The sequence below is a fragment of the Lepus europaeus genome, chromosome 18 (assembly GCF_033115175.1).
Source record: "Lepus europaeus isolate LE1 chromosome 18, mLepTim1.pri, whole genome shotgun sequence".
NCBI lineage: Eukaryota > Metazoa > Chordata > Mammalia > Lagomorpha > Leporidae > Lepus > Lepus europaeus.
Genome location: NC_084844.1, coordinates 54,262,144 through 54,402,694, shown reverse-complemented (window position 1 = coordinate 54,402,694; position 140,551 = coordinate 54,262,144). Strand labels below are relative to the sequence as shown.

General features: G+C 49.8%; 4 protein-coding genes across 8 annotated transcripts; 3 read left to right on the top strand and 1 right to left on the bottom strand.

Annotated features, from left to right (window-relative positions):
- The first annotated feature begins 32,578 nt into the window (after nucleotides 1-32,578).
- On the top strand, nucleotides 32,579-52,744 carry TMEM220 (transmembrane protein 220). 2 transcript variants are annotated; one of them, XM_062216909.1, is made up of 6 exons: nucleotides 32,579-32,684; nucleotides 33,045-33,074; nucleotides 39,748-39,808; nucleotides 42,103-42,226; nucleotides 43,835-43,894; nucleotides 51,174-52,744. In XM_062216909.1, exons 1-6 carry the CDS (start codon nucleotides 32,592-32,594, stop codon nucleotides 51,307-51,309), a joined length of 504 nt encoding a protein of 167 aa, XP_062072893.1. In that variant the 5' UTR covers nucleotides 32,579-32,591; the 3' UTR covers nucleotides 51,310-52,744. The 2 variants fall into 2 exon arrangements, with proteins under 2 accessions (XP_062072893.1, XP_062072894.1); XM_062216910.1 differs by lacking the exon at nucleotides 43,835-43,894.
- A 2,694-nt stretch (nucleotides 52,745-55,438) lies between these two features.
- Nucleotides 55,439-66,667, bottom strand: ADPRM (ADP-ribose/CDP-alcohol diphosphatase, manganese dependent). 4 transcript variants are annotated; one of them, XM_062174797.1, is made up of 4 exons: nucleotides 66,579-66,667; nucleotides 59,741-60,357; nucleotides 58,722-58,838; nucleotides 55,439-55,889 (listed from the first exon to the last, which is right to left on the bottom strand). In XM_062174797.1, exons 2-4 carry the CDS (start codon nucleotides 60,339-60,341, stop codon nucleotides 55,579-55,581), a joined length of 1,029 nt encoding a protein of 342 aa, XP_062030781.1. In that variant the 5' UTR covers nucleotides 60,342-60,357; nucleotides 66,579-66,667; the 3' UTR covers nucleotides 55,439-55,578. The 4 variants fall into 4 exon arrangements, with proteins under 4 accessions (XP_062030781.1, XP_062030782.1, XP_062030779.1 ...); XM_062174798.1 differs by lacking the exon at nucleotides 66,579-66,667 and adding an exon at nucleotides 66,088-66,248; XM_062174795.1 differs by lacking the exon at nucleotides 66,579-66,667 and adding an exon at nucleotides 64,864-65,413.
- A 46-nt stretch (nucleotides 66,668-66,713) lies between these two features.
- On the top strand, nucleotides 66,714-84,508 carry LOC133776981 (protein SCO1 homolog, mitochondrial). Its single transcript, XM_062216338.1, has 6 exons — nucleotides 66,714-66,968; nucleotides 67,481-67,571; nucleotides 71,483-71,680; nucleotides 72,393-72,485; nucleotides 77,631-77,746; nucleotides 81,445-84,508. Exons 1-6 carry the CDS (start codon nucleotides 66,738-66,740, stop codon nucleotides 81,577-81,579), a joined length of 864 nt encoding a protein of 287 aa, XP_062072322.1. The 5' UTR covers nucleotides 66,714-66,737; the 3' UTR covers nucleotides 81,580-84,508.
- A 20,063-nt stretch (nucleotides 84,509-104,571) lies between these two features.
- On the top strand, nucleotides 104,572-128,845 carry LOC133776560 (myosin-3). Its single transcript, XM_062215590.1, has 39 exons — nucleotides 104,572-104,775; nucleotides 106,436-106,579; nucleotides 107,481-107,637; nucleotides 108,048-108,075; nucleotides 108,325-108,433; nucleotides 110,317-110,409; nucleotides 111,211-111,274; nucleotides 111,355-111,453; nucleotides 112,481-112,584; nucleotides 112,674-112,812; nucleotides 113,558-113,676; nucleotides 113,764-113,913; nucleotides 114,516-114,686; nucleotides 114,776-115,082; nucleotides 115,180-115,250; nucleotides 116,249-116,336; nucleotides 116,420-116,537; nucleotides 117,229-117,352; nucleotides 117,461-117,597; nucleotides 117,690-117,945; nucleotides 118,117-118,359; nucleotides 118,473-118,649; nucleotides 118,778-118,923; nucleotides 119,026-119,116; nucleotides 119,497-119,886; nucleotides 119,992-120,118; nucleotides 120,895-121,013; nucleotides 121,169-121,365; nucleotides 121,715-121,898; nucleotides 122,575-122,740; nucleotides 123,382-123,506; nucleotides 125,317-125,625; nucleotides 125,726-125,929; nucleotides 126,005-126,130; nucleotides 126,926-127,096; nucleotides 127,190-127,294; nucleotides 127,478-127,573; nucleotides 127,677-127,814; nucleotides 128,795-128,845. The coding sequence occupies exons 1-39, from the start codon at nucleotides 104,572-104,574 to the stop codon at nucleotides 128,819-128,821; spliced, it is 5,823 nt and encodes a 1,940-aa protein (XP_062071574.1). The 3' UTR covers nucleotides 128,822-128,845.
- Nucleotides 128,846-140,551: the final 11,706 nt, after the last annotated feature.

Genomic DNA, 140,551 nt, shown 5'->3' with positions numbered 1-140,551 from the left:
TTTCCAATTCCAGTCTCACTAAATTCTTTATGTGCTTCAGCTAGGAAGAGAATAAAACTGGAATAGCAGGAGCACTGCCCGGCTCTGGTCCCCTACATCAGAGAACCTTGGGTGTATTTATTTCATTGCAATGACCTTGGGATTATGGCAATGACATGAGAAAGATGATGCTCCCCTCCATGAAAAGTCAGTGGAAAAAGTGGTAAATTTGCAGATTCTTTTCTCTAAAAGCACATTGTATTTTGTATTTGGCAAGTCAGCTGTTCTAAAGTCCAACTCTGGCATTCTTAGACAATAAACCTGATCTGGCACTGTGGCGTAGCCGGTATAGCCACCACCAGCAATGCCGGCATCCCATATGGGCGCTGGTTTGGGACCCAGGTGCTCGTTCCTGATCCAGCTCTCTGCTGTGGCCTGGGAAAGCAGTAGAAGATGGCCCAGGTCCTTGGGCGTCTGCACCCATGTGGGAGCCCCAGAAGAAGCTCCTGGCTCCTGGCTTCGGATCGGTGCAGCTCCAGCCATTGCAGCCATCTAGGAATTGAACCAGCAGATGGAAGACCTCTCTTTCTCCCCCTCCCCCCGCCTTTCTCTCTGCCTCTGTCCCTCTGTAACTCTGGCTTTCAAATAAATAAATGAATCTTTAAAAAAAAAAAAAGTAAAACTTTCCTTTTATTTCTAAACACTATCCTCCCTTAGTCTTTAATAGAAGATTATATCAAAAAAAGATACTTTCTATTGCCCTTTTGGATAGAAACCAGTTTTTCACAGAATTTTGCAGTCCTATCCTCACATTCATTTTTCCATTGGGCAACCAGTTTCTCATATCGTCAGTGAATCAGCTCTTCTTTCTGCTGATTCTCTCGTGTATCAGCTTCTGCTGTGTAACAAAGTATTCCGAAGCCAAGTGGCTTAGAACAAGAACCATTTCGGGGCCGGCATCGCGGCTCAGTAGACTAATCCTCTGCCTGCGGCGCCAGCACACCGGGTTCTAGTCCCGGTTGGGGCGCTGGATTCTGTCCCGGTTGCTCCTCTTCCTGTCCAGCTCTCTGCTATAGCCCAGGAGTGCAGGATGGCCCAAGTACTTGGGCCCTGCACCCACATAGGAGACCAGGAGGGAGCACCTGGCTCCTGGCTTTGGATCGGTGCAGCGTGCCGGCCGTAGTGGCCACTTGGGGGGGTGAACCAACGGTAAAAGAAGACCTTTCTCTCTCTCTCTCTCTCTCTCTCTCTCTCTGTCTAACTCTACTTGTCAAAAAAAAAAAAAAAGAACCATTTCTTTAGTGCATGATTCTGTGTACAGAGATGTTCTGGAATGGGAGGCATGACCCATGTCTACTGGGATGGCAGGCATGACCCATGTCTACTGGAATGGGAGGCATGACCCATGTCTACTGGGATGCTTTGTGCACCTGCAGTTGGCTGGCAGTTGCTCTAAAATGCCCTCACTTACATGCGTGGTGATTGGTCAGCTGCCAGCTGGAACTCCTAGGCCCTGGGTCTCCCATCATCCAGCGGCTAGCCCAAGCTAGGGCAAATACCAGTATGCAAGTATGTTTGCTTTCTATCCATATCTCATGGATGTCCCGGTGGTCAAAGCATGTGGCAGGGCCAAGCAGTGTGGGAAGGTGTGTTCACAGAGAGACGTGGATGCCTTAGAGATCGTGGCTGTCACAGTCCACCACGCCTCACTCGTGAGTCACATGAAAACTCAGCGTGTGCTAACAGATAACTTGGAGAAGAAGAGGTGAGGAAGGGGGACCCTGTGAAAGGGAAGGTGTCAGAGCTGGGAAGAGGCAGCAATGGGGGAGGGGGCGGCTCCCAGCAGAGGGAACAATGCATGCAAAGTTCTAGATGCAGGACGTCTGCTCCAGAAGGCTGCTCCCTGTGGCTGGAGCGTAAAGAAAGTCAGGATCCCTTGGTTTGAAACTGCTGTTTAGGGGCCAGCGCTGTGGCATAGTAGGCTAAGCCTGCACCTGCGGCACCAGCATCCCATATGGGGGCGGTTCCTGTCCCGGCTGCTCCTCTTTCGATCCAGCTCCCTGCTTGTGGCCTGGGAAAGCAAGTGCTTGGGCCCTGCACCCGTGTGGGAGATCCAAAAGAAGTTCCTGGCTCCTGGCTTTGGATTGGCGCAGCTCTGGCCATTGCGGCCATCTGGGGAGTGAACCAGTGGATGGAAGACCTCTCTATCTCTCCTCCCTCTGTAACTCTGCCTCTCAAATAAATAAATAAGATCTAAAAACAAATAAATAAAATAAAACTGCTATTTATTCCCACATTCTTTCATTTAAACAGTCAGCACCCAGACTCCTGCAGCATGAAGCAGTCGGCAGAGGACCACCTGCCCGCCCTGGAAGAAGCAGAGCGGGTTCTGGTTGATTTAGGGTCAGGTCTAATGGGCGCTCATGGTCTACAGGGAAAGAATAAAGGGGAGACAGAGGGGAGGCCTTGCCCCTGCAGGTCCCCCTGTGACGGACAGGGAAGGGGAGAAAGGAAGATGGGCATTGCCAGCAGCCAGGTGGGCAGAGGCCCCAGAGAAGCTGCCCAATAAGCAGGCAGGTGGGCGTGTGAGGGGCAGATGACGCTCCCAGGGAGGGGCCTTGTGCTGCACAAGCCCCAGCTGCACCTGGCCACCGGGCAACCTCTGCCTCCCCTTGGGACAGTGGGGACTCCACTTCCCTTCATTCCACTTCACTTCCTTCCATCGATTTTACATCACTTCATTTCCACATCCAGCAGTTGGCGCAGTGGGGGGCTCTTTCCTGGGCTCCTGTCTGGGTGGCTCGTCTAGAAAACCCACTCTCTTTTCCCCTATAAACCTAAAAAGAGAGAAGCTGGGGGTCCGTACTGCTAGTGAGAGGACATGGTGTGTATGGGGAGGTCTCTTTCCCTCCAAACTTATCTGTAGGGTGTGCAGATGACACAGCTCTGAGCCAATGAGACTGCACTGTTCCCACCACAAGAAGACTTTTTATTTTTTTAGATTTATTTATTTGAAAGTCAGAGTTACACAGAGAGAGGAGAGGCAGAGAGAGAGAGAGAGAGAGAGAGAGAGAGAGGTCTTCCATCCACCAGTTCACTCCCTAAGTGGCCGCAACGGCTGGAGCTGTGCTGATCCGAAGCCAGGAGCCAGGAGCTTCAGCTTTGACAGTTACCACCCTGACATCTGCATGTCGCTCTCCTGATCACAGAGAGGGAAGAGAGCTCCAGCCACTCGCAAAGCAGAGGACCCTGGGAGCAGACGTGAGCTTCTCACCCTTAAAGGCAAGGCGGAGGGTGGAGGGGGGGAGTGGAAGGAGCAGAGAGAGCCTGATTGACGGGAGGAGCAGCGCAAGAACTAATGAAGTCTGCAGAGGAGCCAAACAGGCCTCCCGCCTGGGACACCGCCTGCCAGCCAAGCTCTCTGCTGTGGCTCTGAAATCAAGAGCGGGCAGGGCCAACTTCAGGCCCAAGAAGCCGGGTTTTTATCACAATGGCAGAACCATCAGAGAGAAGAAGGTAATAAGAGGCCGTGGGCAGCATGCAAATCGCCATCCGACTATGCAGAGGTAGGGTGAGAAGAGTTTAAACTCTCGCCTTACTACCTACGTGATTACTTCAGTACATTATTTTGTTGTAACCAAAGGAGCAGAAAAATGTCATCCAATGAGATCTTCGCCGCCTGTGCCATGAACCAGGCGCCACCTAGTGTCATCTACTGGAATTACAAGCACGGTGTGCCTGGTTTCGGATCCCTCTTGCAAAACAAAATCACAGAGCTGCAATGCCTGTGGCTCAGCTTTGCATTCCTTGAACCTTGCTGTGATGGTTCCTCCACCTGTGACCTCACTTTTCAGTCTCTACAAAGAACAAACGCAGTATCTCCTTGCATTCGTGTAGACTTTCGAAGCCCCTTCACTCTTGGGACCTCACGAGCTGGGGCAGGAAGTGGGCAGCAGGTGTAATGATGCTTCCTCATCAGGCCAAGGAGGAGAACTAGGACCAGGAAGACAAAGCAACCTGCAACCTGTTCAAGGTCAAGGACACGTTAATGACAGAGCCAGTGTCTGAACCTCCAGGCTCCAATTCAGTGAAGTCTCCGCCAGTCTCGAGGCACACCCCACAGGGGGGTTAAAGCAGCAAACACAGCCCCCGTGGCAATTAGGGGCACCTGCAGCACTTCAGAGCCATCAGCGCCCTGGTCCTGCATCCAGAGCCCCCGGGGAACCTGTGCACTGGTATGTTACGACGCTCTCCAGATGGGCTGATGTGCAACCAGGGTTGAGAACCACCATCAGAGAAATAAAACAGAAGGGTACGAGGCAATTAGGCCTATGTCCCAGAGAGCCTGGTGCCACTGGAGGCTGTCGTAAACGTCACAGAGGAAAAGGCCGGAGCTCTGCCTCTCAGCCTCACTTCCTCAACACGCACAGGCACAGACACATAAAGACACACACAGACTCAGATGCACACCTACATACATACACGGACACAGATCCATGTACACAGACACACACACACACATACACAGACCCACAGACACAGAGACATATAGACACATACAGACACACACACATACACAGACACAGAGACACATACACACATACAGACAGACGCACACACACACGGACCCAGACCCACAGACACAGAGACACACACAGACACACACCTAGAGACACACACACAGACCCACATATACAGAGACACATAAACACATATGGACACAGACCCACATACACAGACACACACAGACACATACCTACAGACATACATATGGACACAGATCCATGTACACAGACATATACACACATACACAGACCCAGAGACACATACACACACACAAACACACACACATGGACACAGACCCACAGACACAGAGACACACGCAGACACACACCTACAGAAACACACACACAGACCCACGTATACAGACATACACATGGACACAGACACAGAGATACACACCTACAGACACACACACAGACCCACATATACAGAGACACACAGACACACACCTACAGACATACATATGGACACAGATTCATGTAAACAGAAACACATACAGTCACACATGGACACAGATGCACAAACACACAGACACACATACAAACACATACATGGACACAGACCCACATATATAGAGACACACACGTAAGACACACACACGGACACAGATCCATGTACACACACACCTACAGACACACATATGGACACAGATCCGTGTACACAGACACATACTAACACTCACATGGACACAGAACCACAGACACAGAGACATACACACATACAGACACACATGAACACAGACACACACAGGCACACATACAGACCCACACATGGAACAGACCCACATACACAGAGAAATACAGACACAGAGACACACACAGACACACACATGGACACAGACCCACATACACACATGGACACATACACACATGGACACAGGCCCACATACACAGAGGACATAGATCCATGTGCACAAACACATAGACTCATGCAAACACACACATGGACACACAGACACACACATGAACAGGCGCAGGCACACTCAGGCACACACACACACCTCTGCACTACACAGGGGCATAGTCTGCTTTTCTGGGCCAAGGCTGTTCCCTAAGCAATCTATGCCCAAATGTCAGTGACGTTTCCCGACTCCCTCCCCAGGGCCGCAGAAACCCTTGTGTCTGGGGGTCACTGGTCACCACACTTCTCAGATAGCAGAACTCAGGCAAATCCCCCAGACCCAGGCCCAGTCCCCACCGTCTCTGCCCACGGCTCCTAGAATTATCTAGAATCAACCAGTTCATGCTGCCCAAGAAGAAGTTCCCCAGAATTGTCCACACAGAAAACTGGAGCAACCTGATTCGAAGACTGGGTTAAAGTCAAGTCCATGGTCAGACACCTGCCATCCTCCCCAGATCTGTGTGGCTGGACCGCAGGGCTGAGCAGGAGCCAGGATGGCCACACCTGCCCTGAAGCTGGTGACGTTGGGTTTCATGGAAGTGGTTATATGATCAAGGTCAGTCTCAACTCCACACTCGAGGCTGGGAGACAGCACCCATCACGGCCTCAGATTCCCCCGGGGTATGAGTCCGGGAGATTTATTCATTCAACAAATATTTATCAAGCACTTACAATGGGCCACACACTGGGTAAATACAAGGGTGCTTGTAAAAAAAAACAAAACAAAACAAAACAAAACACAACGATGTTGGCGTTCCATTGCACAGTGCCGGTTCAAATCCCAGCTGCTCCACTTCCCACCCAGCTCCCTGCTAATGCACCTGGGAAAGCAGTGGAAGGTGACGCAAGTGTTCGGGCCCCTGTACCCATTTGCGAGACCTGGAAGAAGCTCCTGTCTCCTGGCTTTGGTCTGGCCCAGCCTTGATTGTTGCAGCTATTTGGGGAGTGAACCAGCAGATGGAAGATTCTCTCTCTCCTCTCTCTCTCTCTCTCTCTCTCTCCCTCCATATCTCCCTCTATCTGCCTTTCAAATAAATATATAATTTTAAAAAATAGAATGAAAATGTAAGTTTATTGTGATGTGAACAAATTTTGAACTCCATGCCTACCAAGAATATTCAACAAGTTCATGGAAAATGCATTTTATGAAAAATATGGATTTCTCAGCTCAAAGAGACTCTGGGCTAAGAAAGCTTCCTCTCTGTATGTCTTCTCTCAGAGTGGAAGGATGGATTTGGATACTGGAAAACAACTAGATTAATTCTGCATGGACCCAGACAACAGAATTAGGGCAAATGAGGGGAAATCAATTCATTACTGAGAAAAATTCTTCTAGGAATTTAAGATCTGTAAGCCCAGAGGCAGCTAGCCTTTCTAGTGCCCTTGTGGGGAAAAGGGACAGAGTGCCTTTTGCTAGGGACTGGGCTTGATGTATTGAGTCCTGGCTTGCACAGTCCACAACCTGCACAACCAGGGTGGGCAGCCCTGTGTGTAACTGTAGTAGGCTGTCCTAGAAGCAGTGAGCTCAGGATGTTCCAGGGACTGTGGCTACGTGACTAAGCACTCCATCATTTATTTTGCTCACAACCTGCAAATTGGCCAAGGTTCAGCAGGGAGAGCTGGGGCGGGGGGTTGGGGGGGTGGTGAGGAGGTTGGTGGCAGTGGGTGGCCGAGGGCAGGAATCCTCTAAGGTTTCACTCGCAGGCACTTGCTGTGGCTTTTAGAATGTTGCTGCCGGTGGCGCGACTGCAGGCAGGAGAGCTGGCAGTACCTGGGCACGCAGCTGTCCATCAGCCCTCTCTCCAGCTAGTCCTCGCCCCCTCCATGCCCAAGCCGCACCTGCTCCATGTCCAAAGAGCAGCTCACCCGGATGCAGCATCCTGAGCAGGCCCCCCAACCCCAGTCATTGCAGCTGAGCTAATGGGAGCTGAGGAGACTAACACAATTAGGTTAATGAGGTTGAGGCCCGAGTGGCCTGCCAGCTCCTTAGATGGGCTGCATTTTCCAGCTTCAGGCTCCTGCCCACATAATTGAATCTCCTCCCGGAGCCAGCAAAGGCATGGAGTGTTGAAGTTCATTTCCCAAGATCACGGAGCCATCCAGGCTGCCATCTGAGCTCCCTGGGGGATGGGGCACAGATGCCAAGAAGCGGCAGAGGCTTTGGGGATGGTGCCTTGATGGGAGAACCATTTCTCTAAACTGGTGGTGGCCCGACCGCAGAGGAGTGCCAGCCCCACCTCCCCAGCACCCATCTAGGGCTGCCCGTGGGAGAGGCCACAAGCTGCCAGGGTGGGGCTTGGTGCTGATGGGGGCTGCACCTCAGGGTGGCGTTGAGGGATGTCCTTTGGCTTCGCTACAGGGGAGATGGGGCTGAAAGGGATGGGGAGGAAGCATGCCCAGGTGATGGAGGGCAGGGCTGTAGATCCCAGTGCTACCATTCACCAGCTGAGTGAACGTGGCCCCGGCTTTCACTCCTCAGCACCTCGGTTTGTTCATCTGTAAAATGGATTCGTAAAATTGCTACCCTCACCGATGTGTGACAACCATTGGAAGAGTAACTGATACAAAGTCCTGGGCTCCTCTCGTGGCTTCTGAGTTTCAGCAGCCTTTACCAAAGCAAAACGGCTGCACAAGCCCAGGCTGCTTCCCACGCCTTTCCTGCACTGGGCTGAAGGTAACAGGGGGCGCTGACAGTGTCCAGAGGCGGAGCTGGGTGTTTGCCGTCATCCCTCGGGATCCACAGGGGAGCAGTTCCAGGACCCCCCATCCAAGGACATCAGTATCTCTGGATGGAGGCAGGTGTCTGGTGCAGCAGTTAACGTGCCACTCGGGAATGTGTGTCCCAGCTCAGAGTGACTGGGCTGAAGTCTCGGCTCTGTTTCCAAATCCAGCTGCCAGCTAATGTGCACTTTGGGAGACAGCAGATGAAAACCATTCGAGTACCTGGGTCCCTACCATGTATGTGAGAAACATGGATTGAATTCTGGGCTCCAGGCTTCAACCTGGCCCAGCCCTGGCTGTTGGAGGCATTTAGGGGGTAAGCAGGAGTCTAGAAGATCTCTCTGTCTCCCCACCACCACCACCCCTGCCGCAGGGGTCTGCATGTTTGGCTTTCAAATAAATGAAAATAAATAAACTTGTTTGAAAATCTGAGAAGGCTCAGATCCTTTATATAAAATGGAGTATTATTTGCATATAACCTACATACAACCTCCCCTGTATTTTAAATCATCTCTAGGCTACAAAACCGAATGCAATGTAAATGCTATGTAAATATTTGCCAGACTGTATTGATCAAGGAATAATAATTTATAAAGTCTGTAAGTGCTCCATACAGACACAATCTTTAAAAAAGGTTTTTAATTATTTGCTTGAGAGGCAGAGTTAGAGATAGAGAGAGGGAGAGACAGAGGTCTTCCATCCATTGGCTCACTCTCCAAATGGCCACAACAGCTGATCTGAAGCCAGGTCTCCCACATGGGCACAGGAGCCCAAGGACTTGGGCCATCTTCTACTTCTTTCCCAGGCCATAGCAGAGAGCTGGATCGGAAGTGGAGCAGCCAGGACTCAAACCAGCGTCCCTATGGGATGCCGGCACTGCAGGCGGCAGCTTTACCCACTACACCACAGCGCCAGCCCCCAGACACAATTTTTAAAAACAGATTTTCAACCCTTGGTTGACTGAATCTATGGGTACAGAGCCAGCAGGTGCACAGAGTCAGCTGTACTTGTAATGTTTAACATGTGCGTCACTTCATGACATCTGAAGTCATCCAAGGACGAGAGTGCCTCGGCATTTTCATGGAGAATGCAATCAGAAGCTGAGTTGGGGCAGGCACTTTGCATGGCAGTTGCAATGCTGCTTGGGATACCTGGGTTCTGAGCCCTGACTCCATTCTGGATTCCTGCTTCCTGTTAATGTGCATCCTGGGAGACAGCAGGTGGCGGCTCAAGTGTGAGTTGCTGCAACCTATGTGGGAGACACGGATTGAGTTCCTGGCGCCAGGCTTTGGCTTGGCCCTGACCCAATTGTTGTGGGCTTCTGAGGAGGGAACTGGCAGATGGGAGATCTCTCTCCACCTCTCTCTCTCCCTCTCTCTTTTTTCTATCCATCATCTACCTCTGCTTCTCAAATAAAACAAAAATGAAATAAAATAAAAATGTAAGATTTAAAAAGAATTAAAAGATGTAGGTTAACATGTATCTGACCCATGGTAAAACTTAAGATTTCTGAAAATCAGAAGTAAATCATAGGGGCTGCCGCTGTGGCGTCGTGGGTAAAGCCACTGCCTGCAGTGCCAGCATCCCATGTGGGCGCCAGTTCGAGTCCTGGCTGCTCCACTTCCAATCCAGCTCTTGCTATGGCCTGAGAAATCAGTGGAAGATGGCCTGAGTCCTTAGGCCCCTGCACCCCTGTGGGAAGACTCAAAGGAAGCTCCTGGCTCCTGGCTTCGGCCCAGCACACAGCTCCAGCCATTGTGGTCAATTCGGGAGTGAATCAGCGGATGGAAGACCTCTCTCTGCCTCTCTTTTCTCTGTGTAACTCTGACTTTCAAATAAATAAATAAATCTTTTAAAAAGAAGTAAATCACAAATAAAAGATAAAAGTCAAAGTAACACATTCTGTATAACCCATATAACATATATATGACATAGTCTACATCCAATACAACATACATGGTTACTTCAAAAGTTTCCTGAAAATATATATATTATGCAAAAAAAAAAAACTGCATGAGTTAAAAAAATTTTTTTCAACAAAATAAACATATTCTTTAATTCCATTTTCCAGGAACTTTTTGGCATACCCTGCACACGGATGGTGACAGAGAAAGAATGTATAGAAAGAGTTAACATTCATTCTTGCTGGGAGATGAAACTTCAGGTGGCCGGAGGTAAGATTCTGCTTCCTCCCCTAGGCAGTGTCTTCCTACATGGCATGGACCCCGCATCTCTGTGTTGGAGAGACACATCTGGTCCTGACCACACTCCTTTTTGCATTGCGCCGCCAGTCTACACGGAGCTCGACTCGATCCCCCCTCTAGCCTGGTTGACGGGCGGGGTTTACACCGTCTCCAGCATTCATCTTCTGCAGGAATGCTGAGCAGGTGGGCGCTGGTATATTGGTGTCACTACGCTCTCTCTGGGGGACCACATGGGCCCAGCCCAGAGTTTTCTTCTGGGAGCTGATAGAAGGATGCTGTAGGTCCCAGGACGCCAGAGTCTCACAAGTCCACGAGACGAACAGCTCCACTGCGCGGCACGGATTCCATTGGCACAGGTGCCGGCTACTTCTCCTGTCTCTTTTGATATGAATGCTTCTGCTTATGTGGGATGCTGTTAACACTGAGTTAGGAAGGGGAGTTGAGAGTCTGAGAAAGGGTATGGCCTACATACAACTATCGCAGATTTATCTCTCTGGAGCAGTCCTTCAAACTACTTTATCTGGCAATCATAAAATGTCCTAAGAACATCCAAATCAGTCTTGCCCCTGTTCTCTCCACTGCAGAGAGAACAGTTACTGATAGGAGCGTGGGTATCTTTTGCAGGGAATTAGGGGATCAAAAGGGTACAGATCAGGTGTCCAGATCTAGTGCACTACACAGCTGTCCACCGTCCGAGGATACACGTATTCTGCATCTATACTGTCCAGTGGAATAGCCACTAGCCACGTGTGGCTCTTGGGCTCTTGCCCTATAGAGGGTGGACTGAATGGACTGTTAGCCTTATTGCATTTTAACTACTTTACATTTAAATAGCTGCGTGTAGCTTGTGGCTACCTTACTGGGCGGCACAGCCTAGTAGTTAAGAATGTAGACTCTGCCCTTCAAACCGAGATGGTGCCCGAAGACCAGGGGGGAAGCTCCTGCCCCTCCCAAAGCTGCAATGCAAAGCAAAGGCTTGGAAAGTCAAGAAGGCAGGGCTGAACGGAGTCCATTGCCACACACACACACCAGAACCCAGGGTCTGGAAGAAACTCTACGATACGGATGTGGCCAAAGTCAGCAGCCTGATCTGGCCTGGTGGCCAGAAGAAGGCGTATGTTCCACTGGCTCCTGATTGTGGTGCTTGGATGTTGTCAACAAAACTGGGATCCTCCAAACATAGGCCAGCTGGCTAATGCTAAATAAATGGTTTTACCAATAAAAAAAAAAAAATGTACACTCTGGATTCAGAATGCCTGGGTTTGAATCCACAGCTACCCTGAGAGTTTTTTCAGATGCATCAATGAACTCTCGGTGCCTGGCTTTTCTCAGGCTGCCAAATGGGAGTAATACTGACACCCCAGCTCCCTCCGAGAGCTCCGTGCATCCCTCTATGTCCTGCGCTCAGAACAGTTGACAGAAGTGTGAGGCGCTGGCAATGCTAGATTTTCTGTTCACCCTCCACTCCTCGCCTGGCTCTGGCTGTTGGAAGATGGACTTTCTGGACCCATCCGGGCCTCCATCAGGTGCAGCCATGAGGATCACTGACAGGGAACGGAGAGCAAGAAGAGAAAAGAGGGCAGCGTATTGATTCCCCCACTTCCTCTCTGCCTGGCCGCCACACTGTGTCCGCGTCCAGTGTCAGCTCCATCCTCTTACGCCATGGGTCTATACATGGTAGGGCCTGGCTCCTGGCTCAGCACCTTTGAGCCTCGCCACCTGGCTTGCCTGATTTCTCTCCATCCAACCTGCTCCTAGGTAAAGAGACCCTTCCCTGGGTTGCACCTGCGTGGCCCCATGGTCAGAGTTTTAGCACTTCCTGTCCTTATCAGTGTTGTTACGCTTTCCCCATCCCCCACCCTCACCATCACCAGACAGCCAGGTGCTGGGTGTGCAGGATTCCGTGGGGGGCACCGATTTTCTCTTTTTGATGGAGCCCTAGGTCTTATTCGCTGGTCTCAGCTGGTTGGCCCAAGACCTTCAGAAATGGGAAGATGATCATCTGTGGGAAGAAAATGTGTTTTCCCCACAAGAATTCCTGCCCCTGGAGGGCTTTGCTGTGAGCCAAAGGCAGAGAACACTCTAATTACTGTCTTTCTGTGCTCTGCGTGGGGCTATAAAAGCCTCAATCCATTTTCCCTGTCTCAGTGGGACCAGAAACACTCCACCCCCTCCAGCCTGCCTACTTGTCACACCCGTGGGGACAGCGGGGATCAACTGTGTCTCCCTAAGGAAAAGGCACAAGCTTGTGTCTCCGCCCACCTCGCACCCCCCTTGGCTGCCCAGATGGCCAAGGTCAAGGGTCAGTTCCAGGAGCTTAAGGTGGGGGTCAAGAATGGACTTAAAAGTGGTTAAGAAGAAAGCCAGTACAGCAGCTTTGAGTCTTGTAGTGATTGATCCAACGCATCAGCAAATATTTACTCCTTGCAAAATGTTGGTACATCTGCAAGTGCTTGAACCCTTGCCACCCACGTGGGAGACCTGGATGGAGCTCCTGGCTCCTGGCTTCAGCGCAACCCAGCCCTGGCTGTTGCAGCCATCTGGGGCCTGAACCAGCAGATGGGAGATCTCTTTTTCTCTCTCTTGTTCCTCTGTCCAAGTGACACTAATGGGACTCTGTGTGCACGCCCTCCCTGGCTTTGCCCCTCTACTGCCCGTGCGTGGGCTCACTTCGCCCCACGGGGAGGCTGCTTCAGTGTTGCTATGACAAATGCTGCCCTGGGTGAGGCTCCACTGCTGACAGTTTGCAAAGCAATGTCACCTAGCATTCAACAACTCCGTGTGCCGGCTCTGTGCTCTTGTTTCCGGTGGCAGAGATGGGGATGTGACGAGATAACAGGAAGCCAGGGGCAGACCAGGTATGGCAAAGGCACTGACAGATCAGAGACGGGGGGAGACACCACTGTGCACTCTGTCGCCAAAAGCTGCCACCGGGAAGAGGAAAAACTTGGAGAGGGAAGAGCAGAGAGAAGAGGAAGAAAAGCACCTTGGACAGTTCTTCATTCACACAGCAGCCCTGGGTTTGGTGTTTGAGGACACAGAGACTCAGAGAGGTTGGGTAACATTCCCCAGGGTCACACAGCAAGGACATGGCAAAGCTGAGACTCCGGCTCCCAGAAAGGAGCCCGAGCCCACTGCTGGAAGTACGGCTATGCCTAGAAGCTAGGAGGGGACCCGAAGGCTGATGCGCACCGCAGGAACCTGCAAGAGTGTCCATTGAGTCACGGCCATAACCGTGTCTCCAACACCCTCTCCACTCAGTGGCTGCCCAGTCTCTTCTCCATCATAACTCCCGCAATTTCTCCCTGAGAGGAAGATCAGCCAATTATTCCAAGTTTCAATAAGCCTAACCCTGGGAGGTCTTTTCTTTTATGTCTTTTCTTTGCAAGAGACTTAACAGGAGACGCCAGCATAACCGCGCCATCTCTCCTGCCCACCCCTGCCGCTCCTGCTGATGTTCGAAACTAGCAAATGCTTCCTCTTTGAACATTCTCCCTGTGTAACTTCCCGGCATACTTTTGCAAGATGGCAAGAGGGAATCAAGCCTTTTTAATCTTTGCGATTTAATTAAAATGTGTTTGCTTGCCGGTTAATAAAGACAAACTTCACCTTCACACTTTGTCCTGTGTTCTTTTCCAGCCTTTTTTCTTTTTTTTTTTAAGAAAGATGTATTTATTTATTTATTTATTTATTTATTTGGAAGGCAGAGTTACAGAAAGACGAGACAGACATATCTTCCACCTGCTAGTTCACTCCCCATAGGGCAGCAACAGTCAAGGCTGGGCCAGGCTGAAGCCAGGAACTTCATCCAGGTCTCCCGTGTGGCTGTAGGGTCCCAAGCACTTGGGCCATCTTGCATTGCTTTCCCAGGTACATTAGCAGGGAGCTGGTTTGGAAATGGAGCAGCTGGGATTCGAACCAGCACCCTACCAGTACTGCACGCGGCGGCTTAACCCTCTACGCCATAGTGTCGACCCCTTTTTCCAGACTTTTGAAGCATCTTCTCCTTCGCCTGCACTGCTGGGGCCCAGAGGGTGGGGCGTTGGAGCTGCCAGTGCTTCCCAGTGCCTGAATGATCACAGAACAATGGATCCTTGTTGAAACCAAATTAACCCAAAAGGGGGCTGTTCCGGGCAAATCAGAAGGCAAACAGGGAAGAGGTCGCTTGTTCTTGGGTGCAAGAAACTTGCCTGGGCAGCAGATGGTGTCCCTCAGGGGTGGCTTTGAGCTCAAGGGGGAGAATAGGGGGAGGATGAAGAGCAACTGCCTGCCTTGTGCACAGTCCTGGCTGGCCCAGACCCGACCAGGGAAAGCACACGCCGCTGGACACTGCCCAAGGATGGGGATCTGTGCAGCTGCCTGGAACAAAGAGGGCAAGAGAGGAGGTTCCTGGCCGGTGTCCCCACCCAGACACTGCTGGGACTGCTGTCTTTATCCAAGTGACTCAGACACGCTTGCCCAGCTGTGCCCAGCCCCTCCCAGCACAAATAGTGAGGCTTTAATGCGGTTCTCGGCATGCAGGTGTCCCGGAGCTGGAGGGACTGAATGGCATAGTCAGGCTCACGTTCAAGTTCAGAACTCAGGGTTCTCCAAAAAGCAAATGTGCTAGGAAAGTGGGGGAGTTAGAGGAGGTGCTGGAGTCGGCAACTAGGAGACCAGGGTCAGAGAAGGCTCCGGGGCAGCCAGTTGGTTGTTACCAGACAAACAGAGACAAATGCTCCACGGATCCAAGCCCTGTTCATCTTCACTCGTGGAAATACAGCTGGGCACAAATAAGAGCACTGCAAGAATTCCACAGAAAATGGAGTTAGAGCCTAAGTTTATTTTGGTGCAATTTTGAAAACCATGCATAGTTTCGTTCATAATATACACTTTTTTAGGATTTATTTTTGGGTTTTTTTAAAGGTTTATTTTATTTATTTGAAAGTCAGAGTTAGAGAGAGAGAGAGAGATCGTCGATTTGCTGGTTCACTCCCATGACAACCAGGGCTGGGCCGGGCCAAAGCCAGCAGCCAGGAGTTTCTTCTGGGTCAATCATGCGAGTGCAGGGGTCCGAGCACTTGGGGCATCTTCTACTGCTTTTTCCAGGCCATAGCAGGGAGCTGGATCAGAAGTGGAGCATCCGGGACTCGGACCAGCACCCATATGGGATGCCGGTGCCACAGGAGACAGCTTTACCCACTAGGCCACAGCGCCAGCCCCCATAATACACACTTCTGTGAAGTTTCTTGAAAACCCCTCATGTGCAAAGACTTAAATCTTTTTTCCCACTAGAATAAATGTGTCTTCTAATTCCCCTTCCCATGAGGCTTTTGAAGTCCCCTGGTGCTTCAGCTTTCTTAGTTCGACATTCCTAATCTGTGAAATGGGACAGTTGAGAGTCCTTCCCAGGCTGCCTGGGTGCTAAGGGACTCGCACCCACAACACACAGTAAAGGCTGCATCCCCTCCTTCACGGGAGGCCTGGAAATTTCTCCCTGTGCTTCTACCTATTGGGATGGTCACACGAGTCATTAGCTCTCCTGGGAATAGAGTCTTCCCAGCCAGATGAGAGCTCCTGGAGGGCAAACTGTGTGCTTTAACTGCCCAGTGCTACACAGCAAACTGGACCTGTGTCTCAGCCAATGTATTTCCGAAGATGTACGAGGCTCAGTAAACAGACATAGGAGAGGTACAACACCTATCTACTGAGCAAGTGAATCAGAGAGTGAATGAATGTAATTCTCCATGGAGCTCTTCCTAACAGGAAAGAGCCAGGCCCCCCTCCCCCAGGGCTCCTTCCCAGGGCCTTTGGAGGAATCTGGGCAACACAGCAAGGCCCTTTGTTTCCTGGTCCCTGGGCTCCAGGCTGCTGATGCTGTTGCTAGGAAACCACCTCACTGAGCATCCTGTCAGGAGGACCAGCGGTCATGGGGTCAGGAGGCCCTGCCTGCTCCCTGCTGCATAGAACCAGCACTGTGGCTTAGTAGGTTAAGCCTCTGCCTGTGGTGCCAGCATCCTGTATGGGCAGAGTTCCTGTCCTGGCTGCTCCACTTCTGATCCAGGTCCCTACTAATGCGCCTGGGAAAGTAGTGGAGGATGGCTCAAGGGTTTGGGCCCCTGCACTCATGTAGGAGACCCGGAAGAGGCTCCTGGTTCCTGGCTCCTGGCTGCGGACCAGCCCAGCTCTAACCATTGCAGCATTTGGGAGATGAACCAGCGACAAACAATTCTTAAAGAGAGAGAGAGAGAGAGAGAGAGAGATCCGTGCAGGAGGTTGTGATGGGGTCAGATAAGGCTCCCCTGGTCTGTCCCCTGAGCTAACTGAGGGCTTTCTCTTGGGCCCCATCATATGTATGGACCAAAGTGAGACACTGCCTGGAGGCTCCATTCAGAAGACAGGCGGAATACAGAGCAGCATCTTCATACATGATCTCACTGCCAGGAATTTCATCCCATAAATCCTCACAACCACCCAAGGTGTGGGCTTTGCTGTTCCCATTTTACAGACCAGGAAACTGAGACTTACAGTTCTGAAAGGGTGTCATCACATGTTGAGATTCCCCAGGAAGCAGACCCCAAGACAACATTCTGTGGGCAAATACTAAGAAAGGAAAAGACAGAAGCAGGATTGGGCAGAGGGAGAGGGTGAGCTGCTACTATGCAGTCTAGATGGAAGCCTCTGTCAACCTATGGGAGGTTTTGGAGCTGAGCTGGTCCCCTGGGGTTGTGAGACAAAGGACTCGGGCATTCATACCCTGGCTTTGACCTGTCACCGACCACAGGCTATCCCTGGGAGAAGGCGCAATCTTGGGCCAGGCCGTTTTTGTCCAGGTGAGGCACTGCAGGGCTGACACCTGTGCCAGCACTCCCAGAACTTGGTGGGTGGAGAAGTCCCGCCTCCCTGGGGAGGGACCAGGATGCAGGCCCCCGCATCTGCCACAGTCACCTCCTAATAACGGGCCAATCCCCCGGGCACGCCCCCTTCCTTTGCATCAGGGCTCCATCTGCATGCACTGGTTTATGTGCTGACCAAGAGGCCCCAAGGAAAGAACTGGCCGTCTCCATGATTGGAGTTCTACTGCTTCCCGGCGCACCCTGCAAAGTGCAGCGGGGAAGCCGGGACGAGAGCAGCCCAGCCCCACCGCTGCAAGGTCTGGCCTTGGAATGAATCACCCTGTACATCCTCGGTCCCCACAGTCTCAGCTCTCCCGTCCTCCCCTCCCTGCAGGCCCTGGCTGGTGCCGTCTCATCAGGGCAGCACCCAGATCCTAGACTGTGCATAGGATTTTAGCACCGGAAATGAAGATCCTCCACGGCTCATTAGACATGCACATCCCAATCGCATGGGAGGAGCTTATGCAGGTGTGCCAAGCTAGAGGTGGGAGAGGTAGGACCAGGACCCAGGTCTCCAGATTCCTGGGTCCTGGGCATTGGCCCCCATGCCCACCACACTGCTGGCAGACAGCAAGATGAGGGAGACAGCTCTGCTGTGCCTGGTCCTGCCTCTCCACATTCCTGTCTATGCCCTCCCTGCCTCCTTCTCAAACAGGACCAAGCCTTTCTTCAGCCTGCAGGGCTCTTGGTCCCCTTGGCTCTGTCCATTCTTGCTCCTTCTCCTTCCCTGGGGAAGCCTTTAAGCCCTGCCCCCTCCATCAATCTATGGCAGTTCCCACCCTACTCCTTTGTATTCATCCATCGCCCATACTGCTATGCATTGTGCAGTGGCTTTGTCAAAGTCAGCTGCATTCTTTTTTTTTTTTTTTGAAAAAAAATTGTTATCTATTTGACAGGCAGAGTTAGACAGTGAGAGAGAGAGACAGAGAGAAAGGTCTTCCTTCCGTTGGTTCACACCCCCCCCCAAATGGCCCCTACGGCCGGCGTTCTGCGCCGATCCGAAGCCAGGAACCAGGTGCTTCCTCCTGGTCTCCCATGCGGGTGCAGGGCCCAGGCACTTGGGCCATCCTCCACTGCCTTCCTGGGCCACAGCAGAGAGCTGGACTGGAAGAGGAGCAGCCGGGACTAGAACCCGGCACCCATATGGGATGCCAGTGGCACAAGCGGAGGATTAACCAAGTGAGCCATGGCGCCAGCCCCTAAAGTCAGCCTCATTCTGATTTGTGCTCCTGGGCAGCAGCAACCAGAGCTGTCACAGCCGCCTAGGACCCCCCAAGTCCAGAAGGAAAGCCTGGGTGAAGAGAGCATCCTATAGTGTGCTGCTCTCCGGTTCTTCTACTTCTTAGCCACAGTTGTCCTGGCTTCTAAGATAAAGGCCAAAGGCCTCAAAGGCACTTAAGGAGACTTAACACATCTCTTGGGTCCTTCCCCTCGCCCCTCGCCACCTCCCAGCACCCCCCGGGAGCTCTTGCCAGGCAAAGGAGGGAGTGAGGGATCCTTGTGCCTGTGCCTCTGCTGAGAGTGACAGGCAGGAGCCCCCAGGCAGCAAGGAGGGAATTCTTTCAAACCACATTAGCACGGTTTTCAGGAAAGGGCTGCTGGATTAGAGGTTACAGCCGCAGCAGCAGCCTCTTTCTAATAGGACATTAATGCTCATTTCTGAGCAATTACTGTCTTTGCAATGGTTTCTTAATGTTTCGCTTCTGGAACCCAGAGAGAAAAGGGCTTTGTGTTTCCAGTAACCAGCTCTCCCCTGGCGAGGCAGGGGAATGGGCTGGGGAAACAGCCTGCCCTTCATGGCTGGATCAGGGAGCCAGTGCCCCAGACATCCCAGGCAATAGCTAGGCACTGGCATGGGTTGCATCTGGCTTCCCTGACCCTGGCCAGGGTAGGCCCTGAAGACAAGGCAGGAGGAGCCCCTTAGAGCCGTGTCTTCTGCCCCCTGCACAAGCAGGTGCCTGCTAAATGCTCTTAGCAGCATCGGGCATCTCTCCCAGCATAACACTTAGCACCCTCACCATGCTGATTTTAATAATATTTCCCCTCTTGATTATCAGAGCAATGAAAGTTCGTTGCAAAAACAAAGCAAAGTGTAAAAGAAGCAGACAGACCACATTGCCAAAACACCCAGAGGCCATAGCTCTGAATATTTCCCTATGTAAATATAGTGAGGTGGCCCTCTGGGTCTGTGAGCTCCACATCCTCCAAAGATACTGGAAACACAATTGTGTCTGATCTGTGACAATGCAGTGTGACAACTATTTACATTGTATTTTCATCATACTGGGTAGTGTAAGTTGTTCAGTGTTGATTGGAAGTCCACCGGACAATGCGTGTAGGTCCTATGCAAATACAACATCATTTTATTCAAGAGATTTGAGCACCTGTGGATTCTGGGAGCCATTGCCCTTGGATACTGAGGGACAGCTGTATTGCTTTTAAAAACTGGAGCCAATCAGCCGGCGTCGCGGCTCACTAGGCTAATCCTCCGCCTAGCAGTGCCGGCACACCGGGTTCTAGTCCCGGTCGGGGCACTGATCCTGTCCCGGTTGCCCCTCTTCCAGTCCAGCTCTCTGCTATGGCCCATGGGAGACCAGGATAAGCACCTGGCTCCTGCCATCGGATCGGCCTGGTGCGTCGGCCGCAGCGCGCCTACCGCAGCGCACCTACCGCAGCGGCCATTGGAGGGTGAACCAACGGCAAAAGGAAGACCTTTCTCTCTGTCTCTCTCTCACTGTCCACTCTGCCTGTCAAAAAAAAAAATTTAAAAAAAAAAAAAACTGGAGCCAATCGCACCATTTACCCAGTTCTGTGACACTAGAATGACTCAAAGTATGGTCATGTGCTTATTAGGTTGTCTGCCTCTCCCAGTGAGAAGTGACCTCAATGTGGGACATCCAACCAGGCTCACCATTGCTTCTGGGGCAGTATGCCTAGCCCATGGCAGCCACCCCAGAAATGTTAACCAGCCAGATGGTATGTCAGTTGGGGTTCTTTGGGTTGCAAGTGACTCAGTGAAAGTCCCCCAATTAAGTACCCAGCTAAAAGAACATAACAGTTTTTTCAATATCTTAGCTGCTCAGAAATGCAGTTGTCCCTCAGTATCCATGGGGAATTGGCCCCAGGAACATTCACTCCTGCCCACCAAGGAGAACAAAATGCCCAGATACTCAAGGCCTTTCAATAAAATAGCCTAGCACTTGCATGTAAATTCCACCTAGCCTCCCATCCTCCCAATCTCCTCTAGGTCCTTTATAATACCTAATAGAATGTGAATGCCATGTAGGTAACTGTCATAGGCATTGCTGGGTGAATGATGACAAGAAAGTAGTTTGTATGTGTCGGGTACAGGCATAACCATCGTAGGTCTAAGTAGTACTCATAAACAAACAAAACTGGAGAATGACAATGCTCTAACAACAGGTGCCAGCCACAGACTGAGGACCTGAGAGATGGAGGGGGCTCCAGTACAGTGCACCCAACACTATAGGAGTCAGTGCTGTGCCCAGCATGGGGCAAATTCACGTTTTGCTTGCTTCTAGAGCTTCCTCCATGTTTTTCCTTCCTTTCCACGCAAGCAAGGGCTCCCTGAATGGATCATCTTAATTCATTTGAATCAGGGTCAGTATTAGTGAATGAAGTTGCTGGACCACTAGAACTAGTTACCAAGGAGAAAATCTGCTTTCTCACTCCATTGGCAACCAGTAACAGCTGCTTATCCTAACCAGTGTTCTCCACCTGGGGGTTAAGTCGACAGTTAGTTGAGTGCGGGCCTGAGAACGTGCATTTTCTAAATGCTTTCCACATAACCGCTCCCGAGTACCACCGCATTCACGTCTCTATTTTATGAATAAAGAAATAAACACAGGGGCGGTCACTTAGCCTAGTTGAGATGCCCACATCCCATATCAGAGTGCCTGGGTTCCCTCTCCTCCACACCCATGTGCGTGCATTCGCAATCCCTCCCTCTCTCTGCCATGCCCCTTTCTATCAGGTTATTTGAACTTCATCAAACACAGCCGCTGCACTATCAGCCGAGTAGGCACTCAATATTTGCTGTAAGATCGTGGCACTTACAATCTCCTTTCTGATAAGGCAATCCTGCTTCGTTCCATCGACTACGACTCTCACAAACACACAAAGAACATAATTTGATTTTTTTAAAGAGCTACAGAGCACTTTTTCCCACGGAGATCAAAGGCGCCCGCATTCTGTCGGTGGCACATGGGCCACATCTATTTGTCTGCAGAGACAAGAAGAGCCAGTATCTGAGCAGAACTAATTTCTCAGCGTGTCCGGCAGACTTCCAATAAATGTGTCTTAAACACCTCCGCCGAAATGTGCAATTGCATTGTCTTGCTTCCCCAAAAGCTGCCGTGTGCTCTGGGCCTGCCCTGGTTGGGTGGGGGGGATGCTTAGGGTCACTTCAAAGAGATGAACCCCAAGCAAAAACAGGTACTCAGGAGCCAGATGAAGAAGGGGCTTTGGCAGGAGAATGGGATACTGACCAGGAAGTAGAGGAGCAACACCTGGCTCCCAGGGCCGAAAGGTAGCCTCCCACTCACACCAGCGGTGCACCTGCCCCACGGAGGATCCGGCCTGAAGGCCTGGCTCAGAGCCTCCTCCTCTGCTTCTGTCCTTTTTCTCCATAAAGAGCTGTTATTGTGCCTGTGATCATCATTCTGGGGCGTGCATTTTTCTAGGGCAGGCACAGAGTGGGGAGTGTTCTCACTCATTCATCCATCTTGTCAATCTTTTATTTCTTTTCTAATTTGAGAGGAAGAAAGGAAGGAAGGGAGGGAGGGAGGAAGGAAAGGAAGGAGGGAGGAAGAGAGGGAGGAGGGAGGATGGATTTGGCTTTGGACCCATAGAGACATGGTAGAAGGAGAGCCACGAAGACTGGGTCTTCGTGTGCTGGGAATATGGGGGGATTCAGTGAAGGAGGCTGAGAAGGGGCCAGCTGTGGTATAGCGGGTAAAGCAGCCGCCTGCAGTGTTGGCATCCCATACGGACGCCGGTTCAAGTCCCAGCTGCTCCACTTCTGATCCAGCTCCCTTCTATGGCCTGGGAAAGCAGTGGAGGATGGCCCAAGTCCTTGGGCCCCTGCACCTGTTACCAGAGAATGGCAGGGTTCTTGTCTTCGCACAAGAAAGAATTCAGGCGTAAGACAGAGAGTAGTGGGAGGTAAAATAGCAAGGTTTATTAGGGAAGGGACATCCATAAGGACAGATGGGCACCTCTCCAGACCCAGAGGAGGCTCCTGGCTCCTGGCTTCAGATCGGTGCAGCTCCGGCCATCTGGGGAGTGAACTAGAGGATGGAAGATCTCTCTATCTGCTTCTCCTTCTCTCTCTATGTAACTCTGACTTTCAAAAAAAAAAAAAAAAAAAAAAAGGGAAACAGCAGCTCGTGATGGTCTCCTGGGTGGGAGAAGCAAGTTTCCCCAGGGAAGGGCCTGGTCACGAGTACTCAAAGTCACTGGTCACCAACAGGAGCCCAAGGCACAACCTAGGATATGATAAGACAGGATCTGTGACCCTGCTGCCAGCTCCACCCGCTAAACATGACTGTGTCCATTTGATAGGTAAGGCAAGTGAGGCGAGGAGACGGCTAGGGACACGCCCCTAATCTGGGCGCCTTAACCAGTCAGGGGCCCAAATTAGGTGGCAGATGTCTCCAGCATCACCCACCCCAAGCCCCGCCCCAGCAGCACGCAGGAGGCCCCACCTCTCTGCTGTCTGCGGGCACTCCCTCTGGAATGTGGCTTCAGGCTCAGAACACACGCCTGGTAGTTCACGGCCACAGGCTTTACTCCTGAAACTTGCTAGGATTAGTTCTCAAGAAAAAAAAAAAAATCCCCCACTTTTTTTTTTTTACTAATTGGAAACGATTTTAAGGGCTAACTACTCCCTATGAAGCCAAAGGGAGGGGCTATCTGCCCTCGACCCCTCCCTCCTGTGGTCCGGACCATGTCTGCCCTCAGTCCCCCAGGTCCTGGCTTGCTGGCCCCTCGCCTGCACCCTCCCTGCCTTCCACCCTTTGTGGACTCCAGCAGTGCCTCCTCATCTGGGCTCTGCTTTGTAATATTTCAGCTACCTGCAGCCCGCTGTGGTCTGATCTGAGAGAGGAAACCACCTCCACACTGCTTCTGCCACCGTGCGAGGCTCATGATGGTTCTACGTGATTGCTGGTTGTTAGTGCTGTTCACTTCTTCCTGCGCCTGATTTAGGCCCTAGTACGTCACCACGGTTGTGTTGTGGAGGAGAAAGCAGAGAGTACACACACAGTCTGGCATTGTCTGACGGTTCAGCCGGCCACCAGGGAGCTTGGGACACAGCGTGTAAAACAGCAGGAGTCATTTTCTAGCGATGCCTGTTTGGATTGTTCTGTTGATTACAACAAACATTAGCTACTTCTGGAACACATTGCTTTCAATATTTTGTTATGGAAACTTTCAGTAAGAGAGCAGCACCTTCCTGCAACCTGGAGTCCATGCGGTGCGTGTTGTCCCACGTCTGTCCATTCACTTCTGTCCATCCATCCCTCCCCCCGGTCACCATCAGTCCATTGGATTTTGCAGCTGTGGACACCAGTACCTTTCACCCCTAAACACTTCAGCATGTGTATCACTAACTGGAGTTCAATATTTGCTCAAGGTTTTTTGTTTTTTTTTTTTTTTTTAGATAAACTTTGCAAACAGAGAAATTTGCAAATCTCACTTGTGTGGATGATGCATTTGGACAAACACACACACACACACACACACACAAAACACAGAACATGATCACCAACCCCCAGAAAGTCCCCAGTAGGTCCTCACCCCCACCCCTAGAGACAGCTACAGATCTGACTTTTTTCAACTTCATATTTTGCTTTTTTTTTAGACAACTTATTTTTCATTTACATTCTAGTCGAAGGTTTAATGTTTCAACAAAGAGTTCAACCAATAAAAAGTATGAAAGACCATAGTTCAGCAGGAAAACAGGCAAGACTTTTAAACAATAATCAAATGAAAAGATACACATGTTCAAAGTCACAAAATCATTAGAAGTATAGTCTATGGAATTCCCATGAGTTCGTTTGACCAAGGTTAACAACAGATGATCTGAGTGCTGTGGCTGCAGAGATGTGGCCTGTTCTAGAACTGCACAGGTCTCTAACCACACAGCAGGGACACCCCTGTGTCCAAATTCTGACTCAGCATGTTCATACCACTCATGCCTGCAGCTGCTTGAGGTTTGTGGTTCCTCCCCTTTCCTGGCTAGTAGTATTTTACTATACAAACAGCCCATCACTTTTTTTTAATAGAAAGCTTTTATTTAATAAAAATAAATTTCATAAGTACAACTTTTGGAATATATCAGTTCTTCACCCCATGCCCACCCTCTCATCCCCACTCCTGTCCCACTTCCTACTCCCTCTCCCATCCCATTCTTCATTAAGATTCATTTTTAATTATCTTTGTATACAGAAGATCAACTCTATCCTAAGATTTCAACAGTTTGTACCCACACAGACACATGAAGCATAAAGTACTGTTTGAAGACTAGTTTTACCATTAATTCGCATAGTAGAACACATTAAGGACAGAGGTCCTACGTGGGGAGCAAGTGCACAGTGACTCCCGTTGTTGATTTAACAATTGACACTCTTATTTATGATGTCAGTGATCACCCAAAGCTCTTGTCATGAGCTGCCAAGGCTATGGAAACCTCTTGAGTCCACAAACTCCAACAGTATTTAGACAAGGCCATAATCAAAGTGGAAGTTCTCTCCTCCCTTCAGAGAAAGGTACCTCCTTCTTTAATGGTCCCTTCTTTCCACTGGGATCTCACTCACAGAGATTTTTTATGTAGGTCATTTTTTGCCACAGTATCTTGGCTTTCCATGCCTGAAATACTCTCATGGGCTTTTCATCCAGATCAGAGTGCCTTAAGGGCTGATTCTGAGACCAGAGTGCTGTTTAGAGCATTTGTCACTCTGTGGAGTCTGCTGTGTGTCATGCTTCCCATGTTAGCCCATGGCTTTTTAATTAATTCTCTTATTGATGGCAATAATTATTTTAAGAAATACTGGCATAGTTTCAAGCAATGGTGATTATTTTAAAATTTGCTGTATAGGAGAGACATTGGCATCTCTCCATTTGATTACAGTGCACAGCCCTTGCCTATATTCCTGCTGAATTATGGGCTTTTTACTTCTTTACTTGTGGGACTCTTTATTTAGTGGTACTTTGAGCCTTCGGCTACAATGTAAATTTAAAATAAGTTATCTCAAAAATTAAAAAAGAAATAAAAGTCCTATTCTTTAAGGAGTCTCTAGTTAGGGTGCTTCTTGTGCTTCCCTGCTGAGAATTCTCTCATCAGCTAAAACAAACTGGGTCTGCACCCTGGATGTTAGAAGCCTACTTTTTGAAATCAGAAAGTTCTGGATTCTTCTTTCAATTCCAACTGTTACTGACTGGGTGCCCTTAGGCCCATTCTCTAACCAACATTCATCTTTCACATCTATAAACTGGGAATAAAAATATCTGAAGGACTGAGGTGCTTCTTTGGATCAGAGTGGTTCATTTATTCCTTTGTGAGCATCTCTGGTGTTGTAGCCAAACCGGCGGAGCCTGGGAAAGCAGCAGGAAGCAAACCCACACCCAGACATTGCCCTGAGGGGACTTTCCGCTGGCACTAAACAACTAATCACTCAGTGAATCATTTAGTCCCCATTGTGGTCGGTGCCGCAGGGGTGATGCCCCAGCCTCTAAGGGCGTGTGTCAGGGTGGTGTGGGGAGGGGCAAGATGAGTGACAGGTAAGAAAGCAAAAGAGGAGCCTTCCATGGGACCAGGGACCCGCGCTGATGGCTCACGGAACCTGATGATCTCCCTAAAGTCTTCATTTCCAAACGTATGGATTTTGAGGGAGCATGATTCAGTCCCTAACAGGGTAGACAGGGGGAAACCAGCCAATGGCGAAAGGCTGATGTGCTTGGCCTGGGGGTTGAAAAGAAAGATGGGAGGATACTGGGGCAGAAAATTCCACTGGTGGGCTGCGTGGGGAGGACCATGACTGCAGTGGGCTGCAAAGTGGCACCCACATCCTATCCCCTACAGCCTGTATGCACGCAGCGTGATTCGCAGAAGGGATCATTGCAAATGTAGTTAAAGCCAGGCTCTAGGGTTGAGATCAGACTGGCTTCTGTGAGTGGGAGAGGAGGAGACAGGCACACAGAAGGCAGTGAAGCGAGAGCAGGAGAGTGGAGCGATGCAGCCACAGGGAGCGGGGGATGCTGGAAAAGACAAGAGACAAGAAAGGATTGTGGCCTCAGGCTCTGGGGGCAAGCGCCACCTTGGTGACACCTCAGCTCACACTTCCGCCCTCTGAACATGAGAAAATATAAGTTTCTGCTTTCCAGTGGGTGACCGTTTGCTAAGGCAGCACTAGGTGACCAATAAAAACAATAAAAAGATAGGAGATGATGCCAGTCATGGAAAGAGGGAAAGCGGAGAGGTAGCAGGAGTTGTGCGAGTTTAGGTTTAAAAATCTAGAAGCTGTGAGGGCCAGTGCTGTGACACAGCGGGTAAAGCCACCACCTCCAGCGCCGGCATCCCATAAGGGCACCAGTTCAAGTCCTGGTTGCTCCACTTCCAATCCAGCTCTCTGCTATGGCCTGGGGAAAGCAGTAGAAGATGGCCAAGTCCTTGGGCCCCTGCACCCACGTGGGAAACCTGGAAGAAGCTCCTGGCTCCTGGCTTCGGATCGGTGCAGCTCTGGCTGTTGCGGCCATGTGGGGAGTGAACCAGCAGATGGAATACCTCTCTTTCTCTGCCTCTCCTTCTCTCTCTGTAACTCTGACTTTCAAATAAATAAGTAAATCTTTAAAAAAAAAATCTAGAAGCTGTGGAGGCTTCAAGATGTCAAGGAGCGGGCAGGCGTTGCAGTACAGCGGGCCAAGCCACCTCTTGGGATGCCAGCACTGCATTTCCAAGTGCCGGTTCAGGTCCCAGCTACTCTGCTTCTGATCCACCTGCCGGCAGAGGAGCGCTCAAGTGCTTGGGCCCCTACCACCCATGTGGGAGACCCAGATGGAGTTCCTGGATCCCTGCTTCAGCCTGGTCCAGCCCTGGCTGTTACAAGCATTTGGGGAATGAACCAGCAGATCAAAGATTCTCATTCTCTCTCTCTCTCTCTCTCTCTCTCTCTCTCTCTCTGTGTGTGTGTGTGTGTCTTTCGAGTAGAAAATAAACTTTAAAAAATATCTTAAGATGTCCAGGAGACGAAAGGTAGCAATGGGGTTTACAGTAAATACTCAAGAGTAGATAGCTACTATCATTATTATTTACCATTGTAATAATCCTATATTAGAACTGACTGTCTCTCGCAAGTCTATCTTTGTTTTCTGGTACCTCAGGACAGCAAACAGCTTGTCAGCACTACAGCAAAGCACAGCTCAATCTCTCCAACACCTCTGTTTGAAGATAAAAGTTTCCTGGTACAAAGTTCTGTTTGTATTTCTTCTCCCCTGGCGGGTACCAACCTCACACCCACCCAGAGTCTACCCCAGCCTGCCTGGGCCAAGCCACGCGGTGAAACTGCCCTCACTCCCTCCTCCCCTCCTGCCTTCCACCCCTGCAGGGTTCTATTCTCAGCAGCTGTCTGCCACCTTGTGGACACACAGGATCCCCGCCCAGCCCTACAGCAAACAGCCAGCATTGGAGAGAAGATGGCTTCAAAGGGACTTAAGGCTCAGCCCAGGGTGGCATCACGTCTGTCTTTGTCTCCTGCTTCCTCTCTGGGCCTCATCCACACTTCCCCACCCTGAGCTCCCTGCACACTTCACATAAAAACCAAACTCCTGCCCTGCAGCTTTCCAGCCCCGTCTTTCCCCGCTTACACCCCTTGTTCACTCACTGCCCTGCCCTGCCCTGCCCTGGAGAACTTCAGCATCCGGGACCTTCTCACCCATGCTTCTCTCTCTGCCTTAAGCACTGGTCCATGAGGGCTTCCGCCACCTCCATCCATTCATCTCCCGGGGCATACCTGATAGTTACCTGCTCAGAAAGTTTCTGGGGCTCCCAGGGACGAGGCTGGTCCCCCTGGCTGCACACAGCCCTCACTGTTCCTTCCTTCCTTCCTTCAGCACAGAGCCTCTGCAAATCGCCTGCCTCTTTGTGTGATTGTCATCTGCACACGCCACAAGGGTGAGGACGGCGCCCGCTTGTTCATGGCCGTATCCTCAGTGCCTGTCTGGAGCAAACCGTGCAAGGATGAAAGAAATGGCTCAGTGAGTGTTTCACGCTGATGAAGAGGGTAAAGGGTGCACGAAACTACATTCTCTTTCCAGTGGGAGGCGCCAGAGGACATCTGAGCCAGGTGTCTTGCAACATTCACTGTCCTATTCCAAATCCTTTCCCCGGCCAATGCTTCACTACTTGGCATCAGCAGAGACTGCAGAGAGCGTGGTCTGGCCTTTGCTGACCCCGTGTGCTGGGCAGAGGACAGTGGAATGGCTCAGTACTGAGCAGAGGCAGGGATTCCTGAGCCCTGTCATCCCCAGTCCTCAAACATGTCACGTTGTGTGCATCACCAGGACCCACGCTCTGGACGCCCTGCAGGAGGAGGGGCTGCTCCCAAGGATGACGCTGCTTCAGGCTTTTGTCCACCCTGCCTGTGCGTTCCAGAGCAGCTGAGCTGACCACATGTGGTGGCACAGGTCATGGAGACAAGTACAAGGCGAACGAGTCTACAGAAGAGAACAGCATTCTACCAAAATGCTTAGACGGATAACCGGCTCGTGGGTCGGTGCTTGCTCCCCTCTGCAGGAGAGCTCGATGGGAAGCCAAGCTTTCTGAGGCCAGCACCCAGAATCCCAGCAGAAGGAGGGTTTGGGCTGGTGAACTGGCTGACCAAAAAATCTGAGTGTCTGTGTCTGATCAGGAAGGCGCCCCCTCCAGCCTGGGCAGGGATGGGCTTGACTTGCTGTTGCCTCTCAGATGGACATGACTTTGTAGGGACTTCCAACCCTCCTCTGCTGACATTCTTCCTTAACATACATTCCTGTGTTCACTCACTCTCCCACCCCCTCTCCCTCCATCTCCATCTCTGTCTCCAGTCTCCATCTCCATCATCTCCATCATCTCCGTCTCCATCTCCATCTCCATCTCCACCTCCGTCTCTCTCTCTCTCTCTCTCGATCCCATGGTCCCAGAAGGGCACCTGTGCCTTTGTGTGCACTTGACTCTCTCTACTGCATCTCTGGGTACCGTGGTTATGATGCCACTCGCAGGCAAACGTCCACTGGCTGCCCAGCCACTGTTAGGTTGAAGTGCCCGATGATCGACTACCCCCAAGAATCAGAGACCACCAGAGTCCAAAGCCGAAGCAAATTGCAGGGATTGTTTATTGCGAGTTCGAACTCGGACCCTCCCCGCCTTCCCAGTAACAGTGGTATGGCAAAGGAGAGCCCCCAGCCCAGTTTACACCAAGCTTATATAATCCAACACAAACAGGTGTATACGTGAGCGCTTTTTTATGTTCTCTTTGGCTGTCTTTATGAACCTATGCATTTCATTGGTGCTTTTAAAAGTGAAAGCTACTGTCTAAAAAGGAGGAAGTGAAGAAATAATCTTAAACAATAAAAAAAAAAACTGTGATATGCACTTGTGGTCCCTGATCTTACATCTCCGGGAATTGTTGGCCGTTCCTCGGTTCTGAGAACTCGGCCTGCTCTGTCTAACCGTGGTGAAACAAGGAGGATGTAAAACGGGGGCAAGCAAGCAAGCAAGCAGAGTACAGAAGCCGATACCGCAATGAGCAAAGGTGCAGGCTGTGAGGCCCCCTCTCCAGGTGCGTCTAGCTCTCCTGGCACCGGTGGCGCTGGCAGCTGTCACTGGCCCGGCAGCCAGGGAGAGCTCAGCAGGACCGGGTTCCTTAGTGTCGCTCTTTCTGCAGAGGGCAGCCGGCTGTGCCAGGCCCTCACTGCCCCCTCAGAACATTATCATCTCCGCAGCAGTGCAACATTATCTTTCCTCAAAGAGGGAAGCGAGAGAGCTCCTCCAGCAGAGCTGTCTGACACACTGGATTCAGTTCAACTCATTCCTCTTTACCTTCCCAGGCCAAACCTTCTCTTTTCTCTGCCTGATCCGTGGAAGTCTGGGCAAGCCTTCAGCAGGGGGTGCTTGGATGTCAAGCGTTGGGTTGACTCTTGACTCCTGACTGGACAAGTCATCATTCTTCCTTGTGAGTGACAAATTCCTAATTCAAACGGGATTCTGTAAAGAGGATACTCTGCTGATCCAAAGCCAGGAGCCAGGAGCTTCTTCCAGGTCTCCCATGCAGGTGCAGGGGCCCAAGGACTTGGACCAACTTCCACTGCTTTCCCAGGCCACAGCAGAGAGCTGGATGGGAACTCGAGCAGCTGGGACTCGAACTGGCACCCACATGGGATGCCAGCACTGCATGTGGCGGCTTTACCTGCGCTGGCCCCAAGGGGTTTATTTAGCTCCCAGCTTTGGAAGGCTGAAAGCCCAAGACTGGGCAGCCCCAGCTCTCTGGTGGTGAGGGCCGTATGGTGGATGGCAGCACCACACAGGGGCTCACATGGAGGAGGTCACAAGGCGAGACCGAAGTGAGAGAGATTCGTGGAGCAGGTGCTGTGGTGCACCCAACAGGTTAAGCTGCCACTTGCCACACCAGCATCCCATATCAGAGCACCAGTTTGAGTCCTGGCTGCTCCACTTCTGATCCAGCTTTCAGCTAATGCACCTGGGAAGGTAGATGATGGTCCCATCACCCCGCCACCCATGTGGGACAGCCCTGTCTGTTACAGGTATTTGGGGAGTGAACGAACGGATGGAAAGTCTCTCTCTTCCTCCCTCTGTGTCTCTTTGCTTTTCAAATAAATCTTTAAAAGATTTGAGGGTCAGGTTCACTCTTTTGACAACATCCCCCTCTCCCAGGATACTAACTGGGTCCCACGAGAACTCTGCAATTCAGTTCCAAGGATAGCACCCCGTGACCTCATCACCTCCCGCTACGCCCCGCCTCTTAAAGTTCCATCACCTCCCAGCATCACCACATTGGGGGACGGGGCTCGCAGCACAGACACCTCTGGGAGATACCCCCCACCCACGCCAAGGCCCCACAGCAGACCCTATCTGCGGGTGCAGTCACATGCTGAGGCTCTAGGGGGCCACAGCTCCCACGCAGGATTTCATCCGGCAGAGAAGTCCACCGTCACACTCCCTCTTTTTTCTTTCTACTTAAAGAACACAGCAGTGGCAGCATCTTGTATCCGACGCCAAGGCTGATGGAGCAGGGGCACAGAGAAGCAGCCTTGTCAGACTTCAGGCGGTGTGTGTTCGGGGGAGGGGTCCCAGCAGTCTCCTCCACACCTCTGCTAATGTGTGTGTGCCCCCACCCCTACCATCCCCCGCCAACCACCAAGCCCCCTTCCCAGGAGAGCCAACAGGCTATCCAATCCACCTCCAGGGTCCCAACACCAAGCACACACCGGGGTGGAGGACTAAGCATGTCTTGAAAGAGAGAGAAAACCCTCCGAAGGTTCTGGAAATTTCCTTGAAGTTGGAAGGGGGTGGGAGGTTCGCAGGCAGGGGCGCTCCCGATTTGATAAAGAGTCTTTAGAGCAGCGGCCCATGGATGTGTAAATGAGGCCTGGGAAGAACTCGTCTGAAAGGCTAATAACAGAACCCACAAGGAGGAAAGGCGAGGAGAGGGAGTGAGGGGAGCCCTGGGAGAATGCCAGTGTCTTCGGTCCCTGGGGAAATTCACGAGCTAGGGGTGCGCACCTGGACCGTGGCTGATTTTGGTGATGGGAGAGAACTGTCAATATGTAGAACATGTAAAAACCTTTTATAATAAAGGCCCTTGGAGTCAGATGAGGCTGTCTGTGGAAAATCTGTGAGCCGTAGAAGATGCTAATATAACCGTCTACAAATTACCATATGCTTATGTGGCTCTGCAGGAGCCTGAGCGTTGGAGAGAAATGCGTAACTACCGATGAGCGCGCGCGCGCACACACACACACACACACACACCCCTCCTGTTTTCCTTTTTTTTTTTTTTTTTTTTTTTTACTTTCTCTACGAGGAAGGCAGCCTTCGTGGAAACAGACTATGGAGCTGGAACTGCGAGTCTGGAGGTTCCCCCGAGGAGGTGCCGTAGGCCCCCTGGGCGTTCACTTGCCCCATCCGAGAAAGGGGCACAAGGACGCCGGACGCCCGCCGCCCGCCATCCGCCGCGCGCTCACCAGCGGTCACTCTGGGGACGGAGGAGGCGCGGGCGCCGGGACGGGGAGGAGTCCGGGCCGCAGGCGCCGCCCCGCGCTCCGAGCCCCGCGGATGGCGCCGGCCGCCGGGTCCCGCGCGCGCGCCCTGTGGAGGGCCTGCAACGCGCTCATGGCCGGCTTCTTCGCCCTGGCGGCCTTCGTGCAGGTCAGACGCCGCGGGGGCTGGGGGACACCCGCCGGGCTCCGTGCTCCGGGCTCCTCCTAGGGCCGGCTGCGGTGTAGACGGACGCCCAAACCCGAACACAGCACTCGGGTTTCCGCCTGGGTCTCCAGCTCTTGAGACACGGATGTGTCCCCCCCTCACCACGCCGCACACCTGGGCACCCGATCGGGGGGGGGGGGGGGGGGCTGTCCCTGGAGGCTGCTCCGGGGCTCCCTGCGTCCTTCCCGGTTAGGCCGAGTGTTGGACCGGGGCGGGACAGGAACAGGCCATCGCAGTGCGGCGGGTTATAGGACCGGGGCGGGACGGGATGTCAGCTGACGCCTGCCCCTTCTGTCTTTCCAGGTCAATGATCCCGACGCAGAAGTTTGGGTTGTGAGTATGCACTGTGTGAAAGAACCGTGTAACTGCCCGGAATGCTCTTGTATCTGCCCGTCCTCTGCTCACATCAAATGCTTCCTAAGTTTTCTTTCCCTAAAAAAATTTTTTGTATGCGTTGGGGTGGGTGGTGATGGTGTAGAATTAAAGTGATAATATAAGCTGTGTGTATACATTCCCAACTTTCTGGAGGTGCAGAGGGCTCTGCACAAGGAGAGAGAGAGAGAGAGAGAGAGAGAGAGAGAATCATACCAGCAGTTCTTGCTACCTTAGTGACACCAGGCCTTTAAAAAAAGAAAGATTGATTGATTGATTGATTGATTGATTTGAAAGTCAGAGTTACAGAGAAGAGACATACAGAAAGAAATTGAAAGAGGTTCACACAGCCAGGGCTGGCCAGGCCAGAGCCAGGAGCCAGGAGCTTCATCTGGGTTTCCTATTTGGGCTACAGGGGCTCAAGCACTTGGGCCATCCTCCGCTGTTTCCCCAGGTGCATTAGCAGGGAGCTGGATCGGAAGTGGAGCAGCTGGCACAGGAACGGCGCCCACATGGGATGCCAGTGTCGCAGCTTGTGGCTTTACCTGCTGTGGCACAGCACCGCGGACACCAGGCTTAACAACAGTCGGAGCCTTTATCTTGCCCTGTGCTGGTCACTTGTCATGTGTCATCGCTCACTTTGTGAACAGCTATCCAAAAGATGTCCTTACGCAGCCTCAAGAAAGCTAAGAATGACAGTCGGCCCTCTGTGTACGTGTGGACGGCGTCAACCACCGGTGGCTGGGAAATGCTGGGGAAAAAAAATTACACATGTCCTGAACACGTACAGACTTCCTTTTCTTGTCGCGACCCCCTAGACCATACGATATAACAATTGCTGACCTTGTGTCGGGTATCCTAAGTCATATTGCTGACCTTGTGTCGGGTATCCTAAGTCATCTAGAGATGATTTAAAGTTTCGGAGAGGCCGGCGCCGCGGCTCACTAGGCTAATCCTCCGCCTTGCGGCACCGGCACACCGGGTTCTAGTCCCAGTCGGGGCACCAATCCTGTCCCAGTTGCCCCTCTTCCAGGCCAGCTCTCTGCTGTGGCCAGGGAGTGCAGTGGAGGATGCCCCAAGTCCTTGGGCCCTGCACCCGCATGGGAGACCAGGAGAAGCACCTGGCTCCTGCCTTCGGATCAGCACGGTGCGCCGGCCGCAGCGCGCTACCGCGGCGGCCATTGGAGGGTGAACAAACGGCAAAAGGAAGACCTTTCTCTCTGTCTCTCTCTCACTGTCCACTCTGCCTGTCAAAAAAAAAAAAAAGTTTCGGAGAGACTATGCATAGGTTATATGCAAATACTATGCTGTCCACTGGGGGAGGGGGTCCTGGGTGGCACAGCTGAGGACACGTCTGGAGAACCAAGAGTGGACATTTTCAGGGTCTGCTGAGCCATCCCTCATGACTTCCCAGCCAGAAACCCCAGCCAGCGTTGAGCGGGCCTGAGTTCCAAGGTTCTGTTGAGTTATAGTCACAGAAAGTCCCTGAGAGCCATAACACTACGAGCAGGCATTCAACCTGGGCTCAGATGCGAACTGTCTAAGGCTGGAGGCGATAGCCCAATGCATTTTCTGCAATACCTGGATGTTGTCCAGTTTCCTTCTGTGCAGATGCATAAGGCTGTATGACATCACCAGCGAGAAGATGGGAGGATTTAGAATAGCATTGAACCATGGACACATGAGCAACAAGAGGAAGCCTGGGGAATTTTGCAAAATCCTACATAGTCTGTTTATTGCCTGGTATTTTTCCAGTGCAGTGGGACTGCATTCTGATATGATATATTATCCAGACTCACAGGTCCCTGATAAAAATCAAATTGCCCCTTCCTCAGCTCTTTGGCCCTGAGTTTCAAATATTTCCCTGAAGATAAGTTTCCGATACCCAGCTTACTGTTGAATTTCTCACACTGGCATTGTGCATAGCAGGCTAAGCTACTGCCTGTGACCAAGGCCACATCCCATATGAGCAGAGGTTCCCGTACCAGCTGCTCCACTTCCGATCCAGCTCCCTGCTAATGCCCTGGGAAGGCAGTGGAAGATGGCCCAAGTGTTTGGGCCCCTGCCACCTACGTGGGACACGCAGATGCATTTCCCCGTTCCTGTGAACTACCGGATAGAGGATCTTGCTATCTGTCTCTCCCTCTCTCTTTATCCCATTTCAAATAAATACATGAATCCTTTAAAATGTTGAATTTCTCAAAGACAGCAGGATATATCCCCCTGTAGGTCACACTGCTCCTTAAATACGTCCCAAACCCACTCCTCCTCCTGACTCTCCCATTTCAGTCCGCAGCAGAATCTTATGCTGAGTCATCCTGGCTCAAAACCTCAGTTGTCTTTAACATCTCTGTTCCTTACCCCTGCCTTTGGGATCGCTTTCAAAACAACAGCGAATAACTGAGTGAAACAGCAGTACAGCAAGAGCGACCCAGCTCTAACGGCTTATCCAGACAGTACCTGTGTGCTTTGTCTTCTGCTTCATGTTTAAATCCAGTGAATGGTAACCCCCATGTCCCCAAAGACCCCCTCCCTCATTCCCAATCAGCCCAAGTGCTTGGGCCCCTGCCATCTACGTAGGACACATAGGTGCCTTCCCTCTCACATGGCCCCTTGCAGCAGCTTCCCCACTTTTTTTTTATTTTGAAAGTTAGAAGTACAGAGAGCGAGAGAAGGATCCTCCATCTGCTGGTTCACTTCCCAAAGGACCACAAAGGCCAGGGCTGGGCCAGGCCGAAGCCAGCAACCAGGAGTTTTTGCCAGGTCTCCCACGTGGGTGCAGAGGCCCAAGCACTTGGGTCATCTTCTTCTACTTTCCTAGCAGCCTTAGCAGGGAGCTGGATGGGAAGTGGAAGAGCCAGGACTCGAACTGGTGCTCATATGGTTTGCTGGCATCTCAGGCAGCGGCTTAACCCACTGCTCCACAACACTGGCCCCCTCTTGACTGTTCTATCTGCTTCTAGTCTCTTCCACTCCTAGCACACTTCCTGTGTGCCACTTTCTGCTTCACAAACCCCGATCATTTCCCAGGGTCTCGTAAGCTGAAGCTTCCCGAGGTGGACCCCGGGCTTGCCACAGTTTGGGCCCTGCCCTCCTTCTCAGCTTGGCGTCGGAATCCCCAGGCCAGCTCTCATAGTTATGGTGCCCTGCCTGCCACCGTCTACCCAAGGACTCCTTCAAATGCTGTCTCCCCGCTAAAACCGTCCTCAGAAATCCCAGCCACTCTTCCTTCAAGGCTTTTCTGCGCTGTGAACACATTCGGTTTTGCACCAGAGCTGGCCATGGCCCTGCCAGCTCCCAGGAGGATAAGGAATAATTCTTCCCTGCTGTGGAGGGAACCTCACATGGAGCTGGCTTTACAGAAGTCCTTTCTATGTTGACTGTCGCATGAGTGAATGCCCCTATGGACAAACGCTAGGTTACTGGGCCTTGGGGGCTGGTGCTGCACTGGGCTCATCCCCACGTCGCCTGTATCACCCCTAACCCATGGAGGACACTTGTGTCAGCAGCAAATAATGGTAAATATGACCAGCATATGGTCATAAAACCACAGGGCACCTCACTTCATGAGAAGTTGGGAGGTGGCTGCTTGATGGTCCAGTGTCGTCTTTGGTCTCTGCCATCCTCTCTCTATGAGTTAGATCTCTCCTTGTGTTTACAGAATGGCTGCTGCAGCTCCAAACATCTCATCTCCAAAAAAAAAAAAAAAAAAAAAAAAAAGAGCATCTCAAGTGGGCAGAAATAAGGCAGGGGCAAAGTAAGTTTTTTCCTGCTCTTTCTTCCCCTTCTGTAGAGAAGGTTTCCTGGGAGACCCCCCCCCCTCCCGTGCCCACCCCCAGCAGGGCTGCTGTCCAAATTGTGCAGACCAATAGGGCATGTTGTCAGGGTTCATTCTAGTAGGTCAGCTCCCATGCAGACCTGTTGTTACGTGCTTCCAACATCATCCCCCTTGACCCTGGGAGACACCATTTCGTGTCTGGATCGTGAGCACTGGGTTTCTCAAAAAGCCTTTGTCCTGACCCCCAGCCAAGGAAGCGTGGGATTAGCAATGACGTCCAGGCTCTCAGCACCTGTGTGTTGCATTGAACTAAATAGTGTAAGGGAACCCCACACTGCTCGTAGTTGGTTTTGCTTTGCTTTAAATCTACTAACAAAATATAAAATGCCATTGTACATAGAGTCTATTGGGTTCACTGAATGTTGTTTTAATATGTGTACTAGAGGTAATGATTTTCAGTCTCTCTTCTCTCAAATTTTATAATAGAGAAAACATTGACATGATGATTAATGTGTCACAATTGCTGTGGGGAACTGTGACTTTAAAGAATGGTTTTGTTCCTGTTTGTTACAAGATGCTGAAACAAGGTTTTAGACTTCTTAATCTATTAGTGACAGATACATTTGAATGCATATTTAAAAACTACCTCCCAGAGCGAGCGGGAAAGGGGAGGGTTGCGGGTGGGAGGGAAGTTATGGGGGGGAAAGCCATTGTAATCCATAAGCTGTACTTTGGAAATTTATATTCATTAAATAAAAGATTAAAAAAAAAACTACCTCCCAAACATTTTTTATTAAATATTTATTTATTTGTTTGAAAGAGAGAGAGAGAGAGAGATCTTTCATCCACTGGTTCACTCCCCAGATGGCCACAATGCCCAGCACTGGGCCAGGCCAAACCCTAGAGCCCAGAGCTCCACCCAGGTCCCGCAACATGAGTGGCAGGGGCCCAAACACTTGGGCCGTCCTCTGCTGCCTTCCCAGGTGCATTGGCAGGGAGCTGGATGGAAACGGAGCACGCGGGTCTCAAACTAGCGCCCTACAGCACTGCCCCCCAAACATTTCTAATGGAGAGCACAATTAAATATTTTGTTACGTATATTCTCTCTCTCTCTCTCTCTCTCTCTCTCTCTCTCTCTAAGACATAAGGTCACCTAGGGAGGGGAACTTGCTGGAAAAGCAGAATCGTGGCCTTTACCTGAGGCCTCGGGAATCAGAACCTGCATTTTGGCAAGCTCTCCAGGTGACTTCCACGCATGTTAACATTTGCAGAGTCCTGATGGAGCCCTCAGCAGCTTGCCTGGCACCTGGGAGAGATCACCTGCCTTGCAGATGTCAGCATTGATGGATATCCCAGTACCCGCTAGCAGTGGAGTAGAAAAGATGAACAGAGTCTGTAATCCTGAAGCTCTCTCTCTGCAGGGTCAAGACAGACAGGTTGTTAGAGTGAAAACAAATCGCTTTAGATGTGCAGCTCTGACAGCCTCCAGATAAACTGAAGCTTTCGACATAAGCCCAGCAGCAGATGTGGTTAAGTGGCTGCATTTCTTGGAAGGCCCCAGACTTCCTGTAAGCCTACCCTCTCCACTTGCCCCCTGCCCATGATACAGACACACACATACATACACCTACTCATGCGTGCACACATACACACACTTGCACACATACACACATATACACACTTGCATACACACGCATACACAACACACACAATACTAAGCTTGGCGAGAGCCTGCTTGCTATAAATGAGGCTTGGGAAGAGAATCTCTTTGGAGCCAGTCTTTCAAATCCCAAAGGAGCTCATCAGAAGCTTCCGACGTGAGGAGGCTGAACTTCTTTCTCTGTGGGCACCTCTGATCTGTTCAACATTGGAAAACTTCCTATGGAGTATTGGACTGCATGGTCCATTGGGTCAGCCCCTGCAGGGCCGTCTAGTTGACCATGGCTGCTTTTCATGGCTTCTTTTAGCAAGTGGGAAGTGAGAAAAGGTCATTTTGGCATGCAAATTGCTTGGAGAGATGGGGAGCTCAGCATGTTTTGTTTTGTTTGTTTTTAAGATTTATTTATTTATTTGAAAAGCAGAGTTACCTAAAGGCAGAAGCAGAAAGAGAGAGAGAGAGAGAGAGAGAGAGAGAGAGAGAGAGAGAGAGTCTTCCTTCCGCTGGTTCACTCCCCAGATGGCCACAATGGCTGGAGCTGCACCGATATGAAACCAAGAGCCAGGAGCTTCTTCCAGGTCTCCATCTCCCATGCAGGGGCCCAAGCACTTGGGCCATCTTCCACTGTTTTCCCAAGCCATAGCAGAGAGCTGGATCTGAAGAGGAGCGGCTGGGACTTGAACCAGCATCCAGTATGGCACTGCAAGTGGCAGCTTTACCTGCTACATCACAGCGCTGGCCCCTCAGCATGTTTTAAGATCGATCCAAACTCTCTGGGCTGACATTGTGGCCCAGCAGGTTATGCCATAGCTAGTGCTGCTGGCATCCCATATGGAAGTGTGAAATCGAGTTCCTGCTGCTCTGCTTCTGATCCAGCATCCTTGCTAACGAGCTTGGGAAGCGAAGGCAGTGGATGATAATGCTCACAACAGCCAAGGGAGCTGGGCCACATGGAAGCTAGGAGCCAGGAGCTCCAGCTGGGTCTCCCACGTTGAGTAGCGTGGACTCCATACGTGAGCCATCTGCTGCCTCCCAGGCCACATGAGCAGGCAGCTGGAGCAGAGGCAGAGGCAGGACGAGACCCCAGGCACCCCAGTACGGGGTGTGGGCATCCCAAGTGGCAGCTTTACCTGCTGCACCACAGCGCCTGACCCAGAGCACACTTCTTAACTCACATCATTTCTTGTGTCTGCTAACAGGTGATGTATGCGATCCCTGCAGTATTGACCCTGCTTGTTGGACTTAACCCTCTCGTCACAGGTATGAACCCCTGGATTCAGAGTGGAGTCACGGCAAATCTGATGGTCTTAGAATAACCAGAATGTGTTTTCCCAGCTCCCAGGAGAAAAATGGGGCTAAGTCTTCCCACTTCTGATAATGAAGGCACAGTTTGAGCCTAGATCATCCTTACCCATCTTTAGGAGCACTGTACGAAGTCGTGCCATGCTAAGTCATCTTTACTTATTAGACTGAAGTCCTCCTTATGCTGATCTGGATGAGCGGTTATGTAGCTCAGCCCAGGAGAGACAAGGGTTTCGGTCACTGCACCGACTTCTGAAGCCACAAAAGCAATATAAACTCAGCAATGATCTCAGTGCTAACCTTGTGTCTCTGTAGTCAGTGGCAATTGATGTCTATTCCATATTTTCTAAAAAAGATTATTTATTTATTTATGTATTTATTTGAAAGGCAGAGTTACAGATAGGCAGAGGCAGAGGGAGAGAGAGAGAGAGAGGTCTTCCATCCGCTGGTTCACTCCCCAGGTGACCACAGCAGCCGGAGATGAGCCGATCCGAAGCCAGGAGCCAGGAGCTTCCTCCGGGTCTCCCATGTGGGTGCAGGGGTCCAAAGGCTTGGGCCATCTTCTACTGCTTTCCCAGGCCACAGCAGAGAGCTGGGTCGGAAGTGGAGCAGCCGGGTCTCGAACCAGAGCCCATATGGAATGCTGGCAGTGCAGGTGGCGGCTTTACCTACTATGCCACAGCACCAGCTCCTATTCTATATTTCTTTACAGTGTAATTCAACCCATTGTCTTTATGAATTCTTTTTAGAGCAATACCACTCCCATTCACGATTTTCTTATTTGAAATCTGTTCAACAGTTATGTACCTGAACTGCCACTTACGTACAGAGATTGCTTACAATGTCTGAAACAAATCTCATTAATATATGTTGCTCTTTGCAATAGTTTGGATATTAGCTATGGTGTCCTCCAGAGGCCCATGTGTTAAAGGCTTGGCCCTATGAGGACAGGGTAGAGACATGATCCAGTTATAGCATATAGGACAGGGGTTGGAACCTTTTTTTTTTTTTTCCCTAAGGGCCATTTGGATACTTATAACATCATTTGTGGACCATACAACATTATAAACTTGAAAATTAGCCTGCCAGAGCTTTATTGAATTTCGAGTCCTGCCTGCTGTCGCCTTGGCAGGGCCAGACCCAAAGATTTCATGGGCTGGATGTTCCTCACCTCTGATCTAGGAGGTAGGCCTGATGGCAAGTCCTTAGGTGCCTTAGAAGCTGATTCTCGAAGAGAAGGTTGGCTCTGTGAGCTGGACTTGGGCCCAGCTTCTGCTAGTGCGGCTTGGCAGTTCTCAGGGGCATCGGGATTAAGACCAATGATTGGTTCCCACCTTAATGGGGAAAATTCTAGTTCCCTAAATGCCTGGGCTCCTTGATTAGGTCTCCAGAACTCTGTATCATGAAGGTGGGTCTTCAAGTTGGAACTCCTTTAGTTATATAAGCTAGAAAAATACTCAACAACTCAAATGTGCTCTGAGGGGGGAAGAAAATGTATCAGTATATGAGGACACTTCAAAAGATCTGGAAAAATAGAAAAGTTAGCGATAAACAGTTGTTGAAACCCATGCATAGTTTTTCCCATAATATGTACTTTCCATGAACTTTTTGAAGTTCCTTCACATGCATGGATTTCAACATTTTTTTTTGCACGAGAATAAATTTATCTTTTCATTTCACTTTCTGTGAGCGTGTAGTTCACTAAACAGATGTGGTGGTGCTGACTCCAGGCGCTGGTGGACTTGGAACTTAACGTTTCTCTCCACCTCTCAGGCCCCCTGGTCCATTGCTGTGATTTCACACCAGAGTCCCACGTGGTAGCCCTGCAGCTCCCGGCTCATGTCTAACAGACTCTATTCCAAGAGGATATAGGCTTTGCTTCTTTACTCTCCCAAAGTCTCAGAATTGAGTTGCTGGCCCAGATTCACCATCTGTTTATACCGTGCCAGATCCCTGTGGCTAAGGGCATAAAATGCATTGCTTCACTAGGCTGCTCTCCAGTTCACAGGGTGGTCGTCCTATGAAGGAGGAGTTGCTAGGCAACCAAAACAACAAGTGACCACTTAAGTTTATATAATCAGGACTATGACTTCTATGGTTGTCATTCCTGAAAAAAAAAAAAAAAAGAAAAAATTGAGTTTTTTCTGAATGCCTTTCCTAAAAGCACATTATAAGAAGACACAAAGAAAGACATCATTTTTTTTTTTAGATACTGTAACATAATTAACAGCATCAGGATTATCTATTTGCAGGTAACTTCCTTTGGAAGAGTGCGTCTGCAGTACACATGGCAGTTTGCGTGGTGTGGGCTGTGGGCCTGGCCTACCACTTCTTGCTTCACACGCAGCAGAACATCTTGCATGAGGAAGAAGGCAGGTGAGCAGTGACTTTTGCTCTTTGGAAGGGTGGGGTAGTACTGAGAATTCTTGGATTGTGTTACACCACCACCTTCTCTGTGCACAATGAGGATTTTTTTTTTTTTTTTAATTACAGGCAGAGTGGATAGTGAGAGAGAGAGAGACAGAGAAAAAGGTCTTCCTTTTTGCCATTGGTTCACCCTCCAATGGCTGCTGTGGCCGGCGCATCTCACTGATCCGAAGCCAGGAGCCAGGTGCTTCTCCTGGTCTCCCATGCGGGTGCAGGGCCCAAGCACTTGGGCCATCCTCCACTGCCTTCCTGGGCCATAGCAGAGAGCTGGCCTGGAAGAGGGGCAACCGGGATAGAATCCAGCGCCCCGACCGGGACTAGAACCTGGTGTGCCAGGGCCGCAAGGCGGAGGATTAGCCTGTTAAGCCACAGCGCCGGCCACAATGAGGATTTAATTATCGTAGCTATAACATGAGGAGTAGGATGGGGCAGGGGGTGGGGGAGGGATATTATCTCCCTTGTAAGTGGGAGAAACTGGGGAAATGATAGAGCCAGGATTGACCCCCAACACTGTGCATCAGACTCTACTCTTTCTACTATGGGCAGTCATTCTACCGCACGTTGTAGCCTGCTGGGCTGCTGGAGGTTGGCTTCCTCGCCACTGGCAAGGGTGCAGTACAGTAATCGTCAGTGTAGTCTAGTGAATTCACAACTTCACCCGCATGCTGATTCGCTCTGCTTCCAGACAAAGTCTGACCTAGAAGTAGGATCAGCCAGTGCTGCAGGGCTTGGTCTGGAATGTCTCATGTCACCTCCCCATCCTGACCCTCCCTTCCTGTTTTGTCACCTCTGCCTTTGCTCCCTTCTGCCCTTGACCCCCTGGTCTTATTAAGAGCCCCTTTACTCTCTTATGCTCTGCTGCTAAGATCTGCCAATACCACACCGAGATTCAGACACGTGAAAATTAGGCATCAGGAAAAAGCTGCTGCTTTGGTTCAGGGCCTCACAGTTGGAAAACTGGAGAGCCAATCAGGTTGGGTCTGTAGATGGGAATGTAAATCAGGTGGGTTGAGTCTCCTCCAGCTTGAAGCCCATTGGTTATGGTGAATGAAAGGTAGGGCTTCCAGTGTTACCGGCATCATATGACTTTTTCTATGGAAGAGAAAGGTGCTTTTAGCACATACATCTAGAAGCTTATACCCATTCCAGAATTATTTGTCTGATTCATTCCTCTTCCCTAAACACTGACCCAATCTGCTGCAATCATACTCAAATTATGTATTGGTTTGAGCCTTCCTAATACTGAAACTTCTAAGAAAAATTTTTTAAAATGACCAATCAAATCTGGCCTTCTTTTCTTGGTTGCCCTGTTCCTCCCAGTCAATGATGTATCCTCATACGGCTTTTAAAAATATGTATTTAATTCTGGGAGGTGTCTATAATATATCTGCTCCTTTAGATAGAATTAATTTTCATTTGGAGAAAAATAATTTATGAGTCATGACCCAATGAGAAAACATACTGTGGATGCTGTATATCTGGGGAAAGTTACCCGGCCTGAATGCCCCATCAGGTGGTCATGGAGGGGAGGTGACAGCCCTGTGTGCTGTTTTACAGGGAGCTGTCTGGCCTGGTGATTATCGCCGCATGGATGGGCCTGTGCCGCAGCTCAGCAAAGTAAGTTTTCAACCCATTAAAACAGGACACGTACTCAAGATTTATAAAATCAGGTGGTAGTGAACACACTGAAATGCAAATGAAGACAGGAATCTTCTGAGAACAGTCTTCTTTCCTTTTCCTAAGCAAAGCTGATCATAATTGGCGTTTCATGATCACCCCCGTGTCCATGACTGTCGTAGCTTCCTCCGTGACTCCAGCAGTCATAGGCAGTGGCGGCCCAAAGGGTATTTCTCAAGGTAAAGGAAAATGATCTTAGGAGAAAGTTGGGAGGTTTGGGAAAGATTGGAGAGCAAAGAAAATATAAATGAGCAAATACAGGTAAATCAATGTCTGTTATAAAGCCATGGTGGTGTTTTGTGGGGTTTAAGCATACGGAGAATAAAAATATGGAACAACAGGATCATTTAAGTTAGAAGGATAAACAGAGTTAAAGTGTCTGAGGTCACTGGATTATCTGGGAAGAGGTAAAAGTACCAATTTGTACTGGACTTTGGTAAGTCAAGGGTTTGTGTTGTAATCCTTAGGAGACATAATAAAAGCATAGAAAATATAGAAGGCAGGAAAAGAGAAGGGAGAGAAAACAGAGCACAAGTGGGACAAATAGGAAGCCAATATCAAGACAAATTTAAACCCAGATATACCAGAAATTATATTAAATGGAAACAGACCATTGAGAGTCAAAGCCTTTCAAAGTGTATAAAAAATTAAAAATCTAACTGTACACTGCTTACAAAAAAATAACCCTTAAGTATGTAGATAAAGACTGAAAACCAAAAGATGGGAAAAAAACTATACAAATGCCAAATACATGAAAGCCAATATAGCTACTTTAATAACAAGTAGACTTTAGAGCAGAGAAAAAAAAGGGGGGGAGGTTTCTGAAGGGATTACCTTTATTTCCTTGTTTTAATTTTTTATTCTGAAAATTTGCAAACACAAAGTCAGAAAGACTACTACATGAATCAGGTGTACCCATCACCTGGCCTCAGTAATATCAGTATGGGTCCAGTCTTGTTTCTCCTATGCCACTACCCACTTCACACCCCCAGACTATTTTGAAATAAATTCCGATAACACATTGTTTCCTCTGTAAATATCTCACTATGTACCTCTAAAAGAAAAGCACTTAAAATTAGCCACTTTGCTATGCTTGCTTCGGCAGCACATATACTAACATTAGCCACTTTGCCATCCACACACACACACACACACACACTACAGTAAAACAGTAAAAACTCTGGTATTATCAACTTTCTAGTCAATGTTTAACGTTTTCTCCAATAGTGTTATAAGTGTTTGCTCCTTTGTGCCATATATTTCCTATGAGCTGGTGTTGAGTCCAGAGGCTTGACCATAACCTGGTTTCATTATCATCATTATTGCTCTTAGCAGCAACTATTTCATGTAAAATAATAGTGTTATGTACTTCTATCACAATATACAGAACACCCAGCTCCTTATCTGTGACGTTAATGGTCTTAGGTGATCATTATCTAAATCCACCCATTCATCTGAGTTGCAAAATGGTATATGCTATAATTATTACACGTTGTCAACTGGAAAACATCCATAAAGAGAAACTTCCACAGATCTAAGGAGGCAAAGGAAAGAAAGAAGCATTGGTTCTCTTCCTTTGTTGACTAGCTTTCAAAATTTCTGGCCTGGGCAAGAAATGGTGTGCATTTGTATTTCTTTGTTTAAAGTCATGGATTTCAACGTAAGTGTTTCAGCCCAGGGCAGTTATCATCTGTGTTGATGCTCAGGCTGTCCCACCTTTGATCAGCAACACTTATTCACACTGGCTCCTGAATTCTCTTTGACATAATCCTAGCAATATTTAGTAACCTTCTTACTCTCTGGTTCAACAAGGTGTTCCAGGCTCATGTTATACCTAGGCACATGGTTTGCTTTATATATATATGTATATATATGAAATATATATATGAAATATATATACATATATATGAGATATGTATTTAATTAATTTTATTTGAAAAGCAGAAAGACACAGAGACTCACAGAGAGACAGAGGCACAGAAAGAGATCTTCTATCTGCTGGTTTACTTCCTAAATACCTGCAACAGCCAGGGCCAGGCCAGGCCAAAGGCCAGGAACCTGGAGCTCCATATGGGTCTCCCATGTGGGTGGCAGGGACTCAAGTATTTGAACCATCACCTGCTGCTTCCCAGGGTGCAAACTACCAGGAAGCTGGATTGGAAGTGGAGTAGGCAGGACTTGAATCAGGCACTCCACTATGGGAGGCAGGCAGCCCGCGAGTAGCAGCTTAACAGCTGCACCCAACACCCACCCCTAGGCTCATGTTTTATGTCCCAGACCTGGCATCAAACATTTTTCCAAGTGTGTGTGAATGTGTATGTGTCATAGATATTTAGGGTTAACACATGTAAATAGATATTTAAAGATAAAAATATTGTATGATATTATATATACCAGTTTTCATTTACCCTTATCAGAGATCTTATATCTGTATCTACTTTAATTATGACAAAGTCTCTCATCTCAGTAACCTCAACATAATAACTCATTGGACTTACCCCACAGTAGAAACACAATCTCAATATAACAATATGATTTCTGAAAATTGCCTTTTTCGTTGTCATTGGGGTAGATCCCAATTAAGGTGTGCACTCAGATCACTTGCAATAGTTGCTCTGTGTGTTATGCCACCGGGTGAAAATGGTTAGGTTCATTTCTTTCTAGGGATAACTTTGTTTAAAATAGATTATTATTTTAGAATTATGTAAAACATCTGCATGATTCCAAAGTCAAATCTGTAAAACAAGATAGCTCCAAATAAATTTAGCCTCTAATCATAGTTAGGAAAACTTTCCTCCCTTCTGGCTGGTAAAGTAACTTACCTAGTTTTTCTTCTAATACACATATAGTTGCATTTATACATTCATGTCTTTTGAATTTATCCTGGTATAATGGGATGAAGAATAAGCCGGATCTTCTTCCATGTGGCAAGTGGGCTTAAGATGCCAGAGGGAGATACTTTTTTTTTTTTTTTTTCATTTGAAAGTCAGAGTTACACAGAGAGAGGAGAGGCAGAGAGAGAGAGAGAGAGGTCTTCCGCACGCTGGTTCACTCCCCCATTGGCTGCAATAGCGGGAGCTGTGCCACGACTGAAGCTGTGCCAATCTGAAGCCAGGAGCCAGGAGCTTCTTCCAGGTCTCCCACACGGGTGCAGAGGCCCAAGGACTCGGGCCATCTTCTACTGCTTTCCCAGGCCATAGCAGAGAGCTGGATTGGAAGTGGAGCAGCCGGGACTCGAACCGGTGCCCATATGCGATGCCAGCACTTCAGGAGGTGGCTTTACCTGCTCAGCCACAGCGCCAGCCCCAGGAGATACTTTTTAATAACAGAAAGGTACAGTTTATCAAGAAGACATACCAATTCTAAATTTGTATGTACCTAATAACACTGCTCAAAATACATACAACAAAAATTGACAGAACTAACAAGAAAAAGTGAAAAATCCAAATTATCTTTCAAGAATTTAACATATTACTCCTGTTAGAGCAAGCAGATGTAAAAAGAAATCAATGAAGATTTTTAATCACACAATAAGAAAGTTGACCTATGGACATAGATTAGATCACCTGAACCAAGAGTGGCAGAATCCCCATTCATGTACACATTGCAGATTTATAAAATAATGGCTTGCATGTTAGGCTATGAAGTGAGTCCAAACAAATTTCAAAAGACTGAAACTATAGACTCTGTTCTATGACCACAGTTCAGTTAAGCTAGAAATCATTAACAAAAAGATAAAAAAGCAGTCACTATATATTTGGAAGTTAGGGAATATACTTTCAAATTGGGTTAAAAAATCACAACAGAAATAAGAAAATATTTCGAACTGAATAAGAACACTGTGTATCAAAATTTATGGCTGCACAAATTTTAGAAAGCAGCTAAAATCACATTGGGGAAACTGGTAAACTTAAGACTATATACTGGGGCCGGCGCTGTGGCATAGCAGGAAAAGCCGCCGCCTACAGTGCTGGCATCCCATATGAGTACTGGTTCAGGTCCTGGCTGCTCCACTTCTGATCCAGCTCTCTGCTATGGCCAGGGAAAGCAGTAGAAGATGGCCCCAAATCCTTGGGCCCCTGCACCCATGTGAGAGACTCGGAAGAAACTCCTGGCTCCTGGCTTCGGATCAGCACAGCTTCAGCCATGGCATGGCCAATTGGGCCAACTAGGGAGTGAACCTGTGTGGGGAAGACCTCTCTCTGCCTCTCCTTCTGTCTCTGTGAACTCTGACTTTTGAATAAATAAATAAATCTTTAAAAAAAAAAAAAGACTATATACTGAAAAAGAAAAAAAAATAGGCCAAAAATTAAGGAGAAGTATTGGAAATCCCCAGTTCAATAATTAGGGAAAGAACAGCAAGTTAATCCCCCATCACCACTTGGGGTTGGGGGGTGGAGAAAAGAAGAAGAAGAGAATAAACATAAAAAAGAGAACTCAATTAAATGAAAAAAAAAAAAAAACAGATGTAAAAACAGCAAAATTAACCAGGTCAAACAAATATTGTCTAAAATGATTAATAACATTGATAAAGCCTGGCAAGACTAAAAAATGAAAAACAAATGTGCAAGCAAGAGGGGAAGCACACATAACAAATATCAAGATTGAAAAAGAGGACACAGGCCAGCGCCACGGCTCACTGGGCTAATCCTCCGCCTTGCGGCGCTGGCACACCGGGTTCTAGTCCCGGTTGGGGCGCCGGATTCTGTCCCGGTTGCCCCTCTTCCAGGCCAGCTTTCTGCTGTGGCCCGGGAGTGCAGTGGAGGATGGCCCAAGTCCTTGGGCCCTGCACCCCATGGGAGACCAGGAGAAGCACCTGTCTCCTGCCATCGGATCAGCACGGTGCGCCGGCCGCGACAGCCATTGGAGGGTGAACCAACGGCAAAGGAAGACCTTTCTCTCTGTCTCTCTCTCTCACTGTCCACTCTGCCTGTCAAAAAAAAAAAAAAAAAAAAAAAAAAAAAAAAAAAGAGGACACAGTTACACATTTAATAATTTGTTTAAATTGTAAGAGGATTGCAAATAACTTAATGCCAATACACTTACAAGTAGATTAAATAGACGAATTCTTTGAAAAATACAATTTACCAAAACTTACACAAGAAGAATTATCTCACAGCTACTAAAAGAAATTAGGTCCATATTTTAAATTTTCCTTAAAGGAAAATTCTGGACTTAGATGGTATAGCTAGAGAAGTCTAACATTTAAGGAAGAAATAATGATGATGTTCAACAGACATTTCCAGAAAACAGAAAATGAAGAAACAACCAAGAACATTACAACAAAAGAAAATTACACAGTAATCTTCCTTATAGCCACAGATGGGAAAACACCTGTCAAAACATCAGAGAATCAAATCCTGCAATATATAACCCCACCACCAGGGTGAGTTTTTTCTAGAAGCACCAAGTTAATTAAACACTCAAAACCCAACCCATATTTTCAACGTTATTGAAAAAATGGAAATCCATCTTCCCAATTTATATAGAGAGACCGATAAAATCCAACATCTATTCAAGACTTTTTTTTAAAAGGCTCTTAGAAAATAGATATAGGAAGGAAATACCTAATGAAGGGCTTCAACACCAAAGTGTGGGACTAAATGGTGAAAAGCTCTTTCTGATAGCAGGAGTGAGATGAGCACTCCTCCCCGTTCCAGTCACTGTGCTGGCCAGGACTTGAAAGAAGAAAAGGAGATAATACGTACAAGCATTGGAAAGGAAAAAATAAGATTTTCATTATTTGTGGATGACATGGTTTGCTTAGGTAGAAGAAAAGAATCTTGGCCGGCGCCGTGGCTTAACAGGCTAATCCTCCACCTTGCAGCGCCGGCACACCGGGTTCTAGTCCCAGTCGGGGCGCCGGATTCTGTCCCGGTTGCCCCTCTTCCAGGCCAGCTCTCTGCTGTGGCCCGGGAGTGCAGTGGAGGATGGCCCAAGTGCTCGGGCCCTGTACCCGCATGGGAGACCAGGAGAAGCACCTGGCTCCTGGCTTCGGATCAGCGAGATGCGCCAGCCACAGCGGCCATTGGAGGGTGAACCAATGGCAAAAAGGAAGACCTTTCTCTCTGTCTCTCTCTCTCACTATCCACTCTGCCTGTCAAAAAAAAAATTATTAGAGTTTATAACTAAGTTTAGCATGATTGCTGGATTCAATATGGAAAAATCAACTGTACTTCTAACAGCTTAACAGCTAGTAGCAGAAAATGATAAAAACAAAACCATGTCCCTTATGATAGCATCAAAAATAACCTCTCAGGAATAAATTTAGCAGAGATTGCAGAATCTCTACATACAGAACTATAAAAAATTATTGGAAAAATTAGAGAAGATTAAATAATTTGAGAAATGTGTACTGGTGAAATGATAAACTAGTGACACAGAGCAGAATCTGGAAACAGATCTGTACGTATGTATGGATCCTTGACTTAAGACAAAGGTAGTATTGCAGGGTAGCAAAGAATGGTGTCTTTTCAATAAACTGCCTGGTGCCTGGAAGAACTGAGTATCCATATGGAAAAAAGTGAAATAACCCATACCTCATGACTTTCATAAGTCAATCCCAGGTGGACTACAGGTCTAACAGAATAAAAGAAAAACAACAAAACTGTGAGAGATGGCAACTTAAGATCTTCAAAATCTTGAGGATGTAAAATATATGTCAGGGATTTCTATAAAACTATGAACTATATTCCAGTTAAAAACAGAGGTGGTGGGAGTTTGACACAGTGGATAAGATGGTGCTTGGGATATCTGCATCCTATACTGGGAGTGCCTGGGTTTGAGTCCCAGCTCCACTTCCAATTCCAGCTTCCTGCTAATGTGCACCTTGGGAGGCAGCAAATAATGGCCAAAGTATTTGCATCCCCTGCCCTGCCCACGTGGGAGACCTGGATTGATTTCTGGGACGGGACTCTGGTTTGACCTGGCCCAACCCGAGCTTTTGCATGTATTTGGGAAATGAACTAGCAGATTGGTGACCTCTCTGGCTACCTTTCAAATAAGTAAATATATATATGTATATATATATATATATAGTTATAAACACATGAAGAAGGGTATAATTATGTACAATTGTGTCAATTAAATGAAGTCAAATTTTGCACGCACATACAAGCTATACTAAAATGTAATGACATGTTTTGCCAATTCAACTTTGTTTCCAATGCAACTTACACTTTTATTAAATTCTTATTTAGAATTTTTTTTTTATTTATAGGAATCCAATTGGTGGAAGAATTCAGTTGGCTCTTGCCATTGCAATTGTTCTTTTCCCATTTATCTCATGGATCTACGTTTACACCAACAAGGAGATGCAGTCTTCCTGGCCAACTCACTGCAAGACAGCCATTTAAATGAATCCAAGCCGTGATTTTTTTGAATATGATCAGTATTTTATAAACACTAGGGTGACAGGCCAGTTTCCCAGCAGTTTATTTCAGGTAATTTAAGATAATCCTAGGAGGGATGATTTTTTTTTTTTTTTTAAATGGAGGGATCCTTGGCCGGTGCTGCGGCTCACTTGGCTAATCCTCCACCTGCGGCGCCGGAACACCGGGTTCTAGTCCCGGTCGGGGCACTGGATTCTGTCCCTGTTGCCCCTCTTCCAGGCCAGCTCTCTGCTGTGGCCCGGGAGTGCAGTGGAGGATGGCCCAAGTCTTTGGGCTCCACACCCCATGGGAGACCAGGAGATGCACCTGGCTCCTGCCTTCGGATCAGCGCAGTGCGCCAGCTGCAGCGGCCATTGGGGGGTGAACCAATGGTAAAGGAAGACCTTTCTCTGTCTCTCTCTCTCTCACTGTCCACTCTGCCTGTCAAAAAAAAAAGGGGGGGGTGTCCTTAACTACTTTTCAAGGCAGTGTGTGATGTCAGGTTGGCTAAGACAGTGAGAGATGGGGTCCGACATTCTCTGGAATCCTGAGGGGTGTGGTGTCTGGGTACAGTGGAAGAGGCACTAGATCCTGAGTTAAGAACATGATCTAATTCAGCGTCACCACTCTCCATGTGACGAGGGACAAACACAGACACCTCCAGCACTGTGTTTCCTTGTCTATAAAGTAGGATTCGTACCGGAGCCCTACTTACTTATTCAGCTGCAAAGATCAAGTCGCTAGCTAGTATGAGAGCCCTCTGAAAATATAAAGGGCTTGCAAAACACTGTACATGATCAAAACAGAGCTGGTCAGAGTAAGGGGAACACTGAAGTAGAGCTGAGAGGGCCATAGCCCTGAACTGGCCTCAAGACTGAACGGCCACAGTGCCGTGAACTGAAGGAAGACGTGAGCCGAACGAACAAGCAGGTCTTGGAAAGAAAGGGAAATTGGGTAGAAGCAAGCAATTTGGGATCCATCGAGAAGGGAAGAGAGAATATTAATTAGTCTGAGTAATGGGACCAAAATCTACGCACATTTTTAAGAAAGGAACGCTGAAAGTCACTGAGGTAGGGGACTGTTTCAAAGCTGTATTCTCCAGTGCAGCAGCCACCAGCCCCACGCTGCTATGGAGCACTTGACATGAGGCCGGCGTGACTGAAAAATCTGGCTTTTCGCCCATGTTAGAGTGATCTTCCATTATTAGAAAACTTTTAAATGTATTTGAAACGACTTGATTATGTCAGTCTGTTTTTTCAACTGCAAATTTTGTTTTCTAAGTATGTATTTCCAATGAAAGTTTCAGTGTTCAAATGAGTGAGCTGCAGGTATAATATACCCACTAGATTTTTGTAAATGTACAAAATGAATATATTTTTATAATGATGTTGAAAAGAATACTTTAAATATATCTGGTTAAATAAAATAGTCTATTAAAATTAGTTTCATGTGTTTCTGTTCACTTTTCTACGTGTGACTGCTGGAGTATCTTGTATCACATCTACGGCTTGCATTTCTTTTCTGGTGGACATGGCTGTTTGAGAGCATGTGGGTGTTGTCAGGTACTGACACACATTCAGGAAATAGACTCCAATAGCAGTAGTGCCTACCACACATCAGTAGAGTGACAGTGCGTCTGGTTGGTTGTCTCCAGTTCATAGTCTTTAATACCACAGTAAGCGTTCTATAAGTATTTGTTAAAGGAGGTATGCATGTTTTGGTTATTTTTGACACAGTGCCCAATGCACAGCCGGAAATTCTCTACCAAGATCTTGGATAAAGGAAAAAGAAAAAAATCCAGTTGATGTTCAAGCACCTATAGTAAAATTTAAAGGCCAATGAAATACATGTGAAGCCTTTGCGTTTCCCAATGCAAATTTCCTCACATGGTATTTATGGCTTTTATGCCTCCTTTGTCTATTAAAGTCACAGGAAGAAATGGGCACATTTGCAAACTGGACATCGGAACTACCCTTCCTCCCAGTCATGCTTCATTTTGAGAAGACAGTAACGTTTAAGATACGTTCTCATGGCACATGCATCTCCTATTATGACTGAATCCCACAAATATTTAAAGTACCTTTTGCATCCCCAGCTGAGCAGATAAAGACACTAACTCTGGGTGGAGTACTGTCTTTTGAAGAGTGCCTTATTAGTGAAGTTGTTTTTAAACTCAACTTTTCAGGGCTGGCATTGTGGCATAGTGGGTAGAGCCACTGCCTGTGACACAGGCATACCATAAGGGTGCCAGTTAAAAGTCCCAGCTGCTCTGCTTCCGATCCAGCTCCCTGCTAATGCACCTGGGAAAGCAGTAAAAGATGGCCCAAGTGCTTGAGCCCCTGCATCCATGTGAGAAACCCTGAAGTGGCTCCTGGATCCTGGCTTCAGTCTGGCCTGGCCCTGGCTGTTGTAGCCATTTGGGGAGTGAACCAGCGGATGGATTGAGGCTGTCCCTGTCAGTCTCTGTTAATTCTACCTTTCAAATAAATCAATCTTTTAAAAAAAAGTAAACTCAACTTTTCAATTTAAGTACTGTAGTTAGTATTTCTGTTCCCCAAATATGCCTTCCCACTCCCACAATCTGATTCCATTGGCCCTCTTCTACATCAGCCTCGCATTTCCTACTGCCTAGATGGACACACAGACTGAAACACCCAACCAGCTCACACACCCAGGGGCTGCTCAGTCTCTGATAACAGGAACCCTTGGCTCACATCTCAAGGATCCTGGACAACATTCCCCTCACCTAGCCTCCCGTGCACTATTTCTTGCCGTATCCCCAGCACCCCTTAGTGAATCCCAGTAGCACTGCTTGGTACACCTGTCAGCATATCCTTTGATGCTTCCGGTTGGGCTATTCTACCTCAAATGCTCTTTCCGACTTATTCAACCCATTTTCCTTCTTTTCTCATGTTATCTCTTTCATACAAAACTAAATTCCTCTCCAGGTCCCCAGTCTTTTCCTTACATGACTGCTAGTCACATACATTTCCATCTGTGGATGTCCATCTCTCAAGCTCATGGTAAGGTGTGACTACAGGAACACATTTGTGGTCACCTCTATCGTTGGTTGAACAGTCAGGTCCTAATCCAAATTATCAGGATTACCCAGGTGGTAATCATCAGAGGAAGAAGAGGGAGGGCTATTACACAGAAAAGCAGCTGGAGTGACAACCATGGACACTGAGGACACTGGGCTGCCGGCTCTGACGCTGAGGAAGTGGGCCAGAAGCCAAGGCGTGTAGAGGTGTGGCTCTACAGGCCGGGGACGATAAGGAAGAGGATTCTTTCCAGGGCCTTCTGAGGGAACATGACCCTGTCAACACCTTGGTTTCTGCTCAGTGGAAATGACTTCAGGCTTCTGACCTCCACAACTGCTGAGAACAACTGCCTGTTGCTGTCAGCCACCAACTCTGTGATGATTCACTATGGCAGCCTCACACAGGTACTTTTATATCCCTGCAGTGTCTCGGTATTCAACAGGCGTAATTAGGTTGACCAGTATTTCTATTTTTTTTAGGCTCATACTGTCTCATACTGTCTCTGCATATTCTCTGCACTGGAATATGTCCTATTGGCCATAGAGTGTTCCTGCAGATGAGCCTTGGTCTACACAACTAGTGAATTAAACATGTGCCACCTATTAAGGCAGCCACTGGGCTCTCAGAGCACTGGCTGGCGGCCCACGCAGCATGACCTGGCAGGCTGTGTGGGCACTTGGTTTGCCTTTTGGTTAGACTCACAAGAGGACCACATGACCTCTCTGGATACCTTCTTACAGATGGAGGCACACACATTTACCTAGGAGTAACTACTGATGTTTTTTGTTTACACAGTGGGAATACAATCTGATAAAAACTGTCCAAAGCTCATTCTCACAGCAGGGGAAATAGGGAAGTTTACCTGAGTTTCTATTTTTTATTATCATTTTTTTAAGTTATGCAATTAACCCATAAATATGTTCTTGAAAAGAAACAAAACAAAAACTTTACGTATGGACGGATGGAGTCACATACAAGGACTACACGCCCCCACCTCAAACCCCTCCCTGGTTTCTTCTGTTTCTAACTTTCAGCATTGGAGATATTATCCAAAAATGCATGTTAAAGCCATAAATACTTTTTATTACACAAGCAGAATACCTATCAATGGAGTCGATAATTTTTATTTTTGCTTTTCTTTTCCTTTTGTTTGGGGAAGCAAACACAAAGCAAAGTCATTTTCCTTCTACCAAGGAAAACAGAATGAGTCGGACTACAAGTGTAGAGCTTTCTCCTTCCTGTAATTCATAACTCTGTCTGGAACTCTCCCTCTTCCTTTCAACATCATCTTGTCGGGATAGACATAAATAGTGCCGAAAGCTTGGCTGTTGGGAGCTGTTTCGATAATGCCTTCTAGGTTGACGTGGTGCACACCAAAAGGATCCTCGGCGTAGCCACCGTCATGAGTGTGACCAGCAAAGAAGCACACCACACACTGGTGAGACCAAATGACTGTCAGGGCGTCTCTGTAGTTCCAGGCCAGGCACACACTATCTGAGGCCTCTGGGTAAATGGGAAGATGGCCTGTGAGTTAAAGAAAAGAAGACTTGTCAGGCAATTAAGAAATCTCTCTTTCATCAAGGCAATGGCTACAAGCTAGTTATCAGGGGAAAAAAAAAATATGTATGTGTATTGCTACCTCACTATCCCAATGAATGAGATCATGGAAAATCAACACACGTGAAGAACTCCAGCCGTGTCTCGCCACAGAAAGAATGGGAGATCAAGGGCAATCTCTGTAGGGCAGTGTGCATTAAATATGAATGTTACACACACAGCAAGATGCAAGACTCAATAAAAGAACAGTTCAGGGCCAGATCATGGGTTATGTGTCATTTATATAAACACTCAATGCCTTAGACCTGATTCATGGGACTTTATCAACACACCCAGGAGATCAAGGTAGCCAAATCCACTTTACAGATGAGACAACTGATGAAATCAGGGAAGGGCTATACTGGGTCCCGTGGGAGATGTGTGGAAGCACAGCCAAGAGCACTCTGAATTCCTGATACCAGCGCATCAAAGAGCTCAAACCACTTATCAGGCCACAGATCTTCCTCTGAAGTACTGGGACCAGGGCTTACTGGTCTTTGCCTTTTCCCAACAAATCACTTTTTTCTGTTATTCTTCATTTTTATTCTGAAATGTAGACATACTTTGGCTTAACATCTATTTGTAACACAAGCTAAGAAAAAAAGAGGAGGTGGGAGGTTAACCGATCCCTGAAGCAGGAAAGGAATGCGTGTTTCTCTTTCTCTGAGACACACACACACACACACACACGCAGACCACCCTTCAGGCTGTGTCGACGGCTGCATCTGAGTGCACTGGGTAGAAAAACTCATCGAGTGAGTCCCTGAGGCATCTGACACAAATAGCTCCTCTCTTCCGGAAACACTTGACTTCTAAGACACCCCAGTTTTCTTGGTGGTGTCGTCCTCTTTTCCTCCAACGTCAAGGGCGGCTCATTCTGTCCCAATACTTCCCTGACATCTCATCGGGGTACCTAAATGCATGGTCCCTGGACTTCTCTATCCACACCTACTGCCTGGTGATCTCCATGATTTATACAGCACCTCTTCTTCACTTTCGACTTCCACATTCACACATCTAGCCCAAACCTTACGTCTGGACTGCCCACTCAACATCCCCACCAACGTCTGACAGGCTTCTGAAGACCTCTGTTTCCAAACCTCAGCCACCGCCCATTGCACCCAAGCCCCCTTGTCCTGCAGCATCCCCTGTCTCAGCCAAGGAGACAACTGCACAGCCAAAACTTGGGAAGTACACAAAATGACCTGTGTGAGTAGCCACAAGGAAAGCTAAAAGCAGACAAAACAAAACAAAACTCTGTTCCACTTTAACTTTTAAACTCTACTAAACAAAGCCTGAGGCAGTGGGTGGTTAAAGGTCTGCTTACCCACCTTCTGGACTTACAGCAAGTGGCGGTGGCAGAAAAAACACTGAGACTATTAAAGTACACAGGGGCATTGCCCTCAGCAACAGGAAACGGCAAGGACACAGCACAGCAGGGAAAGGGGACTGCGAGATAAACACGGATTCTAGTCTCCATTCTGTCATTCTCCATCTTTAAAATTAAAGGCAGTGGCTGTATAATCTCTAGACCCCTTTCAGCTCCAGTACTCTAAAGAAACAGGAAGGCTGGCCCTGGAAAACTAAAAAGCTGGCATTCATCAAGAACTTACGTGAAGTCAAATCTGTCACTCCCTAACCATAACCCTGGGGCCACCTGAACTCTCCCAAGCCTTGCATGACAGCTGGCATCTCAGCACATCAATGGAAGATTACACTTACAGATGGGAATAGCACTTTTTATTATCAACCTATTATTTTCAAAGGGTTTTCATATCCATAATTTCCTTTGATAACATACAGAGAAGTAGCGGTTTCTATGTTCAATACCTGTGCTGGGCCACACAGTTCACACAAATAAAAGCCAGACGGCATCCCAACCCTCTCTGTGCAGTCTTCTCATTTACTGTGCCACACTGATTCTAAAACAAGGGCTGCGATCTCAGTCCGCAAACCAAGCCCAACAGCCACAGTGTAAATCCAAATTTGGTTCCTCCTCTATGTGTCTGTGCACCTGCCTGTGTGTACATGAGTGTTTTAAGTACCCCCACCTCCCTATTACTTCTGATGGCCGTGTGTCCATACACAATGACATTAATGGAAATGCTATGACTATTTCCTTGTGTGGCTGACTCAGAGAACGAACCTGCTCACTGCAGCTGTGGCTGTTCCCTCAGCTTTGCTTTACCTGAGCAGCAGTCATCTCTGTTTGTGTCTAATTCACTGATAACCAGGGCTCCTCAACCTGAAACTGGAACTCAAGTTCTCATTTAAAATTTACCACACAGGAGCAATTGTTTGGCCTAGCAGTTAACAGGCCAGTTAGGATGTCCACATCAGGGGTGCCTGGGTTCAACTCCCAGGTCTGGCTCCCTGGGAGACAGAGGTGATGGCTCAGGTAACTGGGTTCCTGCCACCCACGCAGGAGGCCCAGGCTACCAGCTTCAGATGGAGCCATTTAGGGAGCAGACCAGCGGAAGGGAGCTCTTTCTCTTACAACATAAATGGGAGCCCTTGTGGAGATTCTGCTGTGAAATCCAAGGTAGCAACTCACAAGCCCCAACACACGAACATGTTTTTGTTCTTTCGTAATTTGCTCCTGACTCACACTTAGGTGTATCTCAATAAAACATTGTAAAATAAGCATCTATTTTGTGTAAGGAGGACAGCAAAAACATAAATGCTGCTAGCATGCTTTCAAAGCCAACTTATCCCAGTTTTGAAAATGCTAGTGTAATCATAAACATTTTAAATACTTACTCACAATCACCACTTTTTCCTGGTTTGTGTCAGAGAAGGTAAGGACTTCATTCAACCAGGTCAGCTGTTCTTGGCTGAATCCTCCATTAAACTGGACAAACTGGGGCTCAGAAAGTCCTGAACGAATTCAGCAAGTTAGACCCATCAAATGTCACACTCCCCTTCCTTTTGTACATTCAGATTTCGCTACTACCAGGACACTTATTCTTCCCTTTAAATGTTTGATTAGCAGCAATCAACTTACAATAGGAAATCACCACAATGTAGAGCAGTATTACCCATAAACCACCCTGCATCTTACTTCTAGTCTTGACCTCCCTCTGCTATGCCACTGGCTTTCCACTGCACTGGGGAAAAAAAAAATACTCCCTCCCACAACCACTACATATGAGCAGCTACATGTTCTTGTACCTGTTTACTCCCCCAAATCATCTTCTACCCCACCGGCTTTCCCTGTGTTCAAGAATGCCAGAGTTCCAGGCCACCTGAAACCTTGGTACCTCTTTTTCCTGCCACCTGCTAACCTCCTGTCCCACCTTCTCCCCAGGGACACCTCTAGTCATCTGGGTCTCAATCAAAGGACAATCTTCTTAGAGAGGCTTTCTTTGATCACCTAATTCAGAACAGTACCCCTTGTCCTTTCCTGCAACATTCCATTGCATCAGCCTCTATGGAAATTATCTTGCTTTGGTCTCACTCATCTGTCCTGCTCACTGACTTCTTTTGGTCCCTCATTCATCCATTAAAAAACAAATACTATCGTCAGTGTGGTTAGCAGGTCTGAATAGAGCCCTATGGAATGTGCCCAGCTCAGAACAGGCAGTCAGGTACCTGTTTAATAAAAGAATCTTGAAACAACTATCACCAATCTATGTGACACCAGGCTCATGAGAAATTCTGACCCTGAGTAACAGCGACAATATACTTTTACCTTAATCGTCCATCTTCCTGCTGAATAAAAGGTAGCTGAAGAATTTAAACACAATGTATTAGATTCTCAGCTCAAAGGAATAATTCACCTTGAGAACTATTCAATTCCGTATTTGGATTGTGCTCCCTCAGTATCTTCATACACTGCTGGTATTTTGGAGAAGACTCATCCACACCCAAGACGCTCAAGTCATAAGCATCAAGTAAAATGAAGCGAAATTTAGGGAACGGCACAAAATGATAAGCATAGTAACTCTCCGAAGGCACAGTCTCGGGATGATGTACAATCCGATCTTCCAGGGACTTAGTGTTGAGTTTAGAGCATGTTAAATAGTCTCTACTGAAGTTGTAGAATTCATGATTTCCCCAGGTGTGATGCACGGGGACTTTCAGGGTTGCGAATGTGTTCATAACAAGTTCCAGGGCCTTTTCTGACGCTTGGTACTGTGCATTGTATCCGTCAATGACATCTCCAAGCTGCAGGACACAACAGGGGCGGCTGCTTTCGTTATTCCACTCTTCAATGGCGCCCTGTAAGTGCAGAAGGCTCTGCCTGTAGTACCTCCGCCTGCTTCCCTGGAAATTATAGCCGTCGTCTAAGTCAGCATATTGAATATCTGCTATCACTCCAAAGGAGAAGAGACACTCTGAACTTTCACTTAAAGTTCCAGGATTTGACTTCTCATCCATATCTCCAAACCAGTTCCTAAATAAAGTAAAAAAAAAAAAAAAAAAAAAAGATACCTGTTACAAACATTTTAGTTTTCTAAGTCATCTTAATTTTCTAACTGTACACAAAGAAAATAGTAAAATTCAACTTGACAGTTAATTCCCTCAGCAGCTTGGTACAGAGAAAAGTGCAGTATAGTCTTAGGTTGAAATTACTAAGCCTTAGTTTTCTCTTCAGGAAAATAAATGACAACCTCTCTCCATTGAAAGAAGAACAATTTACAAAAGGGTACCATCCTATTAATGAACAGACATTCGAATTCCACTAAAGCCAAGTTCAACCTGGACTAATTTCTTATTTTTAAGAAACATGCACTTATTTCAAACACACATATATATCCTTCCTACAAACAACAAGCAGTTCTATCAAAAATTCAAGGGGTTTTTTTTTTGGGGGGGGGGTTGTGTATTACACTTATTGTACTTTATATCTGCTTTCTACTTCTTTATTGGTGTTTCTCATAGTTTATATCTGCATTATATCTGCATTAACGAGGGAGACAGTCAAGATGCGAAAAGAGAGGAATAATTTTAAACCAAAAAAGAAAAAAAAATCCAGTGGAAAAACTATTCATTGACGTGACAACTGTCATGCTTATGATATCTATGAGCATTTATTAACCTCTACCCCACAACCAAAACAGAAAATGTCATCTTTGTTGTATTCATAGTTTCTGCTCACCATCAGTGGCCAAGAAAGGCAAGGGATTTAAACTTGAAAAAATATTATTAGATTGTTTACCATCTAAATTTATAATCTCTTAAAAGAGCCAAGAACACTAGCAATTAAAATAAAAACCAAAGTCCAGGGCCCTAAATTATCAATGATTTTTGTTAAAAAAAAATACAGTAATATGGTGTTCGTATTTATTAAAACCTAATTGTTTCTAAAAATTCATTTGACTTTCAAAAATTACTTTAAGACTCCTGGTCTCCTGTCACTTGCCCACCCCTCCTATGGAGCTGCTATTTAATCCTGTGCAGACACATGAAACCCCAGTTATCAGAACTCTAATGTCAGAGATGCAGGCAACAACTCCATAACCAGAATAAAAATCAGCCTTCAGTTTGACGTCTTTAACAATCAGCAACCCTGCTTCAGTCTAGAACTTGTCACAAATGGTACTGCCTGCGTAATCCACCAGGCTGTAAGCTTCAGCCACTTCCCTTTCTTCCTTCACCTGGCTGGAGACACCTTGCCCTAAAGCAGCTTCCAAAGAAATGCTCTGGTGTGTTCAGGTTCTTGTCCTTCATTCATGTTTTCCTGAGTCCCCACCTAAAAACCCCACTAGGTACCGAGTTAGTGAATATATATGAGGAGTGGTACAAATGAAATAATGGGATTTCAACGATGGGGAATGCATCTAAAATTACAAGACATGCAAAACTCATCTGCATCAGCTGAAAATCTCTCGTTGTGTCGGGTTTCAAATAATTGCAATTTCAAGTACAAATGACTAGGAGCATCAAATCAGAAGATAATTTGGCAAGCACATCATATGAACAATATTACTGATGCTGAGAGAAAACTATTTATCGGCTTGCTCTCATCCCCTGCCAGACAAGCTTGTTTGTTTTTATGTTTAAACTTGGAGCCTCCTGGGTGGTAAAAGGTATCATGGATCTCTGAGGGGGGATTTAGTCCCAATTAATTTGATCTTCTCTTCAGTACACAGCTGTTATTTCTGCCTAACCAGCATTCATTTCCTGTCCTTTGGGTAACAGCATCCCAATTTTCCTTTAAGCATCTACCCAATTCCCCACTCTAGGTTCTTGTGGTTTGATCTCCAGCCCCTGGCTGGGGAAAGGGAGGGGCAGCCAGAAGGCCCAGCCTGACCTAGAAGAGCCCAGTTTCTTGCAGTCAGGTAAGGGCAGGTGTATAGCACTAGCCAGGCCAGGTCAAGAGTTCCAGCAAAAGTGCTGCAACTGCTAAGCTGAAACCTAAGATTGGAGCTTCTGAGGCGAAGTTAACGGAGAAGAAATCCCACATGGAAGGAAGCAGATCCGAATGACGGAAAGAAGTAGATTCCTGGAACATTTGTCCCTGCTAGCACTAATCTTGGGCATTTAGTTATCCCAGCCAATAAACTGTCCCTTGGACTTAAAAAGCCAAATCAAACTGATTTTCTATTATCTGGTGCCAGAATCTTCTCAATTATGAAACTCACAGCTACACTAAGATTTGGCAACCTTTTTAAAAAAGTCATGCAACGTGCAGGAAACCACAAAAAGGCACACATTTCAAAGCAGCAATATGTTCCAGTTTGGGGCTAAAAAGAAAAAAAGGACTGAATACATACAGCATTTTAAAATAAGGTTAAGGTTAGGGATAGGGTAACAACTACAATTTTAGTAAGTACATTATTTTGGGGGGGCAGCGCTGTGGCACAATGGGTTAAACTTCTGCGTGGGACACTGGCATCCCATATCAGAATGCCAGTTCAAGTTTCAGCTGCTCAGTTTCCAATCCAGCTCGATAATGCACCTGGGAAAGCAGCGGAAGATGGCCCACTCTGGGAGACCTGGATGGAGTCTGGTCCAGCCCTAGCTGTTGCAGCCATCTGGGGAGTGAACCACAGGATCAAAGATCTTTCTAACTGCCTTTCAAATATAAGAGGCAAGAGGGACCAACAATGCCACAATCAGGGACAGATGGCATCAGAAGTGAGCAAGGAACTGACTCTTCTAAGCTGGTTCAGTCTTTCATTTTCTGCCTTAAGGACACACCAGGGAGCTGGGAAAGATTCACCCTGCTGGACAGAGATTGCAAACCTCCACTGCAGAAACCCAGCATTAATCAGCATTCTCATGATGGAACTGTTTCACAATACCCCCTCCTCTACCACACACACACACACACCCCAAACCTAGCACTTAGAGCATTCTCATGATGGAACCGTTTCACAATAACCCCTCCTCTACCATACACACACACAGCCCCCAAAGCCAGTCATAGGCACATGAGGATAACTCTGTTTTTATGCATATTTTAAAGGCCTATAATACATAGGTTTTTTTTTTTTTTTAAGCTTCTAAAGTTTAGAGATTATACAATCTGGAAACACACACACACACACTCCAGGACCTAAGGAAGTAGGAAAGATAGAAGTTTTCAGAGACCTTTGTCCTCGAACTTTTGCCTGTTCCATTTAATATGTGCTAAGTTACCTGTTTTATTTGAAGAGTTACTATGAGAAAAGGCTAAAACCTTTGTAGATCTAGGACTGAATTAAAGTCCCAGCGTCTCCTACAGAAAAGCTTACTCCCATTAGGTTGTTGTGATTCAACTGAGTTCTAGTGCAGAACAAGTTTCTTTGCACATCTCTTTAATCATACAGCACTATGTGCAGGTTAAGACAGTAATTTTCAAGTTACTTATCTGAAAATACATCTGTCTAGAGAGCCTCAAGATAAAAGAAGTGTCGGCAAATTTTTAATAGAACACAATCATATGGAAGAGCCTACAGCACTTCCTCTCCAAACTCCTACAAAATGTCAATGGTGTAGTCAGCAAGGAGTCAGAATTCTGTGAAAACCATCTTAGGCATAAGAGACTCTTAACAATAGGAAAAAATACCCACAGATGCTTAATTGGTGAAAACTTGCTGTAAGGTATTTCTGAACAAAGTTTTAGGAGGCTGAAGTTTCTTGTGGAAAACCCTCAGGCACCTGTGATGAACCTACAGTGGAAATTAATCCTGGATGGAAAATATGCTTCCTTCACACTATGGTCAAAGCAATGAGGGTAGATGGGCAGGGACATCTGGACATTAGCAAAGATTCTGCTTTGAGGGACAATTGTCATAGAAGCTCAAGGCCTACGTCAAAAGTATCTCGGGCGGGGGGGGTGGGGTGGGGTGAACTAGCTTTAACAAGCAGAGACCGTTAGAGAAAAAGGGGAAGGTCTTGAGACCTAACTGTTGAATTCTGCAGTGACAGCAAAGGTTTGTGGGTGGGCACAGGAGGGAAGAGGCTGGACCTAAGAGGAAGCAACTATGTCACAGTGCCAGAAGTTCTCTAACAGCCTCGCTGTCCCAGGCAAACCAGCCTAAAGCCATGTCAGACACAACATTTCATCAGCCCTGTCACTACTGACACAACAGGCGACACGTCCCATCGCTCTCCAGGAAAAGGCTCCACAGTGGCAAAAAAGAAAACTCACTTGGTGATTTTGGAGGTTTAACAGTAGCAGTGATAGGGACAGGCTTACATGGGTAAGCAGACATCGTTTACTAATATGGTATCAACTGCCCGTGGCATCAGGCTTGGTGGTTATTATCAGTGATGCATCCAACATACAGCTGTAAAACACCTGCTCAGTGTTTTTAGAGGTTAATATTTCACTTAATATTACTATGAGCTTAGTATAAAAAATTTTAAAAAGCTTTGATAAGCAAATTACAGATAAATCTATTAAAAATTCCCTTAGGGTAGCCAATGTTTAGCCAAGCCGTTAAGACACCCACAACCCACATCAGAGTACCTGGGTTCAATTCCCAGCTTCAGTTTCTTGCCAATGCAGACTGAGAAAGTGTTGAGAACTGAAGTGATTGGGTTCCTGCCACCCACAAGGGCGACCTTGGCTAAGTTCCTGACTCCCAACTTGAGCCCCTGCCCACCCGGGCTATTGCCAGCATTTGGGGAATGAACCTGCAGGTAGTAGCATGCTTTCTCTCTCTGTGCCTCTCCAATTAAAATACACACACACACACACACATATATATAAAAATAAGCGTTTTGGGGCCAGCACTGTGGCATAGAGAGGAAAGCCACTGCCTGCAGTGCCAGCATCCTATATGGGCACCGGTTTCAGTCCTGGCTGCTCCACTTCTGATCCAGCTCTCTGCCGTGGCCTGAGAAAGCAGTAGAAGATGGCCCAAGTCCTTGGGTCCCTGCAACCACGTGGGAGACCTGGAAGAAGCTCCTGGCTTTGGATTGGCCCAGCTCCAGCCGTTGTGGCCATTTGGGGAGTGAACCGGTGGGTAGAAAAACTCACTCTCTCTTCTCTAACTCTGCCTCTCTGTAACTCCGCCTTTCAAATAAATGAATAAATATTTTCTTAAAAATAAGCATTTATCTATAATATATATTTTAAAAAGGAATCACTTCAGCAAATAAATTTTAATAGATCCACTGGAAATATTAAATGTTAACTTATAGGACGTGTTGGATCAATTGACCTACAGGAATGCTGATTTTGCGTGCTCACTGTCTGAACAAGCAAGGTAGTTCTATTATCTTTTGGTCAACCATAGGGAAAAACTCCCTGGGAAAAGAGATGGGTGGAAATCTTAACCAAAAAAAAAAAAAAGACAGGAAAAAAAAAATCGGTTTGATAAACAACAATCTGATGTATTCAGCAAACTTTTAGGAATTCTTCCGACTTCGAGCCTACATTTCAGAAAATTCCAGCTCAACACCTGCGAATCAAAACACAGAGGTAGCAGTGGACTGCGAAGTTACCAGGTTAGACAGCGGCACATGTGGCTGGTGGGGCCAGCTCGCTGTCAAAACAAACAGGCGCACAGTCTCATGCTCCTACCAACAATCAGTGGGGCCGGAGCCAGGCCTGGAAAAACAGGCCAAGCAAGGAGTGCACCTCAGAGTCACGAAGCCAGGTAATAATACCCTCAGTATTATTATTATTATTTTACACAGACACAGACACACACAGTCCCGGATAAGGAGGCCACCCAGGCAAACGTACAACTTCCTAACGGGGCAGGGGAGTCCGTGAGAGCCATTTCCAGAAACCGGGGCCCCGGCGGGCGAAGTTGAACCCGGGACGGGGCGGGACGCGGCGCGCTTCACCACGGGGCTACTTGATCGCGCAGCTAAGGACACAGACAGGCGCGGGCCACCGCGGCCACGCTCCACGCGCCCCTGCCGCCATGACGGGTCCGCGGCTCCCTCGGGGCTCGCCGTCTTGCGGCTCCTGTAGCTCAGCCTCCAGGCCGGACTGGACAAGCATGACACGAGTGACCGGGCAAGGCAGGCACAGACCCGCCTCTCTCCAGGCCGCGTTTCCACTAGGGCGTGAAGCCCCCCAGCACTTGCCGGACACAGCCGCGCGGCCGTGACCCCAGACATGGCCTCCTTCGCCCCGGCCCAGCAGCTTCGCTGCCCTCCCTCCCGGGGCCCAGCAGACACGACTCGGGACGTGCGGGACCCGCCTCCCAGCATCCAGGAACCACCTACCACACGCCGGTTCCTTCGCTTGGGATCTAATCAGCCGGGGCCGGAGACTGCGTCACCATCGAGCAGAGCGGCCAGAGCGGCCCCGTCCAACTTCCGGAGGAAGCGGAACCGGCACCGGAAGCTAGGGGGCGGGCCGAAGGAGGCGCGTTCTCCAAGCTCATGGCGGGGCTGTGTCTAGGAGCTCGTACGCTTGTGCGGCTTCAGGCGGGCCAAGTATGGCGTTTCCCGCCTCGAGGACGGACGCTGTGGGACCCGCCGGAAGGGACCGTGAGGGTCGTGTGGCGGGCTTCGGGGCTCGCCGGCTTCAGCACTGCCATGCCGCCACCCCCGGGGCCATCGGGTCCCGAGCCCAAGGGCCGGAAGGACCCAGCGCGCCCCTCGCAGCCCGGGGTGAGTGCACGGCGGGAGGCCTTTCCCACTCCGGTCGCGGCTGTCGCGGCGGCCTTCCCTTGGCTCCGGATCGACGCCTCCGAGTGTCCTGGGCCTGGCCCGAGGTTGTCCGCTTACTCGGCTGGTTGGACGTGGGTGCCGGAGTCTCCGACCGCGTCTCCCCCGATCTGCTTGGCATTTAGGCTTTTTTTTTGGGGGGGGGGCTCCCCTGCCTTGGCACAGTGACGAGCCTGGTACTCAAGCTTCTCTGGGCACAGAAACTGACTTGGCCACTTTTCCCTGGAAGTTAAATGTGTGGCTTTGACGTATTTCGTGTGGGGGACCCCAGACCCGCCCGCACCCACAGAAACTCAGCGTTTTCTCATCCCGGAGGGACCTGAAAGCATTTTGTTGCACGTTGAACGAGATCCTAGCTTATGCATCCGTGTATTAGAAATGTCTGTGTTCAATTCAGCGTGTCTGAACAGTGACCCGTGGCTGAATGTGTGTTTCTGCGATGTCTGCCCCAGTAGCCTGTTTCCTGGAAGTCTCTAGCAGTCACGTTCGCGATTGGAGGAGCTTTGCTGGCTGGGATGAAGTACTTCAAGAAGGAAAAGACGGAGAGTGAGTAGACAGCGTCCACGAGCCCCGGAGAAAATCCTTCCTGGCTATGAATCCGCATGTCTTTTGTTGTTGTTTTTAAATTGTTTATTTTTGGAATCATTTTACATTTACAGAGGCGTTGCATGGCTGCCTCAGACAGTTCCCCCAATGTCAGCATCTTACATGACCACAACACAGTTATCAAAACTCAGAAATTAAAGCCGGCGCCGCGGCTCACTAGGCTAATCCTCCGCCTGCGGCACCTGCACCCCGGGTTCTAGTCCCGCTTGGGGCGCCGGATTCTGTCCCGGTTGCCCCTCTTCCTGTCCAGCTCTCTGCTGTGGCCCAGGAGTGCAGTGGAGGATGGCCCAAGTGCTTGGGCCCTGCACCCGCATGGGAGACCAGAAGAAGCACCTGGCTCCTGGCTTCGGATCAGTGAGGTGCGCCAGCCGCAGCAGCCAATGTGGGGTGAACCAACGGAAAAGGAAGACCTTTCTCTCTCTCTCTCTCACTGTCCACTCTGCCTGTCAAAAAAAAAAAAAAAAAAAAAAAAAAAAAAAAACCTCAGAAATTAAAATAGGTACAGAATTGTTACCGAAACTCTGGAGTTTATTTAAATGTCATCTGTTTTCCCATAAGAGTCTTTTATCTGTACCAGGTTCCAATTTAGGATATCACTGGCTGCAATATTAAAAGAGTTGCCATGGACTGATTGTGAGTGAATGAAATCTGGAGATACAAAGATGAGTGAGAGGCAGTGTAGCCCTTGAGGTGCACCTGAGAAACACAAAAGTGAAGAGTTTTCACTAGGTGAGGTTCTGCCAGGCCAGACGGAAGCTTACAGTGCTCAGAGGCCTGCACAGTCCTGAGGTTGAGAAGGCTCGGGGAACGCAGTGAGTACGCCTTGCAAACCCATGGGAGAGGGCAGAGGCTGACCAAGGATGAGCAGGAGCAAGAACCTGGTCAGGGAATGCCCCGCGCTGCTCTCAATTCCCACCCTGGACCAGCACTTTGTTTTAGTGGATGTGCAGGGACAAGATCTGGTTTAAAACCTTTACTGGGACAGGCATTCAGTCTTGCGTGGGAGACTCTGGTTAGGGCACCGGGGTCCTGTATCAGAGCGCTCGGGTTTCTGAAGCCTGGCTCTGACTCCTGATCACAGCTTCCTGCTGCTGCAGATCTCGGGAGGGAGCAGAGTCCCTGCACTCACGTGGAAGACCTGGGTTGAGTTCCTGCTCCCAGCTTCAGCCTGCCCAGTCTGGCTATTTTGAATATTTCTGGAGCAAACCAGTGGTTAGGAGTGTTCTTTCTTTATCTGTCTCTGAAAGAATAAAAATAAATAAATAAATTATGGACGTTTTTAGGTAGCTCTTTAAAGTTAATCACTTTGATCCTTAAGAGTCTCTTAATACATCATAAAAAATAAAACTTAAGTGAGAGAATTCATAGGCTTTAGGATATAACTTGGTTCTATGCTGATATACATATGCAAGGAAGATTCAGAAAGTTCATGGACTATGCACATTATTTATTTATTTATTTATTTATTTTTTGGACAGGCAGAGTGGATAGTGAGAGAGAGAAAGGTCTTCCTTTTTGCCGTTGGTTCACCTTCCAATGGCCACTGTGGCCGGCGCATTGCGCTGATCCGAAGCCAGGAGCCAGGCGCTTCTCCTGGTCTCCCATGTGGGTGCAGGGCCCAAGGACTTGGGCCATCCTCCACTGCCTTCCCGGGCCATAGCAGAGAGCTGGCCTGGAAGAGGGGCAACCGGGATAGAATCCGGCGCCCTGACCGGGACTAGAACCCGGTGTGCCGGCGCCGCAAGGCGGAAGAGCACATTATTTTTCAATTCTGTTTTTCTGCAGACTTTCTGAAGCCTCATAAATGTATGACTTTTTTTTTTTGACAGGCAGAGTGGACAGTGAGAGAGAGAGACAGAGAGAAAGGTCTTCCTGTTCCATTGGTTCACCCTCCAGTGGCCGCTGTGGCTGGCGCACTGTGGCCGGTACACCGCACTGATCCGAAGGCAGGAGCCAGGTGCTTCTCCTGGTCTCCCATGGGGTGCAGGGCCCAAGCACTTGGGCCATCCTCCACTGCACTCCCGGGCCACAGCAGAGAGCTGGACTGGAAGAGGGGCAATCGGGACAGAATCCGGCGCCCCGACCGGGACTAGAACCCTGTGTGCTGGCACCGCAGGCGGAGGATTAGCCTATTGAGCCGCAGCGCTGGCAAATGTATGACTTTTTAGCATAAAAAGCAATATTTTATTTTATTATTTATTTACCATATTCTAATGAAAAGCAATACTTTATTGCTTTTTATAGTCTAATAAGCAGTAGATTCCCTTAGTTTCACAAAGAAGCAAAACAGAAATGCTGGAGAAGTAAGTGGTATAAGTGGTAGCAGAGACAGTTTTTAAGAGTTATTTATTTGAGTGACAGAGCTCTATCTGCCAGTTCACTTCCCAAATGCAGCAACCAGGCCTGGTCTGGTTATAGCCAGGAATCCAGAACTCCCTGAGTCTCTCACATGGCTGTCAGGGGTCCAAGTACTTGGGCTGTCCTCCATTGCTCTCCAAGGTGCATTAGCAGGGAGCTGGGTTGAAGCAGATGAGCGGGGACTTGTACCTGCCCTCTGATATGGGATACTGGCATTGCAAGTGGCAGTTTCACCTACAGTGCTACAGAGCTGGCCTTGCATTTTTTTTTTAAATTACTATGAAATAGCCTTGAAAGTTCTTAAATCATTTGAGAATATTTGCTAGCATAATGCCTCATTATCAAATGCTTCATTGTGTATTTCTACGAACAAGTCCATTGTCCAACATAATCACCTCCTCTGGTGGCTCTTAGTTTCTCAGTGTCCTGTTCTATTACTGATCATGTCAGTTTATTTGGTCCAGAAGTTGTCTACCAGACTTCTTCCACTGAAAGCTTAACTCTCCTGTAAATATGTATCTTATTTGTGTATGCTGTCTCCTACCAAGCTGAATGTATCCTTTTATGTCTACTTGGACTCATGGTTTCCTATGTAGTCAGTGAGTTGTGATCTATTATTCACTTTCTTTTGTTGCTCAAATTGTCCTGAAGGAGCCAGCGGGTGCCCCTTTGAGCAGGTGTCTGTGCCCTTCTGAGACGTTTCCAGTGTCTGAATTCTCCCTTCTGCTGCCTGAGGTTCCAGGCTTATCTCCCAGTTTCTTTGCCTCAGCCCTGACAGAATCTCTTTCTCTTTGGAATCTCTTTCCTTTGAGTCAGAGGATCCCATTTAGATCACTTGATCAAGGCTCATTGCTGTCAGTCTGTGTCTGCTTCCAGGTCCTTCCAGTGGACAGTGTGAGGAAACAGAGGTGTGTATTTCTGTTTCTGTTTCATTTCTGCATTTTTATATGAGAACCATGAGCCCACTGGTACTTCTGACTCCTCCCCAGTACATAAGGTTCATTCTCATTTTCTCCCCTTCTGTAGTTCTGAGTGTAATTCTGTTGTCTGTAATGTATTTGCTTATGTCATCAGTTAAGGTCCTGTCACTGCAGCCCCCTGCCCACACAGCCGGCACCCCTGGCCTCAGGTTCCCTGTGCCAGGTCACTGCACCCCCATCCCCACCTCTGTGCCCAACTTGGGTTTAGACCTCTGCTCTGGGCCCTTGTGACTCCTCCCCCACACCCAGCATGGCTTCACCTAATGGCTTAGGGCTGATATGTTCTGGAAGAGGAAGAAACGATTTTACTGTGTTCTTATAATGCTTACTGTGTACTAGCATTTAATTTGGTTTTGCTGTCTTAGGCTTATTTTTTTCCGGAAAGGTTAAAGAGTGTATGTATTGTGTTTCCCTGGTTATTAGTATGCTACTGGTCAGATGGCAGGTGTTTGAATACCTCTGCTTAGATTGACACTTTTTTTTTTTTTTTTTTTTTTTTGGTGTCCCTTTAAGAGCTGGAGAAGGAACGACAGCGAAGCATCGGAAAGCCTCTTCTTGGGGGACCGTTTTCCCTCGTAACTCACACTGGGGAGCCTAAAACTGATAAAGACTTCCTGGGCCAGTGGGTGTTGATTTATTTTGGTTTCACTCATTGCCCTGACATCTGTCCAGAAGAACTGGAAAAAATGATGCAAGTCGTGGATGAGATAGGTAAGGGAGCCCTCACTAACCTACCAAGTATATGTTCACTTAATGTTACTGCATTGTTCACATTCCTGTGCTACACTGAGTGGGGTTTGTAAATAGGTTGTAGGAACACAAAGTGTTAGCATTCAGCTTGTTTGTTGCTATGACCCTGTCCTCCGTCACGCGAAGCCAGTTTCGATGCTAAATGTTAGGTCAGTTAAAAATATCAGTAGGGCCGGGGTCTCCCTCAACTGCTTCATGATGTGTCCTTGTCTTTGCTGTAGCCTTCCCATTGTCTTCTCCCTGGTGGCTATGAAGCTGAGAGTAAGACTCTGGAATGATCTATGCTCGGTGTTTTATTAGTCTCCGTTGGAAGGAAGGGTGCTGCTTTGTTAAAATGAATTGGTGCAGGTTATTTAGTCCCTGTTTATAGTTTGCCTTGCTCTTACGATAAGATGGGGGAAAGAAACAACTACAGTGGTTTGGATGGAGAGACGGGGTGACCACTTGTCATGATCCAACATCTGTGCACTGCAGGTGTGTGAGGGGTTTATCTGTTTGCACCACAGGCAGTGTGTGCATCCGCTCCTCCCAGGGCCTGTTCCTCCCCCTTGCTCTCCACCAGGTGCCACGTCTGTGTTACTTAACACCTTCCCAAGGGCTTGCGGCACTCCCCTGCCATCGCTCGTCTTGTCTCCTACACTGTGACTGCTGACTAACTGGAGCTTTCTTCCAGATGATATCCCCAGTCTGCCAAACTTAACTCCACTCTTCATCACCATTGACCCAGAGAGGGACACAAAAGAAGCCATTGCAAATTACGTAAAAGGTGCGTTTTTTATTAATAATACTTTACATTTATTCAGTGTTTAAACTTTTTAAGATGTCTACTCACTTGAATCTTAAACTACCTTGTGAAATGGGGCAGAAACGCAGAGCTGTGCCTGGCCAGTCAGTAAATAATCCGATTTCTCAATTTCTGGTGTGGTGCTCTTTTTATCTTGTAGTTTGTTCTTTTATTTATTTGAGAAGCAGAGAAAGAACTGGTTTATTCCCCAAACTGCAGCAATAGCAACTCAGTCTAGCACTCCCACCTGGGTGGCAGGAACCCAATGACTTGAGTCATAGCCTGCTTCTTTCCAGTGTGAGCAGTAGCAGGAAGCTGGAGCCAGGAGCTCCAGGAATCAAACCCAGGCACTGTGATGTGGAACATCGGTGTCTTAACCAGCATTTTACCCACCAGACTGAACATCGGCCCCTATTTTGTTGTAGAGGAAGGATTTGAACTTAGCCTTCATGTATCAACTAAGCTAATACAACCTTAAGTTGGAGCAGTAACACATGGCTTCTAATTCCAGCTCTTACCGTAGTCATCGCTTTATAAAATTATGATAGCATACATTCAGGGAGTAAGTACACAGGGAAATTAAAGATGAATAATTCAATATAAACATATTTTCAGTGCAATAGATGTTTTATAAGTCCAAAATATTTGTGGCCAAAATGTGGCTTTAAATGGAAGAATTTCAAGTCAAACAATTACACATTCAGGTTTAAACCTATTAGATAGATTGAAAGAATGTGAATTACAGAATTGAGGGTGAATACTTCGCTTCTAATTCAGCTGAGAATTTGGGCAAGTTGCTTAATTTCTCTAGACTAATGTTTTTCCAACATAGATGCTTAAGAAAGTAGGAATTTTAATATTAATTGTGATGATATTGATTTACTTACTAATCAAAGGACTAATGAACAGTTTTATATTTGTGTTTATTATATGATACATTCAAGTACATATTCTCTAAAACTTGGAGGTTATTTAAAAATTTGTGAAGATCTATATATTTTATTGTTTTTAACAGATTTATTAAAGTATAATTGACAGAATAAAGTATGCCTTTAAAAAAAAAAAGAATTATTTATTTGAAAGGCAGAGTTAACAGAGAGAGAGAAGGAGAGACTGAGAGAGAGATTTTCCATCCACTGGTTCACTCCCTGGGTGACCACAATGGCCAGAGCGGGCCAGACCAGAGCCAGGAGTGAGGAACTTCTGAATCTCCCACATAGGTGCAGAGGTCCAAGGACTTTGGCATCCTCTGCTGCTTTCCCAGGCGCATTAGCAGGGTCAGAAGTGGATCAGTAGTGGAGCAGCCAGGACTAGAACTGGCACCCACATGGGATGCCAGTGTCCTAGGCAGCAGCTTCACCCACTTCGCCACTACACCGGTCCCTAAAGTGTACATTTTAAAGTATACAGTGTGTTATTTTGATGTGTGTTTGTACCCCTATGTTCAAGAAGATGAACATCCTTATTACCTGCAAAGGTTCTCTATGCCTTGTTAATCCTTTCCTCTCCCAACAGCTGTGGAACTGTTTTCTTCCAGGATGGGATAGTTTTCACAACCTACTCTCTGTGTTTTGAATGGCTTCTTTTACTCAGCCTGATTGTTTTGAGATTCATTCATAGTAAAGCATACTTCTTTTTTTTTTTTTTTTTGACAGGCAGAGTGGATAGAGAGAGAGAGACAGAGAGAAAGGTCTTCCTTTTTGCCATTGGTTCACCATCCAATGGCCTCTGCGGCAGGCGCATCATGCTGATCCGAAGCCAGGAGCCAGGTGCTTCTCCTGGTCTCCCATGCGGGTGCAGGGCCCAAGGACTTGGGCCATCCTCCACTGCACTCCCGGGCCACAGCAGAGAGCTGGCCTGGAAGAGGGGCAACCGGGATAGAATCCGGCACCCCAACCGGGACTAGAACCCGGTGTGCCAGTGCCGCAAGGCGGAGGATTAGCCTGTTAAGCCACGGCGCCGGCATAAAGCATACTTCTTAATCCAGTTCTTTTTATTGCCAAGTAGTAATACATTGATAGGCATTAGAATTGTTCTTGCTTTTTGGCTATTAGAAAGAAAGCTGTTAAGAATATTCGCAGATGAGCTTTTGTATGCATGTATGTTTTCATTTTTCTTGAGTAAATAACAATGAAATGGCTGGATCCTAGGGTGTGTTCCTGCTGACAGATGTGAGAATTCCAGCTTCCCTACCTCATCTCCAGTCTAGGAATTGTACCGTCTAATAGGTATTTAGTGATATCTCATTGTAGTTTTAATATGCATTTCCCTAGTGACAGTTAATTTACCTTTCCATTTCCTACAGTTAAAGGATCTTTCCATACTCTGTTTTCCACTTGTATGGCTTTGGTGAAGTGTGTTTTCACATCTTTGCCCTTTTTTTATGGAAATTTTTGTTTTCCTGTGTTCAGTTTATATTCTGGATACAAATCAGGTTTATGAGGGGGCTTCAAAAAGAACATGGACAGTACAATTAAAATATGAGCATTTTCCTTGAACTTTTTGAAGACTCCTTGTGGGAACTTTACATGTTGTCTGCCAGTCTGTGGCTTGTCATTTCCGTCTTTCAACAGTGCCTTTCAAAGACTAGTCTTTCGGGAGAGAGTCTGACCTAGCAATTAAGATGCTGCTTGGCGGGCCGGCGCTGTGGCACAGGGGTAAAGCCGCTGCTTGCAGTGCTGGCATCGCAGATGGGCACCGGATCGAGTCCCGGCTGCTCTGCTTCCAATCCAGCTCTCTGCTATGGCCTGGGAAAGCAGTGGATGATGGTCCAAGTCCTTGGGCCCCTGCATCCACATGAGAGACCTGGAAAAAGCTCCTGGCTCCTAGCTTCAGCCATTGCAGCCAGTTGGGGAGTAAACCAACAGCTGGAAGGCCTCTCTCTCTCTCTAAAACTCTCACTCTCACTCTAACTCTGACTTTCAAATAAATAAATAAATAAATCTTTAAAAAACAAACATGGTGCTTGGAACACCCATGTTCCAGATGAGACCGCCTGGTTTCAAGTTTCCACTCTGGTCCTGCTTCCGTCCTGCTGATGAGCACCCTAGAGATGGCAGTGATGGCTCAAGAGGTTAGGTAGCTGCCACCCCAGGGGAGGCCTAGACTGAGGTCTGTGGCCCAGCCCTGCGTGTTGTGGGCGTTTGAGGAGTGGGCCAGCAGATGGCAGCTCGTGAGTTTTCTGTTTTGTCTTTCTGCCTCTCAGATAAATAAAATAAATGAATAAAAAATTAAAGAACAATTTTCAGTTTTCCTGTAAGTCCAAATTTATCAGTTTGTTCTTTCATACGTAGTGCTTTTCATTTGCTGTGTAAAAAAAATAACCTTTACCTAGTCCAAGGTTACCAAAGTTTGTTTTCTTTTTGAAATTTAATTTTTTTTGCATGTATTTAAGCAGGTTTATTGGGAATTTAAGCAGTAGTCTAGTTTCTCTCTAAAGCAGTAAAAACCAGGTATTTGTGAACTTACTGTGTAATACACAGTCTTCAGTTTACATGAGCTTTACTGGCCATTACTTTTATCGTGTACTAAACAAACCAGAGTATTCCCCACGTGAGTAGACATCTGAGTTGCTGAACTTACCTGATGGCAGTTTTCTTCCACCATGTATGTGCACAGTGACAGATGATGTAATCATTGCTAGCTGTATTTAAGGGGGAAGTTTTAAAAACTGAAGTTGGCATTTAGAAAATTATTGTAACTTCTGCAGTTGAATTTTAAAGGACAGTGTGGATGTGCGGATAATTCAGGTTTCCTTCCTCATAGAGTGGGAAAGACAAGTCATCCTTCCTACTTAGAACCTGAACAGTTTTCAAATTTTGTTGTCATTGTTTTTTCATTTTATTTGAAAGGGAGCAGAGACCTTTTTTAAAAAACATTTTATTTATTTATTTGAAAGAGTTACACAGAGAGAGAAGGAGAGGCAGAAAGAGAGGTATTCCATCCAGTGGTCACTACCCAGTTGGCCACAATGGCCAGAGCTATGCTGATCTGAAGCCAGGAGCCAGGAACTTCTTCCGGGTCTCCCATGTGGGTGCAGGGGCCCAAGGACTTGGGCCATCTTCTGCTTTCCCAGGCTACAGCAGAGAGCTGGATCAGAAGTGGAGGGGACTCGAACTGGCGCCCATATGGGATGCCTGCACTGCACGTGGCAGCTTTACCCACTATGCCACAGGACCGACCCCACCATCTGCTGTTTGACTCCTTAAATGCTCACAACGGCCAGGGCTGGAGCAGGTCGAAGTCAGGAGCCCGGAGCTCAATCCACATCTCCCACATGGGTGGCAGGGACCCAGTTATTGAGCCATTACCCATTGTCTTCCCACAAGGTGCATGTTAACAAAAATGCCAGAACAGACGTGGAGCCTGGACTCAAACCAGGCACTGTGATGAGGGATTAAGGTATCTCAAGCAGTGTCTCAGCTGCTGGGCCAAATGCCTGCCCCAGTTTCTCAGTTCAGATGAAGTAGTCAAGGGCTTCTGTGTCTTTGGAAGAAAGAACTTCTGTTAAAAGCTGGGTTATCAGTTCAGTAGTCTGAGATCAGCTGTCTTAAGTAACTGCTGCCTGCTCACTTAATGTAAATTCCAAAAGCTTAACAGCCGTGATGGTTCACCCTTGGCCCTGAACTTTGTTACAGCCGCCCTTTTAGTGAGTATCCGTTGTCCAGCTCTCTTTCAGGCGTCAAGATAGAACCTGATACCTGTATTGCTATTTGCTGGGAAATAAAATACAGATATTTTGATCAGTTATGAGCTTAATTGTAAAACAAACTTTTTTCTCATTTGACACAATGAAAAACTATAGTACTGAATTCATGATCATATTTTTAAATGCAGTATATAGCAAAAGTTCGGGTATTTTTTAAAAATAAATCAATTGCCAGTATGGGTTTAAATAATTAGAATTTATTTCCTCCAAGTCTTTACCAGATAAGCATAAAAAATCTGATTTAGGAGTATTAACGAAGAATTTTCATTTTTCTCCTTGTGACTCTCTTCCTTTGTATCACGAAGAAGTGCTTCAGACTCACAGGAAGACAGAAGCTACAGGGCTGCTTAACTTTTTCGGGGAGGGATGATTGTTTTGCTTGCTTCTGGTTTTTCACTGACTGTCTCATTTTTATTCAGAATTTTCTCCCAAACTGATCGGCTTGACGGGCACCAAAGAAGAGATCGATCAGGTCGCCAGAGCCTACAGAGTGTATTATAGCCCAGGCCCCAGAGACGAGGATGAGGACTACATTGTAAGTGAAGGCTTGAGCTCGAACCCATGGCGGCTGCCTGGGGCGGCTTTAAATGACCCACTGGCTTCAGAGACGAGAGCAGCACTGGGATTGCAGTCAGTTCCTTGGGATGTGGACATTTGAAAGAGTCATAGGAGCACATTGTTCAAAAGATGGCTTGTTAATTTTTTATTCACTGTTCTCATAGTTCATTTAATGGCCTGTGTCTCTTTTCTAGAGGCACGGGAAACTATGGGCAATACAAAATCAGATCTGGGAAATACAGAGGCAACCTTCGTTTGTGGGCAACACTTAACTGTAGTTCACCCTTGCCTTCCATAAGGAAGTGCAAGGTACATGATCTTTCAAGTTGTAGGCCCTAGGAACTGCATTTTTAGGTTGATTGAGAATTCTGAAAAGCAAGAGAAAGACGGAAGCTATCAGAAGGTAGACTCTCCATTGCTTTGCATATTAGCTGTATCCCTTGTACAGCTAGCTGATTGATATATGCTATTTAGTGATTAGGTAGAGACATCCAGTGAAGTTGTACTTGGGTAGCTCTTGTCTCCTCCCTACTTAGTGCTGCCCAGCAGTCTTGGGCTCATGCCTGAGTTGCTGTGTTTCTCACCAGTGGTTTCATGGGAAACACCAACAGTGGCATAGACACCACCCCTACCCACCCAGTTTTTTCTCGATATAGACTTTTTCTTATCACATGAAGAATCAGCAGTGTATGTTACTGCATTTTTTTCCCCTCAGTTGTCATATTCTGTTATTATGCAATAATGATTGGACAGAGTGGTTAATCATAAGAGCCTTTTTAGCAGCAGAACTAGTTTTGTGGGGAATGATGGTCAGGACCCTGAGGGCCAGCTCCTGTGGCCCACCCCAAGAGAGCAGTGTGCTAGGGTCGTGTCCCTGTGGGGCTTTGTCTCTCCTGCCCCTTTGGTTGCCCTCTGGCCTGTGAACCTGGAGTTCATTGTGTGCTCTGTAGCCTGAAGCCAGAATTCAAAGTGGGTGCTGGTCCCTGTTTGAGCCCACACAGCAATCGTACCTTCAGGCTCTGGTTAGGGAAGTTAGGACTCAGACAAGAGAAATGAGCATTTTTCTTAAGCTCCAAGTTTAAGGGAGGTAGAGGGACCTCTCTGTTCTGCCTCTTGCAGTAGCAGCGTTCGGAGAGAGAGAGTAGGGTGGGGCCGTAGCTGAGAGAACAGGAGCTTTGCATGCTTCTGTCTTTGTAAAGAGCTGTAGAAACTGGTTTTGAGTTTAACTCAGCAGAAACAGGTGAGTCAGTCAGCTGACTGTTAAATATCTATAGGCTACTTTAAAATATTTATGGAAAAATGGATTGTTGAAGGTTATGTTTATTTCTGGTGCAAAACATTTCCCGTAGTTTTTTTTGTAATAGGCATTTTTCATGATCTTTTTGAAGACCCCTCCCCCGACAGTCCTAAGCTAGGTGACACTTGTCTTGTGCACAGAGCTCAAACTCTGTAAAGTCAAGCAGAATTTTTACAAATCAAACCGAACAGCTTGTGAAACACAAATTTAGAACACTCAGTTCAAGTCGCAGAGAGGCTTTGCTGAAACCAGCGTGGCGCTCACTGTAACAGGAGGCTGGCACGGGCCCAGGTGTGCCGTGCGCTGCCCCGTTGTTTTCTCTTCGCAGTAGTGTGAAGCCTGTGCCTTAACTACTGGGCTAGACTCAGCCATTGTGCATTATTTTCAGGCTTCTGCCTCTAATCAGTAGTGTTCAGCTGGGTGCCAGTGGAATCATGGACAAACCAAGCACGAGTTTGTACTCATACTGTAGATTATCAGAATATAGATACTGTGTTTTTAGTTTTACAGATTAAAATGCAAACATAAGTCTGATGGAGACGTCTTGAACCCTCTAGAATACATTCTAGACCCCATTTTAAGAAATACTGGTCTTAAAAGATTTTGACCTTTTGGTAACAATGAGTTCATTGCTGTATGTTTGTTAAATCAACCAACAGGGGGAGACACTTTACAGCTTCTTAGATTTCTTGTTAGTTGGACTTCTGTCTCTTGAGGTCACGGATTTCCATCCCTAAGATGGTATGGGAAGCTTCAGTTGAGATGTAGTGACCTGAAGGAGTGAGAAAATGCCTTAAAAGTGAACCCTGAGAAGTAGTGGAATGAGGTTTTTTTCATATCAGATAACAGTAGCAGAAGGTAAATGTCTGGCTTTTGGATGGAATCTTCAGAGTGATGATGTTTGTAAACTGGGCATTCCAACATTCGGGATTCCTCTGAAAGCTAAGTCTGTACTAGTATTGCGTGATATATGTAAAATTACATCATTATGTAGGCATTAGTTAGAAAATACTTTGGAAAAAAGGAATGACTTTCAACTTAAGATAATCAGTTAATAAAAGGAATATATGTAATGAGAAGCCTTTTTTTACCCATTAGTTTAGTGATGTTAAGAAAATATATCATCAGTAGGAATTAAACTGAAAAAAGGAAGACATGGGAGGAAGAGAGGTATAAGGTATGGAGTAAGACTTGTAGGAGAACCGGGGTTTAATTCTGATTCCTGTATCAGTGTGGAGAGGCACAGAGCCCATCTTGCTCTTGTAGTAAATTGCTTGACAAATGTGCCCACCAGCTGTTGGAGCTTTCTTGGTGTGCCTTCTTTCCTTATGTGGGTAGCAAGTGGCTCTTTCCATTTGCTACCTACTTACGAATGTGTGTGTATAAAAAACAATAACCTCATAGACATTTAATGTGTGCTGGGGTATATTTGGGGGTGTCTGCAGTTGGATATGTGAGATCACATTCCTGTCTTGCCAAAGAGCGATCAAGCATGCAATAAATTCCAAGGACTCTTAAGTGTCAAAGCTGCTCACTTAAAATTGAATTTTGAGGAAGTGTCTAAAAAAAAATTGATGAGTAATCTAAGCTTAAGTTAGAGCTGAGAATGTTTTAGGAACCTTGCCAGGAAAATGGATAATGAGTTGAAGATGCCTCCTTGGGGGTGTGGCATTTAGGTCGTCCAAGGAGTTCCCAGGGGATTTATTTCTGATAGGATTGCTTGGGGTAGCAAATGAAGACTTCCTAAGGGAAGAACATATCTTCTGTTTCTGCTTGAGATGATATTATCAGGACTAAACACTGTGCTAACAGATCGTAGAATTAAACTAATGGTTAGTTTTCTAGTTTCTTCTCATAAAAGATGGTAAACAGGATTTAGGCAGTAGTGAAAGATAACCAGTTCTTCCTAAAACACAAAGGACTATGCCCAAGAATTTATTGAAGAAAGGAGCTTTGTTTACCAACACTTTTAGTTCTAAATGACCTCTCTGTATAATGTGGTTAAGGAGTCAGATGAGATGCCTTACTCAGAAACGGTAGGCCTTTCCAGACTCATTGCTGGTTTTTCCCCAGCATCGTGTTAATGGGGACCTGCAGACCTCGGGTGGGTGGGCATGTGAAGAACTACACTGAGAAAGTCCAAGTCCTGGCAGTGGTGTGAGCAGTAGCCAGTGCAGATTTCTGGAGCACGAACGATTTTAGAGTGTGCAGCAGGCTGGATGTGCTGCGATATGCTTAGGCCCCTCCCATGAGTCACAGCTCCTGCAGACCTGTAGAAGCATACGCGTACAGTCCTCTTATCCTGCAGCATTTATTCATTAACGTAAGCAGCTTCTGTCGGTGCATGTCTTCTCACACATGCCACTGCCCCTTTGCAGGTGGATCACACAATAATAATGTACTTGGTTGGACCAGACGGTGAGTTTCTGGATTATTTTGGCCAGAACAAGAAGAACGCAGAAATCGCCGGCTCGATTGCGGCACACATGCGGGCACACAGGAAGAAGAGCTAGCTGCGGCAGCGTGGTGCTGCGGGCCGGTGTTCTCTTGCGAAGCAGGAAGGAAGCTCTGTCTCCAACGTATGCCTAGGCAGCCTGCAGAATGGCCTTCGTACCATGAGAACAGCTAATTTGGACACTGTGTTACCCTTGGGTTCAGCCAAGAGAGATTCTTGGAACTGTGAAGGTTACAGCCAAGCCTCCCAAGGAGCCGCCATGACACTGGAGGACCAAGTTAAAGGAAAGCCCATGGCGATGGGACCTGAGGACACTGCCTGCATTTCCCTCAGGAACAAGGCCTCGGAGCCTGTCCCTGGTCTTGCGCCTTTGCTCCTACGGGTAATGAGACTGAATTTTACAGAAAAGAGTAATTTCCATCGTCTCTTGGCTTTCCTCTTGTTGACTTCTTGATGGCTCCTGACATGTTAAGTTCCCTGCCATTCAGAGGTAATCATGACACCTGAAAGCCTAAGTTCCGTTTTGCTTGTTAATGAAGCACTATCAGGTGTGCGTTTCATTCTCCCATCCGCTGGGGCTGGTGTGACTAATGAAGAAGCAATCTGTTGTTGGGAGAAAACCCTTAGTGCAATTTCTCCGGGGTTCTTTTATGTGATTCTTAACTGAATGCTTCTCCGGGTTGTCAGTGACATTAATCGTGAGTGTGATGCAGAGTACTTTTCTGCAAATGCTGGGTTGCACTGTGTGTAAAATAAAAGTATACTCAGTTTTGCAACGCAAAGGAGCATGACCTTTTGGGGCTGAAGAGTGGGCACAGCTGGCAGCCACAGCCCTCAGAGTTTGTGGCTAGGAGGGTTCTTATAAAAATGCTGGTTTCCGGCTAATCCTCCACCTTGCAGCGCCGGCATACCGGGTTCTAGTCCCGGTTGGGGCGCCAGATTCTATCCCGATTGCCCCTCTTCCAGGCCAGCTCTCTGCTATGGCCCAGGAGGGCAGTGGAGGATGGCCCAAGTGCTTGGGCCCTGCACCCGCATGGGAGACCAGGAGAAGCTCCTGGCTCCTGGCTTCGGATCAGCGAGATGCGCCGTCCGCAGCGGCCATTGGAGGGTGAACCAACGGCAAAAAGGAAGACCTTCCTCTCTGTCTCTCTCTCTCACCACTATCCACTCTGCCTGTCAAAAAAAAAAAAAAAAGTAAAAAAAATGCTGGTTTCCAAGCCTAGAGCTGACTTCACTGAGTCAGGGGTAGGATGTAGAACTGAGTCCCCAAGAGATGTCTGTGTGTCTGAGACGCCGGTGGCCTGGGCACCGTGCAGTGTCTGTCAGAGAATAATAGCCTGAGCAGTGTGTCAGCTCAAAAAAGTGGGAATTGAGTGGTGGGATGAACCTTGCCTTTTATGGCTGACTTGAACTTCCTGGGCCCTTGGACTTGAAAGTCACCTTCTTCCACTTGAAGCCACTGTCTCAGGGCAGACTCCCCCAGAATGTTCCAGTGAATCCTGAGATGCAACAAGGACAGAGCCTGGGTGGAAAACTGATTCTGTGTACACATCAGTTGCATTCTACAGCACATGGTACAGGCCCCTGTTGGGACTTGTAAATTCTCTAATTTATTATCAAAAAACTGTGAGAAACTCTGCCACGGCCAGGCTGAATCTTGTCTGGTCCCCCCCCCCCCCCCCCCGACTCTATGTGTTGCAGTCCTAACCCTGGTCCTTCAGAATGTGTTGTATTTAGGGCCTTCAAAGAGATGGTTGGGTTAAAGGGAGGCCCTTATCCAACATGACTGGTGCCCTTCGGAGGAGATGAGGACACAGGCACAGTGGGCAGGCCTCATGAACAAGATGGCATCGATGAACTAAGGGTGATCGCCATCCCTGCCAGCAAGCTTGATCTTACACTTCCTAGTCCCAGAACTGCAACAAAATGAGTGTTTAAGCCAGCTAGTGTGGCATTTTTGTGGAAGCGGTCCTGGCAAACCAATGCAGCAGCCCATTCCTTAATAAAGAATTGCAAGGGGGCTGTTGCTGTGGCATAGCGGGTGAAGCCACCGCCTGCAGTGCCAGCATCCCATAAGGGTGCCAGTTTGAGTCCTGTCTGCTCCACGTCCAGTTCAGCTCTCTGCTTTGGCCTGAGAAAGCAGTAGAATATGGCCCAAGTCCTTGGGCCTCTGCACCCGTGTGTGAGACCCTTAGGCTCCTGGCTTCCGATCGGCATAACTCCAGCCATTGTGGCCATCTGGGGAGTGAATCAGCAGATGGAACATGTCTCTCTGCCTTTCTGTAACTCTGCCTTTCAAATAAATAAATAAAATCTTTGAGAAAAATAACTGCGAGGTGTGATTGAACTCAGATGTAGTTGGTTGGGAAGGATTTTCTCAGGAGTCTTGTGAGGAACTTGCTAAAAGACTGGACTCGTGTAGCAGGAGGTATTGAATATCTGCGATGGCAAACATTTGAAGCGGGCAGCCCGGTCTAAGCCAGCAGACGTTCGTGCGCATCTCAGCAACAAGCCTGCTCTTAGATAAAATGCGTTCTTCATTCTCAGCTGTTGCAGGCTAGAGCCTGGCTATGATTTAGAGAGGGAACAGCAGATTTTGAAGAACGCTCTCATTTGCTCTTCATTCCAATGTCAGGTGTAGAGGCTTAGAGGCAGGATGTTAGGGCCGAGGGAAGGGGCTCTCAGCAATGATGTCATCCAGTCGCCCTTTCGACGCCTGAGGGGACAATCCCAGACTCTTAAGGTGCCCAGCTTGAGTCCCAGTTTCTTCTAGTCAGGCAGGTCCCTGCTCTTCCCTGCTGTAAGCGTGCTTATGTAGACTGGCGAGTCCAGCAGCTCTCACCCATGAATCTTGGGAAGGGAAATCAAGGCTGCCTTTCAGTGGAGTCCCACTTGCAAATCTGTCTGAGTGGGATAGAATTTTACACAGGACTCCTCAACGACATTAATATTTTAATGATTAATAAGAAATATTTTAGTGATTGATTCTTAGTAAGACATGCCATTTGCTTATTTGAAGGTTGGAAGACTGCCATAATGAATTATTCCCATCAGCTTTCTTAAATGGCTTTAGAATTTAGAGTTCTTGGGGGAGGGGTATGAGGGGGTAGATGTTTCATTTCCTTTTTTTTTTTTAGGATTTGTTTGTTTACTTGCGAGGCAGAGGTTATCCATCCGCTGGTTTACTCCCCAAATGGCCACAATGGCCGGAGCTCAGCCAATCTGGAGCCAGGAGCTTTTTCCTGGTCTTCATGTGGGTACAAGGTGCCCAAGCACTTGGGCCATCTTCCGCTGCTTTCCCAGGCCATCAGCAGGGAGCTGGATTGGAAGTAGAGCAGCTGGGACTCGAACTGGCGCCCATATGGGATGCCGGTGCCACAGGCAAATGCAAAACCTATGCCACAGCGCTGGCCCCTGGATGTTCCAGTCAAAGCAGAAACTGGGGCTTTTGGTCTTGACACCAGGACACTGGGACATGATTTTGCACTAAGAGCAGGCAGATCAGCTGAGTTCTTTCAGGAGCCTGGAAGGCACTGGGACCTCATGACACTAGCTGATTTTCAAGCAACTCAGAGACTACCTTCTAAGGAGGGTAATCCTCAAAGTTCGGCAGTGTAGTCATTACACTAGTCATTTCCATCCAGGATTCCTGGCTCCAATAATGTAGGATCCTCCCACTGTGGAATAAGGGACTGTGGCTGTCCCTTCAGGGTTTTCCTTGAGGCCTAGCTTCTGCTGCTCTCTGTGTGGTTCATTTAATTCTTTCGCCTTCTCTGTCGTCTGTAGCCAGCTCTCAAGGTAGCCGGCTCCCAAGGTGATGTTCAGCTTTCTTCAGTGAGCTCAAGAACAGAAGTCAGGAGAGTTTTTCCTCCTCCTGCCCCCCAAGACAAGCAGCCTGGAGAGTAGCTTAGAGTAGCAGCCTGCGTGTTCTCCAGGTGACTGCGCCTGTGTGGCAGGCTGTGTTCTGTGTGCTGAGCACGAAGGAGTGAACAAAAGCCCTCACGGAGCTTATTGTTAGGGAGGCAGACAGACTACAATTGATGCCAATATGGTGTCAGTGGTGAGCAGCATGAAGAAAAAGAAGCTAAGGGTTTGCATAGCGATGGTGACAACGGACATACATGTGATTACTTAGGAGGTGACCGCTGGGGAAAACCAGCCTTCTGAGTGCCAGGTGAACACCCCAGACTGAAGCCACAGCGGGGACTTTGGTCCCATTGTCAGTGTCAGGGAAGCCCTGGAAACATTGAGAGCAGGAGCCTGGCCCAGTGCAGCGGTCCTGGGCACCCAGCATGGTCACTGCTGATGTCACCCTTCTTCTGAGGTCTTAAAAACCACTCACCTTGTACAGTCGTGAGGATGTGGGTGGGAACTTTTCATCAGAAAGAAAACTTGACTTTGTTTTTTTCCCTTGAAATTTTCAGAAATACTCAGTCGAATTCCTAGTTTAATGAACTTAAAACTTAAGCCCATCACCAGGCTTCAGCACTTAGCAACTCAGTGGCCAGCCTTGTTGTCTGTGCCTCTACCCACTCCTAGCATTTGTCCACAAGAAGCCATTTCTTTTAAAAACATCACCACTATCCCGTTATCATGCCAAAAATTGTGCTTTTTTTCTATTGTATTAAATAAAACTTCAAGAACAGAATGTCATTCAAGGGCAGGCATTTGGCATGGTGGTTAAGCTGTTACTTGGGACCCCCACATCCCATACGGAATCTCATGGTTCTAGTCCCATCTCCACTCCCATTTTCAGCTTCCTGCTAATGCGCCCCCTGGGAGGCAGCAGATAAGGGCCCCTTGCTACTCACATGGGAGACCCAGATGGAGTTCCCAGGTCCTGGCTTCAACCTGGTCCAGCCTCAGACATTGCGGACATTTGCAGAGTAAAACAGCAATTGGAAGATATTTTCGTCTCCTCCCTTGCCCTTCCTCTTTCAAATAAATAAATAAATATTTAAAGAAAGATCATCAACTGTCCTGCCCCTGAGAAGTCACATGTACAGTGTGGTCCTTTGATTTCAGGGAGCTATGGCTGTTCATTGTGGAGATGTCTTCTGTGTGTGTGTGTTTAAATATTTATTTATTTGAAAAGCAGAGTTACAGAGACAAGGAGAGACAGAGAGAGCTTCCATTCACTGGTTCACTCCCCAGATAGTCACAACGGCTGGGGCTGGGCCAGGCCAAAGCTAGGAGCCAAGAGCATTAGCAGGGAGCTGGATCGGAAGTAGAGCAGCCGGGACTCAAACCGGCATCCATAAGGGATGCTGGTGCAGCAGACAGCAGCTTTAGCCACTACACCACAGTGCTGGGGCCTCTGTCCATGTTTTCACCAAGGAAGACCAGAGGAGTTTAGAGAGAGAGCCCCTTGCTCCCACCCTCCCCCAGGCCTCGTCCATTCTCAGTTATAGGAAAGGATAGTATTCAGAGTGGATGAGATTAGAAAGACCAACCCATGTGTGCTCATTTTCTTATAAACCAGGGAATGTGTTAGGATAAAATACAATGCCATGAGGATGGGAAGCACCCTCTTGGGAAGGCTGCATAGAACTTTCCTCCGGTGATCGATTGAGTAGGGGGTGCAGGGGAGACCTGCAGAGGGATGGGAGGTTCTATAGCTTGGTCTGGGTGATGCCTTATATTCCTAACCATATTAAGCTGTAATAAGAGTTAAACGTTTTACTGTATACAACCCATACCTCTATAGAGTTCCTATGAAAGGTGGTGGGTTGATAGAGTGACGGCACCGGCCAACCCTCAGCAACTTGCTGTCGCTTGGACACAGTGGTGCAAGCCAGTGCCAACACCAGCTTGCACAGGCAAGAGAGAGAGAAGGGCGCAGGGTGCAACTCATGGGAAGCTTTAGCCACAGCAAGCGGATGGGTGATGGCAGAGGAGCAGGGCTGGGGTGTGACGTGGGCCGTCAGAGCAGGGTGGCTGCACTGGAGCCCAGCACACAGGGTCTTCCTTCTCCCACTGGAAGATGCAGGAAACCAAGAGCTCCAGTGACCACCCTCCCACCCCCACCTCGCCCAGGCTGGAGGAAGACAGCTAACACTAGCACAGCTTTGAGAGGCGGAGAGCTTTCCTCCTGGGACCCTGGGGGCGAACAAACTATAGGAGAGACAGGTGGCCGCAGTGAGCAGCATCTGTCGTTGCCAGTCAAGTTCGGGGGCCGTTTTGAGTCCCTTTATATAGAGTAAGCCAGGGCCACCGCCCTTACAGCTGAACCATCCCAAGTATTCCTGGGTGGGTCTACAGCTGGCAGCCCTTTATCCATTTTCCATTCAAGGATGCACGTGAGACCCTCCCAGGTTGCCCCAAGAGCTTTGGCCTGGGCACATGCCGGGCACCAAGCTCATGATGGTCTGGAGACCAATGTGCCGTCACTGTGTCAGGTGTGGCCGAGGCCATCTCCAGTGTCTTCCTCCCTGCATGGTGTAGGGGTGGGGGAAGGGTCCGAGGGGACTTGCCTGCAGCTCTGTAGAAAGCCACGGCCTTGCAACCTGGTGTGGCCCTGGGCCAGCAGTGTCGCATCCCAAGGGACTTTCTCAGAAATGTGGCGTCTCAGGCTGCACTCCACGTCTCCTCGGTCAGGATCTGTGTTTTGCCAGATTCCCAGGTAATTCATAGGCACGTGCCCAAGACCACAGAGCCTACCCATTTTTCCTCAACAGGGAATGGGGTGGAGGTGGGGGTGGGCAAATAATTCATCCTTCCTCCACCAGGAGGCTCTTTAATTAATTTCGTGTCCATAAAACAATATGAAGAGCCTCCCCAGTAAACAGGTTCCACTTTCTGATCATTATTTCATGGTTCGATTTTTAGACTGGTCAATAAAGACATCTGTCACTCTCAGAACTTCCGTTCAGCATAAGACGCAGACTTCTCTCCATTGGGTGGTAAAATCCTAGGAAAAGGCAGAGTGATATGCTGTTTGGTAGGCCCACAAGACCTGAGCGGGGCTCGGTGCAGCATTGCCATGTACGCATTTTGAAAGACCAAATTGAAACCAGAGCCACAGCCCTTTGATCTCTGTTCCGGCCCAGTGCAGTCAAGCTTTGGATGTAATTAAATCAAACTGGGAGACACTGGCCCTGCCCGTCTGCCAGTCAGCTCAGACTCTGGCGAGACTGTTAGCTGCAGAAGAATGCGGTGCCGTGGAGCCCTGCGAATGTTGAATTCCATTCTTAACAGGGCCAGGCAAGCATTCAGTGTCCAAAGCAGGGCAGGCCTTTGGGTGGTTGGCTTTGCCCTCTGCAGGCCTCAAGGCTTGCCCCTAACTGCTGGGCCCCTGCCCACGTGAGGCCAGAAAGGCACTACGCCCATGCAGTAAAAGCCCTGTGGGGAGCAGAGGGTCTCAGCACAGGGACAATAGGTGACCTAGTCAGCATCTCTTGCCTACTGTGTTGGGCTAAATACTAGAAATATGTAAGCAGATTCAGTCCCTGGAGAGTGCCTCCTGGATGCAAATAGCAACGCAGTAGATCAACAAAGAACAGGACAGTTGTTAGATGCTCAGTCCCCAGACTGCACCTAAAACTTATAAACCCTCATTTGTTTGTGTTACATATCTAATTAGCATCCAGTTATGAATATGCAAAACTCCATATGGCCAGATCCTAGTAGCCACATAGAAAATAGAACAAAAGGGTGATTAAATTCACAGTATCCACACAGGATCTGTGATAAGTCATGATGATTCAGGATCCATTGGAAGAAAATGGTGAAATTTTGGAAAAAATGTTAAGATACTCGTGAATAAAGCGGTTTTTTTTTGTTTGTTTGTTTTTCAAGAAAAATGTTCCTTAATAAGATTCAATGATGTAAATATGTCAGTTTCCCTCCTCTTAAATCTTCAACATGGTATCAGTAATATTACAGTGGCAAATGATCCCTGGGGGCAGGAAGGGATTTGGGCAGGGGGTAGAAATGATGGCTCTGGATTGTCCTGGTGGCCCCTCAGCTGCAGGTATCATCAACGCTCACCCAGCTGTGCAAGTTAAAAATGTGAATTTTAATGTATAGACCTCAAGAAGCCTTACTTGAAAAATACACAGTGATGTTTTTGGGGAGCTCAAGAAAAAGATTGTGAAATTAATCTGGACAAATAAATGTGAAAAATAGTTACAGGCAAGATAGAACATAGAGGATGCTAGTGGAAGTATTGGGGCAATGGTTAATGAATGAAAAGGGTTGTCTTCTTATTCTGTGTCCTCCATTAAAATGAATCCCAGGGGCAAGCTTGTGGCTTAGTGGGCGAGGGGCTATTCGAGGCACCCTGGGCTTCATACACAGCGCCCGCTGCTGACTCCAGCTTCCTGCTCGTGTGGTAGGAGACCATGGTTAGAGTGCAAGTGGTTGGGTCCCTGCCACCCACACGGGAGACCTGGATTTGAGTTCCCAGCTTGCAATGTTGGCCTTAGTTACTAGAGCCATTACACACGTTTAGGGAATGAACCAGCAAATGGGAGTGCTCCTTCTCTCTCTCCTCTCTCTCCCTCTTCCTCTTCCTCTCCATCCGTCTGCTTCTCAAACTTTTTTAAAAAACTGAACTCTCCATCCGTCTGCTTCTAAAACTTTTTTAAAAAACTGAACTCTCATAGCTGGACCAGTCAGATCCCCACGCTGGAAGACAAAGAAAAAGGCTGTGGCTGATCAGCAATAGGAGTTGAAGCAAGAGGATCATGATGAAGAGGCCAGAGGCAGCCACGTGAGCCATACGCGAACTGAACTGAGCGCCAGTTAGTAAGCAAAGGACGCCCATTGGTGGACAGAAGACAGACGGTCAAAGCGAAGTAAGTGGGAGCCCTAAAAAAGACTCAGCACACTCTCCATGTTTTAATTCGAACAATCAGTTTTAAAAATTAAAACGTCTGAGCTGCACCCTCCCGTACAGGTCCATTTATTTATTTATAGATTATATACGCGTACAGCTGCACACATTTTTCAGCAGAAATGTTGCCAGGCGCAGCACGTGTTAAAACAGGAATTTGAAAGGATGAGATAAATACAGGTATCATTAATGCAGGTGGTGGATGCATGGGTATTCATTTTATTTTATTCTGCAAACTTAAAAAGTGAACATATGTATTTGTATGTGCTCATATGTATTGCTGCACTTTGTAATACAATTTTTTTTTTTGACAGGCAGAGTGGACAGTGAGAGAGAGAGAGACAGAGAGAAAGGTCTTCCTTTGCCGTTGGTTTACCCCCTAATGGCCGCTGTGGCCAGCGCGCTGCGGCTGGTGCACCATGCTGATCCGAAGCCAGGAGCCAGGTGCTTCTCCTGGTCTCCCATGGGGTGCAGGACCCAAGGACTTGGGCCATCCTCCACTGCACTCCCGGGCCACAGCAGAGAGCTGGCCTAGAAGAGGAGTAACCGGGACAGAATCCCGCACCCTAACCAGGACTAGAACCCGGTGTGCTGGCGCCGCAGGCAGAGGATTAGCCTATTGAGCTGTGGCGCTGGCCAAATTTAAAATGTTGTATGTAGGAATAGAAGGGCTGATATTTTCTCCCACACCTGCACGTTGTGACCTGTCTTCAGGGTTCCTCGGTATCCAGTTTGAGATCTAATCTGCACCAGACACAGCACAAAGTAAGTCATTGCAGGGTGTGATCAGAAGCACACATAATGGGGGCAGCACTGTGGTGTAGAGGGTAAAGCCACCACCTGCAACACTGGCATCCGTATGGGCGCCTGTTCGAGTCCTGGCTGCTCCACTTCCATACCAGCTCCCTGCTAATAGGCCTGGGAAAGCAGTGGAGGATGGCCCAAGTGTTTGGGCCGCTTGCATCCACATGAGAGGCCTGGTCCAGTCCTGGCCATTGCAGCCATCTGGGGACTGAACCAGTGGATGGAAGATCTTTCTCTCTCTCTCTCTCCCTCTCTCTCTCCCTCTCTCTCTCCCTCTCCCTCTCCCTCTCCCTCTCTCTTTCTAACTTTCAAACAAATAAAGTTAAAAAAAATAAAATAAATAATGAACATCACATGTAAGTAATGTTTGTAAGTCCATGAGGAAGTAAAAAGTGAACACCCTAAGAAAAAAACTGGACACACCCAGGCATTTCAGGAAGAAGGGTATCAAACAACGCATAGCTACATGGAAAACATAATAGGCATTGCTAGGATCACATAATCTAAATGAAGACAGTGGAATTTTCATCCCAGATTCACAAAGCACTAAAGAGAATGATGCTGTCTGGTGACGGTGAAGGGACCGAGAAATAGATTCTCACACAGTACTGGTGTGGCCGCCCTTCCCAATGGCCATTAGGTATCTGGATGGTCAACATGTTGCAGGCCATCCACTCCACCTTGCTATGGCTTCAGTATTAGTTTGAGCATCTCTCAAATGTCCCATATGTTAAAGGCTTGGTCCCCAGAGCTGTGTGTTGGTACTAACAGCATGGGAACTTAATCCAGCTATGGTGTTTGGAGGGGGTAGGGAGTTGGGAGGTGGTTGGATTAGATTGGGTTGTTGGGTGGAGCCCTTTGACCAGAGAGAGAGGCACATGCTCCATCATCAGGTGCTGAACCAGTAGGGCTCGGCCAGTGCTGGCCTGTGAGCCCTCAGAACCACAAGCCACAATGACAAGCAGGCTGATATTTTCATGCGCGTACCCATGATACAAACCACAGGTATGCAGTAAGATTTGTTCACTGCACCATTTTTATAAGAGTAGGTAATGGAGAGAGTAGAAAATGCAAAACAACCTCGATGCCCGGCTGTGGTGGATCTGTAAGATATGCAGTCACGGAGCTCAATGGTGGTACTGTCATAAAGAGAGTCCCGTGGAACCAGTAATGTGGAGCTGTCATCTCATATTTAAAGAGATGGAAACAGATTCAATATGTCCTTAGAGTGAGCAAGCAAGCTGAAAAAGTGAGATCCCATTTTTTCACATGAATAAAAAATACATACCAAAATATTCACAGTGGTTAATAAAGGGGGTGTGTTTAAGGATGATTTTCATTATTTTTGTGTCTTGTTTCTTAAACTGCCTAGATGAGCATATACTAACTTTGTAATAAAAAGGAGGTATTATCAGGAAAGATTATCACGTACCAGGAGACAAATATTTTATCCCCATGTGGATTTTTTTTTTTAAGATTTACTTTTTTGTTTGAAAGGCAGAGTAACAGAGAGGCAGAGAGAGATCCTCTGTCTGCTGGTTCACTCCCCACATGGCTGCAGCTTCCGGAGCTGGGCTGATATGAAGCCAAGAGCCAGGAGCTTCCTCCAGGTCTCCCACATGAGTGCAGGGGTCCAAGCACTTGGGCCATTTACTGCTTTCCCAGGCCGTAGCAGAGTGGATCAGAAGTGGAGCAGCTGGGACCCAAACCAGTGCTCACGTGGGGTGCCGGCGCTACAGGCGGCAGCCTCACACAGCACACACCCCCACCATGTGGATTTTAATTAGCTTCTGGTTGCTTCCTGCCACACAGTGCTAAGTCGTATTAAGAAGCTGTGATCAGGCTCAGGCGGTGCATACTATGGTCCACTGCTGACGCCCGCAGGGTCGAGGATAAAGCAGTACCTGTCTTTTTTTTTTGACAGGCAGAGTGGACAGTGAGAGAGAGAGACAGAGAGAAAGGTCTTCCTTCCGCTGGTTCACTCCCCAAATGGCTGCTACAGCCGGCGCGCTGCGCCGATCCGAAGCCAGGAGCCAGGTGCTTCCTCCTGGTCTCCCATGCGGGTGCAGGACCCAAGAACTTAGGCCATCCTCCACTGCCCTCCCTGGCCACAGCAGAGAGCAGGACTGGAAGAGGAGCAACCGGGACAGAATCTGGCGCCCCAACCGGGACTAGAACCCGGGGTGCCGGCGCCGCAGGTGGAGGATTAGCCTAGTGAGCCACGGCGCTGGCCTGCAGTACCTGTCTTGATCTGGTACCCTCCAGCCATGAAACCATGATGCTAGGATTTGTTGTTCTTGCCACGTGTGCGTAATGGTTTTTGATTGGCGAGAACAAGGTAGGACGCAAGCTCCTCACTCACAGCCTGGGGAAGTCTAGGAAGGAGATGCTCATGGGAATGGCCCTGACCTTGACCCTGACCCTGGGAAATGCTACATGTGGGAGAGAGAACCCAGCCTCCCCCTGCATGCACCCCTTGAGGATGAAGACTGTGCTTCCGCCCAGGTGAGTCTCCCTTGAGCCCTGAATCACAGGACCAGAAGATGGCAGAAGCTAAAGAAGACCTGAGACATCATTTAGGGCAACCGAGAGGTGGAAACTCAGGACCAAATATCTAAGACATTTGAAGCTGTGTGTGGGTAAATGATTCCTTAAGGACATCCCCAGAACCCAAGTCCATGTGGGGGCGGTAGGAAGACTCAGTGCATTGCACTTGGAGCAGGGGAACCCGAGGTCCTCCCACAGCCTTGCCCCTCTGGGCAGTCTCCCCGCTGAGTCATAGTTTCCCAGCCAATTAAGTGGGGATAATTCCACCTGCTCCGCCTATTCCCTGGGATTGCTGAGAGGCTCAAAGGAGATAAGGAACAAACAAATGGGGAAAATACTACAATCTGCACGAGAGATTACCAAAATCTTTGATATATGAAAGTTCTTAAAATAGAAAAGCGTCAACATCTCAAGAGAGAAAGGACAAAGGACTATTCATAGAGGAACTGCCAGTGACCTCGCTCATTCTCAGAAGAGTACATCAAAACACCAGAAATTACACTTTTCACCTGTAAAACGAGCAGAAATTAGATAGCCAGAGTTGGCAAAGATGTGAGGAAATCAACCCTTTCATAGGGTTAGCGGGAGAGAGGTAGGAAATGGGTACCGCCCTTCGGGAGATTGGTAGGGTTCTATGTACCAAGAGTTCAGACCCTGGGATCTCACTTCTAGAATTTTTTCCTAAGAAACAGCTGAATTAGGGGCCGGCACTGTGACACAGAAAGTTAAGTGCTGTCTGCAGCACTGGCATCCCTTATGGGCACCGGTTCAAGTCCCAGCTGCTCCACTTCCAATCCAGCTCCCTGCTAATGGCCTGGGAAAGCAGCAGAAGATGGCCCAGGTGCTTGGGCCCCTGTACCCACGAGGGAGACCTGGAAGAAGCTCCTGGCTCCTGGCTTTGGCCTTTTTGGAAGTGAATCAGCAAATGGAAGATTCTCTCTGTAATTCTTTTAAATACTTAAATCTTAAAAAAAAAAAAAAAGAATAGCTGAGTAAATGTTCAATGGCGTATGTTCAACGTGGGATTTATTGAGTGATGGCACATCTACATAATGCAATGGTGCCATTAAAAATGATGTTAATTTAATTTTCTGACATGAAAAGATGTCCCCAATACAAATACAAACTTGGCTACAAAGACATGATTATTTTTACAGTGACTCTGTATTGCTTTCATTAAAATATTTAAATACCGGCTGGCGCTGTGGCTTAACAGGCTAATCCTCCGCCTTGCGGCGCCGGCACACCAGGTTCTAGTCCCGGTTGGGGCGCTGGATTCTATCCCGGTTGCCCCTCTTCCAGGCCAGCTCTCTGCTGTGGCCCGGGAGTGCAGTGGAGGATGGCCTAAGTGCTTGGGCCATGCACCCCATGGGAGACCAGGAGAAGCACCTGGCTCCTGGCTTCGGATCAGCGAGATGCGCTGGCCGCAGCGGCCATTGGAGGGTGAACCAACGGCAAAAAGGAAGACCTTTCTCTCTCTCTCTCTCTCACTATCCACTCTACCTGTTTAAAAAAAAAAATATTTAAATACCTTCCTTTTTGATTTTGAAGACAAATATGCATAGGTTCAGAGACAGTATTTGGAAGGAGTATCTATTAGTGCCTGTTAGCTCTGAATGAGGAGACTATAATTTATCTTAATTACCTTGTATTCTCTATCATTTCAATTTTTATGTAAATGTTAATGTTATCAGAAGAAAAAGTTTGAGGAGGGGGACATTTTCACATAAGGTCAGGTTGCTGAGCCACTTTTTTAAAGAAAAGATTATTTATTTGAAAGTGACAGAGAGAGAGAGAGAGAGCGAGCAAGCGAGTTTCTACCCACTGGTTCATTCTTGAAATGGCCACAATACCTGGGGCCAGGCCATGCCAAAGCCAGGAGCCAGGAATTCCACTGAGTCTCCAACGTGGGTGGCAGGAACCCAAGGACTTGGGCCATCATCTGCTGCTTCCCGGGTGCATTAGCAGGGAGCTGGATCAGACGCATGGAGTAGCTGGGACCGAAACCAGGCACTCTGATATGGAGATGCAGGTGTCCCAAGAAGAGACTTAACCTGCATCGCAATGGCACCCTTGCTAAGTCATTTGGAAATGAACTCCTCACCTAGTACTGTTCCCTGTTTCCTGAAGAACCCGTGCGTTGCTTTTCCAGAATTGGTTATCCTGTTGAGGGGCGAGCTGTGTGCTGGACTCCTGTTCTTGGCGGAGCCCTCAGCCCCAGCCCACCCTAGAAATGTGACGGGGCCAGAGCCACCAGGCTGGGAAAGCGCAGTGCGGACACACAAGAGCCCTGGAGGCACAGCTGCCCAGAAAGCCCTCGGCTTGTGTCAGACGTCGGAGCCCATGTTCTGGTGCGAAAGCAGACACCCGAGGCGAGGTGACAGAGGAAAAGGGTTTATTTGGCTCACAGTTTTGAAGGTTCAAGAGCATGGAGCCAGGGCTGGCGCTGTGGTGCAATGGGTAGAGCTGCCGCCTGCAGCGCCAGCTCCCTGCTAATACGCCTGGGAAAGTAGCAGAAGATGGCCTCTGGGGCCCCTGCACCCATGGGGGAGACCCGGATGGAGTTCCAGGCAGTCCTGACTTCAGCTGGTACGACCCTGGCTGTTGCAGCCATTTGGGGAGTGAACCAGCAGATGGAGGGTCTCTCTGTCTCTCCCTCCATCTTTCCCTCTATCACTTGGCCTTTCAAACAAATAAATCCTTAAAAAAAAAGTCATACTACATTCCATTAATATGTGGAGTTACTGTGTGTCATTTCAAAACGTTTCTCCCATTCAACTACTTTAGTTTATCAAAGAAGTGTCTGGCCGTCCCTCGGCCTCCCCATCTATCTCTAATGGACACATTGGCCGCTTCAGTAACCATGAGCTGACAGAGTAGGAGGTCCTCTCTTAGGAGAAACTTCTTCAAGGTGGTTTTGCTGGGTGGAAGAGAAACTGCACAAACGATTGTGTTCGTTTTTTTTTCTAAGATCTCCCCTCAGCAGCCGTAGGATGTTTCACCCACCAGAAAAGCACGAGTGGGTGTTTGATCACAGCTTGCCCACACAGTGTGTTCCCGGTGTGTGGATTTCCCTGTCTGATAGGAAACAACGTGTGCTTTTAGTGTGCATTTCTCCTAAAACAGGAAGGGTGAGCAGTGTTGCAGGTTTATGCATCACCTGGTTCTCTTTTTCTCTAAATTGCCTGTGTGTTTCCCATTTGTTTTTATCTGAGGGATTTTTTTTTTAGAGAAATATTTTATTTTTTTTAAGATTTATTTATTTGAAAGACAGAGTCACAGAGAGGGAGAGGCAGAGATCTTTCAACCATTCACTCCCCAGTGGCCACATCAGCCAGGGCTGGGCCAGACCAAAGCCAGGAGCCAGGAGCTTTTTCCAGGTCCCCAATGTGGGTGCAGGGGCCCAAGCACTTGGGCCATCCTCTGCTGCTTTCCCAGGCCCATTAGCAGGGAGCTGGATCAGAAGTGGAGCAGCCAGGACTTGGAGCATCTGGGACTCGAACCAGCGCCCATATGGGATGATGGTGCCCCAGGTGGTGGCTTAACCCACTATGCCATAGCGTCGGCCTGAAAAATATTTATATACTAAAGAGACTGGTCCTTTGTGATATAAATTGAAAATATTTTCTTCCATTTTATCATTCATCTTGTGGTTCTCTCTCTCTCTTTTTTTTTTTTTTTGGCTATAAAGAGTTTTAATTGTTATATTGAATTATTCTATTTTTTTATTTTACCTGTTTGATTTTGGGTCATAGAGGACCTTCCCCACTTTCAGATTTTGTGGAAACTCACCCATCTTTTCTTTCAGATACATCAGTTGTTTAATCTGGTGTATGGGGTGAAGTACAGATTCGACTTTATATTTGGCCCACCACTGATGTAAAAGTCTGTGTTGTCCAAGAAACTTGAGATGCCCTCTTTATGTATCATATTTTTTTTCTTAAGACTTATTTTATTTATTTGAAAGGCAGAGAGAGGGAGACACAGAGATCTTCCATTTGCTGGTTCATTCCTCAAATGGCCGCAACAACCAGAACTGGGCCAGGCTAAAGCAAGGAGCCAGGGACTTCATTTGGTTCTCCCACATGGGTGGCAGGGGCCCAAAGACTTGGGCCATCATCCACTGCTGTACCAGCAGGGAGCTGGATCAGAAGAGGAGCAGCTGGGACTTGGACCAGCACTCTGATATGCGTTGCTGGTGTTGCAGGTAGTAGCTGAAGACACCACACCACAACGCCGACCTCATGCATCTCATTTCGTACAGACATGGGCCTCTTTCTGGATTTTCTGTGACATCCTTTGTTCAGCCCTCTTCATGTACCAGCGTGACACATTCCATTACCTAGACCTCAGTGTGTATGTTTTCATTTTGAGTGGAACAGCCTCCCTAGGGCATTTGCTTCCTCAGGGTTTTCTTTACCATACACATACAAAATGTGAAATCAACTATCTAGCTCTTAAAAAAAAAATATTTTTATTGACTTAACTTTATATAAACTGGCTAAAAAGCCTGATATTTTATTAACTTAGCTTCATATATAAACTTGTGGCTAACAGGCATCTTTATGGTGTTGAATCACCCTTTCCAGTAGAAGGAACATCTACTTCCACGCCTTTCTGTAGTTACCATGAGATTTTTGCATACATCTTACTAGGTTTATGTTGAATCATTTCATCCTCTGTTGCTGTGGGATCTTTTCTTTCACATGGGGTCATGGCTTTCAATTGATTATGCACAACTTTTTTTTTTTTTTAATAGCTGTTTGGGTGAGTCAGAGCCAGATTTGCAAACCACCGTTGAAGTGAAAATTCAGCGTTAGCCCTGAAATGAAAGGTTATGACTTAAATCTTAACTCCCAGTCCCGAATTAGCTACCTGTCTCCTGTTTTTTTTTTTTTTTTTTAAATTATCACAGTGCCATTTGTTCTCCATTCCTTTTAGTAACCTCACAGTGATCTTTGATCTTTCCCTACCATGCCCCATATATAGCCAGTGACGGGTTGATCTGCTCTCCCTCTCTATGGCACTGCTCACACTCATCCAAGTCCTTGAGTTCCTATCTCCAAATCCCCTGGCAAGGCCCTGGGCCACGCCTGCCTCTTGACAGTCTCCTTTCCTTTGGAGTCCCTGGCTTCTCCCGTCCCGCCCAGAACATCCTTCCCTGGCATCCTCACGTTGCTCTCTGCTCCCAGCCACAAGGGGCCCATCAACCACGTGAGTCCAGCAGAGACTTGTGACAGCAGCTGCAGCCGCCGCACCTCAGACAGGGGCTCTCCCAGCCAGGGGTCTCAGGCTTCACCCTCACCGTCCTCTTCCTCTGTCTCGGCTCCTGTGTTTGCTGGGTGCCGGCAGGCATCTGCTTACCCACTCACCTTCCAGCACCGGCCCTCCCGTGCCCTCTCTTTCCATTACAGACTGAGGTTTGACATTTTCAAAAAGTCAGCTCTGATTCATGCAACTTCCCGGCTCACGTCACAGTTCCTGCTCCACCTGTCCCCTGATCTCCGCATCGTTAGCGAGGTGGCTCATAGCTTGGACTTGACGTCAAACGGAACTGTATATAATCCTGGCCCGGCACTCGCCAGCTGCGTATCCCAAGCAGATTGCCTTGATTTCCTCTTTGGTCATGCTTAGCTAGTCACAGTGTGTCCCACGGGGGGAGTGAACCAGCAGGTGGAAGGCCTCTCTGTCTCTATCTCTCTCTGTAACTCTGTCTTTCAAATAAAATAGATCTTTAAAAAAAAAAAAAAAAAAGCCTAGAGACAAAACCACCAGAGACAATACCTAAAACGAGGTTTGATCCCAGTTTGGGAGTGGAGGAGATGGGATTCAGCCAAACAGTTGTTGGAAGACTGGAGAAACTTGAATACGGGTGGCATAAGAGATGATGCATAATTATTGTTCATTTTCTTAGGTGGGGAAATGGCTCTGTGGGCGCGGGGGGTGGGTGCCCTTACACTCTAGGTGTCTGCTGAGGAATCCGACAGAAGTTTCACAGTGTCTACTCCCTACTTTCTAATGGTTGCGAAACAAGAGAGAGAGAGAGAGAGAGAGAGAGAGAGAGAGAGAGAATGAGCATGAGTGAGCACCAACTGGCCAAGCCTGAACAGCTTTTGCATTTAGCTATGGATGCTCACTTACTGTGCTCTGAACTTAGCCACGCATTGGACATTTTTCCTAAATGAGAGTTGGGAGAAGTGTGTGTTGTTGAACAAAACCAAAAGGAGCGAGCAGGAGCCTCTCTCTCTGCTTGAGCTTCTTCCCAGGGGTCCTGGAGGTCGGCTCTGGACCCCCCATCCTGCCCTGGGTGCCAGGGGTGCAGCCGTGGCTCAGATTCCCCCAGGCCCTCCTTTGCTGACACCTGATCCCCTCACAGTGGGACGTGGAGAAAGCACTTGATCCAGGAGGCATGTGCTCATCGGGGCTGACTTCATGCTCTGGCACGGAAGCCGCAGGGTCCTCTCTGGGGGACCGCACATCAAACAGTGGGCAGGGAGGCTGCCGGCCATCAGCTCCCACTGCTGCCCTCCTGAGCCGGCCCGCATTCTTGAGACACGAAGCATTTTTTTCCCAGTGCATCAAGGGATAAATGCAGCTCTCTACCCTGGCCATGGGATTAGCTCTGACTGTGTGAAGGCTGAAGGGACAGGGCTCCTTCTGTTTCCCAAAGCCAGCTGATAATATAGCCATACGCCATGTGTGCCCTGTTTATCAGAGAAGGAGTTCTATGCCTGGCCAGGGCGGCATTGAAAGCTGCCTTGTGGTGTGGCAAGAGATTCTCTTCTTCAACATTTCTCTCTTCAGATGGAAATTCTCTTTAAAATCTCCATCTCAATAAAACAGATATTCCGTATGATCTGCTCAGGTTACCATCAAGAGAACCAGTGTGCCACAGTGCATTCTCACACAGCACAGCACATGCATTTTAAATGTACTTGAGAGGCGGAGAGACAGGGACCAAGAGAGGCAGACAGAGCTCCCATTCACTGGTTCACTCCCCAAATGATTTCAACAGTTGGGTCTGGGCCAAGGTCAAAGCTGGGAGCCAGGAACTCAGCCTCCCAAGTGGGTTAACAGGGACCTAACAACTTGAACCATCAATTCTGTCTCTCAGGGTTTGCATCGGCAGGAAACTCAAGTCAGGAGTAGGAGCTAGGAATCAAACCCAGGTAGTCCGCAGTGGAATGCGGGTATCTTGTTGTTGTTTTATATTTTTATTTTTTATTTTTTTTAAGATTTATTTATTTATTTGAAAGGCAGAGTTACAGAGAGGCAGAGGCAGAGAGAGAGAGAGAGAGAGAGAGGACTTCCAGGAGCTGAGCCAATCCGAAGCCAGGAGCCAGGAGCTTCTTCCAGCTGTACCACGGGAGTGCAAGGGCCTGCTTTCCCAAGCCATGGCAGGGAGCTGGATCGGAAGTGGAGCAGCAGGGAGTTAAGCCAGCATCCATACAGGATGCTGGCACTGCAGGCAGTGGCTTTATCTGTTACACCACAGCGCCTCCCCAGGAAGCAGGTGTCTTAACCTGCCTCTCACCTTGCTTGGCGTTCCCAGAACAGGCATAGTACATAAGTGCTGCCTTGATCTGAAATTGCCAGATTCAAGATGGCTCATCGCTTATCATAGAGACTCCTGAGGGTTAAGGCTGTGTCTTCCACCTTTGGGGGTTGGTCCTCCACCTTTGGGGGGTGTGTCCTCCATCTTTGGAGCTGTGTCTTCTTGAAGCACAATGGATAGGAGCTAGAATGCAGCAGGTGTCTCAGAAAGGCTCCTTCGTGTGGGGACTGAGTCTTGCTTCCCAAACCCCACCCACACCCCCTTGGGCAGCCTGTCCGTGGAAGCTGGGGATGCAGGTGTTGGTGGCGGTGTGTGTGTGTGTGTGTGTGTGCTGTGCTCATTGCCAAAGATGAACTGTGGTCACACAGGTCTATTTAGAATGAACAACTGGAGGCTGCTCACCCAGCCACCCTCCCAAAGATCTGCTCAGCGGGCAAACAAAATGAGCAAAAAACAAAACAAAACAAACAAAAAAGCTAGCGAATAAACCAAAAATAGAATGAGAATGGACCAAAGCTTCAACGACGCCCAGATCCCTGTCTCCAGGCTTTATTTTTCCAATCTTGATTTAGAAACGGCCACACTTGTCAGACATGGCTCCCTCCCCCGCCCCCCGCCCTCCCTTCTGTCCCCAGCCAGGCAGCAGCTGGTCTTTCCTAATTGGTGATCTATCTTAATAACAAGGGGACCCTAAGCAGCTGTCGCTGTGAGTACCGGCTGGTGGCACAGCTCCCCATCATTAATTTACTTGTTGGTCCTACTCGTGCTTAAGAAAGGATTTAGTTAATAAAGAGACTAATGAGACAGAAAGTTGCATAGTGACAAAGAAAAGGAAGAAGAGGAAGAGGGGGAGGGGGAGGAGGAGGAAGAAGGCACCAGCACCATCATCATCACCATCATCATCATCATCATCGCTGGCACACGTTGCATAATCACCCCGCCCTGGCACCATCTCGGGTGCAGCCTTGCTCAAAATTCCAAGAGGATTTCAACTTTCTCATCCTTGAGTGGTTCATTTCCCCTTACGATGAGATTCCTAAGCTAATGTCCTCTGTCCCGTGGCTGCCTGCAGAAGGGAGTTGGGCTGGTCCCACCCAGGGAGGCTGCTCTGCCATAGCAGGTGGGGATGCAGCAGCCCCAAGTTTAGAGAAAGGCATCCCAAACTCCCAACTTTCTACAATTGGAGAAGTGGTCACAGATCCCTCCTCATTTCTATATATACCTTTCCCTTGGCAACGACCAAAAATACGTGTGCAAGGAGCCGGTTCTTGGCGTGTGGTGTCGGTCATTCTCTTTCCAAATATAGAGAAGGAATGAGCCGCGGGGGTTAGCCGCAGCCTATAAAAGCTCAGGGCGGCAGCCGACCCTCTCAGCTTGCTCTCCTGGGTGGAGGTAAGTCTCAGGGCCCCTCTGGCATGGCTCTTCCCCCACACTGTGCTGCTGGGCGCACACTCAACGCGTGTGGCCCACCGCTCTGCACGGCAGCCCTACCTGGCTTTGGGAAGCCATGTCTTGTGGATCTTTCTGAGCTGTTCCTGTAGGATAGGTTAGATGCGGAGCGAGGTGTCTCTGGGCCCGGATGCCCAGCTGTCGCTGCCTACAGCACCTCACCAAAGCAAGACCCTGCCGGTTCTCCTACTCTCCCCCGTCTCCTCTGCCTCCGTCTCCCGTTCCTTCTTCCACAAGCAGGGTTCTGTTGGGCACCCAGAGACCTGCCCACTGTGGCCCGGCCCAAGGTACCCGACCTCTTGCCTGTCTGATCTATGGAATTGGCCAGTGGGACCTGGTGCCTTCCCCACCTGGGCTATCCACCGATCAGGTGTGCACCTGGCCCCTGGCCACAAGGTGCACATTAGCCAACCTCAGAGAGTTCATGGAGGACAAGAGGGCCTGACCTGACCCTAGCTTGGCACCACAACTTTTCCTTTTCTTCCTTCCTCCTTCCTTCCTTCCTCTCTCCCTCTTCCTTTCTTTCTTTCCTCCTTTCTTTCTCTTTCTTTCTTTCTTTCTTTCTTTCTTTCTTTCTTTCTTTCTTTCTTTCTTTCTTTCTTTCTTTCTTTCCCTCCCTCCCTCCCTCCCTCCCTCCCTCCTTCCTTCCTTCCTTCCTTCCTTCCTTCCTTCCTTCCTTCCTTCTTTCACGGAGAGAGAGAGAGAGAGGGAGAGAAAGAGAGAGGGAGGCAGAGCACCTCCACCTGCTGGTTCACTCTGCAGGTGAACACAGTGGCCAGGACTGGACTGGCCCAAAGCTGGGAACGGGGAATTCTCCGACTTGAGCCATCACCACTTCCCCCAAGGTCTGCATTCTCAGGAAGCTGGGGCTGGGTGTTGAATCTCTAAAATGAGACCCCGGGCGTATTCATCACTAGGCCATCTGCCTGCCCCACTGCAAGCTTTTTAAACAGGGATCCCGGCCTGTTGTCCAGATCTAAAGGGGAGGCATTTAAAGTGACAGCGGCACCATGGTAGGCTGGGAGGAGTCAGGTTTCTGGCAGTCGGGGGCTTCTCCTTCTTAACAGTGCCTGTGGGACATGCCCCATCTACTTCTCCAGTGTTCTTTTCCAAGTGTCAGCCTTGTTCATCCTCAAGAGCTGATGAACATGGAGCCCGACGCTCCCAGGCGTGCCCACGTTTCTGTCTGCCTGCATCTTCACAGGTCCCAGAGTTTGCCGGTTGCTGTCGTCTCCCGCTGTCCTCCTGCAGGGTGTGACCCTCAGGTGAGAATGGGGCCCACGTGTCATGGCTTCTCAGGAGTGTCTCCCTCTTCCTGGGGCTGGGGGGTGGGGGTGGGTGGGGGCAGTGCTTATGGGCACCTGCAGCCGGGAACCAGAGAGCTTTGGGGCAGGAAGATTAGGCCAAGGCGCACGGGGCAGAGGTGGCCAAACAGGTGCTGGTGCTCACTTCTATCCTTAGTGGCCGAGGGAAGCAAAAGGCTGGCTGCACTGTGTGAGGCTGTGGCCGCCTGAATTCAGGACGGGCTCACAAGGCCTGCGCTGCTGATTTTCGCATGGGGCTTCATTTAAATGTTCCCTCTGCAACGCCACCTGGGCTTTGCAAAGAGGAAGTCGAGGTCCCCACAGCAGCACCCCACCACCACCACCATTTGGAAGCTCGGAGAAGTGAGCGGCTTGGATTCCACAGGCTGTGAACGCCTGTGGTGGGGAGGGTTGTGTCACCAGGTGGGAGGGCAGCCTGGCTCCTGGGCCCACCTCTGAAGGCTCCTGTGGCCCAGGGGGTGGGAGGTGCCGGGAGCCCGGCGCACCTGGCCGTCTTGACCTCCCTCCGTCCCTCGTCCCCCGGTAGCTGCCACCATGAGTAGCGACAGTGAAATGGAAGTGTTCGGTGTCGCGGCTCCCTTCCTGCGGAAGTCGGAGAAGGAGAGGATCGAGGCCCAGAACCAGCCCTTCGATGCCAAGACCTACTGCTTCGTGGTCGACTCAAAGGAGGAGTATGCCAAGGGGAAGATTAAGAGCAGCCAAGACGGGAAGGTCACCGTGGAAACGGAGGACAACAGGGTAAGACGGGCCCTCGCCGGCTCCTGGGGTGGCCCCGGGGGCTGCAGTCAGCCCTCCCCAGCCCCTTCCAGGCAGAACGCTGGCCCTGGGACGCCCGAGAGGCCATGGCCTTGGGTCTCCTCAGTGTACTTGGTGAAAGCAGAGCGGATGCTGACCTCAGGTGGGAGAAGGCACACGCAGCTTGTGGCTTTTGTCAGCATCTGCATTGCTGTTGCCATGGTGGCAGGGCCCTGTCTGGGAGAGCTGGGTTTAGGTCACCCTCCTTTTGTGGCCTGGGTTTCCCCTAGTGCTTCTGGCCCTGGCCACGTACCTGAGCCAGTAAGGAAAGCATGGATGGGACCCTAGTGGAGCATGAAGGAGTGGCCTCCTGGTGTCACAACGGTGGTGGACACTGCGGCCCACTGCGTTCTGATCGTTGCAAAAACACTGGCAAAACTTCTGGACTTGAACTTCATTACTTCCTGGAATCTCGACCAGAAGAATTTGGGAAAATTCCAAGGAAAGCCACCCTCCCCCCCCCAAAAAAAAAAAAAACCAGATAAGCAGAAATAAAGAGAGAATGAGAGGGAAAAGAATGTCTGAGAGATGGGGAAAAGGCCATGGTGTCACCGGGTTGGGCAGTCTTAAAGGTTGCTGTGCATGGACTCCCCAGAAGGTGGCGCTCTACATACTTCAGCTAAAAGAGCTAGGAATGGTCTTGGAAGCAGTAGAGGAGGCAAGAGTGGACAGGACGAGCCATGATCTCAGACAGCCCTGGCGACGGTGCGGGGGAGGGCAGGCTGTTCGCGATTGTTTGACTGAATGGGGTCCTTGCTTAGAGGCACGAAAAGGCGGGTTTCCCACCCATTAAGCCCTGAGACGAGGTCAGGAAAACTGCCCACTTTTACAAGAGGTCACAGAGAGAACGGAGGTGAGGGCAGAGCGGGGCAGCCATGGCCCTGGGGAACCGGAGGGGGCGGAGGCAAGGGCAGTCCCTCCCGCTGAGACGTGCAGAGGCACCTGCCAGTGCTGGTGCCGCAGCTGGAGCCCCTGGCACCACCTGCTTGGGCTCGGATGTTTTGTCCCTAGAGCAGCAGGTGGGGATGAGGCTGGACTGCGTCTCTTTCCCAAGCACAGTCTGGGAGGGTGGTGAAGGGACGAGACGCGGGATCGGCCGGGCTGGCCAGCTACTGTCCCAGGGCTCAGAATGTCGGCCAGCTCCGTGAGCATCAGCCTGGTGGTCCGATGCCCCCTCCCTCTTTCTCTCCTGCCCCTGCCTCAGGACAGCTCGTGTGGACAGGGAGGAACCCGTCGGTGGGGCAGCCAGTAGTGCTGAGCTGCAAGGTTCCGGCACATCCCTATGGCCCGCTGCCGGCCCCCATGCCCTCCCAGAGACCCCCTCCTCATTCCTGTCTCCCTTCACTCCCACCTCAAGCCCACTGGAGAGGGGAAACAAACTCCCTGAGGAACAAAACAAATCACACTCTATTGCAAGCCGCCCCGGGGGCCCTGCCCGCCCTGCCTGTGCTCACGGGCAGCCCGGTGTCTGTCCAGGGTTGTCCTGTTCCACATCAGCGCCCAAGCCTCCTCCTGGGGCACAGGGATCTGCCACAGGCCAAAACACACAGGGAATGTCATCATCACGCCTTGCGATGGCTTCCCTCTCTCCCCCATTTTTCAGACTCTGGTGGTCAAACCGGAAGATGTGTATGCCATGAACCCCCCCAAGTTCGACAGGATCGAGGACATGGCCATGCTGACGCACCTGAACGAGCCGGCCGTGCTGTACAACCTCAAGGACCGCTACACGTCCTGGATGATCTACGTCAGTGTCCATGGGGCAGGGCTGACGTCGGGGCGGGGCAGGGAGGTGGAGGTGTCTGTGTCGGGGAGGGGGCTGGGAGAGTCCTGTTTGGGTGCTGGGGACAAGAGAGGGGAGAGAGAAAGTGAAGATGAGAAAGCAGGAGATGAGTGGGGCAGACAGAAGAGGGGCTGGAATAAGGGAGGGAACCGGAAGTGTGGGGCTGACCCAGAGTCTGGGCATTGTCACCACCTGGCTGTGGGAGGTGTCGCTGCTCCCTTCCTTGAGTTCCCGTTGCTTTCCCTATTAATAGAAACCACATCTTCTGACGTTTACAAGTTTATCATAGAGAGACATGGGCTAATAAGAAGACACGGGCTAATAAGAAAAGGCTTTATATGTCTACACCCACAGTCACGTGTGGCTTACCCGTGGCATGCCTTCTGGGAAATGCATTATTAAGCAAGTCCCACATTCTGTAAGCACTACACCTGGAGGGGCCGAGTGGCTCACTCGGAGTGGCCTCCTGATGCAATCCAGAGACGTAGTAAACACGAGAGACTCAAGGCCACTGCCGGGGTCACACGGCACCCGGTCCTACATAAACTCCCTCTCTGGAAGTAGCAGGAATGTGCTGTGAATCGTAAGAAGTGTAGACAGTACACGCATCAGCCACTAGCATGGTCGGTGAGCACGTTTATCACGTCGCTGTGTGGGCTGTGCTTTCCTGTGGCCGGGGTCGTGGTTGGGCTGTGCGTGTGTGAGGCGTGTGTCACGGTGACCTTAGGATGACAGAGGTTCCTCAGCTGCACCGTGATCCCACGGGGCCACCATCATGCATGTGGAATCCATGGTTGGCTGCCACGTCGTCTCGCAGTACGCGACTGCACATATATATGTATATTTTCTTTTTCTCTTGCCCCAGACCTACTCGGGCCTCTTCTGTGTCACCGTCAACCCCTACAAGTGGCTGCCGGTGTACAACCCCGAGGTGGTGGACGGCTACCGAGGCAAAAAGCGCCAGGAGGCCCCGCCCCACATCTTCTCCATCTCCGACAACGCCTACCAGTTCATGCTGACTGGTGGGTCTCACGGTGGGAAGCGGGGAGAGGTGGAGCAGGGGCCGGTCTGGCCCCAGGGGAGCTGCCCCTTGGTCCCGAGCCTGCCCCCATCTGGTGGCCGGCACAGGGGAGCCAGCGTAGGGCCTCTCAGGCCACGTGAGGGGTTTGCATTTAATGGTGAAGCCACATGAGAGGTGACTTTTTTTGTGGGTCAAAACCAATGATTGACAACTCATGTGGTCCCGCCTACACAAGGTGAGAAGCCAATGGCTTCAAGGGAGATGAAACCTCCTGAGTCTTGTTCCCAAGGAGGCTCCTTGAAGAATAAAGGAAAGAGGAACCACACAGTCTAACTGCTCGAGCAAGGCGACTGCGCTGGGGAACTCTCTGGCCATGGCCCCCAACTCTATTTTTTTTTTTTTCCTCTGCAGATCGTGAAAACCAGTCCATTCTGATCACGTAAGTTTCCGAGGCATAGCTCTGGCTGAAGGGGCCACGTGCTCTACTCTGTTAATTAAAGCATTTGGAGCAGAGTCTTTGATGAGACGATGGATATGCCCCACCCTGCTAGCTTCTCACATGTGTTTGGGAGATACGGGGCAGGTGCGGGCAGACTACGCCCAGGCCTCTCTGTGCCGTCCTGGGGAGCCTGTGGATGCTCACGGCACTCACCTCTTTGCCTCTGCCTCTTTCGATTGCATCCAACAGCGGAGAATCTGGTGCAGGCAAGACTGTGAACACCAAACGGGTCATCCAGTACTTTGCAACAATTGCAGCTACTGGAGATCTCGCCAAGAAGAAGGACTCCAAGATGAAGGTGCGGAGGGGCGGAAGCTCTGCCCTGGTTCCTCCTCTAACCTTGGTTTTCACTTGAGAATGAAAAGCCAAATGCAGGGGCTGGCACCATGGCTCACTTGGTTAATCCTCCACCTGCGGTGCCGGATATGGGCATATGGGCGCCGGATTCTGTCCCGGTTGCCCCTCTTCCAGTCCAGCTCTCTGCTGTGACCTGGGAGTGCAGTGAAGGATGGCCCAAGTGCTTGGGCCTTGCACCCACATGGGAGACCAGGAGGAGGCACCTGGCTCCTGGCTTTGGATCGGCACAGTTCCAGCCGTAGTGGCCATTTGGGGGGTGAGCCAATGGAAGGAGGACCTTTCTCTCTGTCTCTCTCTCTCACTGTCTAATGCTATCTGTCAAATTAAAAAAAAAAAAAAAAGCCAAATGCAGTTCCATTCCCCCCCCTTCCAGGAAGGACAGTAGGCTAGGCTTTAAAATCCTGAAGGCCAGCCAGCTAGTCGTCTTAGACAACACAGCGTGCAGTTGATCCTACAGGGCCAGATCCTGTGGTTTCTTAGAAGATAAGGTTATATGGGGTGGGCGCTGTGGCGTAGTACGTTAAGCCTCTGCCTGTGGCGCTGGCATCCCAAGTGGGCACCAGTTCGAGTCCTGGCTGCTCCTTTTCTGATCCAGCTCCCCGCCTGGGAAAGCAGTGGAGGACAGCCCAGGTGCTCGGGCCCCTGCACCTGCATGGGAGACCCAGAGGAGACTCCTGACTCCTAGCTTCAGATAGGCTCAGCTCCTGCCATTGTGGCCCTCTGGGGAGTGAACCAGCAGATGGAAGACCTTTCTCTCTGTCTGTAGTTCTACCTCTTAAATAAATAAATTTTAAAAAATCTTTAAAAAAAAAAAAAAGGTAAAGTTCTGAGGTTCAGCCCAGAAAGAATAATTTTCAGGCTGCTCGGGGAGCTTGTTCTCTTGTGGCAGGATCACAAGTGCCAACGTCACAGAATCTTAGCCTCGTCTTTGCCTTCTGAAAGAAATGGCTATAGCAGCGTGCAGTGAACACAGCCTAACTGACTGGAGTGTCGGGGAACGTAGGCGTTAAGGGCGTGTCGAGTTAAGAATTATGTCAGCCATGGCCAAGTGCAAACCAAAGGGCAGACGTGTTTTGAATAAGACGAGCGGCTGACTTGGTTGATCCCCGATCGACAATCAGGGAGGACCTGGCCTCTCCAGAGGCGCCGGGCAGCCAGGGCAGGGGGGAGTGACAGAGCCGTCGAGCAATTTAAACCATCATTTTATGGCTTGAGAAGATATTTTTTTTCAAGCCTGGGCATTTGTTCTAATGGTTAAAATGCAGGCCAGGATGCCTGCTTCCCACATCAGAGGATCTGGGTTCCACACCCACCCTGGCCTCTGGCTCCTGACTCCGGCTTCCTGCCCATGCAGACCCGAGCAGGCAGTGGCAGTGGCTCAGGTCACTGGGTTCCTACCACTCACATTGGAGAACTCAGTTCCAGGATCCCAGCTTGGGCCCAGCCTAGTCCCTGCCATCGTGGACGCTTGAGTGAGCCAGTGATGTCTTCTGGGCCCCACTCAGACTCACAAATTGAGACGAGTTGGCTCTGTCGATCTCTCTCTCTCTCTCTCTCTCTCTCTCTCAGGGCCTTCCTTTATCTGCAGGAGATACAGTCTAAGACCTCCCAATGGAGGCCTGAAACCATGGAGATGCTGAACCCCATATACACTACGCTTTTTCCTACACATACCTGCCTGTGATGCAATTTAATTTGTTGTTAGGCACAGGAAGAGATGAGTAATAATGACACATTCAGACACCACCACATGCTGTCATCAAAGTTATAGGAATGTGATTATTTTTAAATGTCGCTTCTTCCTCCCTCGATTTCTCGCATCAGGGGACCCTGGAAGATCAGATCATCAGTGCCAACCCGCTGCTGGAGGCCTTTGGCAACGCCAAGACCGTGCGGAACGACAACTCGTCCCGCTTCGTGAGTGTCAGGACGGCCCCCGCGCAGGCCACACGTCTGTCCTGGGCACGTCACAGACCAGTGGGGAGAGACCAGGAGCGAGATGAGCAAGTGCACAGAGACCGTGTCCTACAGTAACACATTTGCACCAAGTCCAATAGGCAGGGCGCGTGACAGAGTTCATGGGGAGCCAGGCTTGTCCAGGGCGGGCGGGGAAGGCCTCCCCCTGGGGCTGGCCCTTGCACGATCTGCAGGAGGAGGAGAAGCAAGACTTGAAAACAACAGGGAGGCCAGCACCACGGCTCACTAGGCTAATCCTCCGCCTGCAGCGCCAGCACCCCAGGTTCTAGACCCGGTCGGGGCACCAGTTCTGTCCCAGTTGCTCCTCTTCCAGTCCAGCTCTCTGCTGTGGCCCGGGAGGGCAGTGGAGGATGGCCCAAGTGCTTGGGCCCTGCACCTGCATGGGAGACCAGGAGGAAGCACCTGGCTCCTGGCTTCGGATTGGCACAGCGCTCTGGCCATAGCGGCCGTTTGGGGGGTGAACCAACAGAAGGAAGACCCTTCTCTCTGTCTGTCTCTCACTGTCTAACTCTGCCTGTCAAAAAAAAAAAAAAAAAAAAAAAGAAGAAGAAGAGATCATCCTGGTTGCTTTGTGGGAGGTGGAGGGATGCAAAGTGTACAAGGGAGAGGGGTAAGAAGAGGGCAGAGAGTGGCAAAGCATGGGGTGGGGGGGACTGGCCTGGCCCTTGCTCCCCTCACACAGGAGACTGGGAGGGACCGCTGAGGTGGGGGTCGCATCTGGTCTCCCTCTCTCGCGCACAGGGCAAGTTCATCCGCATCCATTTCGGGACCACCGGCAAGCTGGCCTCCGCAGATATTGAAACGTGTAAGTAGGTCGGCTGGGATCAGACGGCCCCAGGGTGGTGGGGAGCAGGCCGCGCGTACAGCCCGGTGCTTGTGTTCCAGACCTGCTGGAGAAGTCCAGGGTCACCTTCCAGCTGAAGGCTGAGAGGAGCTACCACATCTTCTACCAGATCCTGTCCAACAAGAAGCCTGAGCTCATTGGTGGGTGTCTCCCGTGGGCACCGGGGCTCTGGGGTCCCTAGTCCAGGGAGAGTTGTGTGTACACGCAGGCAGCTCTTGCAGCCAATGGGCGAAGATCATTTTAGAGCCCTGTTGCACTTTTGGCAATGACATGCCAATCTGAAAATCCAATCAGATAGGCAGTAACAAGATTACACCCGCAGGGAACTCAGCCCTGGTTGACAAAAACCTTCAGGGGGAAGCTTTTAGTTGTCCTCCAGCGCCCCCTTGTGTTCTGGTACAGAAACTAGCCAGAGGAACCAAGCGATCCTGTCCTGCCCCTGTTCTCTACCGAGTAGAGGTCTCCGTGCTCACGGCCTTCCTTGCTCTTTGGCTGTGTTTGCTCAGCCCTCTGGTCTTCAGCTGTCCAGCCTGCGCTTCTCAGAGAGATTTTAGAAGATGCTGTAATTACATGGTAGTTACCCGTGCATCCCTGCAGCATGGCTCCTGTCCTAATACACACATGGCCAGTTCTCCCTATCGTCTATCCCCAGCCTGCACTGTCATGTACCATTTGCCAGCAAAGCAAGAGAATTTAACTATGTTCTAGGCCTTTTCATCGATTTCACACGGGAGATGGCAAAGTCTTCCCTGGATTATGGTTTTTTTTTTTTGTTTTTGTTTTTGTTTTTAAGATTTATTTACTTACTTGAAAGTCAGAGTTACGCAGAGAGAGAATGAGGCAGAGAGAGAGAGAAAGAGAGAAATGACTTGGGCCATCTTCTACTGCTTTCCCAGGCCATAGCAGAGAGTTAGATTGGAAGAGGAGCAGCCGGGACTCAAACTGGCGCCCATATGGGATGCCGGCTCTGCAGGCGGCGGCTTTACCTGCTGTGCCACAGCACCAGCCCCCCTGGATTATATTCTCGGTCCCAGACTAAAAGCTGTCCAAAAATGATTTCCACCTGCAAGTTCACTCTGGGCTCTGGTGGTCGAAGTCCCAGCCAGCCCAGGGTGTGGAGGGCCGAGACCACCAGCTGTGTGACCCTCTCAAACCTCATCATTTCAGAGCTGCTTCTCATCACCACCAACCCTTACGATTACCCGTTCATCAGCCAGGGTGAGATCCTCGTGGCCAGCATCGACGACGCCGAGGAGCTGCTGGCTACTGACGTAAGTGGTTCTGACAGACAGGGCTGCGTGGGCCTCCTCCGTCCGTCACCGGGGGCCCACTGACGGGCGGGCTCCTGTTTCCTCACCAGAGTGCCATTGACATTCTGGGCTTCACCCCAGAAGAGAAGTCTGGGCTCTACAAGCTGACGGGAGCCGTGATGCACTACGGGAACATGAAGTTCAAGCAGAAGCAGCGCGAGGAGCAGGCGGAGCCGGACGGCACCGAAGGTACGAGGTCGCCAATGGGAGGCTTGAGCCGGAGCTGGGGGGCCGTTCCCCTGAGACCATCCCGGGACTCTTGGGAAAGTGGCGAGTCCTTCTTCCACCTGTGGAGGCGAATGAACCCTTCTGCAGCTCAGCTGTCTGTGGGTGTAGTCACCACCCACTTTCACCAGGTCTCTCCAACAGTTTCGTTTCAGACACAAGGCAAAGGGACCAGGGCTTTCTGGAACGCAGTCTTGCCTTTTCATAAAATGCATCCTGTTCCCTGAGGGACACAGCATCCATTGGCCATGCACAGGCAGTTTAGTGGTATAGAATACAGAAGGTATCAAGTTGAACTTGGGCAATCTTTTTCTTTTAAAGATTTATTTATTTATTTGAGAGGCAGAGTTACAGAGAGAGAGAGAGAGAGAGAGAGAGAGAGAGAGAGAGAGAGAGATGGCTGCAGTGGCCAGAGCTGGGCTGAGCCGAAGCCAGGAGCCTGGAGCTTCTTCTGGGTCTCCCATGTGGGTGCAGGGGCCCAAGGACCTGGGCCATCTTCCACTGCTTTCCCAAGCCATTATAGAGGGCTGGATCAGAAGAGGAGCAGCCAGGACAGGAATCAGCGCTTACATGGGATGCCGGTGCCCTAGGCAGAATCGTAACCTACTACACCACAGCACATGGCCCTTTGACCAACTCTTAAAACGTCTACGTGATTTCAAAAATGCCTCCTCTGCCTTGCCAAATATCTCCTTTCTCTCATTGCCAGTGGCTGACAAAACAGCCTACCTGATGGGCCTGAACTCTTCGGACCTGCTGAAGGCCCTGTGCTTCCCCCGGGTGAAAGTTGGGAATGAATACGTGACCAAAGGCCAAACTGTGGACCAGGTAAGGGCCGGCCGGCGGGTTGGGCAGGGCCGCGGGGCCCTGGCACCCACTGCCTTCGTTCTCACGAGCTGAACTTCCCCCTGCTAGGTGCACCATGCTGTGAATGCCCTTTCCAAATCCGTCTATGAAAAGCTGTTCCTGTGGATGGTCACACGTATCAACCAGCAGCTGGACACCAAGCTACCCCGGCAACACTTCATTGGGGTTTTGGACATTGCGGGCTTTGAAATCTTTGAGGTTCGGCTCATTTGTGTTTTTATAGGGGCGTCAATTGGGGGCGTTGGTTTTCATGATCCTAGAGGGGAAGATACCAGGCTGGCCGGCGGGTGGGAACGGCAGATGGGGGAGGGACCAGGTAGCAGAGAAGCACCACACTGGCTGCGTGCGTGTTATCTGATGAGTTGGAAAGCCTCTGTGAAGTGTAACATTAACAGCGTCATCAGATGGGCTGAAAAGAAACAAACAAACAAAATCAAATGCAATGACTGATTTAGGGCGAGCCAGAAGAGCGACAGAGAGGATCTGACGCTGTCGATCACAGATTATTTTACACAAATAGCATACTAGGCTGTAAGCTGCACAGAAGGGGAACTGCAGAATAAGATGCACAGGAGATTCCCAGACCAGGGAAACTTAAACGAGGGGAAAAGCACTTGTGAGCCGGAAGTTAGGAGAAGACTCCAAGGAGGGGGCTGTGGTCTGAGCCAGGCTTTGATGGGGGCGACCCTACCTGAAAGCCTGGGTGAGAGCCCCAGGCGAGGAGGAGGAGGGGTCTTGCTGGATCTTTGCTTTTTGGAAGAAATCTAACTCTTCACCTGCGTGCTGTGTTTTGGTGTCAGTATAACAGCCTGGAGCAGCTGTGCATCAACTTCACCAATGAGAAACTGCAACAGTTTTTCAACCACCACATGTTCGTGCTGGAGCAGGAGGAGTACAAGAAGGAAGGCATCGAGTGGACATTCATTGACTTTGGGATGGACCTCGCTGCCTGCATTGAGCTCATCGAGAAGGTATCCTATTCCATCCACTCGGTACCCTCTTCTCACACCCCCTAAAGTTCAGATTTACCCACATGCATTCTGCATTGCCTTCAATCCAGCCGATGGGCATCTTCTCCATCCTGGAGGAGGAGTGCATGTTCCCCAAGGCCACAGACACCTCCTTCAAGAACAAGCTGTATGACCAGCACCTGGGCAAGTCTGCCAACTTCCAGAAGCCCAAGGTGGTCAAAGGCAGAGCCGAGGCCCACTTCTCCCTGATCCACTACGCGGGCACTGTGGACTACAGCGTCTCGGGCTGGCTGGAGAAGAACAAGGACCCCCTGAATGAGACCGTGGTCGGGCTCTACCAGAAGTCCTCCAACAGGCTCCTGGCGCACCTCTACGCCACCTTCGCCACGGCGGATGGTAACAGACTGTGTTCGTGGGATCTCCCTCCATTAATTCCGCAGGACCGAAAAACACAGACCGGTTCATTGCACCTGCCCTCTCCCATGTCTTTCAGCTGACAGCGGGAAGAAGAAAGTTGCCAAGAAGAAGGGCTCTTCCTTCCAAACTGTCTCTGCTCTTTTCAGGGTAAGACAAATACAGTTTCTTTGCTTATAATTGAGTTGAGTCGCATCAAAACGAGCAGCATGGAGACACTAAACTCGATTTCTCCAAGAACGGTGATGTTATCCAAATCCGATTACTGTCACTTAGTGAGCCAGGCGATGGTCTGATAATTTATAAATGAGGTCCAGCCAATGTGAGAACAGAATATCATTATTGTTTTGTAGTGCAGCTGGCGGAGGTGGCTGGCCTGGGAGGTTAAGCTTCCAATATAAACTCTCTGATTTGCCTTCCGGACACTAGAAATAACACCTTGTGCTCCCATTATAGCGAACACATCTCTTGAGATATTTCAGAAAGCTTGGGTACATGGTGGCCTCTGGTTCACCCGGAAGTCAGAGTTGAGGATTCCCTTTATCTAAGATGCTTGAAACTGGAAGTCCATCTACTACCTAGTGAGATATCCTGGAGAGGGGACCCGGATCTAAGCATGAAATTCATGGACATTTCACATGTGTAATGATGAAGGTCATTTTATTTGACCTTGACCTGTTGTGAGAGGTCAGGGGTGGAGTTTTCCTTCTGTGGCATCAAGTCAGCTCCCACAAAAGTCTCTGACTGTGGGGACTTTTGGATCTCAGATTGTCATATTAGGGATGCTAAGCCTGTACATCAGTTACTTGCCTGGACTTCCTGCCAGAGGACAATTAAAAGCAAGAGCCAAACAATTTCACCATTCTGTAGAACTCCTGATTAAGTCTGAAACATGAGGGTTTATGGAATATGAGATTAAAGGGTAAGATTGTTTTGGTCCAAGCACAGGAGGGGCTCTCCAAAAGTTTATAGCAAGTGCCTATCATGAAAACATTGTGTATAGATTTCCAAATTTCTTGTACCAAAAGAAACCTATGTTTCAATTCCATTGGCCATCAATGTTGTGAAGCCCCCTCATGTATCCCAGCTTTCAGTGCAATGTGAAAGCCCCGCAGTAGGAGGTCCAACTTTGAATCCTTTTCTTTCAGGAAAACCTGAACAAGCTGATGTCAAATCTAAGGACCACCCACCCTCACTTTGTGCGTTGTATCATCCCCAACGAGACCAAAACCCCAGGTGAGACTCCCGCGGTTGTCCAGGGGACGCTCGGGTTTTGAGAAGGCCCATGTGATGCCGCCATCTCTTGCTTCTGTCTTCAGGGGCCATGGAACACAGCCTGGTCCTGCACCAGCTGCGGTGCAATGGGGTGCTGGAGGGCATCCGCATTTGCAGGAAGGGCTTCCCGAACCGGATCCTCTATGGAGATTTCAAACAAAGGTGTGTGTCGGATGTTTCCTAAACTTCCTGATGGCACGCGCAAACCCTGGGATTTGAGTGGGAGAGACACTGGGAGGAGAAGACCCTTCTCAGAAGCACAGTTATGAGTTTCCATGTAAAATGAGGAAGCTACTGGGGCTGGTGCTGTGGCGCAGTGGGTTAAGCCACTGTCTGCAATGCTGGCATATATATGGGCACCAGTTCGAGTCCAGGCTGCTCCACTTCCAATCTCGCTCCCTCCTAATGCACCTAGGAAGGCAGTGGAAGATGGCCCAATACTTGGGCCCCTTAACCCGTGTGGGAGACCCAGATGAACTCCTGGCTCCTGGCTTTGGCCTGGCTCAGTCTTGGCCATTGTGGCCATTTGGGGAGTGAACCAGCAGATGGAAGATCTCTCTCTCTGTGTCTCTCCCTCTCTCTGTTATTCTGACTTTCAAATAAATAAATCTTTACAAAAAAAAATATGCAACCACTCAGCAAAGGTTTGCTTCTTCTACGATTTTCTCTGGAACTTATCTGATACACGAAGTGGCAGGAAAAGCCCTGGCCTAAAAGCCACAAGGCCTAGAGCCCAGGCTACTGCCCCGCAGTGGGACCAGGGGCACATCTCATCATCTGTCGGGACCTTCTCGCCTGAATGTGAGGGTCTCTGTCCAACTGTCCGTGACTGTTTCCGCGTCCACCATGGCAGATACCGCGTGCTGAATGCCAGTGCCATCCCAGAGGGACAGTTCATTGACAGCAAGAAGGCCTGTGAAAAGCTTTTGGCGTCCATTGATATTGATCACACTCAGTACAAATTTGGACACACCAAGGTAATGCATCCACTGTGACAACAGTCGCTGGCCTTGTCGCCCCCTTGGCACACGGCCTCTCGGGAGAGCTGCCTGGCATCTCCACGCCCCCTCCCCCGCCCCCGGCAGGTGTTCTTCAAGGCTGGCTTGCTGGGAACGCTGGAGGAGATGCGGGACGACCGCCTGGCCAAGCTGATCACCCGGACGCAGGCCGTGTGCAGAGGGTTTCTCATGCGGGTGGAATTCCAGAAGATGGTGCAGAGGAGGTAGGGTCCACTCTCCATCCTGGCACGAGCTCTTTGTTGGGGAGGGAGCGTGGGAGACCCCTCCCGGGGACTCAGTGCTGTTTCGTTTGCAGGGAGTCCATCTTCTGCATCCAGTACAACATCCGTGCCTTCATGAACGTCAAGCACTGGCCCTGGATGAAGCTCTACTTCAAGATCAAGCCCCTGCTCAAGAGCGCGGAGACTGAGAAGGAGATGGCCACCATGAAGGAGGAGTTCCAGAAAACCAAAGATGAGCTCGCCAAGTCAGAGGCCAAACGGAAGGAGCTGGAAGAAAAGATGGTGACGCTGTTGAAAGAGAAAAATGACCTGCAGCTGCAAGTACAAGCTGTAGGTGTTTAGGAATCTTTTCAAATTCTCCTTCTAGAATTGCTTATTTCAAAGCTTGGTGGAGATTCTTGTGTTTTAGTTGGGGTGCATTCTAAATGATTCCATATGTAACAAAACAATGGAGTGTCTCAAACCTTATTCATGGGCATTGATTTTTTTTTTTTTTATAAGGAAAGTGAAAACCTGTTGGATGCAGAGGAGAGGTGTGACCAGCTGATCAAAGCCAAGTTCCAGCTGGAGGCCAAGATCAAGGAGGTGACGGAGAGAGCCGAGGACGAGGAAGAGATCAATGCTGAGCTGACGGCCAAGAAGAGGAAACTGGAGGATGAGTGTTCAGAGCTGAAGAAAGACATCGATGACCTTGAGCTGACCCTGGCCAAGGTCGAGAAGGAGAAGCATGCCACAGAGAACAAGGTGTTGTGCTTGGGGTGGGGTGGGGGGAAAGGGGGTTGGGTCTTTCTATCTTGATGTAGTCATCACACGCAGAACTTTAGCTCTTCTTATGACGGCTTGTGGTTTCTTTGTAGGTTAAAAACCTTACTGAGGAGCTTGCTGGCTTGGATGAAACCATCGCCAAGCTGACCAGGGAGAAGAAGGCCCTCCAAGAGGCCCACCAGCAGGCCCTGGACGACCTGCAGGCAGAGGAGGACAAAGTCAATTCCTTGAGCAAAATCAAGAGCAAACTGGAGCAGCAAGTGGATGACGTAAGTAGCCAGTGTCACTCAGGGGTCCTGGGCGATCCCAGCTGGAAAAGTCCCCGGGGGTCTTGTGGCGAAGCATCTGCCCCCCACCACCCCTTCCCCCCCCAAAAAAGGAATGATGCCCCTTGCAGCTGGAAAGCTCCCTGGAACAAGAAAAGAAGCTCCGCGTGGACCTGGAGAGGAACAAGAGGAAGCTGGAGGGAGACCTGAAGCTGGCCCAGGAGTCCATAGTCGACCTGGAGAACGACAAGCAGCAGCTGGATGAGCGGCTCAAGAAGTACGGGCCGAGACCCCCCCCCCCACTTCCGGGAGAGCCCCACTTCCGGCGTGCACGCGCCGCGCGGGCTTGTCATCACGCCGTCTGCCTTTCCCTCCGCAGGAAGGATTTTGAATACTGTCAGCTCCAGAGCAAAGTGGAAGATGAGCAGAGTCTGGGCCTCCAGTTTCAGAAGAAAATCAAAGAGTTACAGGTGGGAGGTCTCTGGGTTTCCCGTTGGCGTGCGGGGTCGCTCTTGGTGTGCTGAGAGCAAGCGGGCAGGACGCGTACTGCCTGCCCCGGGGGGCTCCCTGCCTGCTGAGCTGACCCAGCAGCGATGGACGGCGGCCCCACCACTTCCCATAAAACACAGCAGTTCGGGTCCACATTTCGTTGTTGGCCCCTGCAGGGGTTAGAGCCATGGTGGCAGGGAGAATTCACATAAAAGGCCATTAGTGAGATTCACATATCTCTGGGGGCCGTACCAAGAGTCGGTTTGTCTCCTGGGAACGTCAGCTCGTTCTTGACAATGCAGAGTGGCTCCGGGGGACTGAGAGCCCCTGGGCTGCACGGCTGTCTGCATGGCCCCTGCAGGCTCGGATCGAGGAGCTGGAAGAAGAGATCGAGGCAGAGAGGGCGACCCGCGCCAAGACGGAGAAACAGCGCAGCGACTTTGCCAGGGAGCTGGAAGAGCTGAGCGAGCGGCTGGAGGAGGCGGGCGGCGTCACCTCCACCCAGATCGAGCTGAACAAGAAGCGGGAGGCCGAGTTCCTGAAGCTGCGCAGGGACCTGGAGGAGGCCACGCTGCAGCACGAAGCCACGGTGGCCACGTTGCGGAAGAAGCACGCAGACAGCGCGGCCGAGCTCGGGGAGCAGATTGACAACCTGCAGAGGGTCAAGCAGAAGCTGGAGAAGGAGAAGAGCGAGCTGAAGATGGAGATCGACGACCTGGCCAGCAGCGTGGAGAGTGTGTCCAAGTCCAAGGTGCTCCGGCGGGGTGGCCCAGTGCTGTCCCCAAGACTGCGCAGCATCGGTGGGCACTCAGATCTGACTACTGATCGGCTCCTCCCCGCCTCTCCCTCCCTTTAGGCAAACCTGGAAAAAATATGCCGAACCTTGGAGGATCAGTTAAGCGAGGCCAGGGGCAAGAATGAGGAGAGCCAGAGGAACCTGAGCGAGTTGACGACACAGAAGTCTCGTTTGCAGACCGAAGCTGGTGAGCCCCGGGCAGGGAGGCCTAGGAGGAGGCAGTGGGTAGAGACCAAGGGGCCGGGGGTGTGTTTGGGTGAGAATATCTGAGACGGCACAGGAAAGAAGTAAACCCACCATGCTGCAGAGGGGCCTCTCAGCATACCCTGATGGGAGATCTGGGTGGATAACAAAAATGCAAAGGGCTATTAGGTGAGACTTTCAAGAAGAAAATGTTTCTCCACCCAACCCTCCTGTGACTCCCCCATCACAGAGAAATCCATCCTTTGCTGGCACCCGTACCCAGGATGGCAAAGAAAAGAGACAGGGTGTGTCCTGGAGCCGGAAAGCCTCCTGCTCCCTTTCCTCCTGACCTTCACATGAGCACAGAAACCTGAAACCAGCCATGTCCACCCAACAGTCTAATCCCCATCAACTTACTAGGGACACAACGCCCTGGGAGTTCCCTTAATGAGAAATCAACAGCTGGGGAAACACCAGCTGGGGAGGTCCCCTGGGACCTGGTGGGCCCTCCTGGGGATGTTTAAATTTGAAATTGTTCTCAATGGGTTTCATGGCCGGAAGTCACTCCCAGCTTCCTGCAGCCTGACAGTGATATCTTAGTAGGTGATGCTTTTGGTTTTGTTTCCATGGACAAATCCTGCTCCCCCAAGAAGGGTCCACACCTTATAATCTTCCCTCTCTCCTGATCTCGGCCCAGTGCTCTGCATACAGTAGGCACTTGGTGGGTGAGTGAATGGACCAGTGCATGAATGGGGTGGAAATATCTCCTTCTGGACACAGGCGAGCTGAGTCGTCAGCTGGAAGAGAAGGAGAGCATTGTGTCCCAGCTGTCCAGGAGCAAGCAGGCATTCACCCAGCAGGTGGAGGAGCTCAAGAGGCAGCTGGAGGAAGAGAGTAAGGTGGGTGCTTCCTGGATCTGATTCGCGACGCCACCTTCAGGCGGGGAAAGGCAACTGCGTGTTCAGTTGGGGATGATAGCGGAGCCATACGTGGGCCGTGTTGTGCGTACGACACCAAATCCATCAGGGCCCCTTCTCTTTCTGGACTTCCGCAGGCCAAGAACGCTCTGGCCCATGCCCTGCAGTCCTCCCGCCATGACTGTGACCTGCTGCGGGAGCAGTACGAGGAGGAGCAGGAAGCCAAGGCCGAGCTGCAGAGGGCGCTGTCCAAGGCCAACAGTGAGGTTGCCCAGTGGAGGACCAAATACGAGACGGATGCCATCCAGCGCACGGAGGAGTTGGAGGAGGCCAAGTATGCAACTCTATGTGCCTTTTACAGAACCGGAACCCTCGAAGGATCACACAGAAATGAATGTCGGGTTTTTTGGGTAGAATCTCCTCATTTCCGGTGTCTTTAAACGCAGTGCTATGCCGGTAGAGGAACCTGGCATTTGCACATTCCCTAGAGACAAACCTTGATGTTGCTTAGAAACAAGGTGGGTTATTCAGCCTAGATTGGAGCAGACGGGGAGTTCTCCTGGGCTCATGAACACGCAGGGGCGTTGCAGCACACCCAGGTCAGTGATTCCGACTCAATGCATGGTGACGTTCAAGGGGAGGGGACCTCAAAGAGCACCTGCTTCTCTTCTGCATCCTTTAAGGAAAAAACTCGCTCAGCGCCTGCAGGATTCCGAGGAACAGGTTGAGGCTGTGAATGCTAAGTGCGCGTCCCTGGAGAAGACCAAGCAGAGGCTGCAGGGGGAGGTGGAGGACCTGATGGTGGACGTGGAGAGGGCCAACTCCCTGGCCGCCGCTCTGGACAAGAAGCAGAGGAACTTCGACAAGGTGTGGGGTCAGCTCTGAATGCCACCAGGGGATGGAGTTTCCAGTAGCCGTGGAAGGAGCAGACCGGGTCCCAGCCTGACTGCCCCTACCCGCAGTGGTGACTCGGGGGCGAGTCCCAGGATCCCCCTGGGCCGAGCTTTCCTCATCCCTAAGATGGAATGGAAACTGGATGGAGGGTGGAGGGACCTGTCCAACATTGCTAGTGGAGACAAACCAATTTCTACAGTGTTGTTCAGCCCCAAACATCCATCCTGCATCCACACTGCTGGTCCATGTAGGCTGACGGTGGGACTCTAACTCAGGTGGGACTCTAACTCAGGTCCTGCTGGGAGCCATTCTGGAATCCTCTCTTTCAGTGTGGTCCATAAGGCTGACTTGAGTGAGTGTTTTAATGAAATAATTAGGACAGCGCCATTTTCCTATTAGGAAAAGGGCAATTATGCTCAGCGAATTCCTTTTCAAAGGATCTATTTGCATTTTTTTTTTTTTTTTTTGAGAAGGCAATTGCTACTAATTGCTTATCTTGAGTAAATGTTTAAGGCTGGCTAGTCTGCTGAATGCTGAGGAGGGGCTAGACAAGAGATGAACACTAACCATCACCCGAGTGGTTATATTTAGCTAGGAGCCCAGAGCAGGAGAGCTTGAAAACAGAGGCCCTTTCCACCCGGGGCTGCAGGTGCTGGCCGAATGGAAGACCAAGTGTGAGGAGAGCCAGGCGGAGCTGGAGGCGTCTCTCAAGGAGTCCCGCACCTTGAGCACCGAGCTTTTCAAGCTGAAAAATGCCTACGAGGAGGCCTTAGATCAACTTGAAACTGTGAAACGGGAGAATAAGAACTTAGAGCGTAAGCCATTCCAGCCCCAAACGCCTGAGACCTCCCGCCCTGGACACGCCATCACCAGGGAGAGTGCGGTGGGTGGGACTTGGCTTTGCCCGGCCACTGAGGCTGGGCCAGGCAGCGTTCACCATCCCAAGCCTTCTTTCTGAGTCTCTCTCCACCAAATGTCTTATCTCTCGAAAACAGGAGTCCTTAGAATTATAATAAACTTGTGAAAAGGCATTGAGTTGGGACTTTGCATGCCTGCAAACCCAGCCAGAGGCATTCAGAATCGATTGAAACTTTTTTTTTTTTTGACAGGCAGAGTGGATAGTGAGAGAGAGAGAGACAGAGAGAAAGGTCTTCCTTTTTGCCGTTGGTTCACCCTCCAATGGCTGCCACTGCCAGCGCACTGCGGCTGGCGCACCGCGCTGATCCGAAGCCAGGAGCCAGGTGCTTCTCCTGGTCTCCCATGGGGTGCAGGGCCCAAGCACTTGGGCCATTCTCCACTGCACTCCCGGGCCATAGCAGAGAGCTGGCCTGGAAGAGGGGCAACCGGGATAGAATCTGGAGCCCCAACCGGGACTAGAAGCCGGTGTGCCGGCACCGCAAGACGGAGGATTAGCCTGTTGAGCCACAGGGCCGGCCTGAAACTTGTTTCTTTGCAGAAGAGATAGCGGATCTCACAGAGCAAATTGCGGAAAATGGTAAAACCATCCACGAACTGGAGAAATCCAGGAAGCAGATGGAGCTGGAGAAGGCTGACATCCAGCTGGCTCTCGAGGAAGCAGAGGTGAGCATGGCCCCCCGGAGGCTGCAGCAGGAGCAAAGGCAGTGACAGTGGGGCTCAGGCCCCCGCCCAGCAGGAGAGCTGGCCCCAGTCTGTCTTGTTTTTTGTTTTTGTAAAACCAGAGTCCCAATGCTTGCTCCTGGCATTCCTGCAGGGGATGAATGAGATCATTATCTTGCATTCACTGGATAAAATCACTACATTAAAATAGGTCTAGGGAGAGGCACTGTGGTGCAGAGGGTTAGTCTGCCACCTGTGACACCCACATCTCACATCAGAGCACTGGTTCGAGTCCCAGCTGCTCTGCTTCCAATCCAGCTTCCTGCTAATACACCTAGGAAGGCAACAGAAGGTGGCCCAAGTGCTTGGGCGCCTGCCGCACACACGAGAGACATGATGGAGTTCCAGGCTCCTGGATTCAGCCTGGCCCAGCCACAGTCGTTGTGGCCATTTGGGGCATGAATCAGTAGATGGGAGATCTCTCTCTCTCTCTCTCTCTCTCCCTCTCCCACTCTCTCTCTCTCTCTCGAATATATTCAGCTTTCTATTGCCATGGTTAAGAATGAGCTCTGAGTCAGTTTTCCTGGCTTTGATCTTGTCTGCTAGTTCTTAATGATAATTTATTTTTAAAATTTATTTGGGCCGGCGCTGTGGCTTAACAGGCTAATCCTCCGTCTTGCGGTGCCGGCACACCGGCTTCTAGTCCTGGTTGGGGCGCCAGATTCTATCCCGATTGCCCCTCTTCCAGGCCAGCTCTCTGCTATGGCCCGGGAAGGCAGTGGAGGATGGCCCAAGTGCTTGGGCCCTGCACCTGCAAGGGAGACCAGGAGAAGCACCTGGCTCCTGGCTTCGGATCAGCGAGATGCGCCGTCCGCAGCGGCCATTGGAGGGTGAACCAACGGCAAAAAGGAAGACCTTTCTCTCTGTCTCTCTCTCTCACTATCCACTCTGCCTGTCAAAAAAAAAAAAAAATTTATTTGAAAGGTAGAGTTACAGAGAGGGAGGGGGGAAGACAGAGAGAAGTCTTCCATCCACTGGTTCACTCCCAAAGTGGTCACAAGCCAGGAGCTTCTTCCAGGTCTCCTACATGGGTACAGGGGCTCAAGCACTTGGGCCATCTTCTGCTACTTCCCCAGGCACATTAGCAGGGAGCTGGATGGGAAGTGGAGCAGCCAGGACACAAACCAGCACCCACATGGGATACTGGAGTTGCAGGCAGCAGTTTTACCCAGCTGCGCCATAGCACCGGCCTCTCTGCTTCTTTTAAAGTCACTCTACTTTTTCAAGTAAATACAGTAAATCTCAGAAATTAAAATAGGTCTAAAAGTGAGATTTTTACAAAAGCTTAGATTTTTGAAATATCTGCAAAGTGTTGATCAGTGATGGAGAGTATAATAATAAAACAACAGCAATGAAGCAGATTTTATTTCTGCACTTATTATAAATTGCGATTAAAAAAAAAAAAAAACAGGTATGGGGCCGGTGCTGTGGCATAGCGGGTAAAGCTGCCACCTGCAGTGCTGGCATCCCATATGGGCAGCCCTGGCTACTCCACTTCCGATCCAGCTCCCTGCCTGGGAAAGCAGTAGAAGGAGGGCCCAGGTGTTTGAGCCCCTGGCTTCAGATTGGCCCAGCTCCTGCCACTGTGACCATTTGGGGAGTGAACCAGTGGCTGGCAGACCTCTCTCTCTCTCTCTCTGCCTTTCAAAACCAGGACTCTTCCAGTGAGGCTCAGTTAGCCCCATGGAGTTGGACAGCAGCTTCAGCACCAGCACCCCCACCGCACGCGCTGGTTTGTTCTTGTTCTTCGTAGGCTGCTCTCGAACACGAAGAAGCCAAGATCCTCCGGGTCCAGCTCGAGCTGACACAGGTGAAAGCCGAGATCGACAGGAAGATCGCCGAGAAGGACGAGGAGATGGAGCAGCTGAAGAGGAACTACCAGCGGACGGTGGAGACCATGCAGAGCGCCCTGGACGCCGAGGTACGCAGCAGGAACGAAGCCATCCGCATCAAGAAGAAGATGGAGGGGGACCTGAATGAGATCGAGATCCAGCTGAGCCACGCCAACCGCCAGGCTGCTGAGACCCTCAAGCACCTCCGGAGCGTCCAGGGACAGCTGAAGGTGGAGCGGGCTCCCTGGCGGCTGGGGAGGCCATCCCTGCCCCTCGCTTCCCTCACACCGCCACTGCAAAGAGAATTTCCCTTTTTCTCTCCCCGGCTAGGATACCCAGCTGCACCTGGATGACGCTCTCCGCGGCCAGGAGGACCTGAAGGAGCAGCTGGCCCTGGTGGAGCGCAGAGCCAACCTGCTGCAGGCCGAGGTGGAGGAACTGCGGGCCACGCTGGAGCAGACGGAGAGGGCCCGGAAACTGGCCGAGCAGGAGCTCCTGGATGCCAATGAGCGGGTGCAACTCCTGCACACCCAGGTGAGGGGAGGGGGAGCTCAGGATAGGAGCGCCGGGTCTCAGGCACGCCCCTGACCCTGCCTCCTCTTGCCCCAGAACACCAGCCTCATCCACACCAAGAAGAAGCTGGAGACGGACCTCACCCAGCTGCAGAGCGAGGTGGAGGATGCCAGCCGGGATGCCAGGAACGCCGAGGAGAAAGCCAAGAAGGCCATCACAGACGTGAGCAGGCTTCTCGAACCCCCCACCCCGCCCCTGCCTGGGCGAGCTGCCCAGGCTCCCCTTCAGGAAATCCCTCGCCTCTCCCCCAACCCAGAGACACCCCCCATTGGGCGGCAGGGTCTCCTCCCTGCTCCCGGCTGACTTGCCTGTCCCCTCCTGCCCATTAATGGGTGAACACGGGAGACAAAAAAGGGCAAGGATCAGATCCCGTTTGTTCCGCCCACAGAGAGCTGGGCCCTTCTTTCACTTGCCATCTGGCTGGTTCCAGATGTGAACCAAGAGATTCTCCCCTGTCCACATCCCTGGCCTCGCTCTCTTCCACAACCTTCTAACCTTCCTGGGTCTCCGGGGCCTTGTCTGTGTTCCTCTGCTCCAAGGGCGCCACCTGCTGTCTGAAGGGAGCATAGAGGCTATTTCTCATGGAATCGTCCCAGAATCTCACTATTGCCAAAGAGGTGATGCTGGGGATGCAATCGGTCTCCCAGTCTCAGGCTCCTTGGAAGATACTGATGGGTGATAATGAAAGGAAGAATTCACCGGGAGTAGGGGGAGGTCCCCAAGGAGGCCAGCGTAAGGAAGAAACCATTTGCCATGCAATCCTTGCAGGTTCTATCTTGTGGGAGATTTTATATCCCGGTGCAACGCCTGGAAGCCTGTGCCCGATCATGGTCCTACCTGTTGTTCTTTCCTTTCCCCTTAGCGTGGTCGCCAGAGCCCTGGGACCCCCGGGTCTGGGTAGCTCCGAGGCCCTGGTGCTGTTTGTTGGCATCTTCAGGGTCACGGTTTGCCTTCCAGGCGGCCATGATGGCGGAGGAGCTGAAGAAGGAGCAGGACACCAGCGCCCACCTGGAGCGCATGAAGAAGAACCTGGAGCAGACGGTCAAGGACCTGCAGCACCGCCTGGACGAGGCCGAGCAGCTGGCGCTGAAGGGCGGCAAGAAGCAGATCCAGAAGCTGGAGACGCGGGTGGGTGCCGGAGGACGCTGGGGTCTGCTCGGCCTCCCGGCTTCTCCCATTCGGGCTCCAGCCCCAGACTGAACCCCCGGCCGTCTCTCCCAGATCCGAGAGCTGGAGTTTGAGCTCGAAGGGGAGCAGAAGAAGAACGCAGAATCTGTGAAGGGCTTGAGGAAGTATGAGCGGCGGGTCAAGGAGCTAACGTACCAGGCAGGTGGCAAGAGACCCCCCACCCCCACCCCAGTGGGCATTTGCTTTGTAAAAGGCGACCAGAACCCTGGGCTCTCTCCCCAGAAGAGAGTCTGGGAGGAGCCCCCGGAGCCCAGGAAGCAGGCTGGGCGTGTGGGAGCCTGCCCCTTCCTGTGCAGTGACACGCGCTGCTGTCCCCTGCAGAGTGAAGAGGACAGGAAGAACGTGCTCCGGCTCCAGGACCTGGTGGACAAGCTGCAAGTCAAGGTCAAGTCCTACAAGAGGCAGGCCGAGGAGGCGGTGAGTGGGAGCAGGCCGGGGCCGCCAAGAGCGTCCAGGGGAGGGGGGGAGGGGCGCCGGGAGAGGCCCTGGTGACCCTGCGTGCCCTGCACTGTGCTTGCAGGATGAGCAAGCCAACGTGCATCTCAGCAAGTTCCGGAAAGCGCAGCACGAGCTCGAGGAGGCGGAGGAGCGGGCCGACATCGCCGAGTCGCAAGTCAACAAGCTTCGGGCTAAAACCCGGGACTTCACCTCCAGCAGGGTAAGTGGGTGGCCTGGGCGCTCCCACGGCGGGCTGGAAGGGGCCTCAGACAGCCCTTCCTGTTAGAGCTCGCGGGGAGGAGAGGGGGGATTTGCTAGAAGTAGCTTAACCGAGTGGAGCCCTGCTACAAGTCAGGTCTTCTAAATCACAATTTAAAAAAAAAAATACTACCCTGGGGGCTGGCGTTTGAGCTAGCAGTTAAGTCACCTGGGACCCATTTTGGAGTGTCGGGTCTGACTCCTGGCACCACTCCCAGCCGCAGCTTCCTGTTAGTGCAGACCCTAGGAGGCGGGAGTGGTGGAGGACCTGGATTAAATTCCCAGCTCCCAGCTTTGACCTGAGCTCCAGCTGGCTTAGGCATTTAGGGAGTGAACCAGCAGATGGGAGCTCTGCCCCCCTGTCTCTCTCTGTCACTCTGTCTCTCTGTGGGGCCAGCGTTGTGGTGCAGTTGGCTGAGCCACTGCTTTGGGGGCATGGGCATCCTCTATCGGAGCACTGGTTCAAGTCCCAGATGCTCTGCTTTGAATCCAGCTCCCTGCTAGTACCTGGGAAATGTCTGTTACTTTGCCTTTTAAATGAAAAAAAAAAAAATCAAGAGATTCTATTCCCCTTTCATCAAAATTAAACAAAACACAGCCATCCTGAAGAGAATATGCTGTGCCCCGCCGAGCTTTGGCAGGCGCCCCCTGCTGGTGGAAAGAAGGCCATGGCAGAGCTCCTTGTAGAGCAGGCTGGGGGGTCTGGACCCTTGGTGCCCAGCCTCAAAGGCCTGCGTGCTCTCTCTGGACCCAGATTCTCAGACTCTGCGGGGGCTTCGTGTGTGCACTCACACATTCTCCCAGGGTCCAAAAAATACCCCATGTCCCACTGAAGGGTGCAAGCAACTCCCGGGTGCTTGCTGGCCGACGGGCTGGTTTGGGGGGCGGGGGAGACCTGGGGTCTCTGCCTTCCGACTTGACTAAAGCCTGCTCTCTCCCCAGATGGTTGTCCATGAGAGTGAAGAGTGAGCGAGCGCGTCCTGGGGCAGGACCGCGGATACGCAGAATGCGTGTTTTCATGCTCCCTGCCCTTACACCTGATGTCCACGGGACTCCTATCACATGCAATAAACGGCTTTGTTTTCCATCTGCGGCTGCCTCACTGCGTTTGCTTTCCTTCGCCCCGAGCAGAAGTGGTTCCTTGTTGGGTGATTTTTGATGCACGCAGGTGGCTTGGTCCATTCAGTATGTTGAGGAGGGGGGAGATTGCTTTTGGTTTAAGCGTGAGATTATCTCACAAAGGAAAAAAAAAATACTTCTAGGCTAACTATTGCTTTGGTAGGTGGTGGGAAGAAAGATTTTTTTTTTAATTCAGTCATTGCTGAATATGATACGAAGGAAACATAGAAGTCATGTTCGGGGAAAGGTGGGCAAGGGACCAGATTCTTCTGCTGCTTTCTCTCAGGGGAGACGTCTGGAATCTGATGTGTACATGCTGGGCGGTTAGGAATCCACAGATGGATGAAGTGGTGCCTGGTCCCTACAAGAGCTGTCTAAATCCACTCCTGGGTCCCGTGATCTTGGCCCAACCTGCACTGTTTAAAAATGCACTGCAGAGGCCGGCGCCACGGCTCACTTGGCTAATCCTGCGCCTACAGCACTGGCACCCCGGGTTCTAGTCCCAGTTGGGGCGCTGGATTCTGTCCCGGTTGCCCCTCTTCCAGGCCAGCTCTCTGCTGTGGCCCGGGAGGGCAATGGAGGATGGCCCAAGTGCTTGGACCCTGCACCTGCATGGGAGACCAGGAGAAGCACCTGGTTCCTGGCTTTGGATCAGCGTAGTTCCGGCTATAGCAGCCATTTGGGGGGTGAACCAACAGAAGGAAGACCTTTCTTTCTGTCTCTCTCTCTGTCTCTCTCTGTCACTGTCTAACTCTGCCTGTCAAAAAAAAAAAAAAAAAAAAGCACTGTAGAAAACCTGGCCCCTTACCCAGGGTGACTTAGGAGGGAAAAGATGGCGGGAAATCGGCCTCACCACCAGGTTGACCTGTTCTTGCCCGGGGATCCCGTGCTTGCTGTCATCATGATACGTATCAGAAACAGCTGCCCAGGTCCCTTCTCTGAGTCCAGAAGACCAAGCGGTGACCCAGCGTGACTCAGGTGGAGCGGAGCTCTCTCTCGGTGGGCAGCACGAGGCGTGCTCCCTCCTGGGAGTCTCTGTTGTAATGGGAAGGGGGCTGGGGTGCTAATGATGACGTCAGGCTTGGCCTGTGGGTGACCGCTAGTCAGGGACCACGTCTCCGTGACTGGCTCCCACTACTCCATGGCAACGCGGTGGCCAAAAATGGCCTGTCCTTCCGGTCAGGGAAATCAAGTCTGACCCAGGCTCAGCCCGAGGCCCGGCCAGACGGGCTCTGGCCAGTCCAGTTCTCTCAGCGTTCAGCAGCATGGAGAGAGGTTGCCTCCCATGGGAAGCGGGCAGTGGAGAGAGGGCGTGCAGCTTCTCGCGATAGAGTTGTTACAACTCATGAGCAGAGTGGGGTGAGAGGACTGGAACAGCACCACTGGGACAGGAATTGGGAGCCCTGAATGAGCTATGGCTTCTGGCACTACAAAAGGAGCCGGGCTGTGTCTCACCGCCTCCCACAATGAGTCCTGGCCCATCAATCTACCCCGGTCTGCTCCAGCTCTGGATGCCACTCCGGCCAGCCTGTAGGAGGCACAGGGGAAGCACGGCGACACGAGAGGCCAACAATAAAATCCAGGGTGTGATGAATTCACTGAACAAATTGTCTGGTTTTCCCGATAAATAAATGGCTCAGAAAAAAATAAATAAATAAATACCAGCAGTGGAAGGGAGGCCTTTAGTTGAAATGAGACTTAGGCTCCTACGCACCAGCTTCACTGTGGGGTCCTTGGTAGCATCCTGCTTTGTTCAAATAAGTGGTGAAAAGGAGACACATACCCATATACGCTAATTCGTGAAATCTGAGGATTGACTGAACATTTGATGACAAGAGATTATTGTCCATTTTAAAGACTTTTTAAAGGTTTATTTGAAAGAGTGGAAGAGATGGAGAGAGAGTGGGAAAGAGAGATTCTCCTATCCACTGGTTCACTCCACAAATGGCCACAACATCCAGACCTGGGCCTGGCCAAAGTCAGGAGCCAGGAACACCAACCTGGTCTCCCACATAGTTAGCAGGAGCCCGAGTACCTTCCTGTGCCTGGACTTGAACCGGCGCTCCAACATGGGAAGTGGGTGTTGCAAGCGGTGGCTGAACCTGCTGCGCCACAAAATTGGCTCCCATATCATTCATGTTTCTGGAGCAATGTGATACCATAATTCTGTTTTTGAAAACAGTCCTTATATTTGAAAAGCACATGCTAAAATATTTAGACAAGAGGTTGCTGGCACTGTGGTATAGAGGGTAAAGCCGCTGCCTGCAGTGCCGGCATCCCATATGGGCACCGCTTTGCGTCCTGGCTGCTCCACTTCCCATCCAGCTCTCTGCTAATGTGCCTGGGAAAACAGTGGAAGATAGCCCAAGACACTCACCTGGTCCGGCCCAGCCCTGGCTGTTGTGGCCATTTGGGGAGTGAACCAGAGGATGGAACACCTCTTTGTCTTTCCTTCTCGCTCTGTAACTCTGCCTTTCAGATAAATAAATCTCAAAGTACATAGTCTCTCTTTCTTTTTAATGATTTGTTCTGGTATTAGGGATCGAAACTTGTTTCTTTTCTCCCTGTAATCCTTACACGAAAACCTCTGGCTTTCTGATCTCGTTATTAATTCTCAAATCTCTCGGCAGTGGGATTCTGTTTTTTATTACTTCTTATAATTTTTTAATTACAGAAGAAACACCTGCTCAAGCATAGGATTAAAAAATAGATTGGTCCGCTCTAAAGGGACTTCTGGCCGGGAGGGGAGATGCCTTCTTTATCTGAGACAGATGAGATTTTGATTTATGGCTGGCAGATGGCCCCCGTCTTAAGGACACGTGAGGGGCACGGTTTCTAATAGGAGTAACAAGTCCTTATCCAGTAAAGCTGGTGCAGCCTGCAGCCTGGCTCCGGCCGGCGATAGCAGCCTTACGTTTCTCCACGCCCGTGTCAGCCCGACAGCTGAGGGTCTCCAGAAAGCAAGTGCTTCTCAGTATGTGGCGGGGGCCAGCTGTGCAAACACGGAGGACTCTCAGCGCCCTGGCCACTAATCCCGCTGCTAAAAACAGCTGAGGCTGAGCCGCCCCGAGCCTGCTTGCTGGTTCTGCGCCGCGATCCAGTGACCCTGAGCCGTGCCGAGACATTCCGAGGCTCGGGTGCCCCTGGCTGCAGGAGCCGGGGGCCGGGATGGCGCGGGTTATTTTTATCTGAGATGATGGTTCACGCTTTCCACAGCGGAGAGCAGCAAGAAACCCCAAGCCCTGCACATGCACGGGTCCTCTTTACATTATCCTAAATGAGCCCTGGCCCTCATTCGTTCAGGAACCTGGAGATTCAGGAGAGCAGGCGATGGATGCCTTGGGCCACCTGTGTGGGGAGCCCGACACCAGCTCGCTGGGGGAAGCCATGGCTTAGGTAGGAGAACAGAGCGCTGCTATCGACATAGGGTTCCCCAGTGACTCCTGGATGCCAAGCTAAGTAAGACGGAAGCTTGGGCCCCAAGCCCAGCAGTGGGGATGTAAGTACTCAAATCGCAAGCAAAAAATTAATAATAATAATAATAAAGTAAAATAAACCCAAAACTACAGGGGTGGGCCTTTGACTCTGAAGATGCCACTTAGAATAGCCACATCCGCTAGTAAGTGCCTGGGTTCGAGTCTCCGCTCTGCTTTCGGTTCCACCTTCCTGCGCACGTGCACCTTGGGGGGTGGCAGGTGATGGGCCACGTATCTGGGTTACTGCCACACGGGGAAGCCTCGGTCCCGGCCTCAGCTTAGCCCAGCCCTGGTTATTGTTGATTTTGGCAGGGGAGTGAAACAGTAGATGGAAGATCTGTCTCTTTGTCTCTCTCTCTCTCTCTGCCTATCAAATTAAATAACTACATACATAAATAAACTGCTTCTGGAAGTCCAAGAGTAGCAGTAACTGAGGCCAGCAGCAGGGGGCCTAAAAGCCAACGAGCAGGCTCGGCCACTAAGCAATGAACACGGTGCTCTGTACACAGCAGGTGCTTAACGCAAACCCCAAACTGAATTCCTAGCAGGAAAAGTGAGTGGCTGAGGGATCTGTTGGTCTCGAGGACACATAAGAAGTTCTTTCTGTGCCGACTCTGCCTCCGCATGTCGGCCACAGGGAGAGGAGAATGACCCAGGGTGGTTCTTTACAAATCTGGTGAGCAGTGGCGACCATGAACTTGATGGGGCTGGCTTTCTGAAGGAACGGGTGGGGACGAGGCTGTTTGCAATCCACATAGGCCCCTGAGCCTGAAGGGAGGGCTGGGTGTTGGTGAGGAGATCCTGGGGCTGTGTGTACACAGGGGACAGTCTGTGTGTGAGGCCAGCCCCGTGCTTCACTGTTGGAAGCTTCCGGGCTGTGTTTCCTAACTCCAGGGGTCTTCCAAAGGCTGGTAGAAAATGCATATCCTGAGAAAATTCACAAAGATTTCAAGAAATGTTTGCACGCAAATAAACTTAACTTTCAACCTGCTTTTCCACCAATTTTATGAACAGCCCTGGTACACTCATCCTTTCTTCTGTCACCTGCCAACTGCCTACTGTGTGCCTGGGAGCAAGGAAAGGGGGGCGCAGGAGAGGGGCCAAGGGGAGCGAACTCGTGGCTTAAAGCCCAGCACTCAGGAATCCATGCTTCTAAATATGGCCCAGCTTTGGCATGGGGCGGGGTGAGCATCCGTGGCAGCTGTGCCTGTTTGGGGCCTGGGATCTTTGGCTAGAAACATAAACCATGCTCCTCCCAGGTTTCCCAAGGGGCCCGCCAGCCATGGCTGTCTTGGGCTGCCTCGTCTCGCAGGTGCACATGGACTGACTTCCAGGTATCTGGGAAGTGGTGGGTTTGGTTCATGTGCGCCCCTCTCTGTGCTGGTGAGGGAAGAAGCACCCATTCAGTCCCTCAGAAACTGGCTCAGGGCTGGAGACCACTGAGTCCCCCCTCCTGCCACCCCACTGCAAGGTTTAGCATCCCCTCTGCCCTCCCTGGCTGGTGAAGGAAGCCACCGAGGGCAGGGCCACGGGCACCGCCAGACTCCACACCAGGTTCTCTTCCAAACTCTGCCACATCCTAGGGCAGGCAAAGCCTTAGTCCTTCCAGCATGGTGATCCCTTGTTGAAAAGCAGATTAAAGGGACATAAATCTCACCGTTTAAAGAGACTTGCTCTGGGTACCACAGCAAAGCCAAGCATCACAGGGCCTGACACGCAAAAAATGATGGAATGGGTGCTGTCGGCTCAGTGAGGGACCTTCTGAGCCCTAGGATGGCTCCATGAGCTGGGATTCCAACCCTGTCGCCATGACCTGCCCGGCCTGGCATCCAGCGCGGTTAACCCTCGCCACACCTCGGTTCCCTCCCATCCTTCCTCGGTTTCTGTCTTGCCTTGTAACCCTGAGCGGTCTTTGCTTTGTCATCTGGAATGTGGGGTAGGAGAAGACGATGGGAGGTGTGTGTGTGTGTGTGTGTGTCTCCCATGGAAAATACTAATAAGAAATTCCAGGGCGTAAATAACCCCAAGCTCTTAAGAGAAAAAGAATCAAATCATCACTATTACAGAAGGAGGGAGAGGCCGGGGCGGCGCTGTGGCGTAGCAGGTAAAACTGCTGCCTGCAATGTTGGCATCACATATGGGCGCCGGTTTGTGTCCTGGATTGCTCCACTTCCAATCCAGCTCTCTGCTGTGGCCTGGGAAAGCAGTAGAAGATGGCCCAAGTCCTTGGGCCCCTGCACCTGCATGGGAGACCTGGAAGAAGCTCCTGGCTTCGGATTGGCACAGCTCCAGCCATTGCGGCCATTTGGGGAGTGAATCAGCAGATGGAAGACCTCTCTCTCTCTCTCTCTCTCTCTCTTTCTCTCTCTCCCTCTACCTCTGCTTCTCTGTAACTCTGCACTTCAAATAAATAAATAAATCTTTGAAAAAAAAAGGAGGCCGTGTGGACACCGAAGCCCCCGCCCCTACCCCGTCCGGGGTTTTAAAGGCTGCTGATGTGATGATAGGTGGTCTGTGGTGCACATGATTCCCAGCGTCCAAGGCACACACTGTCACCACCCAGCCCATTCAGAGTCTCTGAAATAACCTATTCCCCCTCACAAGTCTCTCTAAAGCACAGTTCTGCTGTAGCCCTGCTCTGCCCAGACCTCGCCCATGGTCCCCTCCGCCCATCAGTGGACTGCACCTGCCTCTGATGGACACTCAGCCCGGGTCCCACACGGGCCCACAAAGCTGGCTCCCCCTCATCCCTCTGGCCTGGGTTGGCTCCACCGGGCAGGGGCTGCCACTCCTGGGATTGCCACGTGGAGCTCCGCACCGGGATGTGGTTCCTTTTGGGGGCCTGTGTTCTCACAGTTACCCCTCAACTACAGTCTTGGGCACAGGAGGCTTCAGGCTCCGGGAGCTGTAGTGATGGTCTGGGCCGGTCCTTTTCCCATCTGCAGCACCACCTACTCACCCCGCCCCCTGGCTGCACCCTGCCACTGCCCCAGCGGTGTCTCCCATGTTCAAGGACAGGTCCTCTCTCCTGGACGGCTCTGCCTGGTGCCCCTTTCACTCCCTGGCACCGCAGTCTCCCGCTAGGTGGCGCTGCTGCTCACGCAGGTGCCACCGCCCCCAGCCGGGCCCTCACCAGGAGTGCCAAGTTCTGCAAGCTCCACAGGTGCTGGACGGCTCTGGCCAAGGGTGGGTGAGAAACCAGAAGCTTCCCTCCTGCACCCTGGGCTCACACTTGTTCGGTCCAGAGCATTGCCGGTGTGGAGGCTGAAACAAGAGCCAGGAATAACCCATCCTGTCTGAATCTAAAATTTTGTTCATCAGGTTCTGTTTTTTGGTGGGGGGGCATTAATTTTTATTTTAAAAAATGCCATCCTACGACAGGGTTAGTCATCATGGAGTTTCTCCGAGGCCCCTTGGATCCTGCGCCTGGGGAGGGTGTCTCTCCTGCGTCCCCCCTCCTCGGCTTGGGCCACAGTGCAGCGAGGGCAGCCTCGAGTCTCCAAGCGGAAGGCCACAGCTGTGTCTGTGGTCGTGCTGGCCTCGCCTGGCTCTGAGATGCTGATGCCGGGCTGGGGACGGTCAGTGCACTGTCCCTGGTGGAGCCCAGTTCCCCTCAGGGTAAGTCCTGCCATGGGCTGCCCCGCAGAGTCATCACGAGTGCGTTACTTCCGGGCCACTCCCCCAGGCTCACAGCGCCGGCCTCTGCGGAGACCCCAGCCCGCCTGTCCCCTGCCGTCTGGGCATCCCCCTGCCCTCGGCACGCTTGAACGGATTCCCGTCCCAGGGGAGCGGAACGCCCGTCACTGTCCACTGCGCTGCCGGGGCCCTGGTTCCGCTGTCCTCCTCGATTCCTCCGGGGGCCTTTTAATGTCCTGCCCCTCTGGGAGCTCGGAGCCTGCAGCTTCTGGGGACTTCTGGATGGGTGCTCCCCACTTCTCTCCGCGGGCGCAGGCTGAGGACAGATGGTGAAACAAGCTGCCCGCGACTGAACCCACGGACCCGCAGCCACCTGAGGAGTTTTTTAAAAATCCAATTAAGTCAGAATCTTTAGTAGGGGGACAGCTCCCAGGCAACACCCACCACCCTCCAGGTGAAAATAGAAATTCAAGGCTGGGACCCAGGTTTCAGGCTCCATCAAGTGGAGGCTGCCATCTACAGGCGAGAGTGGGTACTGCTGCCCACCGGTAGCCTAGAAGGTGGCGGTGGAGGGGAGAAAAAGGGGCAGATGGACAGACAGCCAGAGTTTAGAGGAGGTCCGGCATTAGAACCCAGTCATCACTGATTCTCATGTGTAAACTGCCCAGGGACCTCCCAGCCCGAGCCCTTCCAGACGTCCCACTAGTGGGGCAGCTCCTATGGCCAGCACAGGGTCTTGACTCAAAGCTGGGATCCACCTCTGGACGTCCACTCCCTGGGCCCTGGGTCTGTACACTGGGGACGCATTCAGAACAAAGCTACTCCTTCGTCAGAGTGACATGCAGAACTTGGTCTGAAGTTTTAGAAAACCACTCCAGAAATAATGTGATCATTACAAAGATGTCGTTCTCAAACGTGAAACAGAAGTCCCCAGGCCTCCTCCACCCTTCTCTTATTCCCTGTGTCCAGGGCATGGGGAGGTAGTGTCATTGACAGGGTGATGTTCCCCAGAACTGAAGGTCTTGTTCTTTAAAGATTTTATTTATTTATTTGAGAGCAGAGTTACAGACAGAGGGAGGGAAAGAGAGGTCTTCCATCAGCTGGTTCACTCTCCAAATGGCCACAATAGCCAAAGCTGGGCTGATCTGAAGCCAGGAGCCAGGAGCTTCTTCCAGGTTTCTCATGTGGGTTCAGGGGCCTGAGAACTTGGGCCATCTTCCACTGCTTTTCCAGGCACATTAGCAGGGAGCTGGATCAGAAGAGGAGCAGCCAGGACTCGAACTGGCACCCATATGGGATGCCGGCTCCGCGGGTCGAGGCTTAGCCCACTACGCCACAGCACCAGCTACCGAGCATCCTATTCTTACAGCAAGAGTGACACTTGCTCTCTGGGTCAGTTCCCCCATGGGTAACATGTGAATGGGTATGACCTACCCCTGAGGATTGCTGGCGTGACACAGATAAGTGTATGTGTCAAGAGCTGAGTTGTCTAAGGCTACTGGTGGAACCGAAGATGGCAGGAAGTGCGCTGACTTTTCTTGCTTGTTATACTCACCTCACAGCGGGATTGGCTTCGTGTGCATTGGTAAAATTAGAACAAAGCTCAACTGCTGAGTGTGTCTGTTAAGAAGTGCTAAGTGCAAGGAGGCTTCCAGACCAAATGCAGTTCACAAATATGGCCACCAGAGGGCAATGCAGGGTCACTTATGAAGTGGATTATGTTCCAGCTCTGTCGATGGCAGGACCATCAAGCGTCTGCCTGAATTCTAACCACCTGGGGTTGAGCCTGAGAGTGTCCTGTCCCACCTGCTGTCTGCCCAGGGGTGAGCTCAGCAGAGTCCCCTGATGTCAGGTTATCCAGGAGCGGATGCACCCAAACTGTTTTGTTGCCCATTTGCAATGTTGGGTTCCCTCCACATCTTCAAGCTCAGATTCTGTTGGTCCTGAACATACCTTGTGCTCTGGCCCACGGGCTCACCTGCACTCAGGTCAACCATAAGTTAGCATTTCCTGCCAAGTCTGACCTGGGCACTTCTCAGCATCTGAGGCTGGACAGTGGCTTCTGGCTGCTCAGGACCAGAGCTTTGGCCGTGCAGCAGCTGGTTACACGTGCCTGCTATGGTTCTATTTGCCATCCCTTCCCTGGCCCAGGCCATGGCCCACCAAGCATTGGTGTCCCTGACAAAGACTGGGTTCTCTTGGTTCTCTGGATTCAAAACGACCCGGGGCTGTTCCCAGGGAGGGTGACCACGCTTCTCAGTTGTAAGCGTAAGATGAGGAACCCGTGTCATGCTCCCTCAGCCAAATTCAGGACGAGAGCTCCCTCCCTGCCAAGTTGACTCAACCCTCAAACAACCCTGAGGATCTGGTCCACGACAGGGCTTCCGTGTGGGCTCCCTCCTTCACCCCATTCCTACCAAGACACCAAGGAAGTCTACTTCCTGGGATGGTTTAGATGGCAGATGGCCTCTCTTCCCGACAAGCACTGCACTTGACAGACCTGGGTGTCTCCACTAAGGGGCTGGCCTGCCCCACCCTGCCTGGAGGCTTTGCATCCAAGCGTGCTTTGATTACGTGCTCCCTCCAAAGGGCCCCGGTGCACACCGGTTCTTGACGGTTACGCCATTTCAGAGAAAGGCACTGTGGTTCTTGACATGAGGGCTGCAGGCTATTTTAAGAAAGGGGAGAGGGAAGGATAAAAGAAGTCAGAGGTTTTAGCGCTGCTTAAACCAGAGAGATCACCAAATACTTGCGGGGGATTTATCGCCAAGATGGAATGTAGCTGACTGCATGATGCTCAAGATAGCAATAAAAGAAGGAAACATTTTGGCTTGTTTAATCACTCCAGGAGAAATACACCAAGCAGGTTCACATAATGAGTCTGGGATAAGAGAAGGCACGAGCCCTCCAGCCTGATCTAGTGTATGCGCCAATGGCCAACTTGGCAAAAAATGAGGGGACCAGAACGGGGGAGGGGTGGCTCCATCCGGAGTCGAGGGTCAGAGGTAAAGTATTCAAGAAGTCCCTAGCAACGGAGCCCTGACAAAGCCACGTGCATCCACCAGGCTGTGGGCACTGGAGGCCACCCTCCCAAGCGACCACGTATTATTTGTGGAAAATGTTATTATTATTTGTGGAAAATGTCTAGAATAGGCAGAGCCACGGAGGCAGACACAGATGGGTGGTTGCTGGAAGCTGAGAGAAGGAGAGAATGGAGAGGACTGCTTCGTGTGGATCGGGTTTCTTTTCTGGGTGGCGAATGTTCTAAAATTAGAGTGTGAGGATGGCTGTGCATCTCTGTGGACGCACTCAACACCACCGAACTCTCACGAGGGGAAGGGGATGGGGTGTGAGGCACTTCTCGGCAGAGCTGCGATGAAAAGAGTACAGAGAGGACCACAACACAATTTACAAATACTCCATTAAAACTGCTCCAGACCGCGGCAATCTGCAGGGCTTAGAGTCACTGACACGGAGAATTTAGGACGGGAAACTTGATTCTCAAGCAAGGCTGGACCAATGAGGTGTTTCTATGTAATCGGAGTTGAATTTAATATTAGATTTCTATATAGCGTAAGAGTTGGATTTAAAGTAAAGATATGAGGGAGAGCATAAAACAATATATCACTTTCATAGAATTATAGATTTTTAGAGAAGGGACTCAGATGACCACATGATCAAATATCATCTCTTATTTTATGGGTGAACAAGTTGTCTAAAACAACCTCTAAAGGTTTGAAAATAAAAATACATCCCTCTGGTACCCCGGTTCATCAGTGCTGCTCCCTAGTAACCACGCCAGTTTTTGGTATATGTTCTATTCACATGCACGTACCGACCTACCTGCCTACACACACACACCACTTCCTCTGTGGTCCAGGGACAATGTGCTCATACATTCACTTAAGGAAGAGTGTCCTTAACACAAGGGCACGTGCTCAGAGTGGCTCTCACATTTGTGCAAGGCGGAAGCACCCCGGTTTATTGAAGCCCAACAGGAAAGGAGGCAGGGGCTGGTGGAGGCGTGTCTACTGGACATGAATAACTGTGGGTGATACATCGCTCACGGAGTCAACCAACACCCCAAGGTGCAGAGACATACGCACAGTTCAGTGTGGGCTTACTTTCCTCCTAACATCAGCCCCTAAGCAAGTCAAATGCATCATCTCTCTTTGTCTGGCCCCAGACTTGGGAGGAAGCTCCCAAATCACACTGTTGGGGGGTGGGAAGTGCAGATGGGAGGAGGTGGTGGCCGACATGCGTGGATGCAACCTTCTGTGGGGAAGGTGGAGACTTGGCGTGACACACAGGGAAGGTGGCTGTGTAGTCACGGTGCCCCCAGGATTATCACCACTGGGTGCATTTTGGGGGGAAAAGGCGACACCCCAGGCTCAGGGTAAACACTGGCTTCCCATCTGCCACCTGGGGAAATATGGGGCAGGTAGAGAATATGAAGATCAGCACAGGA

Excerpts from the sequence above, each read along its gene's own strand:
- TMEM220 (XM_062216909.1), top strand. The coding sequence starts at position 32,592 with ATGGCGCCGGCCGCCGGGTCCCGCGCGCGCGCCCTGTGGAGGGCCTGC. Across the intron at positions 32,685-33,044 it reads CCCTGGCGGCCTTCGTGCAG|GTCAATGATCCCGACGCAGA; the intron begins GTCAGACGCCGC and ends CTGTCTTTCCAG. Across the intron at positions 42,227-43,834 it reads TTGCATGAGGAAGAAGGCAG|GGAGCTGTCTGGCCTGGTGA; the intron begins GTGAGCAGTGAC and ends GCTGTTTTACAG.
- LOC133776981 (XM_062216338.1), top strand. The coding sequence starts at position 66,738 with ATGGCGGGGCTGTGTCTAGGAGCTCGTACGCTTGTGCGGCTTCAGGCG. Across the intron at positions 71,681-72,392 it reads GCAAGTCGTGGATGAGATAG|ATGATATCCCCAGTCTGCCA; the intron begins GTAAGGGAGCCC and ends GCTTTCTTCCAG. Across the intron at positions 77,747-81,444 it reads ACGAGGATGAGGACTACATT|GTGGATCACACAATAATAAT; the intron begins GTAAGTGAAGGC and ends GCCCCTTTGCAG.
- LOC133776560 (XM_062215590.1), top strand. The coding sequence starts at position 104,572 with ATGAGTAGCGACAGTGAAATGGAAGTGTTCGGTGTCGCGGCTCCCTTC. Across the intron at positions 117,946-118,116 it reads TGCAGCTGCAAGTACAAGCT|GAAAGTGAAAACCTGTTGGA; the intron begins GTAGGTGTTTAG and ends TTTTTTTATAAG. Across the intron at positions 127,295-127,477 it reads TCAAGGAGCTAACGTACCAG|AGTGAAGAGGACAGGAAGAA; the intron begins GCAGGTGGCAAG and ends TGTCCCCTGCAG.
- ADPRM (XM_062174795.1), bottom strand. The coding sequence starts at position 65,171 with ATGCTGGCACTGCAGGCAGTGGCTTTCCTCTCTATGCCACAGTGCTGG. Across the intron at positions 58,839-59,740 it reads GGAATTGAATAGTTCTCAAG|GACTTTCTGAGCCCCAGTTT; the intron begins GTGAATTATTCC and ends GAATTCGTTCAG. Across the intron at positions 55,890-58,721 it reads GGAAAAAGTGGTGATTGTGA|GCCATCTTCCCATTTACCCA; the intron begins GTAAGTATTTAA and ends TTTAACTCACAG.